General features: G+C 57.6%; 5 protein-coding genes and 1 long non-coding RNA gene across 29 annotated transcripts; 4 read left to right on the top strand and 2 right to left on the bottom strand.

Annotated features, from left to right (window-relative positions):
* The first annotated feature begins 24,567 nt into the window (after window positions 1-24,567).
* Window positions 24,568-30,374, top strand: SYT8 (synaptotagmin 8). Its single transcript, XM_009459679.4, has 9 exons — window positions 24,568-24,645; window positions 27,833-27,938; window positions 28,035-28,198; window positions 28,625-28,723; window positions 28,865-29,023; window positions 29,146-29,313; window positions 29,477-29,582; window positions 29,678-29,811; window positions 29,913-30,374. The coding sequence occupies exons 2-9, from the start codon at window positions 27,845-27,847 to the stop codon at window positions 30,150-30,152; spliced, it is 1,164 nt and encodes a 387-aa protein (XP_009457954.3). The 5' UTR covers window positions 24,568-24,645; window positions 27,833-27,844; the 3' UTR covers window positions 30,153-30,374.
* Window positions 30,375-30,699: 325 nt separating this feature from the next.
* On the top strand, window positions 30,700-34,854 carry TNNI2 (troponin I2, fast skeletal type). Its single transcript, XM_024346900.3, has 6 exons — window positions 30,700-31,754; window positions 32,396-33,177; window positions 33,261-33,389; window positions 33,552-33,641; window positions 33,764-33,940; window positions 34,632-34,854. The coding sequence occupies exons 3-6, from the start codon at window positions 33,267-33,269 to the stop codon at window positions 34,725-34,727; spliced, it is 486 nt and encodes a 161-aa protein (XP_024202668.2). The 5' UTR covers window positions 30,700-31,754; window positions 32,396-33,177; window positions 33,261-33,266; the 3' UTR covers window positions 34,728-34,854.
* A 9,935-nt stretch (window positions 34,855-44,789) lies between these two features.
* On the top strand, window positions 44,790-86,468 carry LSP1 (lymphocyte specific protein 1). Of its 11 annotated transcripts, none has more exons than XM_063783708.1 (11): window positions 44,790-46,664; window positions 74,338-74,475; window positions 75,684-75,848; window positions 77,627-77,768; window positions 78,127-78,219; window positions 78,475-78,518; window positions 78,697-78,778; window positions 80,936-81,070; window positions 81,441-81,518; window positions 81,678-81,780; window positions 85,988-86,468. In XM_063783708.1, the coding sequence occupies exons 1-10, from the start codon at window positions 46,612-46,614 to the stop codon at window positions 81,765-81,767; spliced, it is 1,020 nt and encodes a 339-aa protein (XP_063639778.1). In that variant the 5' UTR covers window positions 44,790-46,611; the 3' UTR covers window positions 81,768-81,780; window positions 85,988-86,468. The 11 variants fall into 11 exon arrangements, with proteins under 11 accessions (XP_063639778.1, XP_063639781.1, XP_063639779.1 ...); XM_063783714.1 differs by lacking the exon at window positions 44,790-46,664 and adding an exon at window positions 62,213-62,457; XM_054661874.2 differs by lacking the exon at window positions 44,790-46,664 and adding an exon at window positions 63,966-64,135.
* On the bottom strand, window positions 82,285-90,094 carry PRR33 (proline rich 33). The gene is made up of 2 exons (XM_054661873.2): window positions 89,972-90,094; window positions 82,285-84,797 (listed from the first exon to the last, which is right to left on the bottom strand). The coding sequence occupies exon 2, from the start codon at window positions 84,786-84,788 to the stop codon at window positions 83,349-83,351; it is 1,440 nt and encodes a 479-aa protein (XP_054517848.1). The 5' UTR covers window positions 84,789-84,797; window positions 89,972-90,094; the 3' UTR covers window positions 82,285-83,348.
* Window positions 90,095-91,997: 1,903 nt separating this feature from the next.
* TNNT3 (troponin T3, fast skeletal type) lies at window positions 91,998-111,080 on the top strand. 10 transcript variants are annotated; one of them, XM_054661879.2, is made up of 17 exons: window positions 92,000-92,140; window positions 95,219-95,253; window positions 95,410-95,423; window positions 95,917-95,934; window positions 97,468-97,485; window positions 97,642-97,662; window positions 98,858-98,869; window positions 99,083-99,097; window positions 102,180-102,198; window positions 104,841-104,886; window positions 106,097-106,213; window positions 106,307-106,384; window positions 106,708-106,821; window positions 106,922-107,031; window positions 107,205-107,295; window positions 109,339-109,379; window positions 110,812-111,080. In XM_054661879.2, the coding sequence occupies exons 2-17, from the start codon at window positions 95,237-95,239 to the stop codon at window positions 110,864-110,866; spliced, it is 786 nt and encodes a 261-aa protein (XP_054517854.1). In that variant the 5' UTR covers window positions 92,000-92,140; window positions 95,219-95,236; the 3' UTR covers window positions 110,867-111,080. The 10 variants fall into 10 exon arrangements, with proteins under 10 accessions (XP_016775644.2, XP_054517854.1, XP_016775641.1 ...); XM_016920152.4 differs by lacking the exon at window positions 99,083-99,097 and having other exon boundaries at window positions 92,001-92,140; XM_054661880.2 differs by lacking the exon at window positions 98,858-98,869 and having other exon boundaries at window positions 92,001-92,140.
* Window positions 111,081-120,149: 9,069 nt separating this feature from the next.
* On the bottom strand, window positions 120,150-133,972 carry LOC129136391 (uncharacterized). 5 transcript variants are annotated; one of them, XR_010147424.1, is made up of 6 exons: window positions 133,849-133,940; window positions 131,662-133,038; window positions 127,039-127,233; window positions 126,086-126,220; window positions 125,554-125,706; window positions 120,150-120,973 (listed from the first exon to the last, which is right to left on the bottom strand). It is a non-coding gene; the product is annotated as an uncharacterized LOC129136391 (long non-coding RNA). The 5 variants fall into 5 exon arrangements; XR_010147425.1 differs by having other exon boundaries at window positions 133,722-133,899; XR_010147426.1 differs by lacking the exons at window positions 127,039-127,233; window positions 133,849-133,940 and adding an exon at window positions 133,947-133,972.
* Window positions 133,973-138,650: the final 4,678 nt, after the last annotated feature.

Raw genomic sequence — 138,650 nt, forward strand, 5'->3', positions numbered from 1 at the left:
CTACTCAGGAGGCTGAGGCAGGGGAAGCACTTGAACCCAGGGAGTGGAGATCGTACCACTGCACTCCAGCCTGGTGACACAACGAGACTCCGACTCAAAAAAAAATAAAAAATAAAAATTAAAAATGCTGCACTGGCTGGCATATTAACTATGAGTTAAAAGTACTTGGAAAACAGCAGGTACAGAAAGATCACCCTGACCTTTGTGCCGTTTCTTAAAAGCAGGAGCTGAAATTCCCACGTGAAATCTGCAACACCCTTATCTTCAAGAATGAGAAATCTAAGAGAATTCTGTACAGCCCTTGTTAGACTAGCTCTTATCTCTTAAGCCTCCCCGACTAACTCACTTGCTTCTTCACAGTTTGTTTCTTCGTTTCCTTAGGAAGGCTCCTGAGCCACATAGAACTTCTTTTGAATAAATGTGTGCGCCTTTCTCCTGTCGATCTGTTTCATGTCAATTTAATTCTCGGGCCATGCCAGGACCCCAAGAGGATGGAGGTGGAGTTCTGCCACCTTCTACTATCTTTCCAGGGATGTTTGCAGAACCTTAGCAGAGGCAGTGTCTCCCTGCAGGGCGGAGGGCAGATTGTCCTGGATAATAAAGATGGGGTCCCCCTATGGGCCAAATAAAGATAATGTCTCCCTCCAGAGTGAGACTCAGTCTAAAAAAAAAAAAAAAAAAGATAATGTCTCCCTCTGGGCAGGTTTGATAGCAGGTCCTTATGAAATATTGGGGCTTCCTAAACTTGGGTTCCTCGTCTGGGACTCAAAACTACCACATCCAAAGCACCTGCCTGAGCTGTTCCTCATCCCCCGTGAGACTTGGGGACCAGCATGAAGCTCCTGCTGCCTGACGAGCTTGAGGAATCGAGTGCTTGCTCTCCGGGAGTCTCTGCCTGCACCTGGGCAACTGAGCGAGATATATGTTAGCTGGGTGGGAGGGCACATGGAGGGAGGAAATAGAAAACCTGCACAAATGGAGAGACAGACCATCACGTCCAGTAATCGGAAGACTCGAGGGTGTTAAGGTGGCAGCTATCTTCAGATTTCTCTACAGATTTTACACAATCCAAATCAAATACCATCAGGATTCCAAAACTATGTGGAAAGGCAAAGGAACTAGAAGAGCCAAATTAATGTTTACAAAGTTGGGAGAGTCATACTACTCCATTTCCAGATAAAATTTATTGGCCGGGTGCGGTGGCTCACGCCTGTAATCCAAGCAATTTGGGAGGCCGAGGTGGGTGGATGACGAGGTGAGGAGATCGAGACCATCCTGGCTAACACGGTGAAACCCCATCTCTACTAAAAATACAAAAAATTAGCCAGGCGTGGTGGCGGGCGCCTGTAGTCCCAGCTATTCGGGAGGCTGAAGCAGGAGAATGGCGTGAAACCGGGAGGCGGAGCTTGCAGTGAGCTGAGATTGCGCCACTGCACTCCAGCCTGGACGACAGAGCGAGACTCTGTCTCAAGAAAAAAAAAAAAAAAAAAAAAATTATTTACCATAAAGCTCTGGTAACCAAGAACATGTACAGTCGGTGGAAGGATAGACTCAGAGGTAAATGGGACAGAATAGAAAGTCCAGAGAGACACCCACACAGACATGGTAGCTTAATTTTTGACAAAGATACAAAGTAAATCAATTGAGAGACGATTGTCTTTCACTAAATGATGCTGGAAAAATTAGACATTAACTGCAAACGAAGCAAATGAAAAACCTTGAGCTATGCCTCATACTCACACAAAAATGAATTCAAAGTAGATCACGGACCTAACTGTAAAACGTAGCACCAAAAAACTTAAAAAGAAGCAGCATAGGAGAAAAATCTGCATGAGCCTGAGTGAGGCAGAGTTCTCAGACAGGATTTGCCAGTGAAAGGATTGATGAGTTGGACTTCATCAAAACAAAACTTTCAGTCTTCAAATGGCACTGTTAAGAAAAGGAAAAGATAAGCTATGAGCTTGGAGAAAATATGTGCAAATCTGATGTCCAGCAATGGATTTGTATCAAAAATACATAAAGAGGCCGGGCGCAGTTCCTCACGCCTGTAATCCCAGCACTTTGGAAGGCTGGGGTGGGCAGATCATCTGAGGCCAGGAGTTTGAGACCAGCCTGGCCAACATGGTGAGACCCTGTCTCTACTAAAAATGCAAAAATTAGCCGGGCATGGTGGCGGGTGCCTGTAATACCAGCTACTCGGGAGGCTGAGGGAGGAGAATCACTTGAACCCCAGATGCGGAGGTTGCAGTGAGCTGAGATTGTGCCACTGCAGCCTGGGTGACAGAGTGAGACTCCATCTCAAAAAAAAAAAAAAAAAAAACAAACATAAAGAATTCTCAAAACATAACAATAAAAAAACCCCAAAACACAATAAAGCAAAGGGTAAAAGATTTAAGCTTTACTAGAGACACAGGGCTGTCAACGGAGCACACAAAAAGATGCTCAGCATCGTGAGTATGTTACTGAAAATCCAGGGGTTCAGTCCAGGTCCTGCCATGCATTGCACAGAAAGCCAATCGCTGAGACAAGTACTGCCAGGGAAGAAGGCTTTAATTGGGTGCTGCAGCTGAGGTGATGGGAAATCAGTGTCAAATCCATCTCCCCAACCAGCTAAAATCAGGGGTTTATATGGCAGAGGAGAAATGTAACCACTTGTGGGGAAACAGGAAATAGAGAGGCCTAAGAAAGAGTTGGTCAGCAGTAAGCAGGTGGTGGGTTAGGCAGTCATAACGGGTGAAGGGTCCAGCATCTCATTTTCCAAATGCAGAGATCTGGTGAGTTTCAGCTCCTTGACACTATCTGGGAGACATGATGGCTGGTTTCCGGAGAAGGGAACTCAGAGATAAGACAAATGTAACTCTCTCAAGTTTTAAGACTGGGAGGATCAATTTCTATGTTTATTCAAAAGAAACCATCGACATCAGCTCTATGGGACAATTGGGTTGGTTTCGGTATTAAGAAAATTCAAAATAAATCCACAACGAGTTACCACTACATATTTATTAGAATATAAGTTAAAAGAAAATAACAGGCCAGGCGCGATGGCTCATGCTTGTAATCCCAGCACTTTGGGAGGCTGAGGCAGGAGGATCACTTGAGGCCAGGAGTTTGAGGCCAGCCTGGCCAACATGGTAAACCCCATTTCTGTCAAAAATACAGAAATCAGCTGGGTGTGGTGGCACACGCCTGTAGTCCCAGCTACTCGGGAGGCTGAGGTGGGAAGACAGTTTGAACCAGGGAGGTGGAGGCTGCAGTGAGTGAGATCGTGCCACTGCACACCAGCCTGGGTGACAGAGCCAGACCCTGTCTCAAAATAAATAAATAAATAAATAAAAATTTAAAAACGAGCAGCACTGCATGCCAGGAGGATGTGGAGTGGCCAGAACCTTGCCCGTCGCTGCTGGAAAGGTGAGACGGGGCAGCCATGCTGGAAAGCGGTCAGGCAGCTTCTTGTAGAGTCTAAGGTGTGCTCAGATGTGATCTGCCATCACACTCCAAGGTATCTGGAGTGAAACGAAAGCTCATGTTCACACAAGCACCTGTACACACATGTTTAAAACAGCATTATTCATTAGCATGAGATGTTGCAAACAACCCCAAAGCCCTTCAATGTACGAACAGATAAACGTAGTGAGATAGACCCGTGCACGGAATATTCCTAAGCAAAAAAAGGGACCAATTGCCTGTCCGGGTGGCAATGCGGATGGCTCTCAAATGCATCATGCTGAGTGAGAAAGGCCAGACCTACAGGCTGCACGATTCCAATTGTGTGACATTCTGGAAATGACAGAAACTATAGGGACCAAAAATGGGTCAGTGACTGCCAGGGGTGAAGGGTGGGAGGGTTGACCACAAAAAGGAAGCTTCAGGGACAATTTTGTGGTGACAGGATTGCTCTAGATCCTGGTTTTAGTGGAAGTTATGTAACTGTATGTATTCGTCAAAACTCACAGACCTGTACACGCACAAACAAGTGAAGTTCACTGTCCGTAAAATAAAAACTGCATTTAAAGACACAATATTCATTCTTTCAAAAGTTTACTGTCAATCAGTCAATCTCCTCCTCCTCCTCCTCTCTGGGAATGTGAGGTCCTTATAACCTCAAACTCTAATCTCTCTCTCCTATTCTTAGGTATTATAGGTGAGTATTTTATTTCTACTTTTTTTAAACCCCTATGGCTTGTTTTATTATTTCTAAGTTAATTTTTTTTAGTTGTACATAAATGTTAACCAGTTAATTAACTCATCATTTCTTCTTGTGCCTTTTTTTTTTGAGATGGGGTCTCATTCTGTCACCCACTGGTGCAATCTTGGCTCACTGCAGCCTTGAACTCCAGGGCTCAAGCGATCCTCCCACCTCAGCCCCCCAAGTAGCTGGGACTACAAATGCGTGCCACCATGCCCCAGCTAATTTTTTTTTTTTTTGGTAGAGACACGGTTTTGGTATGTTGCCCAGGCTGGTCTCAACCTCCTGGGCTCAAGTGATCCTTTAGCCTCAGCCTCCCAAAGTGCTGGGATTAGAGGCGCGAGCTATGGTGCCTGGCCTTCTTCTTGTGCTTGATGAGTCTTCCTGGCTAGAATTTCTTCCTGAAATCGACTCATTAATAGTTTCTTTAGTTTGACTCAATTCAATTTAGTTAATTGAATTTGGTGTGCAAATAAAACACCTTCATTTCCTCCCAGGTCTTGAATAATCATTAGACGGGTAAATGTTTCTATGCTGGCAGGGGTCTCTTACAAGCAATTTGGGTTTTTTTTTTTTGTTTTCTTGTGTTTTTTTATTTTTTATTTTTTTTGCGACAGAGTTTTACTCTGTCATCCAGGCTGGAGTGCAGTGGCTCAATCTCGGCTCACTGCAACCTCCGCCTCCTGGGCTCAAGCCATTCTCCTGTCTCAGCCTCCTGAGTAGCTGGGACTACAGGCAGGCATCACCACACCCGGCTACTTTTTATATTTTTAGTAGAGACAGGTTTCATTCTGTTGGCCAGGCTGGTCTCGAACTCCTGACCTCAAGTAATCCACCCGCCTCGGCCTCTCAAAGTGCTGGGATGACAGGCATGAGCCACTGCACCTGGCCTCCCACAAGCAATTGGAAATGTACGTCCACATTCTTCATACTCCTCTTTTTGCCAAGAGACCTGCTTTCAGCATATTAGCCATCTTTTGTTGGGTGATCTGGCACGATCCTAAATTGTGTGAACATCATTCTCTTGCCTTTTCTTCTGGCTACTGTTTATGAACACCTCCCCAACTCATCTCCATCAGTTTCTCCGGCTTTTCCAGTTTGTATACAGGACATCCTGTCAGGTGAAGTGCCTGTTCAGGTCATTTGCCCATTTTTGATCAAATGATCCCCATATCCTCATTGATTTCCAGGAGCCCTTTTTATTCTGGACACCTGTCCTTTTCAGTGATAAGTGTGGCAAATATCTTCTCCAGCTCCATAGATTATCTTCCTACTGCTTATGGAGATTTGTTTTATCAACTTTATTAAGATATGATTAAATACAATAAAATGCACAGATTTTTTTTTTTGAGATGGAGTCTTGCTCTGTCACCCAGGCTGGAGTGCAGTGGCGTGATCTTGGCTCACTGTAAGCTCTGCCTCCCAGGTTCACACCATTATGACAGGCGCCCGCCACCACGCCAGCTGATTTTTTGTATGTTCAGTAGAGATGGGGTTTGGAGTTTCTCATGCTTCTTTAGACAGTGGCTGGGGCTCCTTTCGGCAGTGATCACGTCCACGGCTCATCTCCGTTCCATTCTCTCTCTAAGGCTCCACCACCTGCTAGACGCTCTCCTGCATCCCACCTCACCCATCGCGTCTGCCGGTTCTGCCTCCCGCATGCTTTTGTCTTCCTTCCAGTTCACGAATTCTCTTTCAAGGGGCACCCACTTGCTAGCAGGTCCGTTTCAGCCACCACCGAGGTTTTTCTATTTTTTAATTCTAGAATTTCCATTGGATTCTTTTTCATAATTTCAAGTTTTATGCCAGATTTGGTTTATCTAATTTCTTGAAGATAAGACTCAGAGTTACATTAAAGAGATACATGACAATATTCCCGGTGCAATGGCTCATGTGAGGCAGCCCCCCAGCCATAACAAAGCAAGGGGTCCGTTTCCCCGGGGGACACGTTCCAGGACCCCCCCAGTGGATGCTGGACACTGGGGACCGCAGACAGCCCTGAACCCTCTATATACACACCTGTGTTAAAGTTTAATTTATAAATTAGGCACAGTAAGAGATTCACAATAACCGACAGTAAAAGAGAACAATTGTAACAGTATACTGCAACAAAGTTACGAGATGTGGCCTATGTTGCGCTCACCCTTCTTCCTGTGAGGCAAAAGGGATGGAGCCCCCAGGGCACGAGAGCTCCTCGTGCTACTCAGAACACTGCACAATTTGGAACTTACAAGGCGGGGCCTGGTGGCTCATGCCTGTAACCCCAGCACTTTGGGAGGCCAAGGCAGGTGGATCACCTGAGGTCAGGAGTTCGAGACCAGCCTGGGCAATATGATGAAACCCTATCTCTACTAAAAATACAAAAATCAGCCAGGCGTGGTGGTGGGTGCCTGTAATCCTAGCTACTCAGGAGGCTGAGACAGGAGAATTGCTTGAACCCAGGAGGCAGAGGTTGCAGTGAGCCAAGACCGCACCACTGCACTCCAGCCCAGGCCACAGAGAAAGACATTGTCAAAAACAAAAAACAAAAAACAAACAAACAAACAAAAACTTATGAATTGCATCTTTCTGGAATTTTCCATTTAATGTTTTCAGACCATACTTGGTCATCGGTAACTGAACCCACAATGAGGGGTGACTACTGCATCACAAGTGGCACAGCTCGAACAGCAGGAATCTGTTGTCTCTCAGTCCCGGAGGCTGGAGTCTGAGATCAACCTGTGGCAGGGCTGTTTCTTCCCAGGCCGCTCTCCATGGCTTGCAGACGCTGCCTTCTCCCCATGTGCCCTCAGAGCCGTCCCTCGGTGTGTGTTTGTCCTTACCTCTCCTTCTTGTAGGGACACAGCCACACTGAATTAGGGCTTTCCCTGGAGACCTCATTTTAACATAATTGCCACTTTAAAGATTCCATCTCAAACAGCCTGACTAACATGGTGAAACCCCATCTCTATTAAAAATATAAAAAATTTAGCCAGGCGTGGTGGCACACACCTGTAATCTCAGCTACTTTGGGAGGCTGAGGCAGGATAATCACTTGAACCCACCCGGGAGGCAGAGGTTGCAGTGAGCCGAGATTGTGCCACTGCACTTCAGCCTGGGTGACAGAGTGAGACTCTATCTCAAAAAAAACAAAAAGAAGATCCCATCTCGAGCTACAATCACATCGTTAGGCACCGAGAACTAGGATTGCAACATGTGAATTTTGAGAGAACACAATTTAGCCCATAACACAACTGCTCAAAGCGTATTTGGGAGGTTGCAGAAGTGAAAGGATTTCTGTGTCCCCAAACCGGGGGCCCACAGGGGCCGCCTTCTCTATGACCAGACCTCATGCAGAAAGACTTTGATTTGAAAGGGAGATCAGACCCGTCTCCTGGAGGCTGCAAGCTCCAGGGGAGTCAGGAATGGAATAGGAACTCAGGCCCTTGGGCAGCACCTGACCCTCGACGGCAGCGCCAGTGTGTCCCAAAGAGGAGCCTGCAGGGAAGAGATGCTGATGTTGAACGGGGCCAGGCCATGGTGCATGGCGAGCCTGAGTGGCACTGTGTTAGAACAAACAACAAATCCTCCCCTTGCAGAAGGCTCTGGGCCTGGGCCTGGCCTGTGTCCCCTCCCCTGCAAGGAACCACCCTTCCTCCATGGAGGGGCAGCTTGGTGGGCCTCTCCATCAACTGGTGGCTGTGGCCATGCTCCCCGAGAAGGAAGACCGTGTCATTCCAGGGACTGCTCATGGGCTCCCGGACCAGGAAGCCTGAATGGGCTCTTTGGTTCTTTCTTCTGTTCTGACGGCCGCCCCTCCTTCCAATAAATGCCCTCTTTTCTTCCTGGCTTAAGTTCGCCAGCTTCAGTTTGTGTTATTGCAACCAGAGAGCCTTAACCATCCCCAGGGCTCTGTGATGATTCCACTGGAATTTCCCGGTGGTGGTGGGGCACTGAGGCCCTGGGGAGGCTACGGCCCTAGGAGGCTGGGCCTGGGGCATGGGCGGCCAGGAGCCTGCTGGGTGGCTGGGCGATCTGGGCATCACATCCAGGGCCTTCCCGGGAGAAAGGCCAGATACAGGCCCAAACACCAAACTCTTTCCCTCCCTTCCCCAGGAGAAGGGCCCCATGGGAGCAGGGGTGTCTCCTTCCATAAAGGGACAGGGGCTGGGCTCACGTGTGAGTCCCCTAGAAGGGGTGACAACTTCTGGCCTTTCTGAGAATACTCCAGGAAGACAAGGTGGGGAGATGTGGAGCTGCAAGAAGTGCTAGCATGTTCCTCGGGAATGAGGAGATCTCAGAGTCATGAGGGCTTAACCCCCATTGTAGTGGGCCCAGGAAAAGGACTAAGTTCTGGATAAACTCAGGGAGAATGCACCAGAAGACAGCAGCCCACAGAGCTGCCTTGCCACGCATTCCCGGGATGAAGGCAGCTGAGGCAGGAGCTCCAGGCTGGCTAAGGACACAGGTGTCATCCAGGACCACTTGACGGCAGCTGGGGCCACCCAAACTGCCTCAAAACCTACAAACAGTGGCTGTGTTGGCTGTGTTGGCCCACACCTGTTGGAGTGGTCTGGTTTGACAAACCAAGGGGTGTCCACGCTGGGGAGCCTCTGTGGCTGACAGTGGGTGAGAGGCTCTGGGCAAAGCTGTGGCTGGTCTTCCAGACCCGTGTCTGGGGCACTCAACATGGGGCAGACCAGATGGGGATTAACACACTGTCGTTTACTAAGAAAGGTTTTGGGGTGTGAATAAATATCTTTTAAAAGATGGAACTTTCAATCAAAGCTTGCAAAAAGAGACCGGGCGCCATGGCTCATGCCTGTAATCCCAGCACTTCGGGAGGATGAGGCGGGCAGATCACATGAGGCTAGGAGTTTGAGACCAGCCTGGGCAACATGGCGAAACCCCGTCTCTACTAAAAATACAAAAATTAGCCAGGTGAGGTGGTGGGCGCCTGCAGCTCCACCTACTCAGGAGGCTGAGGCAGGAGAACGACCTGAACCCAGGAGGCGGAGTTTGCAGTGAGCCGAGATCGCGCCACTGCACTCCAGCCTGGGCAATACAGCGAGACTCTGTCTCAAAAAAATAAAAATAAAGCTTGCAAAAAGGGGCAAGGGGCACCTGAAAGAGACAGCAACCAGGATGCTGAGCAACCTGCCTGTGCCCTGTAGTTTTTTCAGTCATAAAACAGTTCACATAAAATAGTTCACAGTCATAAAATGGTTCAGATAAACGTATGCACTCCAAGAAGTCAAGAAAGAAACTTAAAATCCTGTAGATAAATTAGAAATATCAGTATGATTCCATGATATATTTACCTTTAAAAATATATATTTCCAGCTGGGCCACAGTGGCTCACTCCTATAATCCCAGCACTTTGAGACGCCTAGGCAGGTGGATCACTTGAGGTCAGGGCTTCAAGACTAGCCTGGCCAACATGGTGAAACTCTGTCTCTACTAAAAATACAAACATTAGTTGGGCATGGTGGTGCATGCCTGTAATCCCAGCTACTCAGGAGGCTGAGGCAGGAGAATTGCTTGAACCCAGGAGGTGGAGGTTGTAGTGAGCTGGGATCATGCCACTGCACTTCAGCCTGGGCGACACAACAAGACTTTATCTTAAAAAAAAAAAGTTATTTCCTAAGCCAGTCAAAAAAAGAAAAAAGAAAAGACAAATATTGTATGATTCTATTTGTATGAGGTCCCTAGAGTAGTCAAATTTATAGTGACAGAAAGTAGGATGGCGAGTGCCAGGGGCTGGGGGAGGTGGAGGGGGAGTTGGATTTAATGGGAGCAGAGCTGCTGCTTTTCGAGACAAAAGGCATTCTGGAGCTGGATGGTGGGATGACAGCAGCGCGAATGTACTGAATGCCACGGAACTGTGCACTTAGAAGATGGTAAATTTTGTTACACATATTTTACCACCATACAAAAACTGGAAAAATAGGTTTTGCCTAATTCTGTCCACAGTAAAAGCTTAGAAACAATGAAAATAGACTAGTAGCAATGAGCACCCTGGCACCCAAAGTGGGACCTCTAAATACCCACCAAACTCCCTTCAAAAAGAACCGTGAACCCTTGGAGAAATGACTGGTTCTGGGCTGAGCCATGACATAGCCATGGCATAAGATAAACCTGGAACTTCTCGTTGCATCAGAAAGCTAAGAAATGATCAAAGACTACTGCGGTCATTTCAAAATGACATACCAGTCAACTTAAATGTATCCCCATTGACCAAATGTGGGACCACACGGTCACCAGTAAAGACAATAAGTTCAATGAATGGAAGGGCATTGTGTCAGGCACACCCTAATGTGGCCTCCAGTGAGTAATGGCCTTATTTAATCCCCTGCCCTGAGGCAGGGCAGAATCTGTGATTTTTCTTTGACCGAGAGATTAAAGCAAAAGTGAAGAGACTTTGCAGATATAATTAAGTTCCTAACCAGTTGACTCTGAGTTAATCAAAAGGAGATTTTTCTCAGTGGTCCTGACTTAACAGGCAAGCCCTTTGTAAGAGAGTCTAGGGCTTCTCTGAAGTTAGAGACTCGAAGGGGCAGAGACCCTCTCTCTCTGTTGCTGGCTTTGAAGGAGGAAGCTGCCATGAATTCTGCAACTTCATGGAAATAAGTTCTGCCAAAACCCCAATGAGCTTGGAAGCTGCTCCCTCCCTAGTTGGGTCTCCAGATGAGAACACAGCCTGGCTGACAGCTTGATCTCAAGCTAGTGAGACCCTGAGTGAGGAATCTAGCTAAGCTATACCAGGACATCTGGCATACAGAAGTGCATATACTAAATGGGAGCTTTATGTTTGTGGCAATTTGTTCCACAGCCATTGAGAATTACTGCACACATTCAATACAGTACATTTAAGTAATATACTTCAATTTATGATTTCACAATAATATATATTTAAAATAATCAATATTTTTCTCTGCCTTCCCTGTACCAAATATTTGATGTGGGAAAGTGTATCTTTAGAAGAACTCTTGCAAATAAATGCTGAAGAAATACCAAGTTTAGAAAATTGCAATTTTGCAACCCCTAATGAAATGATGGATCTAGGGCAGTGGTCCTCAACTGGGGGCAATTTTGCCCCTCTGGCAATATCTACAGGTATTTTTGATTGTTGTAACTGAGAGTTGCTGTAGGGATCAGGGATGCTGACAAATATCCTAAAGTGCGCAGGACAGCCCCACAGCAAACATTATCTGGCTGGGTTAGAAAGACCCTAAGGTGAACCACAGTGATTTCTGCTTCCTGTTGGCTGTGCTTCTGTGTTGTCCCCTCTCCTTGAAAGTGTTAACCAACAGAATATGGCAAAGGTGGTAGACGTCACACCTGGGATTACATTATAGTATATAATATTCTGGAGTCACTCTCTCTGTCTCCTGCTGGCCTTGAAGAAGCAAGAGCCATGTGTGAACTGCCTTTGAGCGGCCCACAAGACTGGGAACTATGGGTGGCCTGCAGGAAGTGAGGACCTCAGTGCTACAACCACAAGGAACTGAATTCTACCAACAAGCTAAGTGAATGCAAAGCAGGCCCTGTCCCAGTTGGACCTTCAGATGAGAATGCAGCCCCAGCTGACACCATGGGATCCTGAGGTAGAGAACCCAGCTAAGTTGTGCCCCAGGCTTCTACCCACAAAAACTGTGAGATAAGAAACATGTGTTGTTCTAAGCCACTAAGTTTGTGGCAATTTGTTCCACACCATAGAAAACTAACAGCCTGGCCCCAAATGCCCACAATGCCCAGACTGAGAAACCTAACTTAGGGCTTTTTGTTGTGGTTGTTTTCTGCAAGGGCTGAGTTGCAAACACGTCTGTCTTTGCAGGCCATTTGCTCTCTGTCATTGTATCTGTTTTTTTATCACTGTGTAATAAATCACCACAAACCCAGCTGTGAAACAAATCCTGTGCATCCTGTGGAACAGAGCTCTGGGCATTCCTGCAGGGCTGTTTCCTTAGGTCCTCAATGGCTGAGAGCAGATGCCAGCCAGGCTGGGCTCCTCTTTGGAGGTGCTGGGGAAGACTCCACTCTCGGGGCATTCACGGTATGGACATAATTCGGTTCTTGTGTTTGTAAGTCCCCATCTTCCTGCTGGCTGTAGGCAGGGTGACTCTCTGCAGGAGGTTGTGCTCAGTCCTTTCCCCTGGTTCATGGAGAGCCTTCCTCGAGGAGAATCACTGTGAATCCCTCTCAATTTCTCTCCTACCACCAGCTGGGGGGTAAAAAAAACAACCCAAACTCTGCTTTTACAGGGCTCATGGGATTCAACCAGGCCCACCCTGATCCTCTCTCTATTTTAAAGTCAACCCATTAGCAGCCTAAACTTTATCCACAAAATACCTTTTGCCAGACAACATAACACACTCACAAGGGTGAGAATTACTCACAATTCTGGGAATCACGTCACAAAGTCTGGGGGGACCTTCTTGGAATCACCACAGTCATGGTACCATGAAAGCAGTCACAGATGGTACATAAGTGAATGAGTGGGGGCCATGTTCCAATAAAACTTTATTTACAAAAACAGATGGGGAATAAGATTTGGCCGGGGCGACTGTAGTTTGCTGACCCCTGTTCTAGGAAATGTCACCAGCAGCTGCTAAAACCATGAAAAGAAAAGCCACTTGGCACTTGGTGGCTTATGGCTGTAGCTGGCTACACCCAAACCTACTCACTGATCAGCCCCATATCCCAGGAGGAAGTTCCAGGACATCCAGTGCCTCCCGCCATGCACAAAGGAAGTGCCAACTCCCTCCATGAAGTGGCCTCGCCAAAAGGCTTGACCTCACACTGATCAGGCCTCAGCACTATAGAGTAAGGAAAGACACCTGAAACGCTGTGTTGCGACTTGTGAAACCCAGAATGTTGGGAACTCCTTAGGATGAACGCCCTTGCTTCTTCAACAAATAAGTGGCAAGAATGAAAAGACAGAGGCACCAATTGATCAAAGGGGGCTCCAGAGGCGCAGGAGCAAGATGGCACATGAGTTCCATGTGGGGTGACTTGAAGACACCATCCGTAAGATCCATTGATGAAACAATGGGGGAAATTTGAGCCCTGTCCAGGTTTGATCATGTTTAAGAATTACCGGTATTTGTTTAGCTGTGAAAATGGATTTTTGAAAAAGTGTTCTTATCTTTTGGGAACATGAGAAGAGAGACAGAGGCCCACTGGGGCTTGCTATAATAAAAGGAATCTAGAGAGGGTGTTGCAGGGTGGGAGGCACTGGCTGGCTGTTTGGCGGTACTCATGGAATCTAAGGAAGCCTTGGAATGTTTCTGTGTGTGTGTAAAATTCTCCCAATAGAGGGTTTGGGAATAATCTGCCTTCAGACTACAAGGCAAGCTTCAAACGGAAAGGCCCAGGGGCCAGGGGAGCCCCTCAGAGCTGTGGGTACCTGGCTTTCTCTCCACCAAGCACTCCAGGTAAACATGGGTTGTGACTCGTTACGGAGAAATTGCCCCTGGGCATTTGTGAGTCAGGGATGCTGTGTGCCAGAGTGTGGCCAGCAGCAGCTTTTAGGACTCCTTCCCTCCATGTGGCCCTGGGGGCCACTGTTCAAGTTCCCAAGAGACAACCCAGCTTCCCTCCACCTTGGCCTTGGCAGCTGAACGCCTAATTCCTGAGAAGCCTAAAATCACCCAGGGACCGCCCAGTGGGTCTTAAAAGTTTGCTCCTGCACCATCCGACTCACTCAGCACAGCTACAAGCTGCAACAGATATTCAGTACATAGGAGCTTGAGAACAACGGGGCCACACCTACAATGGGGCAGCTTACGAACAGCGCCAGACCCAGCAAGCCAGGATGACAGCCACTGACTATTACCATGAGAATCTTGGGGTCTGCGTGTCCAGCACCACCTCCATGACTGCATAAAGTCATACATGGGAGGGAGGGAGGAGAAGAAGGAGAGAGAGAAGGCAAAATGGAGTAGGTGGATGGATGGATGGATGGATGGATGGATGCCTGGATGGATGGATGGATGGATGCTTGGGTTGATGAATGGTTGGGTGGATGGATTGGTGAATGGATGAGTGGGTGAGTGAGTGGGTAGATGAATGAGTAGATGAATGTGTGGATGGATGGATGGATGGATGGATGGATGCATGGGTGGATGAATGGATAAATGGATGTTTGGGTGGATAAATGGGTGGGTGGATGAGTGGACAGATGAGTAGGTGGATGGATGGATGGATGGATGGATGGGTGGATGGATGGATGGATGGATGGATGGATGGATGGATGGATAGATGGTTGGATAGATAGGTAGATGGAAGGATGGTTGAGTGGATAAATGGATGGGGGAATGAGTGGGTAGATGAATGGATGGGTGGATGGATGAATGAGTGGGTAGATGAGTGGATGGATAAATGGTTGGATGGATGGATGGATGGATGGACTGATGATTGGATGGATGGATGGATGGACTGATGATTGGATGGATGGATGGATGGATGAATGCATGGATGGATGGATGGATGGATGGATGGAAGGATGCATAGATGGATGGATGGATGGTTGGGTGGATAGATGTGGATGGATGAGTGGGTGGATGAGTGGATAGATGAATGGATGGATGGTTGAGTGGATAGATGGATGAATGGATGGATGGATGAATGGTTGAGTGAATGGATGGATGGATGAATGGTTGAGTGAATGGATGGATGGACGAATGGTTGTGTGAATGGATAGATGGTTGTGTAGATAGGTGGGTGGATTAGCAGGTAAATGAGTGAGTGGCTAGCTAGCTAGCTACCAATCTATCTACCTATCCACCTGGCTATCCATGTAGCTAGATCGATAGATGCAGAGAGAGGATGGGGCACACAGAGGATGAAGGAAATGACAGATATGAGCATACCTGCAAACACAGAGCCCCATGGACAGGCAGATGAACACACACTAGCAGGAATAGCCTCTGACATCCCAGCCACCTTACAGCTCTCCGCGCTTCCTACGTGGTAACTTATGGCAGCCCTTGGATGTGTGTACTGCAGAGGGGGCATGTGAGGTTCAGGAGGGCCCTCCTTCTTGCTCAGCATCCTGCAGCTAGTAGGCAGAGGGACCCACACCAAGCGTCTCTGGGTGCCATGCTAGGACCCACAGAAATGCAGGCTTACCCAGGCCCCTGGAGATCAGATGGGCCCACAGAGAGGACAGAAGCTGGGGCCCGTGGATGACCCAGAAGTTCAGACACACCCACAAGTACCAGAAGTACACCAGGGGCCCACAGAAACTCAAGAGCCAAGGAGGATTCTTGGAACCACAGAGGGGAACACACACAGGCAGACACACAAACCCAGACAGCTCTTTTACCAGGATGCCTGCCTGGGCAGTGACTGGATGGGTTAAAGGAACTTTCCTCAGCCCCACACCCCACACCCCACACCTCATGCCAGCCAGATATGCCCACAGTTAGGTCAGGGAGGGGTGGCCGAGAGTAACCAGGGGAGGGTTGGCTTTGGGCCACCAACAATCAGCCAAGCCAGCCAGAAGCAGCTGTCACCATGAGGTGACTCTAGGGCCTGAAGAAGCCATTGAGGCCAGCAGTAGAGAGGTTCCACTGCCACCACCCCCAGGCCAACCCTCCTCTCTACCCTAGGGCCTGCCCTGAGCCCTCCAGAGTTCTCTATATTTGGAGATGCTGCCTTTCCGGCCGGCAGCCTTAGCAAGAACCAGCCCTTTGCTGGCCTACTTTGAGCTAATCCCCCAACCCTGCCCTGTGGGCACTGGGCAAACAAGCAGCCAAGTGGGCTGGAAGTGCAGCTGGGAGCCAGTCAGGGTCTCCAGGCAAGGAGAGAGAGGAGCTTGGGAAGTTCCAGGTCCCCAGGTCACCGCAGGGCAGCTTCTAGGTCAACATAGCCTGGCTGGATTCTGGCGAGCTGGTCCTGCGCCCCTGCTGTGTGCCTGCATTGCTTCTGCCTAGAACACTGGCCCTCTGATCTCCAGTCCTAGGACAACTCCCAGGTCACTGAAGGCCCACTGCGCTCTTTCCCCCTGGTAAACACTGTGGGCCTAGGCTCTTGCCTAGTGCTGGGCAGGCCTCTCCGGACCCCCACATGGGCAGTCTGTGCACCCCTATTCCCCGAAGCATGGGCCTAGGCCTGGTGTTCCCGTGCCACCCCTGGGAAGACGAGCCACCCTGTGGGTGGGTCTGCTCTGACCCGGGAAGGACCTTTCCCGAAGGTCAGAGTCCCTTACCTACCAGCCCCTGACCATGTCCAGTTCTGGAGAGGGTGAGCGTGGACAGGGAGGCCCAAGGGGCTGCTGGTGGCCAGGCCTGGGAGGGCAGGCTGGAGTGAGGGGCAGCATACCCAGGGGGCAGGTGGGCTACAGGCCTCTGGAGGCCTCCACATTCCCCCGCCCAGCACCAGGCTCTTGCATGTCTTCACCTCTGTTCAGAATCTGGCCCTAAAAAGGTGGCAGAGGCTGGAGGCTGAGAGCCACCCCAGACTTAATGGAGGTGAACAGGAAGCCCCCGCGATCCAGCGTGGCTGGAACATGCTGTGGCTGTCAGAGGCGGGAAAGGCAGGACAGCCGTACCCGCTGGCTGGGGCTGGGTGGAGGGTGCCCAGAGGAGGGTGGGCCCAGCCTCCTCTCCATCCTGCTGGATGAGGCCAGATTTGGTTGGCTGGCCACTGTGCTGGCCACTGGGCTGGCCACTGGTGGACCCCATGTGCCCCACTGGGAGCCAAAGGAAGTGGCCAGTGGTGAGGAGCAGAGGTAGAGGCGGTGAGACCTGCAGGCGCTGGGCAGCCCTGGCACCCACCCATGCCCTCACCTGCCAGCGTGTGCTCACAGAGCTGGGTGGCACCTGACATCTCTGTGTGTGCGCCTTGGCCAGGAGGGCAGTGCAGGGTGCAGGGAGCCAGTGGCCTCCAGGGAACTAAGACCTGGCCCTTCCAAAGCAGGTTTGTGCAGAGTCTAGACAAGCTGCAGAATGTTTCCACCAAGAAGGCAGCTGCAAGAATCGGGGCGACAGTGGAGATCCCAGAGTCACCTGGGGGACTGACGTGGAGAGAGCGAGTACGTGTGTGCGTGGGTGAGTGTGCACATGCATTGTGTGCACAGGTGCATAGCAGTGTGCCTGTGCCTGGCGTGTGCGTGTGTGTGAGGCTGTGTGGGTCAAGCGCCCACACTCACAGGTGAGGGCTGGGGCTGACACTGCCAGAAAGTGTCTCCTGTCCTCTTCTGCCTGCAAGCTGATGCCTAGTGTTAGGCAGGCCCCTCTGGACCCCAACATGGGCAGTCTGTGCACCCCTGTTCCGCGAAGTGTGGGCCTAGGCCTGGTGTTCCCATGTCACCCCAGGGAAGATGAGTCCTGCTGGGTTGCCAACTTCCACAGACCCCGACATGCTGGGTGGCCTTCGGGCTTCGCTGGGTCTTTTTCTCCTTCTCTCCCAGCCACTCAGATGACTTCAGTGGTGGCTTCTGATGCCTCAATGTCAAGGACTTAAGGTGACCCTCTGGGTTGGGGGCGAGGGGAACATCTGAGATCAGGAAGCTAAAGCCCCTTCCAGGATGATCTGGATCTCCTGGGGTCACGAACTGCCCTGCTCTGAGCTCTTTTGGGGACGGAGGGTCCCAGGGCAGAGAGCTGTTCCGAAGAAACCCCAGTTCAGAGGCTTCTGTGCAGACCAGGCTCCCAGGACAGAGACTTTTATCTAGAAAAAGGACCCCTGTGGAGAGGGACCCCAGGAGGAAGGCTCTGAACAGTCAGGGGTCCCAGGACGGCGCCCCTGAGAGGAGGAGGGTCCAGGCCTGCACTGGAGAGGCCTGCGAGAGGCCTGTGTACGGAAGGGGGCGCCCGAACGCCTGCCAGGCCGGCAGGCTGGGCTGGGAGGCAGCAGGCGGAGTCTGTCCCGTAGGGCAGGGAGGGAGCAGGGGTCGGGCGGGAGGCGGAGGTCAGGCCACCTCCAGGAGCGGCCAGCAGACAGCAGGGGGAGCTTGGAGCCCAAATGATCCGGCTCTGCCAGCAACCTCTGCCCCGTGCAGCCCAGGCTTTCCTGCTGGGACCCCCATGGCAGAGGTGCCCTGTTTGGGGCCAGTCAGTCATCCCTGGCCAGCAGCCACCCTTGGGGATGCCCATGGGGGAGGCTGAGAAAGGCCCTGAGGGCACCTTGGGTTGGATCCTGAGCCACCCTGGACCCAACTCAGGGGAGCTGGGACTCAACCCCTAGCCCACCGGCCAGGCAGTTGGGGGGCCCCAGTCAGGGCTTGGGCAATGAGGAGCCCCGACCCGCATCACAGATGCACCAAGCCTGCTCGAGGGCAGTGGGAGAAGTGCGGCCCTCAGGATGCCAGGTGCTCCAGGCCCGAAACCCTCTGGCTGGAGGGGCCCTCTGGAACTGCAGGGAGGACTCTGTAGCCAGGGTGGGGCTGGGGGCCGTGGGTGACCCTGGCTCCTTCCTTATTCTCTGAGCCCAGCAGCCACTTACTTGGACTGCTGTGTCACACAACCCTTGCCCCAGGTCTGCACGCAGTGACGCTCGCACACAATGGGGCCTGCAAGCAGTGGGGCCTGCACACAGTGACACTTGCACACAGTGGGGCCTGCACACAGTGACGCTTGCACGCAGTGACGTCTGCACGCAGTGGGGCCTGCACACAGTGGGGCCTGCACACAGTGGGGCCTGCACGCAGTGGGGCCTGCACACGGTGACGTCTGCACGCAGTGACACCTACACGCAGTGAGGCCTGCACACAGTGGGGCCTGCACGCAGTGGGCCTGCCCGCAGTGACGTCTGCACGCAGTGACATCTGCCCGCAGTGGGGCCTGCACGCAGGGCGTTTGCTCACGGCAGGTGCGTGCATGGCGGAGGCGGTGCTGCGGGGCTTTGGTCCAGCCTGGTCAAGGTGTGGAAAAGCCCCCGTTGCACCTGCAAGTCCCCCACCTGCTTGAAGGGAGCTCCTGGCTCATCCTACCAGGAACCCTGGGGGGCTCCGAAAGCCAAACCTCTGGTCTGCCCCTGAGCTGGGGGTGCCTGGAGAGTGTGGGGCCAGCAGCCGTGGGAACGAGGCTGGAATCCCGAGCAAGTGGAAGGGGGCGGGGCAGGGGGGATGCAGCACCAGGACAGGTGGGGGCCCCGGGGCTCCCCAGCCTGGGGGTCAACTGCGACTTCCGGGTCCTAAGTGTGGGGACCCCACAGGGTGGGACCCAGTGCCCTCCTATCCAGGGATACAAACCACCCTGCCCGCCACAGAGCCTGAATCGGGCCTCCTCTTCTTCCCCAGAAAACCTGAACAGCCCCCCATCCACCTCCCAGAGAGCCCGGACGGCCCCTGCATATCCCATAGCCTGCCCGCTCATCTCTCCCACGGGGGCCCTGGTGGGTAGGACCCAGCTTGCACTCACACAGGGCTTGGAAAGCTGGGGCAGCTCCAGGGTGACCCCAGGAATCCCCAGGACAGGAGACATTGCATGCACACCGCGTCATTTTCTGACCTCCAGGGAGCGCACGGCCAGGAAACTTGGGAGGCTGAGCGAAGGGCCTTCCCGCAAGAGAGCCAGAGTGGGTGGGGGCGCAGGCTTCAATGGGCTCCCTCCCTGGGCCACAGCCTCACAGCACCCAGCGTCCCAGCCAGGTTTGGAGCAGGGGCAGGGGTCTGCAGCCCCCAGAGGTGTCACACCCCTACCGCCTGCCTCTGTCCCCCACTCCTCTGGCCTGGGACCCTGTCCCAAGGCGATGCTGACACATCTGACAGCCAGGCCGCCATGTGTCCCAGCCCGGGCAGCCAGTGGGTGGGTGGCCAAGGCAGCCTGGGCAGGAAATGGCAATGCGGTGGAGGGCCCTGGAACATTCCTCCAGCCTGTGCACTCGCTGGTCCCTCTGGCAGCTGGTCCAGGACATGCCTCCGTCGGGGACTGGGCTCCCACACCCCGACACCCCCTGCTCTCCAGGCCCCTGTGTGTACAGGAAAGGCTTTGAGCACACGGCTCCAAACTGTGGGTCCCCATTCTCCCCTCGTGCCCCACCTCGGTCAGTCCCTGCGTCTGCCCCCACTCGGTCCTGCTAGTGCCAGCAGTATGAGGGTTTGCGTTGGCTTTTGGCCAAACCCTGGAATGTGCCTGCTGGCTGCACGGCAGCTGTTCTTGGAACAGGGCAACAATGCACAGACTGTCTCTGAGACGTGGGCGGATGGGGTGCAGACTGCCCGGAGCTGCGCGTGAACCCAGGCCCCGAGACAAGGGTGAATGGGCTCACACAGGCCGAGACACCGGTGAATGGTGTCCAAAGATGCAGCAGGACATGGAACTGGCACTGGGGGCCCTCAACCTGGGACTCGGCCTGTGTGAGGTGCGGGGCACAGGTGGCTGACGGCACACACTGCTAAGAACCCCTGATGAATGGGGAGCAGAGCACCCCAATACTCAGACTCATGGGGACACGTGGTCCAGGTGCTCAGGAGGGGTGTATGAGCGATGGCACTCTGATTCCAGATGGGCATCTACAGTCACAGGCAAAGGGCATGTCGCCGGCTGTGCAGGGTTGTGGAGGGACAAGGCACCCAATTTTAGGGTCAGTGGGGTTCATGTCTCTCAGATGCTTCTGGGATCGTGAGGGCTTCAGGCCTCTGAGGAAGGAGCACAAACCCCTGGAGGCTTAGGTGATAAAGCTGAGAATTCGTGAATAGGGCACAGGGGTGTCTGGACAGGGATGAATGTAGCTCCCACGGCCGAGACAGCCGCTGATGAAAGGGCAGCAGGCGTCCAAAGACACAGGGGAACTTGGAACTGGCACCGGGGCCCTCGACCTGGGATATGCATCTGCGTTCGAGGCAGGCAGCGGGGGCTAGGCTGCCGAAGACCCTGACGGACAGGGTACAAGGCATCAAAGCCCTCAAGCAGCTAGAGAAGAGGGGGGCTCGAGGGCTCGGAATGTGGGTGCACAGCTCCCGACGCTGCAGGGGGCGAGGTAAGCCGTCGCACAGAGGGTTGGGGTGGAGCGTCCCGAGACCCAAAAACCCAGGGCAGAGTGCCCGTCAGGGTGATGGTTGAAGTCCTCACTACTCAGATGGTCGGAGGAGGGGGTAGGACACCCAGTCAGCTGCCGGACACTCAGGTAAGGAGGTACTGGAGCCAAACTGTCTGAGCGACTGGGTCTGCAGGACCTGAACCTTCACAATAAGAGGGCCCCCTGCAGTGGGACCAGGAGGGAGGGTGTGTGTCCAGACACGTGGGTGAATAAGGGCTATGCTTTCTGTCCTCAGGGGACTGGGGGCACCTTTGCAGATGTGTGCAATATCACCCACACTCTCAGAGGATTCCAGACACACACCACTCAGAAATGTGGGCGAGGAGCACCCACTGCACCTGCGCTGAGAGAGCTGCAGAATGGGTTACCAGCCCCTCGGGTGGAAGGAGACAGCTGGAGCTCGCAGGGTAAGATAACCTCAGTTCTGACATATAGGGCACCACGACATTCAGAGTCCTGGGGTCCACGCTGCCCAGATACTCAGACAAGTGGAGTATCAGGGCCCGTTTCTCTGTCATCCAGGTATTCGAGTGATTAGCGCTCCGGCTCCAGAACTGTCAAGAGGGCGGATGGACAGAAACTTGCCCAAGCCTCCAAGCAATGGGGTCCAGAGACCCAGATGCTCAGGCTGATGGGGACAGGAACCCACACACTGACACCAATGGAGTACAGGGCTCTAGGTCTTTAGAATAATGGGGTACACGTGTCTAGATGTCAGTGAATTGAGGTGGAGGCTCAGCTCCTCAGAGGCACATTACAGAGCCATGGGAATGAGCAGCTCTCAGACAGGGCAGACACGAGGGCAGAGGAGGTGCACCCAGCAGTGAGATGCCTGGAGTACAGGACGTCCAAAACCACAGGAATGAGGCACCAGGCTCCTGGCCCTGGGCTGACACCCAGGCTTAAGTACCATGTGTCATGGGGGATTCGGAGGGTTCAACAGGTGGGGGGCACGCTGTCCTGGCACCCTGGTGACAACAGGAGACCAAGGAGGGGCAGGTCACCTGGCCCTGGGCATGAGGGAGGGGGCTGCACAGGCACTCAGGCCCCCAAGTTGTGTCCCCCAGGCACTCTCAGGCGTGGGGTGTAAAGATGCTGACGCCAGGGTTCCCCATGAACACAGACCCCCCTAAACAAGGTAAATGGGGTCCACACAAAAGTTGTGGGGGATCAGGCCCCTGCCATGAGGTCCCCAAGGCCCTTGGGAGATGAGGTCAATGCGGGGAGGACAGGGAGAACCCCCGTCCTCTGACATGGTGGCCGCAGTACCAGCCATTTGAGGAGTGGGTTACATGCCCCCAGACTTCCAGGTGACTGGGGTGGCCACCCAGACACTTCAAGACATGGGGTTTTCATCACCAAAATCCAGATGCAGATTCTCAGAGGATAGGAACTGAGCCCATGGAATCAGCACCAGCCATGTTCAGAGGGTGCAGACCCCCACGCCCAAGACGGAGCAGAGCCTCCCAGAGGCTTGGTGATGGGGTGCAGCCTCCCTGGAGGCTCGATGATGGGGTGCAGCCTCTCTGGAGGCTCAGGTCATGGGGTACAGCCTCCCCGGAGGCTCAGGTCATGGGGTGCAGCCTCCCCAGAGGCTCAGGTCATGGGGTGCAGCCTCCTCCCAGAGGCTCGGTGATGGGGTGCAGCCTCCCCAGAGGCTCAGGTCATGGGGTGCAGCCTCCCCAGATGCCTGGTTGATGGGGTACAGCCTCCCGGGATGAAGAGGCACAGACAGTATGCATGAAAGGTGAGTGTGGCACACACAAGCTAAGACACAGAGAATGGGCATAGGGCATCCCAAACCACAGAGAACTGCGGCAAGCTGAGCTCCCCCATCCCCGGCCATCCCGGGCCCCAGCTGATGAGGGTGCCCCAGCCCTGCAGGGCTCAGCAGCTGGGGTCAGAGTGGGTGGGGCAAACGCGCTCACCCAGCACACTTCTCTTTGTGTGCCAGTGACTCCTGGCTCCCCAGAGCCAGCGCTTGCCTTGCAGTCCAACCTCAAGCATTCCCCAGGCGACCTCAGAGGAAGCGTCCCCATCCAGGAGCCCCACCAGGGTCTCCAGGAGGCTGCTGGCTGCCAAGCCACCGTCTCGGGGCCTCGGGGCTGGCCTTGGGCTCCAGCTCTGTTTGGTTTTCTCCTTCCTGCCCTGGAACCTCAGACGCCCGTCTGGCTGTGAAGGCGCCCATATACTGGGGAAGGTACAAAGCCCCTACACAGCTGGCTGCAGAGAACCGCGCGCGGGGCACGTAGCTCAGCTGTACCCTGGGGCCAGCGTCGAGCCACCCCCTGCATGTCTCCCCTTGCTTGCCTAAAAGCCCCACTAGGGCAGCCTCTGGCCCTTCTCATCCCAGACTGAGTCAGACTAGGAGACAGACCCATGCCCTGTGCAAACACCAGAAGGACGTACACGTCCCCACACGCCCAGGGCCGCGTGTGACCGGACGGGCCCAGACGTGCACATGCATGCCCACACGTCCTCCTGCTGTGGCCCGAAAGCATCCTCGGAGCCTGGGCTATGTCCTCCACACTTGCTGCCTGACCAGCCCCACGGGGCCGGCCCCGCTGGGACAGGTTTTCCCGTTAAGCATTAACCACCAGCAGATAAGGGCTCTGAGGGAACGCCCTGACCTGGGATGGCTGCTCCACGGTAGGCCCAAGTCACGGATTTGACTAGAGTGACCAGACTAACTGGCAGAGCAGAGGGAGGGGAGCTTAGGCTATAGGCTCTGCTCGGGGGTCCAACTAAAGCAAGAGGCACTGAGGTTAGACCAGAGTAAGGACTTCCAGCCACTCGCCCAGGGGCCAGCTGATAAGAGGATCACTCATTAGGAAACCAAGAACTCAAGGGATTGGGTCAGCCCAGCAGGAGACAAAGGCACAGAGGGGAATGGCCCGAAGGTGCCTGGGGCTGGAAGCAGAGGCAGCGGCAGAGCCAAGCCGGCCCACCTGGCTCTCTGAGTCCCCTGCCCCACACTGCCCAGGGCAGCCCCCGCCCGGCCCCTACCCTCCTCACACTTGCTTCCCCGCAGCCCACAGCACCTGAGGATGCCCTCTTCCGAGCCAGGCGGCCCTGCACCTCAGGACCCCTCCCCGTCGCGCAGAACCTGCTCAAACCAGGTTCAGCCAGGCCACCTCCTGCTGCCTCTCACCAAGGCCAGCCTGACGGGCCCATCGCCCCCTCCTGCAAAGCTAGGTAGGGCTCAGGGTGCCCCCAGCCCCAAGGGACCCTTGGAAATAGGCTGGAGCCCAGATGCTCAGCCTCTGCGACTCGGGGAGACCTTCCTCCCGAAGGGAGTTGCCCAGCTCTCACGGGCCAGCAGTTCCGGCCACAAGGTGGGGCTCCTGCAGCCCTGCCCCCCGCACCCCCTCCTACCCCAGGAGAGAGTTCCCCGTCACCAGAGGCAGTGCTGTCCGAGAGCTGGACCCGCCTTTGGGTGTCTGAGAGGAAGGCCTGGTGGCTGGCCGGCCACAGGAAGTGGTGGGCGTCAGGTGAGAGCATTTACACCTGGGGGGCTGCCAGCCCCAGCACTCGGGGAAACGTTGCTTTTCCAGAGGAAGGGCTCACGGAAAGGTGTTCCCACGGAAGCAGAAACCATTCCGTGTAGACTCACCATGGAGGGAAGCATTAGCAAGCCTGAAATGGTGCCCGCCTTGGGCTAACATGAAGTCTAAAGGAGGGGGCTCACCCCCGTTCTGCCTGGTGGGGGCTGGGGGCCCTAACGTGGTGGAATTCAGCACAAAACGTCATGGCAGGTCTGGGGGTCCTGGGGTGACCAGGGAGGGTTCCCTGGAAGAGGTGGGCTCACACTGGCCTTGGAGGGTGAGTCGGATGGGGATGCGGAGGGGCCTTCTAAGCAGCTTGGCAGCTGCAGGAGCAGAGCAGCCGCCTTCGTGGGGAGAGAGGAGCCGGTTTCCAGAGCCTTAAGGAGCCTCCTGGAGCGGTGGCCAGGGGGGAGCCAGGGAGGAAGGACCGTCTCCCTTTCCTGGGAAAACATGGCGTGAACTCCCAGAGAAGGTTTTCCCAGCAGGGCTACAGGAGACAGACAGCCAAAGCTAGACAACGGGGAGAGCAGCCCCGGGAGGCTCAGGCAGGGAGGGCGGGGGATTCCCAGATCTGGGAGGGGAGACCCGAGAGCCCCCAGCGCCCAAGGGTCTCCAGGGCACTGTCCCCGGGAGCCATGAGGGAGGCCGGGTCCCGAGGGGCGGACGGCGCCACCTGGTGGCCATGCGCCCGCTGCACCTGCACCTCCCTGGGGTCCCGGCGGTCCGGAGGGACCCCGCACCTCCCCAGGCTTTGGGACCCCCAGCATCGGCAGTCAGCGCCCCCAGGGTCCTGGGGTTCTCCGGAGCAGCTTCTGGGTGGCCCCTGTGCTCCTCTGGGGACAAGGTCACCAGGCTGGCCCAGGAGTGCTGCTGGCCGGCCGCGGCAAATCACTGCAGGGGAGCTCTCTCCGCCCGGCCCTGACTGTTCTTAGAGTAAAGGAGGGGGGACGCCAGCAAAGCGGGGGCACAGGGGAGGGGCGCACGCACACGCACACGCACACGCACACATGCCCGCACTCACAGATGGAGATTCTGTATTGGCAACTTATCCAGAATCTCAACCATAAAAATCTGGAGTGAAGCTACTTTAATCTCAGCATGTATACAGGCTCTGACATTTCAAAAAGAGAAGTTGCCTTGAAACTCCACGTAGGGAGGAGGCAGTGGCCTGTTTGAATCTGGCCGGCACAGTCCCGCTCCAGGGACCCTGTGGACCCAGCCCATTCCATCAGCCACCAGTAGGGGCGCTCCGCCAGCCACGTGTGGGACGCCCGACCCACCTGGGAGTGTCCCCCAGGAGCTGAGGGGCTGCCGAGGCCCGTGAGCTTCGCTGCACACCCACACTGCATCTGCAGGGGACTCACCCAAGGGGTCCCCCGAACACGACAAGCTCCGTCATTTGTGAGGCCCAGTGCAGAATGAAAATGTGCAGCGTCTTGTTCCAAAATTAAGAATTTCAAGATGGCCCCAGCACGCATTAAACCAAGCAGGGACCCCTCTGAGCATGGGGCCCTGCGCACAGGGTGCAGCCTGGAAAGCTGGCCCTGACCTCCGCATCTCCTTTTTGTACCTATAATCCCTCCATTGTGCTGGCCCCTGTGTTCTGGGGACAGGCTGGGCTTCCCAGGCCATGCCGGCCTCCAGAGCCACAAAACTAGAGCTCCCAGCCTCGGTCCACTCGTCTGTAAAACACCTGGCCTGCTGACCTCACAGGGACAACATGCGTGTGGGGCTGGAACCTGGACCCTCCCTCCCCTCCTTGAGCTGCAGCCCCCTCCTCTGAACACCGGGGGTTTGGGTCCGTTCTGGGAGTGCAGCTGCCTCTCCCAGCCTGCCAGGGAGTGGGGCAGTGATGCTGTGTGCGCGTGCGTGTGTGTGTGTGTGTGTGTGTGTGTGTGTGTGTCTGGAGTCATGGCAGGGTCCCTTTCTGTCTGTCTCCTTGCTCTGCCCCAGACCGGGGGGCTGCAGAGGTGAGGGTATCTGGCCTCAACAGCTGCTTATTCCCGAAGGGATGGCCTGGGCTGGGCCCCTGAGGCCAGGCTGACTTGGACATGGCAAGAGGGGTCCCAGGCTCTTGTGGGCAAAGCAGAGGAGGCGCCGATGTGGAGGAACAGAGTCTCCTGGCTGGCTGCTGCTCTCTGGAGTGGGTGGAGTCAGGGAAGAGCTGAGCTGGGGAGTCACCCTGGGCCTGGGGTCACCGTAGGCCCCATGTAGCACCCTGGTTCCCCTGCCTGTAGGTGACAGGAGCCAGCCCAGCCAGGTGTGCTCCCTCCCCAGGCCCTAGGCAGGCGGGTACAGGGGCCAGCAGCTGCGCCCGCCCCACCCTCCTTCCCACCCACATGCCGAAGGGTGGCCAGGCAGGCAGGTGGACGAGTCCAGGCAGCGGCTGAGTCAGTGTGTGTGGAATGTTCTGGCCGCTCCCAGCTGCACCCTGCCCCTACCTGCCACCACCTCACCTTCATCCTCAGGCGCTGCGGCCCTGAGCCCCTGCCAGGAATGCACCTTTAGCCCAGGCCTGCTCAGTGAGCTCCGCCGACAGCCAGCCCTGCTCCTCCCGCCATGACCCTGCAGACCCCTCTGGGCTTCCAAGTTCCTGGGGGCTGCAGTGAACATGCTCCACCTGTATGGCTGGCAAACCACGGTGGGCCCCAGCTGTGGTGCGTCCTGGGGTAGAGGCAAGGAAGTGATGGGACCGCAGAGATGAGACCCCCAGGGATGAGATGGGACCCCCAGGCAGGGCCCAGGGTCCAGGGCCCAGGAGAGAGAAGCAGGGAGGGACAGGGCTCCCTGGTGGAGGAGGCATGCTACAGTGGGGGCAAGGGTGCTCTGAGGTCCGGTGAAGGCAGGGACTAGGCTGCCCAGGCCCTGCCTGCTTGGCTGGGGCTGGGGGCTGCTGGGAGGTGGCTGGGAGGCTGGGCCTGGGCAGCTAAGCTGGAGCTTTGGCCAGGGTCCAGAGCCTCCCTCCCTTCAGCTTCCTGCTGCACAGAACCCTCGCCCCTGGCCACCCCGTGCTGCCTCCTTGCCCAGGCAGACCCAGCGCTGGCTGCTGCCAGGCAGATGGAGTAGCGGGCAGGGGCCGGAGGGGCCACCCTCCCAGCTGACCCAGCCTCCTGGGCCGCTTCTTCCAAACCAGCAGCGTAGAAAGATGGGGCACCCACCAGACTCTCCCAGTGCCCCGGCCCCAGCTGGCACCACAGCTATACCTGGGCTTATTCCAGACCTTGTCGCCGGGACCCCCTGTGAGTTGTGGGATTCCCAAGAGGGGTGTGGGGATAACCCAGCCAAGTGGGGGCTGCAGCTGTCCACAGATGCGCTCAGCCTGGCCTCTACCCCAGGGCCCCGCTGGGCTCTCATTGCCGGCGCCCTTGCCGCGGGCATCCTCCTCGTCTCCTGCCTCCTCTGTGCTGCCTGCTGCTGCTGCCGCCACCACAGGAAGAAGCCCAGGGACAAGGAGGCCGTGGGTCTGGGCAGTGCCCGTGGCACCACCACCACCCACCTGGTGAGGAGCGGCTCCTTGCTCACTCAGTCCAGAGAGGGCTCGAAATCCAGTCTCCAGAGCCCAGGACAGCGAGGCGAGTTCAGCCCCAGGGATGGTTTAACCCCCACAGAGGCGGGTCAGTGAGGACCTTCCTGGCAGGGAAAGTGGGTGAACAGAGGTGAGAAGGAGGCCATGCAACAGGGGCTGCCCCATGGGCCCGAGGGAGCCACAGCGGGTTCTTGAGGAAGGCAGGGGGTACCCCAGATGCCACGTTTGGGGTGGGTTTGGCCGGTCTCACAGAGCGAAGCCGACGATTTGTGCCTGTCGGGTGGCCTGGCCTGGAGGCGCGGGGTCTTGACCCGTGTCATGCAAGTGCTGCCCGGGAGCCCAGGGCTCTGATGGGGCATGATGTCAGCACCACCTGCCCCTTGTCCCAACTCACTCCAGGTGCAACCTGATGTGGATGGCCTGGAGTCCAGCCCGGGGGGTGCTCAGCAATGGGGGCGCCTGCAGCTCTCCCTGGAGTACGACTTTGGAAGCCAGGAGGTGAAGAGCCCTGCTGTGCAGGACCAGCGGTTCTGCGAGTTTCCGGAAAGGGTGACGGGGGAAGGGCAGACCCCGTGCCCTGGGTGGTGGGGAGCTGACAGGGCAGGGGCCCTTGGCTGAGCCCACCCCCCTGGCTCCCAGATCAGGGTGGGCCTGAGGCAGGCAGCCGACCTGAGGCCTGGGGGCACCGTGGACCCCTATGCCCGGGTCAGCGTCTCCACCCGGGCCGGACACAGACATGAGACAAAAGTGCACCGAGGCACGCTCTGCCCCGTGTTTGACGAGACCTGCTGCTTCCACGTGAGTCAGGGATGGTCGGCTGGGTGGGCCTGGACGGCTGGATGGGCCTGGGCTGGGTGGGCCTGGGCAGCTGGGTGGGCCTGAGCTAGGGCAGCAGGGCCTGGCTCACGCCGCTGCCTCAGATCCCGCAGGCGGAACTGCCAGGGGCCACCCTGCAGGTGCAGCTTTTCAACTTCAAGCGCTTCTCGGGGCATGAGCCCCTGGGTGAGCTCCGCCTGCCACTGGGCACCGTGGATCTGCAGCATGTTCTGGAGCACTGGTACCCGCTGGGCCCGCCGGCTGCCACTGAGGTGAGGTGCTGGTCACCAGGCCACAGCCCAAGGCAGAGCTGGCAGGGGCCCTGCCCTATGGGCCATTGGAAAGACAGGCCTGATGGGCAGCAGCTGCGGGGGCCTGAACCCCAACTCGGCCAGAATCGCCCTCCCGGGCTGAAGCCCCTCTTGCTGCCCACAGCCCGAGCAGGTCGGGGAGCTGTGCTTCTCTCTCCGGTACGTGCCCAGCTCAGGCCGGCTGACCGTGGTGGTGCTGGAGGCTCGAGGCCTGCGTCCAGGACTGGCAGGTGAGGGTCACACCTGCCCATGCTGTTGTGCAGAGGGGGGGCCCGTGCTCAGCCCCGAGCCCTGGGATGCCCCTTCGGCAACCTTGCCCTCCCAGAGCCCTACGTGAAGGTCCAGCTCATGCTGAACCAGAGGAAGTGGAAGAAGAGAAAGACAGCCACCAAAAAGGGCACGGCGGCCCCCTACTTCAATGAGGCCTTCACCTTCCTGGTGCCCTTCAGCCAGGTCCAGGTGGGCCACCGGGAGGCAGGGGCAGAGCGAGACCCAGTGCCGGACCACGACGACTGTGGTCTTTCTCCCCCAACCCCAACCTCTGGCCTGTCTCTGCACAGAATGTGGACCTGGTGCTGGCCGTCTGGGACCGCAGCCTGCCGCTCCAAACTGAGCCCGTAGGCAAGGTGCACCTGGGTGCCCGGGCCTCGGGGCAGCCCCTGCAGCACTGGGCAGACATGCTGGCCCACGCCCGGCGGCCCGTCGCCCAGTGGCACCCCCTGCGGCCAGCCAGGGAGGTGGACCGCATGCTGGCCCTGCAGCCCCGCCTTCGCCTGCGCCTGCCCTTGCCCCACTCCTGAATGCACCACGTGCCTCTCTTTCCCCGCTGAGCCCAGGCACTTGCCCAGGCCGCCCTGCAGGACCACTGCAATAAACGCCTTCTCCTGCCACTGTGTGTCCGGCTGGAGCCTGGAGGGGATGCAGAAATAGGGCCCGGGCCCACTCACCAGGGTCCCCTGACAAGGACGGGGGAGGGGCTCCTCTCCAGACTCAGCCAGGCCCTGAGGCCTCTGACCGGTCCCTGCTTGACCCTCGGGTAGGGGTGGGGAACCTCCCCGGGAGCAGAGATCTCCCCTCTCCGGGCCGCCTGGGAAGACCGGGGAGGTGGGGGCCAGAGAGTCGGGACCACATGGGATGGGGCGGGCTAGAGCCAGCCCTGTAGGGACAGAGTGGGCAATGGTGTTTGGGGGCTGGTGAGCGTGGAGGGAGGACCCCCCAACACCTCAGAGACCTGTGCTGCAGGGCCTTCCCTGCATGAGCAGCAGGGGGCAGCAGATGCCTTCGGAAGCCGCTGGGGCCTTTAGGGGCTCAGTCCTGGCCGGATGCCCCTCCCAGTCCCCACACATCTGGGCTGCCTTAGCGGCTGGGGCCTCCACGCTGCTGTCTCCTCTGATCCTCCCCACGGGGCTGCGAAGCCGGCAGGGCTGGGGCCAAGAGCCCCCACTCCGAGAGGGTGCCAAGTCACGGTCCAGGGGGCCTCTGCAGGGTGGGGACCTGGGGGCTGGGGGGGCGATGGCCTCGGGCCTGGGTGAAAAGGGCAATGCCAGGCCTGCCTGGGCAGCCAGGAGGGCCCCAAGCCCCCACGGGTCTGAGAGGCTCCCAATGCAGGTGGTGCCATTCTCCTTAGGTTGAAGGATGTGTTCCAAGTCGCCCGGCGAGGGGACTGCAGCAGGGCGTTCTGGGCAGGCGGGAGGGGCCCAGAGGCACGTGCGGCATGCCCCTCACTCCCGGTCCTGCTCCCCAGGCAGGAAGATAGCATCACGCAGGGAGGGGGCAGCCCCCAGCCCTCGGCCGCTGTGGCAGGGCCCAGAAGGCCACATCTGGAGGTCCAGGCCTCACCCCAGAAGCCAGGCTTGCAGAAGGGGGTCAGGCCTGGGCTGAAGTGGGAAACCCATTGCAGGGGCTGAGCCGGGGAGCTGGCCCCGCAGGGAGAGGCTGTGGCTGTCGCCAGCAAGCAGCCATGTTGGTGGACTGGACGCTGACCTCGGGTGAGATGGGCTGAGGCGAGGTGTGGATACTGGCAGCGACCCCTCAGCTGACCCGAGCTGTGTGCCCCGCTGAGGCCACAGGCAAAGCCAGACACACTGTCCTCAGGCTCCTTACGAGAACGACAGAGGCATCTCCAGCACGTCACCGAGCCCTAAATAGAGTAGCCCAGCCACGGCACCCCCCACCAAGACTTCTTGGACTGGGCGGCAGCACGCGGCCAGGCCAGGCGGCCGGACAGGTGGGGAGGTCTCTGTGGCTCTCCGCGCCCCCATTGGTCTGAGGAGGACTCTATGCCCTTTCTGAGCAGGGGCCCAGCCTGGGGGAGGCCATTTATACCCCTCCCCCTGGGCCCACCAGCCCAACTCACCACTGCCGGCCTGACCTCGCTCCCAGCCCTGCTGCCCAGATTCTAGGTGAGGCCCAGCCCGGCCCGCCGAGGCCGGGGGACAGGGCGTGGCTCGAGCTAGTTTGAGGGAGGACTTCCTGGGGCGGGGGTCTGGGGGCCTGGGGGATGCCGCCAGCAGCCCCCTTTGGGGCCTGCACGGATCCGGCAGTGAGAAGGAGAGGCTTTGGGGAGGCAGCTGTAGCGAGAGGCAGGTATTAGGCAGTCCCTGACCACCAGGCTTCACCTCTGGGGACCCTGGAAGGAGAGTTTAGGGGTCAAGAAACCCCAGAACCTGAGCCCCCAGGCCAAACTGAGGAGGGATTTCTTCCATGCACTTAGGCCCAAAGCCAAAGAGAGAGGGTTAAAAATAACAGCGTCACTCAGGCGGCCATCTGCGCTGGCCCATCCCACCCTCCCTCGGGGACAGCTGCAGCTCCTCAGGCTATGCCTGGGACATTTTGGGAACACTTTCTCCTCTTACTTCTCACCCTGGGGAATTCCAAGACATTGTCCTTGAAGGAGGTGAGAGTAGGGGGAGGAGGTGAGAGTAGGGGGTGGGCGGGAGGGGGCTGTCATCAGGAGCCCTGAACCCCTCACCACCTACCTGATGGGCACAGGCATCACGGTGGCAAGGGCCTGGCCAACACCTCTGTCTTCCTCTCCCCACAGGCTCCAAGCTCAGGACCTCAGGATGGGAGAGTAAGTGGTACCCCTGTACCCCCATACAGTGACCCTGCCCACCTCCTGCCCTGTCCACCCCATCACACACTCCGACCCCGCCAGCCATGGCCCTAACCTCTGTCTTCTCTCCCCGTCCTGCCTGCGTGCTCCCTCCCTGGACAGTGAGGAGGTAAGTAGTTGCTGGGGGCTCAAAACATGACGAGGAGGGGGCCCCCCCAACTCAGCATAGGTCATAGGTCACAGCCTCAAGGCCCTAAGGCCCAGGGAAGATGGCCCAGCCCTCCCCGCTGGCAAAAGTGCCCCACCCACCCACCAAGACGCTGCTGAAAGAGAGGAAGTGGCTGCCCCGAGCCTTCTGGGGCAGGGGAAGTGTGGCTGTGGCCTGGTCACAGGAGAATCACTTCTTCTTTCTGATTCCTGCACTTCCCGCCCCCACCTCACCGGCCAACCTGCCCCCAACTGGCCCTGTGGCCCGGACTCCTCTCCCCCAGCCTCTGGCCTCCCAGCATCCTGTGCCACCTGGCAAAGTGTCACACACCACACAGCACCATGTCCCAGTGCAAGGTCTGGGGCCAGGGAGGCCCAGCCTGCCCATCATGGCCTCAGGAGCCCCCAGGCTCTGCTGGTCCCGGAGCCAGAGCCCCTGACCTGGCCAGGGACCGTGGAAAGGGGTGGGGGTGCTCCAGGCCTGGAGGCCCTGACTCAACCCCCTGTCCCTCGCCCTGCAGAAGCGGAACAGGGCCATCACGGCCCGCAGGCAGCACCTGAAGGTAGGTGTGGTCTTCCGGGGGGGTGGCCCAGGTGGGTCTGCAGGGGAGCTGGCTGCAGCCCCTCACCGTCTGCCCCACCGCAGAGCGTGATGCTGCAGATAGCGGCCACAGAGCAGGAGAAGGAGAAGAGCCGACGTGAGGCGGAGAAGCAGAACTACCTGTCGGAGCACTGCCCGCCGCTGCATATCCCGGGCTCCATGTCTGAAGTGCAGGTACCAGCCCCTCCCCGGCCACCTCGCCTCCCCAGCAGCAGGCCTGCCTGCTAACTCAGTTTCCCCACTTGTCAAGAGGGCCAGTGGGGTGGTCAGGGCAGGGGCAGGTGACCGTGGCTGCCAAGTGTCAGGACGGCCGCCCGCCCCCACACCCACCCCTAGGAGCTCTGCAAACAGCTGCACGCCAAGATCGACGCGGCTGAAGAGGAGAAGTACGACATGGAGGTGAGGGTGCAGAAGACCAGCAAGGAGGTGAGTGGTGGCGGCGGGCCGGCGGCAGGCGGGTAGGCGGTGGCCCAGCGGGCAGGCGGGGCGGGCCGGGGAGGCCGAGACCACCGGGACCTCGGGCTCCCACCCGGCTCCCCTGCCCACAGCTGGAGGACATGAACCAGAAGCTATTTGATCTGCGGGGCAAGTTCAAGCGGCCCCCACTGCGGAGGGTGCGCATGTCGGCCGACGCCATGCTCAAGGCCCTGCTGGGCTCAAAGCACAAGGTGTGCATGGACCTGAGGGCCAACCTGAAGCAGGTCAAGAAGGAGGACACAGAGAAGGTGCGTGCCACGGGGGGAGCACCACCACACCTGCCCTGCCGGGGTCCCCAACACCCACACCTGCCCTGTCCCTGGGGAGCACCACCACACCTACCCTGCCGGGGGAGCACCTCCCACACCTGCCCTGTCCCTGGGGAGCACCACCACACCTACCCTGCCGGGGGAGCACCTCCCACACCTGCTCTGCCTGGGGAGCACCACCACACCTGCCCTGCCGGGGTCCCCAACACCCACACCTGCCCTGTCCCTGGGGAGCACCACCACACCTACCCTGCCGGGGGAGCACCTCCCACACCTGCCCTGTCCCTGGGGAGCACCACCACACCTGCCCTGCCGGGGTCCCCAACACCCACACCTGCCCTGTCCCTGGGGAGCACCACCACACCTACCCTGCCGGGGGAGCACCTCCCACACCTGCCCTGTCCCTGGGGAGCACCACCACACCTACCCTGCCGGGGGAGCACCTCCCACACCTGCTCTGCCCGGGGAGCACCTCCCACACCTGCTCTGCCTGGGGAGCACCTCCCACACCTGCCCTGCTGGGGGCCCTGTACCACTGCCCCTCCAGGGTGCTATGCAGGGGACACTCCACTGCCCAATGCAGAGGGTAAACTGAGGCTGGAGGTGGTGTGGACCAGGGTGCGTGCATAAGTGGGTGAGCCTGAGCTCTCCCCTGCCCTCTCCTCCACAGGAGCGGGACCTGCGAGGCGTGGGTGACTGGAGGAAGAACATCGAGGAGAAGTCTGGCATGGAGGGCCGGAAGAAGATGTTTGAGTCCGAGTCCTAGGCCACTCGCTGCCCCTATGCCTGCCCCGGTGCCCGGCTCCCAGCAGAACATACTAGGGAGATGCACCCAGAGCCTGCCAGGGAGGGCTGGCCTCACCACCACCGTCAATAAAGGATTTGAATCCCCATGGCTGGTCTGGTCTGGCTCTCCCCAGCCTCTTGGGCCATGCTCTGGGCCCCCGCATCGGTGGCCTGCAGTGTGGTCAGTGGCCAGCGGGGAAAGCCCTGGGAGGAGGCCACACGGGGCCTGGGATTTCAGGTTGGGAGGGAAGCTGCTTCCAGCAAGGAGGTGAGCCTGGGAAGGCCCCTACAGGGGAATCCACCCCAGGCTGCACGGGGCTGTTTGGTGAGGGCCCTGATAGTGCCCCAGGCGTTCCTGGGGCTTGGCCTGGGCACATCCAACATGCAGGGCTGGGGATGGAGGCTGCAGGGCCGAGCCAGGTCTGGGTGGGAGTTCCTGAGATAAGTGGGTCTCGCATTTGCACAGCCATCCAAAGGCCCTCCCGGGGCTCCAGAGAGACCCACACATGTGACACACGTGTGGCCCCCGCAGTGCTGGGGGCAGCCCCCTATGCCTCCCAAGCTGCCCCTCCTCAGGGAGCTCATCTGAGGCAGGAAGCCAAGGGCCACATTAGACCCCAGGCTGCTGTCCACGCGTGCCCACCCCCAGATCCTCCTGCTCATCCCCCTCCCACATCACTTTGGGGCAGACCCCCAGCCCCGGGGCCTCCCTGCTTTTCCTATCTGCCCCCTGCCCTGAGCACTGAGGCTGGGCATGGGGAGCGTGGAGGGGCGAGCCTGCACGGTGGGCCATGACCAGGCCAAATTGGCAGTCTCCGGGCTGGGGACCAGCATGGTGCTGGGGGCTGGCCAGCCTGGTCTCTGGTCCTTACTGCCACCCTGAAAGGCAGGCTGTGTCACTCCTCACCATGCCAGGAGACCAAGAGACCTGTGCCCATCAGGCAGGGGCTGGGCCTGGCCCTGACCTGGCCCCAGTGTGGCTCCCAAGTCTCGTTTCCACTCAGCCCCAAGACCCAGCCCCATCTGGCCACCAAGGACAAGGCAGCTGACAGGTTCTGACAAGGCCGGTGACAGCAAGGCCGCGTTATCAGCCCTGCTCTTTGAAGGCTGACAGCAGGCACGCCAAGGTCCCTGTGCTCAGATCCGCGCTGGGGAGGCTGCCAGCCCGCGCTGTGCCCTTGCCCCCGGGAGGTCCCATCGATTGATCTGCCGGAGGTGGACGTGCAGCAGCAGTTCCGCCTCGGGCTGCCTTGAGGGACTGACGTCAGTGGGCTCCCGGGACGGCCTTGGCTGTGTGCAGTCCCCTGCTTCCCGGGCACCCTACAGCCCTGGCATTCAGCTCTGACCTTTTCTGTAGCTGGAGCCCCACGCCAGTCCGAACCCCCCACCCGGGCCTTCTCCTTTAGCCTTCTGTAGGGGAAGGCACGGAGCAGGGCAGCTTGGGGCCAAGGGGGGCACTGCCTGGTGGGTGCAGCTGTGGCAGAGGTGCATGGCACCCCATGCCAGAATGATGGGACCAGGCACGGCCCAGGGTGTAGGAGGCCGTGAGGCACAGAAGTGAGGCCCGAGACCTGGCCTGTGAGGGGGACGCTGCACAAGCCCAAGCCTCAGCTGAGACCTGAGGGAGGACAAGTGTGGAGGCAGAGGGTGCTGCAGGCTGGAGCACATCCCATGCAGAGCCAGGCAGGCAACAGGCAGAGCGAGGGACAGGCGGCGGTGGGGCCTGGCCATGGACCCCTTGCAGGGGACACGGCAGCTTTCCGGAGCCTGTGCCCTCTGGGAAAGGGGGCCGGACCCAATCCCACAGGGCGTCAGAGGGGTGTGGCAGAGGAGTTGGGGCAGGAGCATCACACCTGGCTCCCAACCACAAGATTCAACTCGGCCGGGGCAGACACACTGTGTGGGAAAATTATCTTTTTTATTTCAAAGCAGGGAAATGTTGAACACAAACACGAAATTCCAAAGAGTGACCCTCTGGGGTGGGTGGGGTGGGGGCAGAGCAGGGGCAGAATGGAGACAGGACCCCTACGCTGATGCAGGTTTGGGGGATGTTTTAATTCTTGGGCTGGATAGCAGATGCACGGGTGTTTGTTAAATTTCCAATAGATGAGTGAATGAGTAAATGAAGGAGTAAGTGAGAGGCCTGCGGAAAGCAAACCAGCAAATATCAAACCGGCGCCCCTCTGAGCCCGGCTCCGTCCCTCTCGGGTGATTCTGGTGTCCCTGCTGGAAGTGAGGCCTGCAGCCAGTGCCCCATGGGGCTGTCCCCCAGCTCTGCATTCTAGAAAGACCTCAGCAGGGTGGAGCACAGCGGAAGTCACCGCCGGGTCGGGGGGTGAGGAATGGAGACGTGGAAGGGGCCGGGTCCCCAGGACTTGTTGGCTGAGGGACATGAGGAAGGCAGGCACCTGCTGGGGGCACGGGTGGGCAGAGACTGTTCTCCAGGGCAGGAGCCGTGAGAAAGTGGCTTTGGGAGGAGGTGAGGCACTCACTTTGGGGCTGCTGGGTTTGGGGGCCCTGTGGAAATTCCGAGGGGAGAGCTGGCCCAGGCAGCTGGAGCAGGGGCTGGGCTGGAGATGTGGATGTGGGTGTCCTGGGTGGTGAGCCGATGGGCAGAGGTGCCTAAGGCCAGGGCGAGAGGAGACGAGGGGGAGGGTAGGGACAGCCAGGGCAGCCGGGGCAGGCACCGTGAGCCCCAGGGGAGTCCCGGAAGAGGAGGGGGACAGGCCCAGGGCAGGGGTTGTGGGCAGCCCTGTGCGTGGCTCTGGAGGTCGGGGAGGACATGGCCTCTGAAGTCCCAGGTAACCCGTGCTGGGCTGTGGCCAGGAAGGGGTTGGGGAAGACTGGGCACAGCGGGCCAAGGAGGGAGGGGTGGGAGGAAGTGCACGGGGCACCCCTGGAAGTTGCGGCTGCTGGAGACAGAAGGCAGGGGTTCCTCGGGGGAGGCAGACGTGGGTGCTTCTGCACACGCGGGTGTTTCCTGCTCTGCCGCTGAGCCACTGACACGCAGACACCCCAGTGTCCAGGAGCAAACCGGGCCCCAGGCTCTGCTCCCTAAAACCGTCCTCCCCTGAAGGACCCAGGGCTCCTCAGAAGAGAGGTTGACTGCAGGGTGGGGCAGGAAACGTGCAGGAAGAGCCTGACATGTCCTTTCTGCTAGGAGGCCGTGGTGACGCAGAGGGCTTGCCCTGTGCCCCCGCTGATGGGAGCGGCCATCAGGACACAGACCGGCAGACAAGATAACAAGCAGTGTCCGCGGTAAACGTGCTCAAGTTCATAGTTACACAAAACAACATCTGCATTCCAAGGAAACAGAACTTAAAATCTTTAGGAGGAAAGGAGGGAGACAGAGAGACAGAGAGACAGAGGCAGAGAGACAGAGACAGAGACAAACAGAGACAGAGAGACACACAGAGACAGAGAGACAGAGACAGAGAGACACAGAGACAGAGACACAGAGAGCCATGGAGACAGAGACAGACAGAGGGACACAGAGACAGAGACAGAGAGACACACAGAGACAGAAAGACAGAGAGATGGAGAGACACAGAAACACATAGACAGAGAGAAACACAAAGACAGAGAGACAAAGAGGCAGAGAGAGGGCAAGAGACAGAGGGACACAGAGACACAGAGGCAGAGAGGCAGAGAGACAGAGACAGAGGCAGAGAGAGAGACAGAGACAGAGAGACAAGAGACATAAAGACAGACACAGAGGCACAGAGGCAGAGAGGCAGAGGCAGAGACAGAGAAGCAGAGAGACAAAGACACAGAGGCAGAGAGACACAGACAGAGGCAGAGACAGAGAAGCAGAGAGACAAAGACACAGAGGCAGAGAGACACGGACAGAGGCAGAGAGAGACAGAGGCTCAGAGAAACAGAGAGGCTGAGAGGCGGAGAGGCAGGGGTCGAATGGCAAAGTGGACATGTGCCCTGGGTGAGGGGGGTACAGAGGCACCTTGTCAAATTCTTATTCTTGAAACTTCTCTGTGGGTTTGAAATGACTTCCCCCAAAGCTAAACTTTTCTTTAAACGTTAAAGCAATACAATTCGTAAGTGACAACAAAAACAGATGACATGAAAAATACCACAAGTTAACAGAGAGGACCTCACAGGGCTCAGGTGTGGGCAGAAAGGTGCCCCAGAGGGTGTGGGGGACTTCGGGGTGGTGGAGGAGGCTGAGGACTGCGTGTGTGCCCCTGGCTGAGGGCCGAGGGCGGGGCTGGGTGCCAGGCCCCCGGGGACACCTTGGTTAGGGTTAGGGCCAGGGATCCAAGGCTGGAAAGTTGCCCTTCAGGGACTGCAGGAGGGAGGCCCGGTGCCCTGGCCATGCTGGGCACTGGGTGGAGCTAGGATGAGGCAGGTCACGGGGCTTCATTCTCTCCGCAGGGCTGGACTCAGAGGGGGCTTCCCCCTGACCTTCACCCCCTCACACACTCGATCAAGGGGAAGCCAGGAGTGGGGTCCCAGAGGGGGACACAGAGTTCCCCCCTGAATGTCCACCTGCTAGACCCCCTGTGTGGTCCTCAGGGGTTCCCTGGGCCTCCACCGAGGGGCCCCCGGATCAGGGCTGGGCTTCACCCTCTCTCTCCAGCTGCACCTCACCCCTGACCTGTGCAGCCCTGTGTCCTTTTTGTTCCCCTGGCACCGGCTGTGCCTGGGCCCAGACCCACCTTTGCAGGCCGGTGCCTGGCTCCAGCCATCCTTGGAAAGCTGAGTCCGGCGCTTGCCAGGGCCTCACCACCCCCACTCCTCCGGCTCCGGCTCTCCCCAGACAGCCCTGGAGCCCAGGGTTAGAGCTGCCTCTGTGGCTCAGCCCCCACTCCACCCCAGTGGGCTTCCCAGCCTTGGTTTACCCAGATGTACAATGAACATGGAGATGAGAGTGCCTGCCTCACTGGACCACCAGGTAGGCAGGGACCCAGCTGGCACCTCCTGCCTCCCTAAACTCCTCTCCTATGTGCCCCCCAGAGTCAGCCCGACTCTCCCCCAGCCCCAGCAAGGCCTGGCTCGGCGCCCTGGACCACCCAGCTGCTGAATATCACACCAGGACCACCAAGCCTGCCTCTGCCCCAGGCCTGGAAGCTTCTCCCCACTCTCCCTGTGGCCATCTCCTTCACACCCTTCAGTTCCAGCATGGTCACCTCCTCCGTGAAGCCCTCCGTGAGTCCCCCAGCCATCTCTGTGACTTCTCCTGGTTATTTTCCAGAATGACCACGGACTTGTTTTTTCATTTGTTCACTGTCCGTCTCTTCCTCTGGGAGGGAAAATCCACGAAGTCAGGGACCTGGAGTTATTTGCAGCTGTGTCAGTGCTGCTGGGGCGAGGCATACACCTGTGACGGGACCTCAGGACGGGGACAGGGGTCTGCATGAGGATTGTCTAACAGTCCCTACAAGACGCTGGGGCCACCATGTACACTGGAGTCCTCTGGCAGCCAGTGTTCCCCGTTGTGCGGGGCTGGCCGTGACCACGCTGGAAACCCCCCGATCCCCTTGTTGCTTCTGCCCTCCTGCAAGCACCTCCGCCCCCTCGACAAGCACAGCCTGGCCCCAGGGTCTCTCCCTCCCCTGGCCCCAGTCACCCCTACCTCCTCACCACCCCCTGTCATCTCCCATTGCTCCCCCTCCTTGCCAAGCTGCTCCTGACTCCCTGTCCCCTCCTCGAGCCATCAGGAAGGCCTGGGTCCCGGCAGGCTCCAGTCTCCGCGGCTGCCCCTCCAGCAGGCCGCCAAGAATCAGCGCGGCATTGGGCCAGGCACGGTTTCCACGAGCTTCCTCCTTCTGATCCTCCCCTCCGCCCCCTCCACCAAGCTCCCAAAATCTTTCACTCACACCCCAAATCACCTGGGCGCCCCCACCTCAAACCAGAGGCCATCGGGGCAGAACCCAGCAATCGTCACCGCCCTCTCACGAAGCGTCCCGTGCCCCCCGGAGCACATGTCCACAGCGAGGCCCTTCACGGCTCTCAGATCAGCTCCCTGCCTGCAGGTCCCAGCCGGCCCTGCTGTCGCTGCAGGTTGAGCTTCTCATGAGTGAAGGCCCCGGTCACTCTGACGCCACCAAATAGTGGAGACAACACCAAGCTCTAAAGATTTTCAAAGGGAGAGAGACAAAAAAAATGAAGGCCAGGTGTGGTGGCTCTTTAATCCCAGCACTTTGGGAGGCTGAGTGGGGAGCCTCGAGCTCAGGAGTTCGGGACCAGCCTGGGCAACAAAGTGTCTCTACAAAACAATATGAAAATTAACCGGGTGTGGTGGTGTATGTCTGTGGTCCCAGCTAGGGAGGCAGAGCTAGGCTGAGGCAAGAGGACTGCTTGAGCCCGGGAGGCAGAGGTTGCAGTTAGCCCAGATCACGCCTCTGCACTCCATCCTGGGCAGCAGAGCAAGACTCCATCTCAAAAAATAAAAGCTTTGAGAATTTAAAGAAAGAAAAAAAGAAGAAGAAGGCCAGGCTGATGACTCACGCCTGTAATCTCAGGATTTGGGAAGACCAAGGTGGGCGGATCGCTTGAGGTCGGGAGTTCGAGACCAGCCTGGCCAACATGGTGAAACTCCATCTCTACTAAAAATACCAAAATTAGCCGGGCGTGGTGGTGGGCTTCTGTTGTCCCAGCTACTCAGGAGGCTGAGGCAGGAGAATTGCTTGAGCCCAGGAGGCGCAGGTTGCAGTGAGCCGAGATCACGCCAATGCACTCCAGCCTGGGTGACAGAGTGACGACCATCACTTGAGGCCAGGAGTTTGAGACCAGCCTGGGCAACATAGCAAAACCCTATCTCTACAAATTCTTTAAAAAAAAATAAAAAATAAAGTAAAAACTAAAAGCAAACAAAATAAATAGCCAAGCTCTCCGACCCAAGGCCTTTTGTGCCTACCGACGCCCATCTTCTCTGACCTGGCCCGTGTCTCTTTGCGCCTGCTGGAGAGCTGCTTCCACTCTCAGCTGGCCCTGAACCCTGGGCTCCCCTAGTACTGCCTCCCCACCGCCTGGCCTGTCCGCTCTGCTAGGGGCAGCTGTCTGGTCACTGCCCTCTCCTGGCATCCCTCCGATCCACCCGGCACCCTCGAAGGCTTCCCCGCCCCTTTCCTGTCTGTCTCTGTCCCTGTTGAGAGCTTCTCTTCCTCACTCTCTTCACTCCTGGGCCAGATTCCCAAGCTCACCAGTGGCCACGGCCAGTGGAAGGAAAGGGGCCGAGTGACCCCAGCTCGCGTGCAGGGAGAGGGCACAGCCCCCAGCTTTGCTCCCCACAGCAAACCCCTCCAGCACCTGCGTGTGCCCACAGAGTGATTTGCCAGGGAGGGGCGCTGCGGGATGATGTCCTTTCCAGCCCATGGTGCCAGCACACAGCATCTCCTGCCCAGGCCTCTCCCTGCTCGGCTGGGACTTCTACACGCACCTCCAGCCTGCTACACAGGTCCCAACCCCCGGCTTCTCCCCTCAAATCCAGGTCTGCACCTCCCAGACATCTGCCTTGTGGCCTCTGCACCTGGAGTGTCCCTGTGTCCTGCCCGCCTGGCACAGAGCTCCCCCTGGCTGACCCCTCAGGGCTTCCCTGCTTGGCTCCATCCCCCGGAATCTGATGCCCTCAGCTCGCTCCATCCCAGAATCCAAACTAACTCATCACCTGACGCAGCCGCTTGCTGGTCCCCGTGCTGCTCGCTGGACCCTGCACCAGATTTGGAGACAGGACAACGGAGGGACCGGGGTCTGCCCTCCACACACCTCCCTTAGAGTTTCAGGCACTGAGGGAAGAAATGATTCTGCATCTGATTCTTGGGTAGACTCAGCTCTTCAGAGGAAGGCTCTGTTCCTGTTTAACCTCCCACCCAGCAGGGCCCACACCATTCTCAAACACGCATGCACTGCCCGGGTGCAGTGGTTCATGCTTGTACTCCCAGCACTGTGGGAGGCTGAGACAGGAGCATGGTTTGAGCCCAGGAGCTCAAGACCAGCCTGGGAAACATGGCGAGACCCCATCTGTTCACACAAAAAAATTTTTAATTAGCTGGGCGTGGTGGTATGTACCTGTGATCCCAGTTACTTGGGAGGCTGAGGCAGGAGGATCACTTGAGCCGAGGAGGTGGAGGCTGCAGTAAGCCCTGGTTGCACCGCTGCACTCCAGCCTGGGTGACAGAGCAAGACCCTGTCACACACACACACACACACACACACACACACACACACACACACACACACAGAAATCCCCGGACGGCCTGAGGGGTGGCTGGGCCCCCGCTGGGGACACCTCCTCCCTTGCCCACACCTGCCAGTCCAGGCTGAGTGGAGAGAAGGGCTGGAGGCAGGGGCTTGGCCAGGGAGGGAAGGAGTGAGAAGCAGGCGGCCACATGGGCTGGGCAGCCTCCGGGATGCTCTTTGCTTTTGTTTTTTTGTGAAAAGGTTGAGTGATTTGCACATCAACGTGGAGGGTGTAGGGAGGAGAGGCTGGGGGACCGGGAGGAAGGTGGATGGGCTGCAAGATGGCCCTGGCGTCTGCGGAGGAGGAGCTGAGTGAGAGAGCAAGAGTCTGCCTTCTCCACGATGGTGATGTGGGCAGGAGAGAGGGCTGGACGGCCGCAGGAGGACACCCCGCACCCTGGCTTCCCTTTCCTCTGCGATTCGGGAGGTGAGGGCGCACATCTGCTGAAAGGCCTCCCAGAGTCCCGTGAGCATCTTGGAGTGTGCCTATTCCTCGGCCTGGGTTCCTCGAGAACAGGCAGGGCTCCCCCACGCCGTGGCCTGCTTGTGAGACGTGTCGCTAGAGGGGTTGTCCTGCTGCCCTGTGGCTGCCGTGACGTTGAGCTCCCACATTCTGGAAGTCCGAGATCCTGGGGTGGGCAGGACTGGTTCTCCTGAGGCCTCTCCCACTGCTGGGGGTCCCGGTGCCCCTTGGTGCAACTGTCTTGTGGATGCCTCACCCTCATCTCCACTGTCTTCTCATGGGGACTCCCCACCGTGGGTGTCTGTGTCCCGTGTCCACATTTCCCTTGGTGCAACTGTCTTGTGGATGCCTCACCCTCATCTCCACTGTCTTCTCATGGGGAGCTCCCCACCATGGGTGTCTGTGTCCCGTGTCCACATTTCCTCTTTTTTTTTTTTTTTTTTTTTTGAGACAGAGTCTCGCTCTGTTACCCAGGCTGGAGTGCAGTGGCACAATCTCAGCTCACTGCAACCTCCGCCTCCCGGGTTCACGCCATTCTCCTTTCTCAGCCTCCCAAGTAGCTGAGACTATAGGCACATGCCACCATGCCCGGCTAATTTTTTTTTTTTTTTTGTATTTTTAGTAGAGATGGGGTTTCACCGTGTTAGCCAGGATGGTCTTGATCTCCTGAGCTCGTGATCTGCCCGCCTCGGCCTCCCAAAATGCTGGGATTGCAGGCGTGAGCCACCGTGCCTGGCCCACATTTCCTCTTTTTGTGAGGAAACCAGTCACACTGGCTGAGCGGTCACCCTCCTCCGCCATGACCTCATCCAGCTAGTGACACCTGCAGCAACTCCGCTTCCAAACACGGTCACGCTCTGAGGGGTTGGGCTAGGGGTAGGGTTAGAACTTCACCATATGAATGTGGGTGAGGGGCATGATTCAGCTTCAACAGGGTTGGGTAGGCAGAGGGGAGGAGGGCACACTCTCCAAGCCCTTGGGGCAGGCCAATCGTCACCCCAGCCTTCAGCTCCAGGGCCTGTGGGCCTCCCCCTCCGCCCGAGCGGCTTTGTAGACCTGGGGCTGAGTGTGGTTTTGTGCTCTGTGTCTCCCTCTTGAAATTCTTAGGGTTTTTTTGTTTTTGTTTTGTTTTGTTTGAGATGGAGTCTAGCTCTGTCGCCCAGGCTGAAGTGCAATGGCATGATCTTGGCTCACCGCAAACTCCGCCTCCCAAGTTCAAGCGATTCTCCTACCTCAGCTTCCCGAGTAGCTGGGCTTACAGCCGCCCGCCACCACGCCTGGCTAATTTTAATATTTTTAGTAGAGTTGGGGTTTCACCATGTTGGCCAGGCTGGTGTCAAACTCCTGACCTCAAGTGATCCACCTGCCTCGGGCTCCCAAAGTGCTGGGATTACAGGTGTGAGCCACCGCGCCCGGCCAAAATTCTCAGTTTTTGAACCACAGGGTTCTGCACTCTCATTTTGCTCTAGCTCCAAAAGTGAGGCAGCCGGTCCAGCCTTCGGGCAGTAGAGGGCAGGAGGGGGTGGACCCCAGCCTCCACCTGCCTGTCCTCTTCCTGGCAAGGTTCCTGAAGCTCCCAGCGACGACGCTGGGGCTGCCCTTCTGCAGGCCAAGGGAAGGACCTCAAGGGCAGGAGGACACAGGCATTGCACCTGCCGATGCAGTGCCTGGACGGGTGGGTGAGCGGAATGGCCGCAACCTGGAGGCGAGACCCTACCACCATGAGGGGAGCCGTTTCAGGGTGGCCTCAGGATGGAGGCCGCATGGTGAGAACCGCAGGGCTCTGCCATGTGCCACTCTGCAAGGGGGACTTGGGGGCCCTTAGGGACCCCCAGGGAGGAGGCGTGGGGAAGACACAGGCATGGCCTGTTCATCTCCATGGCGCTGGGCCTGATCTGGTTTTAGCCCTGCCCATCATCTGGGCCACGGATCCCTCTGGTGCCTCCACTCATGGGGCTCTGAAAGCCTCTGCTGGTCTTTGTGGTGTGTTTGGTGGGTGGGGGGCTCGCTGCGTCCCAAGGAGGCGGCCTCCGGTTCGGCCCCACCCTGATGGGTCAACACTCTGGGCCCAGGGCCCTCCCAACCCCTGGCCTCTCTCCAGCCCCTCTTTGCCTTGGGACCCCCTGTAAGTCCTTGCTGGTTGGATTTCTCAGGCCCAGCCGCTGGCCAGGGCTCCCTTCTCCCCTTCTCCTGTGCTGAGGTTTCCAGCAGGGAAGCCTTCGCCACCTCTGTGGCTGCCCTACTCCGGCCCAGCTTAAGCCCTCCCCTGCCTCAGCTTTTGGGGTCTGGCTCCTGCAGTCATGCATCCCTCCTCCTGACCCTGGAGCCACTGCGTGGTCACTCCCAGAAGCTGGGGACAGTGAGGGCTGGAAACAGCCTCCATCCCTCCCCTCGGGCTGGCCTATGCCTCTTGGGAGGGTCCCTGAGGCACTGCCTTTAGAGCCTGGGGACACGAACCACTCGGTGGTCAACTCCAGCGACCAGAGCACGGAGAGCAAGGGGCAGCGGGGGGACGAGGCGGATGCCCGACAGCTCGGCATCAGCAAGGGAGCCCAAGACAGAACAAGGCACCCAACGGGTAGAACGCAGGGGCATCCCGGGCACAGGCCCCAAAGCCACCTGGGACCCACAGCTGTTTGATGTGCTCAAGGCTATGACCCCAGGCTTCGAGAAAAGACTCCACCAAGTTCCATGAGCACCTGTAGGAGAGCCGGCCTCTGGGTAGATTTCACCCAAAGAAGCTAAAACGCTCACGTGGTGCTTATGGGATCACAGACATGTTTGTCCCTGATGCTGCAGGAGAACCGGCCACTCACAGGTGGACCTGATGGCCAGAGCTACTAGCGGGGACCAGGGGCAACATGGGGCCCCCTCCCCGAGCCATGAAGAGCTGCCTGAGGCCATCTTGGCCCTCGCACCCCATCTCTGTCACCCCAGGCCCCTGTAACTTGCTTAACGCTTCCTGAGGGGTGGTTTGGGTTTTTTTTTTTTTTTTCTTCCTCTCCTCTTGTAGCAACAGATTAAAAAACAACACCCTGACCCAAGCCGAGATAGGTTCCAAACCTCAACCTGCAGCCGGAAGGGGGAAGTGAAACTCGGCTGGGGGTGGGGGCTCAGAAGCCGCCCCAGAAAGCACTGAAAGCCACAGCACGTACACCCACTCCAGGGATCTGCCAGCACCCTGTGGGGCCCAGACTACAGGCTGATGGCGGAGGCTTCGAGTGACCTGGGCGCCGAGGAGCGGGAAGAGTTGCTGGGGTAAGGGTCTGCGGCGACGCCCGGCGCCCCGTGCCATGTCCCCGGGTTCATAGTCCTTGAGCTGCATGCAGGGTGGAGAACTGAGGTGCCTGATGGGGAATCTGGGGCCCCCAATGGGAGAACTTGGATGTCCGATGGGGAAACTGGGGACCCACAGACAGGTGGCAGGAAGTCTTGCTGGGACCCCCCTCTCACAACAAGGGTGGAGGTCTCTTCCGCCTGCCTCTGTGCCCTGGACTCACTGGGGGAGGCGCGTGGGATCCTAAGCCCATGGTGGATGCCTGAAGGGAGGAGACCCCAAGACGTGTCCTGGACTGCCAGGGAGGAGCTGGGGACTGTGGGCCCTGTTAGCTTGGGAAGAGGCAAGGTGGGGGCTGGGGAGCAGCTGTTCTGGGATGGGTGGAGCTGGCCCGGGCCCGGCCACCTGCCCACAGGACTATCTGAGAGGGGCTATCCTGCCTTGAGGGTCTGGAGGCCGCCAGGCTTGCGGCCCAGCAGGCCTCAGGGCAGGGCACCCAAAGCTGCCCTTGACCTGCGGTAAAGGACAAGGCCAAGGATTGTGGCAGGTGCCTATGCTGGGTGCCGGGCACCGTGTGTTGGTTGGAGTGGGGACATGAGGGGGCATGGCAGAGGTTGTGTGTGGGACTGCCAGAGCTGGGCAGAAAAACCCCGCTGCCAAAGGCCTCCTAGCGGGCAGCTGTACTCTGTGGTACAAATGGGCATCCAGCCCTGTGCTGGGGTGGGTGGAGAGGGCTAGGGGCCTAGTAACTGGGCTCCCTGGCAGAGGGGAGCTGCCGGCCAGCAGGCATCCAGGCATCACAGCTGAGCCTCGCCAGGGGAACCCGAGTTGCCCCCGGTGCAGGTCCCAGAAGAGATGGGAGGGCTCAGGGCGTGCGGTGCAGGGACAGGTAGGGCTTTGAGGGGCAGAGGGGCGATGTGCTAATGGTCAGGGGATGGGGATCCGGTGCTGGGGATAGAGGCCGGCCTAGGAGCAGGCCAGCGGGGGCTGTGGCCTGGTGTGCGGAAGGGAAGGCGCTGGGGCCCAGGTTGCAGAAAGGGTGTGATGCCCGCAGCCACACAGGATGGACCTGAGAGGAGGCCCAGGGTGACGCTCACATACCCCAAAACTGCAGCCAGGGCTGCTACCAGTCTCTGCCTTGGTGCTGACAGCAGAGGGTCCCTGTCTACCCGACCCGGGGCGGTGCAGGGACCACCTCCCGGCCTTCACGCAAAGCTCCTGTGCTATGTTGGTGGCTGCAGTCACTGTCCTGTGTCTGTGTCCTTGGTGGCCGTCACATTGCCGTGGGTCTGGTATGTGTGAGGGGTCTGCATCTCTGACTTCTTGCTGCCAAATCCCACTTGGGTACAGGTGCGGGGGGCCACTGAAGGGACCCCGAGTACCATGAGTGGAGTGGAGGCTAAGCAGAGGCCGGGGCTGGCTGAGGGCTGGGTCGGGACGTCCGTGCCTGTCCCCAGGGAGAGGTGGGAGGATGCCCTGCCCAGGCCGTGTGCAGGGAGACAGGCTTCTGGGTGCACAACAGCTGTGTCCCGGCTGCAAAACGGGCCCTCCTGTCAGCACCACCCCCAGCCCTGGACTAGGTGCTGCTCCTGGTCACCTCATGCCCATAGAAGGGCAGGACATGAGCCTCTGGGCTGGGGCACCCCCGCCTTCCTCCTTGGCCTCATCCTTGGACACCCCCTCCCAGCTGTCTCAAATGCCTTGGATCCCTCGGGCCAGGAGCGGGGAGGGGGGGGTTGGAGCAGGCATGGCCAAGGCACAGATGATCCTGGGGCATCTTGGTGCAGATCCTGGGAGGCCAGGGCTGCACCTGTGCCAGGGCTGTCAGGCGCTCCAGCTGGAGAGCGGCGGTTCTCCTGGGCTCTGCAAAGCCTGGACCCCCTCCTTGGACATCCCCTGCCCCCCCGAATTGCATGGGGTGCACAGCCAAGCCTGACCTTTCAGAATGAAACTGAGAGCCCCAGTGGGGTAGGCTTCTCATTTCACAAGGTGACTAAGGGAACCGGGGAGTTTCCTGTCTAGGATGGGACAGAAGTCCCCTGCACCCAGGCAGGGATGTATGGCCTGGGAAGCCCCCACACGGGAGTCCCCAGGAAGGCCCAGGCTGGGCGGGCTCAGCTGGGGCTGGAGCAGAGTGGACAAGACAGCCCCCCATGCATCTCACAGAGTGCCAGGGACGCCAGCCTGTGACGGTCTCAGGACATGCCCCCAACACTAGGTCCAGGGCAGGCCAAGCCCCTCCAGCTGGACAAGTGGGTCCAGCCCCTCAGACTGTCCCATGATGTGGCCCCTCCCCTCAGACTGCCCGGGACGGGGCCAGATTCCTCAGAACCACCCCTCCATGATGTGGTCTCTCAGACGCCCCCAGGACAGGACTGTCCTCTCCCACGAGGCCTCAGGCCAAAGAAGGTCCCCTGACCCTGGGCGGGGTCCAGGCTCCGCTTCGGCTACCAGCCAGGCTGGACTGCGATTCCTCCACTCGGGGGCACTCCTGTCTCACCCCGCTGTCCAGCCGACAGTCACTAGCTTGTCCTTGTCCCTTGGGGGCAGGGACGAGGATTTCACAGAGCTGCCTTGTGGCTCTGGGGGGACTCTCTGGTGACGCTGGGGGATGCCTGCCCTCTATAGCCCCCAAGAGCAAGGCTCTCCCCACACTGAGGAACTATCTGGCCTTGGAGGCCTTGAGGCGATGAGGACGGGGCGTCCCGGTCCACAGCTGGGGAGGGTCAGGATGCCCTCTCGGACCTTGGGTTCGACATATCCAGATGTTGGATCCCAGCTCTGCAGGGGTGTACCCTCCCTGGGGTCACACTGCGTTTTTGGCTGCAGTGCCTGTCCTTGGCCCAGCTGCCCTGGGGTGCCCACCCGCCCAGGGGTGCCCACACCATGTCCACACCTAGAAGGCAAGTTTGCCTGCCCCCACCCTGTCCCACAGACACCCTGGCTGCCCTCTCAGTCTGCCCCTGTGTAGCCCAGGCCCCCATCAGGATGACCCTGCCCCTAGTCTGTTCCCCATGAGCGACCAGGCCGTGTCTCCCATGGAAAGAACCATTCACCAGCTACAGGCAAAGTCCATGCCCCTGGGTGGCCATGCCAGGCCCTCCTGGCCTGGTTGAACTCACTTCCCATCCCACCAGCTTTCCCAGCTCTTCTCAGTTTTGGAAGGTGTCAGAGCCCTGGCACATGCCCCTCCTAGCATCACCCAACCGCCCTGCTCCTCTGCAGACCTTCAAAGGCCTGCCCAGCCCGCGGTGGGAGGCCGCTGCCCAGGGCTCTGGCAGCACCTGCCATGGACAGAGCCAGTCCTGGAGCCCCGCCTGGCCCATCGGAGCCTCCCTTGCTTCTCCATGTGCTGAGCTGAGTTGGGAAGGGCAGGGATGACCTGAGGGGCTGCTCTGGCAGGGTCCCTTCTGGCCATCTGTCCCTGGAGACCCTCAGAGCTCCAGATTCTGAAGGAGGAAGGGGCTGGAGGCCCCCGGCAGCCCCCTGGAAGTCTTCATCTGAGCAGCAGGAGCCCATGGGATGGAACCCCCCAGGCAGCCAGGCCCTTGGGCAGCCCTCCCGCCCACCTGCCCTCCGAGCCAAGGCCAGGCACCACTTGGAGGATGTGCAATGCTCCACGCTGGGGCAGGTGGCCCTGAGAGCCCCCAGCGGTGCCCACGACTGCTCAGGAAAGAGGGCAGAGCTGGGGACAGTTGGGGAAGCCACCTCAGCCCCAGCCCTAGCCCCACAGGGGCTGCTGAGGGAGGTTAGGATTGAGGGCTAAGCCCTGGGGCTCCCTCCCTACACCTTCCTGTGGTCAAGACCTGATGTCTGGACCCGGGATCCCTGGGGAGGTCCCCTTCCTCTTGCCCTGGGTAAGGGGTCTGAGGCATCTGGAAGTTTCCCAGGGAAGCAGAAGGATGCCTTCTTCCTCGTGGGCTGGCAGGCGCTGCTGTCCACCGACACCCAGCTGGGCTGGTCACACAAATGGGAGCATCACAGGCCCCACCCCCGCTGATTCTGGAAGCCAGAATCCTTCCTTCCTGCGCCCCCTTCCTGGTTCCCTCGTGTCTCCTAAAACAATCCTGGAGCCACACAAGGGCAGTGCCAGGAGGGTCTGGGGTCCAGCTGGGACAGGCCCTGGCCGGTGGCACCCTGGGGTGGCAGGATGGTGGGCCTCTGCTCCACTACCCTACAGGCCAGCCTGCCTCCGCCTCAGTTCCCTGAGAACATACCAGAGGGATGGGTGAGCCCTAGAGAAGAGGAGGGTGTTGGCAGCGGAAAGGGCCCCGTGGTCTCCCGCTCTGAGTCCTCAGCCTGGTGAGGGGTGGGGGCGTGAGCTCTGCCTTGCAGTCCCAGCCCCTGAGATCCCACTGCTGGGGCGGCGGGAGGGGGACGGGCTGCAAGGCCCCAGGACTGGCCTTGCTTCGGCTGCTATAGGCCCTCGGAGTGCTTTCTGGATGAGTAAGCCGCACCCCTCTGAAGCCTCAGTTTCCCCGTCTGCACACTCAGAATGTAGCCACTCAGACCAAGCGTTCACTCCATGCCAGTCTTTGCCAAGCTATTTATTTATTTATTTGAGACAGAGTCTCGCTCTGTTGCCCAGATTGGAGTGCAGTGACACAATCTCGGCTCACTGGAACCTCCGCCTTCCAGGTTCAAGAGATTCTCCCACCTCAGCCTCCTGAGTAGCTTGGATTACAGGCACCTGCCACTGCCCCCGGCTAATTTTTGTATTTTTAGTAGAGAAGAGGGTTTCACCATGTTGGCCAGGCTGGTCTTGAACTCCTGACCTCAGGTGATCCACCCACCCCAGCCTCCCAAAGTCCTGGGATTACAAGCATGAACCACCGCGCCCTGCCTTTGCCAGGAGCTGTGAGGCAGGTCCCTGGAGCCTCCCATTTCACAGACGGAAACCGAGGCTCACAGGGGCCAAGTGCATTGTCCAAGGGCTGCTCCCTGCCTGGGGAGGGGCCTGAGTCCTTGCCCCTGTGGGGTTCGGGTGCTGAGGGCCCACAAGACCTGCGGGCACCAGCAGGGAGCTGGGCTGGGCTGCCCTTCCCGGGGGCTCTCTGACCCCACACCACACACCAGCCACTCTGGACTCAAAGGTTCCCAAGAGCACCAGAGCACTGCTCATGGCCCAAGCTCAGCAAGCACTTAAAGGGACCGTCCCGAAAAGCAGAACTGGGACCGGGCGCTGCAGGACCAGCAAGGTCCTCCACTTCCCTCCAGCCCAGCCCCGCCCAAATCCCAGCCCTCAGCATCTTTTTGGGGGCCACTAAAGACCTTCTGGGAGATGGCAGCCCAGGACCATAAGGCAATCGAAGAGGGCTTTCCACGTGCGCTGAGGCAGACAGAACCAGGCCCTGGCTGTGGACGAGCCTGTATTGATACTTAGAAGAGAGGGAAGCGAGCGGGCTGGAGAGGCTCGGCCAGGGGCAGCCCAGCAGGGCCCCTTCCCCAGGGTTAGACTCTCTACAGCCGGCCCAGCCCCCATCCCCTCCCCAACATCTAGGGACCTGGAAAGAGGTTGGAGGGGCTGCATGGGGGTGGGGTTGATAGGAGATTAGGGGATTGAGAAAGCCAGGCCTCCTAGCCGTGTCCCACCCAGCACGGCCCCGTCAGTGCCAGACAAGGGAGGAGGGAGATGCTGAGCAGGGGTGGCAGGAGGAAAGCCCCTGGCCCTTTCTTGGGGCCAGGCAAGTCCTATCCTAACTCCATCTGCTAACTGCCTCCAAGCTGCTTGTGGGTTGTCGGGGAAGGGAGTTTGTGGCAGGGAGGGCCTCTGAGTCCCCTGTATCCCCCGGCAGGAGGAGGCAGGCACATGGGCCCCTGACCTCAGAGCTTGGAGCAGGGCCGCTCTGGTGGGGCATTTGTAGGTCACAGCATGAAGGGTTCCAGCATACCTCCTGGGTTCCCAGTTTCCCTGGGAGCAGGGGTGAAGACACAGGGGCCTCTACACACACCACACGCTCAGGGAGAGTGGCTGAGGTGTCCAGGATACCCTGTCCACTGGCGCAGGGGGTGGCTTCTAAGCCCAGTACCCTTCTTCCCAGAGTCCCCAGTCTCCAGCTGCTCATGGGCTGCAGATGAGGATTCAAGGTTATGCAGGGGTCACTCTCCTGCTCCATCCCTGGCAGGTGGGACCTCACCTACTGCTTCTTTCTGCTCCAGAGAAGAGCATGTCCCCCTCATCTCAAAAGTGCCTGTGCTCCTCCTTCCTGAGTGGAACCTACACTTTTGACAGTTTGGTTTCTGAGGCAAGGCTGCCTCCTCCTCCTGTCCCAGGTAACTCCCCTCAGAAAAGCAATGGGACTTGGGATAGAAGGATCTAGCCAATTCATTCCAGATGAATCTAGAAATAATCCTTTAGCCTTTCTCTTAGACCCAGTCCCAACCAAAATCTGAGCTTCATCACCACCACCCAGCACCCACCATTCACCACCCAGCCTCCAGCCCCCAGCCCCCAGCCCCCAGCATCCATGACCCACCACCCTGGCCCCTACCCATGGCTCTGGCCCATTCTCCTGCTGTCAGCAGTGCCTGCTTGAACAGAGGGCCACACTGAACAGATGCATGCTCCAAGCATTTGGAGGCTGCCTCCTCTTTAAATCACAGACATTTATCCACCAGGGATCACTCGGGAGCCAATGAGGCCACCACCCTGACCTCCCCTGTCCCCATGGGCTCTCTCAGTGCTCAAAGCACCTTTCACTGGGATGCTGCTCTGTGAACATACATTCGCAGGTATGTGTCGGGGATGATGAGAATGTGTCAATACGAAGACAGATCCCTGCCCCTGTAGCCCCTGCTTAGGCTCTATTGAGGTGCTCAGCCTCCTGGGCCATGGTGGTCTGCTTTATTCTTGGGCCATGAGCTTATGAACCATGTCTTAGTTGCATAAGAAAGGAAAAATAAAGATTAGAAAAGAATCAATTATGGAGAACAGTATGAATGAATGGAAAGATGAATGAAGAATGATAGGAAGTAGGAACAAATGGATGGATGGATAGATAATTGAATGATGGATGGATGGATAATTGAATGATGGATGGATGGATGGATGGATGGATGGATGGGTGGATGGATGGAGGGATGAGTGGATGGATAGGTGCATGGATAGATGGACAGGTGGGTGAATGGATGGGCAGATGGATGGGGTGGATGGATGAATGGGTTGGATGGACTCATGTATAAATAGAGTATAACTCATGCATAAATAGAAAGAATTATTTAGTAATTGATGAATGGATGAACAAATGAGCAGATGAACAAAAAATAGATGGATGGACAGAAGAACATCTGTATGTATATATGGATGTTTGGATGAAAGAACGAATGGATGGGTGGATAGATAAATGCAGATGTGATATTTAGAATATTTAACAAAGCATGTGGTACAAATATGAATCTACTGGAATGGGTGCTGATTATATATATTCCTATATTGAACTGTGTTGTACCTGTGCATATTGGCTGATCATCAGCCCAACAGCTAAATGAGCAAATGTACCAAAACAAAAGATGAGTGGATTTATGGATGAATGGATGATGGATGAATGGGTGTATACATGGGTAAATGAATGTATTGATGGGAGGACACATGAGATGGAATTATGTATGGGTGGATGAGTGGATGGCTGGAATATGGACATATAAATGATTGGAAAGATTAATAGAAGGATGTCAGGAGAGGTAGACATATGGATGGATATGGATAATAGATGAATAGATGGATATGTGGGTGGATATAACAAGAGATGACTAGAAAGATAAATAGATAGATAATGAATCAATAGACAATTGAATCCGTGCTGAGTAAACTATTAGAAAGATGGATGTGCGAGTAGATGCTACTAAATCAGGAATTTTGCACTCTCTTCCTGGAACACTTCCTCCCATTTCTCTCATCTCTTTTCAAATAAGAAAAGAATTACTTCTTTCCATGAGGCTCTCATATATAAAGACCCAAGGAAAGAATTACTTATTTCCATGAGGCTATCATATGTAAAATATCAATCCCCTCCAGAACTCCATATGCCTTTACCCTGATTTATATTTTCTGTCATATTTTCCATCATCTGACCTTTATTTATTTATGTGTTTGTTCCCACACTTGAAACATGATCATCATAAGAGCAGGGACTTTGTTAATGCTGAATCCCCAGCACCTTCAAAGTGTCTGAATTCAGTACAGATTTATTGAATAAATATATGGAAGGATGGAGAGACAGATGGATAGATAGATGGATGAATGGATGGATGGATGGATGGATGGGTGGATGGATGGATGGGTGGATGGATAGATGCATGGATGAATGGATGGATAGATGGATAATGGATAGATAAATAGATGAATGGTTGGATGGATGGATGAATGGATGGGTAAATGGATGGATGGATAGGTGAATAGATGGATAAGTGAATGGATGGATGGATGGATAGATGGGTGGATGGGTGGATGGGTGGGTGGATGGATGGATGGATGGATTGGTGGATGAGTGTATGAGTGGATGGATGGATGGATGGATGGATGGATTGGTGGATGAGTGGATGAGTGGATGGATGGATGGGTGGACGGATAGATGGATGGATGAATAGATGGATGGGTGAATGGATGGATGGATGGATGGATGGATTGATGAGTGGATGGATGGATGGGTGGATGGATAGATGGATGGATGAATAGATGGATGGGTGAATGGATGGATGGATGGATGGATGGATGGATTGATGAGTGGATGGATGGATGGGTGGATGGATAGATGGATGGATGAATAGATGGATGGGTGGATGGATGGATGAGTGGATGGATGGATGGATGAATGGATGGATGAGTGGATGGATGGATGGATGGACGGATGCATGGATGAGTGGATAAATGGATGGATGAATAGATGGGTGGGTGGATGGGTAAAATGGATGGATGAACTAATGGATGAATGGAGAGATGGACAGAGAGATGGATGGATGAGTAGATGGATGGATGAGTGGGTGAATGGATGAGCGCACACATAACAGTGGAGTTGACATCAAATACTCTCCCATATTGTCCCTCACAGGACATGCTCTAGTTGTAAAACCATGAATCTTGGCTGCTACATGTAAATATCTGTTCTTGTCACTTCCCATCCATCAGCATTTCTGACAGATGATCATTCTCTAGTGACAGGGAAGTCCTGCCATTCCAAGGTAGCTCTTTTCCCTGTGGGAATATTCTTCCTTCTTTTGAACTAAAATATGCCTTGGCCACATTTCATTCCTGGCTGTCTGTGGCTGGGACTCCTCCAGAAGTCAAAACAGGAGGCAAGGAGGAAATAGGCAGGTTGAGGTGCAAATGAAGCACAAGCTCACTGCCCCCCACCCCAGGTAATCTCACCTCACCTGGGTGATCTGTCCTCCCTGAGTGATCTCAGTTTCTCTGTGTGATCTCACCTACCCCTGGTAATCTCACCTCCCCTGAGTGATTTAGCTTTCCCTAGGTGACCTCACCTCCCCTGGGTGACCTTACCTCCCCTAGGTAATCTCGCCTCCCCTGGGTGATCTCACCTCCCCTGGGTGATCTCACCTCCCCCAGGTAATCTTGCCTCCTCTGGGTGACCTCCCCTCCCCTGGGTGATCTCACTAAACATTTGTCCAACCTGAGGTCCAGCCCTGGCTACCATCCCTCCTGCTTACTCCAGAACCCTGTGGTCTCTGCAGCTTTGTGGATGCTGGGGATGTGGGGCCAGCACCGTGGTCTCTAGTGGACATTCCCTGCTTCCTCCTGGGTTGTGCCGGGGGAGGGGAGATGCTGTGGGCTCCTCTCTCCAGGACTGGCCCCGGGACCCAGTCTGGTGTGTACGTAGGGAGTGGGGACGGACTTCCTGACTCCCGCAGTCTCCATGGGGTAGCCCACCACCTGAGTCACCACAGCCCGGGCTATGGTCCCATGTGGAATTTTCCGACTGTCGCCGCCACCCCCGGCGTGCTGCCCTCCGCGGTGATTCACCCGCTCACCCGTCTGCTCACAGCCTCACCCTTGCTTCCCTCAGTGTTACCAAGGTGCTGCGCAACCCCAACTCCCTGGCCTGGCCAGGGTCATGATAGCTGGGGAGGCAAGAGGTGGCTGTTCTCCGTGAATGTAGGGACAGAGGGTGGCACGAGCAGATGAGTGCCCGTGCACAGATGGTGGCCCAGGACTAATTGGGTGGCCGGCGGCCAGCAGATCTGGCTCTGGTTCTGGCTGTGCCAGGCCCTCACTCTGTGACCTTGGATGCCAGTGCTGCTGGCTGGACCTTGGTTTCTCCATCCTGGACATGGGTACAGTGGTGGTTCTGAGTGCCAGCGAGCTGGGCAAACCGCCGGATGTGAGACTGCCGTCGCGGAGCTGACCCTCGGTGAGCCCTGAACATGCGTCCCATCCCACCCCTCGTCCGTCCGGCCACTAGCCCCGAGTGTTCTCCAGTGAGTCACAGCAGCCAAGCCCAACCAGAGGAACAGAGGGCTGGGCTGCTCCTCCCTGGGCCAGGGCCAGAGGACGCGGGCAAGGGGGGCCTGGCTGGCGAGGGCACCAGGCCGACTTTGTGCCCACTGGCCACCTCTTGGGACCATGCTGTGCCAATACCAAACCGAAGATGCTGCGTTGGTGGCGTCTCTGCCTCTTGGGTCATCTCTGCAGTCTGGCTGGGGGGTTGGGGCCACCAGGAAAGGCAGCAGCCTCCCCATTTGGGGAACAGAGAGGGTTCTTGGGGTGCCAAGCCTTCTCTGGAGGTGACAACAAGAGCAGAGGCCGGGAATGAACAAAGGGAAAGTGGAGAACCAGGAGCGGGGGAGAGGGGAGGAGGGGAGAGGAAGGGAGGGGAGGGGAAGGGAGGGAGGAGGGAAGGAGGGAGGGAGACAGAGATAGGGACAGAGACACCAGAGGGAAAGGAGAGAGGAGAGAGGGGCTGAGTGCGAGACGGGGAAGGAGGGGCGGGACAAAGAGGAACCAGCGAAGGGTCCAGGCCTGCGGTGATGGTGAGGGAGGTGGCAGGTTGACGAGGGGCTGGACAAGAACGGCCGACGAAGGAGAAGAACAGAGGAGGGCCCGGGCAGGGCCTGGCAGAGGGCATGAGGCACTCCGAGGTGGGAGGCGGCGATGGGCAGAATAGGCCCCTGTGCCTGGGGCAGGGGCACCACAGAGAGCTAGGGGAGACCGAGAGGCGGGCAGCGGCTACCAAGGTGGCCTGAGGGCAGAGGCGGAGGGAGGAAGGGAAAGAGGAAGGGAGGGAGGGAGGGAAGGAGGCAGCCACGCTGCCCATCAGCGCGCCACAGAGGTCTGGCTGAGCCCCACGCTGCTGGGCTGGGGAGAGTTTTCGCTCGGACATTTTTACTCTTCTCGGAAGGCGGAGGAGGTGGAGGTGGAAGAGATGGAGGCGGGAGGAGAAGGGGGCTGGGGGAAACAAAAGAGAAGCAGCTGCTGAGAGTCCTGAAGTAGGAGAGGGGAAAGGGAGACCCACAGTCAGGGAGACCCGCAGGGATGGGGACACAGGGACCAGGCTGCCTGCAGGGAGCCGGCCTGCAGACCCTCGTGCCAGGAGCCGAAGGGAGGGACCAGGCTGCCCACAGACCCCTGTGCCAGGTGCCAGAGGGAGGGACCAGGCTGCCCAAGGGAGCCGCCCACAGACTCCTGTGCCAGGGGCCAGAGGGGCCAAGACAGAGAGGCAGAGGGTCACAAGGACAAGGAGAACACCAGACAGAGAGAAGAGACAGGGGAGGGGTGACAGCCAGTGAGAGACCGAGGGCCAGGGCAGAGCACCAAGGAAGTGCAGGAGTGAGAGGGGCCAGGAGAGGCAGGAAAGCCAAGGAGAGCTGGGCATAGGGGGGCAGGGGTGCGGGAGGAGGGCAGCAGAGAGGAGGGCCAGCAGGACAGGAGCCTTTGAGATGCTGCTCTATCCCCAGGGCTGGGGTCAGGCCAGGTCGCCGCCTGAGCAGAGGCTGCAGCCTGGGCAGTCCCGGGCTTCTGAGGAGGAACTCTAGCAGACAGGGCCTGGATACCTCTTGAGGTAGGTCCCTCCTGCCCTGGCTGGGCATGGAGGGCAGGGCAGGGTGCCCATGATGGGCTGCCACATGCACTGGGCCACTGGGCCTCCCCCCAGCTTCGGTAGGCTCTGCTGCCCCAAGCGTGGGCAGGGAGAGGGTGCCAGGCTGGTTGCGTGTACATGTGTGAGTGCGGAGGCTGCTTGAGGCCTCTCTTCCTCCTGGCTCCTGGCAGCTGCCCATGCATTCTCCTCCCCCATCCCACCTGCACGGCCGGCTGCACTGTCACCTGCTCACACCGTCCCACCTTCTCCGCCGGCTGCACTGTCGCCCGCTCACACCGTCCCACCTGCACCGCCGGCTGCACTGTCGCCTGTTCACACTGTCCCACCTGCACTGCCGGCTGCACTGTCACCTGCTCACACCGTCCCACCTGCACCACCGACTGCACTGTCGCCCGCTCACGCCGTCCCACCTGCACCGCCGGCTGCACTGTCACCTGCTCACACCTCTCCCCAAGCCCCAGGGATTCTGCTTGACTCTGAGCCCCCAAGATGAAGGGCCCATCCTCTGGGTGGCTTCTGGGGCCTCCCGTGGGGTCCTTCGGATCCTGGGCACCCTTCCGTCACCCTCACTTCACAGATCATGAAACTGAACTTTGGGCTGAGCTTACCGGCCCTGGCTGCAGCCACCAACCCTGAGTGGTAGGCTCCTCAGGGCCAGGGAGGGTGCCCGGGCCTTTTCCACCTGCAGGTGTTGGGCCAGTGTGGTGCCCTCTCCCAGCCTGTTTCCTCCTCTGTAAAGTAGTGGTGTGGCCCTTCGTGGGGTCAGCTGGGAGAGCAGAGTTTGGAGGGCCCAAGGCTCCTCAAGACCCAGCCTGGGCAGTCTCAGAGATATCCCTCTGCACCGTCAGCCACTCTGAGCCGCCTGTAGTGCCCTTTCTCCTCCTCAACCCTTCCAGGCTTTTAAGCCAAACTGAAACACCACCTCCTGCTTGAAGGCTGCCTTGCTTCTTCCTAACCTGGAGGGCTGTCCTGCTCTGACTTCCTTTGATGGCATGGAGCATGCTGGCCGGACCTCGAGCTACTGGAAGGCAGGGCTGGCATCGGTCGGCTTGCCACTGCCCACCCAGGCCAGGCACTCAGTGCTGAGACTCTGAGAGGCCAGAGAGCCAGGGATGCCCATGGGGGTGAGCTAAGCGGGGTCTGAGGAGTTGAGGGCAGCCCGGCTCACCCCTCCTCCCCAGCTCCCACTTGTTGGGTCCGTGCAGATGCAGAGAGATGGCTCCGATCTGGTCCCCACCTGGCAGGGTCTCCGGCTGTCACCTGAGTTCAGGACCAGCACCAGGATCTGCAGTGGGCCCCTGGCTGGGCACACCTCATCCCAGCCTCCCCCTACCCCTGGCCCCCATGAGTCTCCTCCTCCTGGGCTTCCAGGCTCTGCTGGTCAGACCTCCCTCCCTGCCCAACGGGAATGTGTTTTCCCAGGGGACGCTGCTGTCCACCAGGAGCTCTGTGGCCTGGGATTTGAGGAGTGCCTGGGGTCAATCCCCCAGGCTCACCAGTGCTACTTAACAAATGGGCCCAAGAGAAGGAAGTGCAGCCCCCAGAGGAGGGGCAGAGCCCCTGCCTGGCTGTGCGGTGGCTCACCCCCTTGTCACCAGGGGCTCGGCCATGAGCATCCGTCCAGCGGGCCCAACACCAACTGCAGCCCCAGGTGAGCAAGCCGCACTCAGGAGGCACTGAAGCCGTGTGGGCCCAGGCTCGGGGCCAGTCCCTGTGGACCTGGGGAGGAGACACTGAAGCCGCGTGGGCCCAGGCTCAGGGGCAGTCCCTGTGGACCTGGGGAGGAGGCACTGAAGCCGCGTGGGCCCAGGCTCAGGGGCAGTCCTTGTGGACCTGGGGAGGAGACAGTGGGGAGGGGACCTCACTTGCGGTGGTCAGCCAGTGGGTTGGTGGCATAAGGACCCGTCCCTTTGAACTCCCTTGGAACTTGCCCTGATGGGGGCTGGGCAGAGGGCAGCAAGAGTCCTTGTCCAGCTAACGGGAGCCACCAAGGTGAGCTACATGAAGCAAGGCTGACGCGTGTGCACTAATACACACCCCCTCCAGGACACAGACCCAGAGGCCGCTGCACCCCACCCACCCACCACACCCACACACACACATGCACACACACACGACCACCCGGGACAGTACTGCGCTCACCACCACTGCCATGATCTCTTCTCTGCAGCCTCCAACAGCTTGGACTTCCCCAGTCCCAGCCCTCCAGGCCAGGCAGACTGCCCCCTACCCACTCCCTGTTGGATAAAGGAGTGAGCCAGGCTCAGAGAAGCTGTGGGTGAAGAGACTTCAAGGCCACTCAGCAGGGCATGATGAGCCCGGGTCCCCGGGTCCCTCCTCCACCCGCATCACCCCACCCCTTTCCCAGGGACCCCTTGGGTGTCCTGCCATGTCAGGTGCAGGGCTGGGAGAGGCATTGCAGGCAAAGTGCTGTGTCCTCAGTGATGAACCCTGAAGGGCCATGCTAGGTGCCCGCAGCTGCCAGGGAATAAATTCAGTGCAGTTTACATCCATTAAAATGGTGCTCTGGGCCAGTGGGAAAACGTGTCCCCCCTGCCCCGTTGTCCCCCACCCCTGCCCCAGCGATTCTCCTTGTCTACACCCAGTGCGAGCCCAGGGGCTCTGCATGTAGTCCCATAACACCATTTTCTCCAGGTCTGGCTGTACGCAGCCCCTGCCAGAATGCGGCTTCTGGCTGGCAGGGTCAGGCCCTGGGCTGACCTACCCCCAATGCCTCCCTGCCAAGTCTGCCCTTCCAGGCACCTGGGAGTCTGCCCTGTGCCTCCTGCCTGCCCCTGGGCAACTCGGGGCTCTCCCAGGGCCAGCTCGGGCAAGGCAAGTGTTAGGGATGGTCAGGGGACCTCAAGAGGACTTCAGCCCACTCAACTCCAGACGTCACCCGGACTCAGCCACCAGCCTGGCCCTGCTACCTGTGGGGTCCTGGCTTTGGGAGAGGGCACCAGGCCGGCTGAGAGTGCCTTGTAGCCTGGCCCGGAGTGAAGAGGGGGGCTGGGGATTAGCCTGGCAGACGTCCTTATCAAGCATTGAGGTCCCCGGAGCCCCGTGCCCACCCTTAGCCACAGCTCTTTGGGCGGTGTGAGCCCCTCCATTCCCTCCATCTCGGGCACACATCTGCCCACACATATACAGATGTGGCGGCCACACCGTGCTTGGCTCTCCGCAGGGCTCTAAGGCCCCTCAGGCAGGGACCCACCCTGAGCAGCCTGGTCCAGGGACCTCTGGGGCTCCTGATGTGGCCAGTGGGGCAGGAATGGGCTGGCAGCCTGCTGGGCTGGCCCTGAGGGGGCTGGGGGAAGCCAGGCCTCCAACCACAGTGTCCAAAAGGGTGTGGCTGCCTTGGGCCCATCCAGGCCCGAGATCCTGAGGGTGGGGTAGCCCCCGCCCTGGCAGGGCTGGAAGTCGGTCTTCGGACAGAGCCCGTCCTGCCCAGAAGCCCAGGCGAGCCAGCAGCAGGGGTGCAGGGACCGAGTGGCCCAGCCCCCTGGGCAGGGTGTCAGGGCCAGAGCCCAGAGGACGGCGGTTCAGGCTTCAGTCCCAGCCGGCGAACCAGAGCTGGGCAGAGCGGCCAGCAAGCGGCAGCCAGGGTGCCCTGGGCACTCGACCCCCAGATGCCCCTGCTGGAACCGTAAAGGGGAGGCACCCTGAGGCCAGAGGGAGCATGGCCCCGGGGACTGAGCATCCGGCTCAGAGCGGCTCGGCAGAGGTTGGTGGACTGGGGTTAACCACAGAGGTCTCTGGAGGGCAGACAGGAGCCACTGCAAGTGGGAGCTTGTGGGAGAGAAGCCCTTGGGTGACCCCTGGATGGGGCGGGGACCATTAGGGAGAAGGGTGAGGGGCTCTGGCCCCTGCCCCAGGCTCCAAGTGGGCTGAGACCCGGGAGGCATGAGGGTCGGCTGCTACCCATGACGGGTTGGGGAGGTATTGGTGCGAGCTGAGGTGGTGCTTGCGGAGGTGAGATTGAGGGCCGGGCCTGGCCAGGGATGCTGGGAGGGGGGCAACCCTGTGCCTGGGGCTGTGAGGGTCTCTTGACGAGAACAAACCCTACCTGGGGAGAAGTGACAGAGAAAAGAAAGAAAGAAAGCGAAGGCACGAGAAAGAAATGAGAGAAAGGGAGGGAAAAATGCTGAGAGGGAGGGAGAGCAGGGGCTGCCTTGAAGGAGGAGGGAGGGGGAGCAGAAGCGGGTGCAGGGTGGTGGCAGGATGGGAAGGGCAGAGGGAGGGGCTGAGGCGCGAATGGAAGCTGTATGAGGGTCCCGGGCACTGCCCCTTGCCGCCGACCCCAGGTGTGGGAGGAGGGGTCTCTCCCACATGGGCCACACCTAGCAGGTGCCCGGGGCAGAAGGCTCAGAGCCGCTGTCTCACACAGCTTCTTGGTGCTCCAAAGACAGGCGGTAGGAGGAAGATCAAAGAAGCGAGAAATGGATGCTGGAGGAACACAGTGAGGCCAGGCGAGGGCTGGCGAGCTTGCCAAGGAGAGGACGGGCGAGGAAAATGGGGCGCCCCACAGAGGAGGGGGCGTGGGGGAGGGCTGGTTTTCCCCAAGACTGAGAAATGAATTTCTGCACCCGGACTGGGACCCCCTGGGTCAGGACCCTCCACTCACATTCAGGAGCAGCACCTCTTCTGGCCTCTGTCCCTGCCTGGTCTTCCCCACACCCGGTTCTTGGGGGTTGAGGGGTTGGAGCCCCAGCCACGTCATCAGCTCCCTGGGACCCCTGTGTGAGACGTGAGAGGTGCACCTCCGAGCCTCCGTTTGTGCATCTGTAACGGGGATGATAGGACTGCGCCCCTGGCAACCATCGTGAGGACGGAGGTGCTGGCTGCACTGGTGCTCACTGTGCCTCTTTAAACGGGGATGTCTGGACCTCCGGTGCAGAGGGCCAAGGCCGGTCCACTTGACCTCAGCCACGAGGACGTCCCAAGGCCGTGTGAGTCTCCCACGGCCCACTGAAGCTGGTCCTTCGTACCCCATTTTGCAAACAGGAAAGCTGAGGCTCAGGGAGGCACCAAAGCTTACTCCCATTCTGGGGCTTGGCAGGGGGTGCCCGCAGCAGCTGGGGACATACACCGGGGAGTCTCCTGGGAAAGTAGGGCTGGCCCGGGGCAGGCTCTTTTCTGCTCTGCCATGTCTTCCCTGCACCCCCAGGGATGATGAGTCTGGGAGGGGCTAGTCAGCCATGAAAGCTTCGGGGAGGGGCCGGTGGCCAGGCCGGGCACCCCAGAGCTCCACAGGCAGACATGGTGTGGGGGTTGTCAGGAAGAGGGCCTGGCGGCTGGGTGCTACGGTAGGAAGATCCCGGTGCTGTGGGAGTGGAACAGATGGTTGAATGCCAGGCTGGCTTGGTCCTTCTCTCTGGGTGCCGGCTGTGGCTCCCGCCCAGGTGGGCACCACGTCTGAATAATGTATGAAGCCTCTGGTTGCGTGGAGGATGGGAGCGCTTCGGGCAGCATCTGTGGGCAGAGCCTTCAGGGATGTGAGGTACATCTGGGCATGGCTAGCTGGGAAGGAAAGAGGATGGCAGAGCCTCGAGCCGTTGCCAGGGACTGGTCGCGTGTCCCAGAACGTGCCAAAAGCCTGCCTCGTGAGCGTGGCAAGAGCTCTGCCAGGGCAGTCCCAGCTGGCCCAGGAGCCGCAGCGCTCCCGAGGGCCGTCGAGCAAAGGCGGGAGGCGCAGCCGGGCTGTCGGTGGACCTGTAGGTATCAGGGCTCCTTGGTCCCCTCCTGCGGGAAGCAGGCACCGAGTGGGGCTGCATGTAGACGCATGCGAGGGTGAGAGCTGCGGCGGAGGACGCTGATGCATGCGAGGGTGAGAGCTGCGGCGGAGGACGCTGATCGCGGAGTGCAGGCGAGGGCCCCAGAAAGGTCCCGCAGGTCGCCTCGCTCGTGGCACGGGCTCGGCAGCGTTGTGGTTAGTGACACGGAGGAAGACAGAAAGCCATATGCACAGCACACAGCACGCAGAACAGGAGGAGGGGGGAAGAAAGAGCAGGCACGGGGCAGGCAGAGCCGCAGCCACGCCGCCGGGATGCAGCAGGCAGGGCCACCCACGAGCAGGGCGGGGCCCTAACCTCCGACCCAGGCTGGTCACCGCAGATGGGGGCAGAGATGTGAAACAGCTGCAGAGCGGGACAAGGGTGCTGCCGGCACAGGGCTGACCACGGAGCACATCAAAAGAGGTAGGGCACCCAGCGCAAGGGAGGTGATGGGCTGGTCAGCAGGACATCAAGCCGGTTCTGGACCCTGCTCTGAGGACGGTCCCTGACCCAGCCTCTGAGGATCAATGGGAAGCCAGGGGTAGAGGGGTTGGGGGAAACCAGGCTCCATTTTCCAGTCTCAGCAGGGGGCCAAGGCTTGCGGCTCTGCGGAGGCCACACCATGAGGTTTCCAGGGTCATAGATGCCCTTTGGTAAGCGCTGTCTGCCGCTGCACGGGCACCCCTCCTGTTGGGTGTCTGGGTAGACTTTGGGGTCTGTACGGCTGGCGTGGGCACCTTTGGGAGGGGGGTGTGTGTGGCGGGCAGGCCTGGGCTGTAGTCACCCCAGCCCGTGCTGGTAGAGTTGGGGTCTGTCTGGCTGGTGTTGGCACCTTTGGGACGGGGTGTGTGTGGCGGGCAGGACTGGGCTGTAGTCACCCCGGTGCACGCTGGTAGAGTTGGGGTCTGTCCGGCTGGCGTGGGCACCGTTGGGACGGGGTGTGTGTGGCGGGCAGGCCTGGGCTGTAGTCACCTCGGCCCGTGCTGGTAGAGTTAAGGCCTGTCCGGCTGGCGTGGGCACCTTTGGGACGGGGTGTGTGTGGCGGGCAGGCCTGGGCTATAGTCACCCCGGCCCGCGCTGGTAGAGTTGGGGTCTGTCCGGCTGGCGTGGGCACCTTTGGGACGGGGTGTGTGTGGCGGGCAGTCCTGGGCTGTAGTCACCCCGGCCCGTGCTGGTAGAGTTGAGGCCTGTCCGGCTGGCGTGGGCACCTTTGGGACGGGGTCTGTGTGGCGGGCAGGCCTGAGCTGTAGTCACCCCAGCCCGTGCTGGTAGAGTTGGGGTCTGTCCGGCTGGCGTGGGCACCTTTGGGACGGGGTGTGTGTGGCAGGCAGGCCTGGGCTGTAGTCACCCTGGTGCACGCTGGTAGAGTTGGGGTCTGTCTGGCTGGCGTGGGCACTTTTGGGAGGGGGTGTGTGTGGCGGGCAGGCCTGGGCTGTAATCACCCTGGTGCATGCTGGTAGAATTGGGGTCTGTCTGGCTGGCGTGGGCACCATTGGGACGGGGTGTGTGTGGCGGGCAGGCCTGGGCTGCAGTCACCCCAGCCTGTGCTGGTAGAGTTGGGGTCTGTCCGGCTGGTGTGGGCACCTTTGGGACGGGGTGTGTGTGGCGGGCAGGCCTGGGCTGTAGTCACCCCGGTGCACGCTGGTAGAGTTGGGGTCTGTCCGGCTGGCATGGGCACCTTTGGGACAGGGTGTGTGTGGCGGGCAGGCCTGGGCTGCAGTCACCCCAGCCTGTGCTGGTAGAGTTGAGGCCTGTCCGGCTGGCGTGGGCACCTTTGGGACGGGGTGTGTGTGGCGGGCAGGCCTGGGCTGCAGTCACCCCAGCCTGTGCTGGTAGAGTTGGGGTCTGTCCGGCTGGTGTGGGCACCTTTGGGACGGGGTGTGTGTGGCGGGCAGGCCTGGGCTGTAATCACCCTGGTGCACGCTGGTAGACTTGGGGTCTGTCCGGCTGGCGTGGGCACCGTTGGGACGGGGTGTGTGTGGCGGGCAGGCCTGGGCTGTAGTCACCCTGGTGCACGCTGGTAGACTTGGGGTCTGTCCGGCTGGCGTGGGCACCGTTGGGACGGGGTGTGTGTGGTGGGCAGGCCTGGGCTGCAGTCACCCTGGTGCACGCTGGTAGAGTTGGGGTCTGTCTGGCTGGCCTGGGCACTTTTGGGAGGGGGTGTGCGTGGCGGGCAGGCCTGGGCTGTAATCACCCTGGTGCATGCTGGTAGAGTTGGGGTCTGTCCGGCTGGCGTGGGCACCTTTGGGACGGGGTCTGTGTGGCGGGCAGGCCTGGGCTGTAGTCACCCCGGCCCGTGCTGGTAGAGTTGAGGTCTGTCCGCTGGCGTGGGCACCTTTGGGATGGGGTGTGTGTGGTGGGCAGGCCTGGGCTGTAGTCACCCTGGTGCACGCTGGTAGAGTTGGGGTCTGTCTGGCTGGCGTGGGCACTTTTGAGAGGGGGTGTGTGTGGCGGGCAGGCCTGGGCTGCAGTCACCCTGGTGCACGCTGGTAGAGTTGGGGTCTGTCCGGCTGGCGTGGGCACCTTTGGGACAGGGTGTGCGTGGTGGGCATGACTGGGCTGCAGTCACCCTGGCCCGCACTCAGACTAGTCCTGGCATCACCACTCTGGGGCGAAGTTGATGCAGGAGCTCAGGGCCCTCATGCAGCACTGGGTGGGTCATGAAGCTCAGGGGGCTTCAGCAATGGAGGAGGCGACCCTATCCCATCCCAAGTTGGACAGCAGTCCCAGCGGTGGGGGGTGGGGGTATAGGGGGAAGCAGGTTTGGATTGGGTGGGTAAGGAACCCAGAGGAACAGACCCCTCCCTGTGCACCTCTCCCCAGAGGTGGAGGCAGGGAGAGATGGAGGCAGGGAGAGGTGGAGGCAGGGAGAGATGGAGGCAGGGAGAGATGGAGGCAGGGAGAGGTGGAGGCAGGGGGCAGAGACAAGCCTCAGGTCATCAAGAGTTGAGGGCTGGCATCTGGGATACAGGGAGGATGGGGAGAGGGGAGGGCTGTGCGGGTGGGGGGCGGCTCTGTCTCCCCTTGGCTGTGCCTCCCTGGGGACCACTAGGCATACGCACGGCCACTGCACCCCTTCCTCCCTGCCAGGACCCTGCCCACTGCGGCGACCCCGAGGCTCAGAGCAAGCACAGGAGCCCCTCCTTTGAGAGACTTCCTGCCAGCTCCCCTCTGTGCTTCTTGATCCACATCATGGGTCAGCGCTGGTTTCTTGGCAACTGCTAAGATTTGTAAGGGCAGGGAGGAGATCTCACTCCTCCGTCTTTGGGTCCCTAGCACCTGACAAAATAAACTGCTGGCTAAGGAAAGATGGAGGGAGGGAGGGAAGGAGGGAGGGAGGGAGGAAGGAAGGGAGGAAAGGAGGGAAAGATAGAGGGAGCAGGGAAGAAGGAGCAGGGAGGAAGAAGGGAGGATGGAGAAGGGAGGAAGGGAAGGAGGGAAGGAGAAGGAGAAGAATGGAGGGAGGAGGGAGGAACTGGACCGAGGCTATGGCTATGGAAGAATCATGCCCTGGGCCATCCCAGGCAGGCTGAGAAGAAAAAGCCGGAACCAAGTCTGGGCTAGTCTGGTGGTTGTGGGGCAGGAAGTAGCCATCAGGGTGGCAACCAGAAGAGCAGGGAGCCCAGCAGAGGAGGGAGGCCGGCAGAGGAGGGAGGCCGGCAGAGCAGGGAGGCCGGCAGAGGAGGGAGGCTGGCAGAGCAGAGAGGCCGGCAGAGCAGGGAGGCCGGCAGAGGAGGGAGGCCGGCAGAGGAGGGAGGCCGGCAGAGCAGAGAGGCCGGCAGAGGAGGGAGGCCGGCAGAGCAGGGAGGCCGGCAGAGGAGGGAGGCCGGCAGAGCAGGGAGGCCGGCAGAGGAGGGAGGCCGGCAGAGCAGAGAGGCCGGCAGAGGAGGGAGGCCGGCATAGGAGGGAGGCTGGCAGAGCAGGGAGCCCGGCAGAGGAGGGAGGCTGGGGACAGTGGGGGCAGGCCGGAGACAGTGGGGGCAGGCCGGGGACAGTGGGGGCAGGCCGGGGACAGTGGGGGCAGTGTCGGGGACAGTGGGGGCAGGCCGGGGACAGTGGGGGCAGGCCGGGGACAGTGGGGGCAGGCTGGGGACAGTGGGTGCAGTGTCGGGGTGAGGATCTGGTCTCCCGACACCCCTTCCCGGGGGCGAGACCTCAGGCCCAGTCTTCACTCCCCAGCTGTGAAATGGGTGAGAACGGAGGGTGGCTGAGGCTCAGGGCTGTTCAGGGCGGGGTGGGCTCTGGACCCAGCAGGCCCGGCACCCAGGCCAGGGCTCCAGGGGAGGCCAGGTGGGGCGAAGGCCAAGAAGGGGCCGGGGCTGGTCAGAAAGGGCTCCTGGTGACCAGAGCACTTTGCCTGAGCCAGCGTGGGAGGGAGGTGGGCTGGATGAGCCAGGGAGGCGCCGGGAGAGGCCTTGGCAGAGGCGACCCCCTCCGGCAGCCCCCAGGCCACTGAACCCTGGGTAGTGAGAACCGGCAGGGGAGGCTGCAGACGGAGGAGTGGAGGCTCCTTGGCTTTGGGGGCTCTGAGTAGAAGCACCTAGGGGATCCCTCAAGAGGTCCCCAAATGCTGCCCCATGGTGAGGAAACAAGGAGAGGCCCGGCACGGCCCCCCCTGGTTACAAAGGGCTGCCACTGTGAGAAGGCAACGCTGCCGGCTGGGGCTGGGCTTTCTACCTCACCAAGCCTCTTCCCACCCAAAGGGCCCAGAGAGGGGCAGCTGCCCCCCACAGCGGGCACAGCACCTCCTCCCTGTGTGATGCGGTGGGGCCCACAGTCTCCTTTCTCGAGGCCTCCCTGGGCTGACCCTGGGTCCCAGCTCGGCCATGGGGGCTTCGGCATGTAAAGCCCATGGGGGGCAGAGCCTCCGGCCCCTGCCAGCTTCTGGCTGTCTGTGTCGCCCCCAGCACTGGGCTGGTGCCGTGGAGGGAGGCTCCGCCCTCCCCCCCATCAACCCGCTGAGGAGTTCTGTCTTCCCAGGGTTGTGAGGGAAGCCAGCTCTGCAGGCCGATGTCCAAGTCCAGGCGCCGCCTCCTCCAGGGAGCCTTCCAGACCTGATCTGTGCGGCAGAGGCCCAGAAGGACCTGGGTGTGGGGATCCTAACAGGAGGCGGGGGACCCAGCGCGTGCAGAGAGGGTCCCAGTGCTTCCTCCTGAGTGAGGGTCACCCATCCGGCTCCAGCTGCATAGAGCCACTCCCTCTGAGCAATCCTGCCCTCTGCCTTCCTGCGTTAGCTCTTGCCTGCACCCGGTCCAGCAAATCCCTGCTCATCTTTCAGACCCAAGTTCAAGGCCTCCTCCTGCTCCGGGCGGCTCATCACTCGGCCTCCCCAGGCAGAGAGGCTAGGGTCCTGCTCACTGCGGCGTCTCCCTTGCCCACTGGCGTGGGACTACAAGGAAAGGGGTTGACCCCCACCCTCCCCCGCCATGCCCAGCAGGGTGCAGCCACAACTGGGAAGGTGCTAGAGGCCCCGGGGGGAGGCTGGGCCAGCACCAGGCGTTGGGGGGCAGGTTCCCGTCTCTACGCCCGAGCCCCAGGCGGACGGCGCATGCCCCTCCCGCTGCCCCACCTGTCACCCACCTGCTGGCCCCGGGCTGTCTCTGCTCCTGGCTCCCCTCCCAGCTGCGTCCCCAGCTGCCTCTCCAGGGAGGAGTGACAGCTGGCCTGTGCCACACCCTCGAGCCCCTCCCTGGACTGCCCCCTCCCTGGGGCAGGACCCCTGCGTGTGGCACAACCAAGGGGCCTGCTGATGGGGGCTCATGTGAGCAGTGCCCCAGCTGTGGGTGTGGGTGCTGCCAGCTGCCACCAACTTTGCCCTGGCTTCCCAGATAGGCCCCGACACACACTCCGAAGCTGTATCATGAACGCTGTGGTGGGCGGCTGGCGGGGAGCGGGGTTGCTGTCCCACTGCCCTCTAGAAGCCTCAGCCACGGAGGGCTCCTGTGGGCACCTTTTCCCAGCACACGGTGCTGTGTCTCTCCACTCTCGGGCTCTGCAGTGACTTGAGGGGTCAAGTCTAGGACCCCAGGGGAGGCTGGGCTCATGAGGGGACCAGAGACCTCAGTGCTGTGCAGGGAGCCCCGAACCACCCTGGTGGAAGGCCCAGCCCAGCTCCCCAGGCCTCCTGCCAGCTCCCTGTGGTGTCCAAGGGACCTGTGGTCAGGCCTGGAGGAGAAGCTCCCCTCCCCTTGACATCCTCCCTGCAGCCCTTGCTCTTCACCAGAGCCTCCTCACTCCCCAGGACCCCAGAGAGGACCGACCCTCTCCAGCCGACCTCTGAGCTCAGGACAGCCGGGTGGGGCAGCCACAGGAGCTGCCTGCAGGGGGCAGAGTCGGGACGGGGACCGAGCCGGACACCCATTCTGGAAGTGTCTGCAGGGGGAGGACGGAGGTGGGTAGCTGGGAGTGCTGGGCCGAGGATGGGCATTGTCAGGCCCTCAGCGGGGACTGGGAGGTAGAAGTGGGGGTGGGGGTTTGTGGAGGAAGGAGAAGAAGGGCCAGCGTCCCGAGTCCGGGGGTGCTTGGCAGTGGATGAGGCTGGCAGGAACAGACCTGAGCTTGGGGAGCTCCACTCCGAACGAGGCATCCGTCAGAGTTCTGTGCATACTGGTGTCCCTGGCTGGGGGCCAGGCCCCGAAGTGGAGCCTGGGACTGTGAGGGTGCGGGGGTGTGCTGGGGTGGGAGGTGGATGGAGCCCCCCCACCGCCTGGCCCCTTGGGCTGAACCTTGGGCTTCGGAGCCAGAACAGACACAGGAAATCGCCTAATTGCATTTGTGCAGGAACACCAAATCCCTCGCAGCTGCACGGGGCTGAGCCAGGGCCACGGGCGGGGTCGGCCATCCCAGAGTCCTGACAGCTCCGTGGTGCATGCCAAGGGGCCTGGGCCGCTGGCCGGGGGGCGCCTTTCCCAGGCCAGAGGCCCCCACCCCACCCCAGGAGAGCTGCCCCCCTTTCAGTTCCCAGAACGGAGCCCAGCTGTGGAATAGTGAGGGGGTGAGGTCATGGGGAGGGGGCCCGCATGACTCATATCCTGGGGTAGGGGAAAGGGAGGAGACGGAGAAGGGGCCCAGAGGCCTCCACGTCCTCAGGCTGCTGGGTCAGAGGCCAGGGGCTGGCCGGGCTTCTCCCCAGCACTGGGTTTTAGGGGAGACACCAGGAGATGCTTACTCTGCACCCCCACTCTGTCCCCCAGGCCCCTAGCCAGGGAGAGCTCAGTCGGAGTGATCCTCCAGGGGCCCAGCTCTGCAGGGACGATGTTCCCAGAGTACACCCCTGGGCCTCGTGCCAGGGCCGGCACCGCCGTTGTCGGGGCAATGGCAAGGCAAACAGTCAATGTTTGCCTCACTAAAGTGAGGCTGCGGCACCCTGAAGGGATCCCTGGAGGGGGACGTGGTCCCCTTGTTCCCAAGCCTGTCTGCACACGCACGTGGATGTCAAAGGTTCCCGTGTGTGAGCACGTGCATACTTGTATGTGCATGGGGTGCGGGCACGTGTGCCTGTGTGGCTGGAGCGTGGGCTCGTGGAGAACGTGTGTGAGTTGGGTGTGCACCTGCGTGTGCCCCAGGCCTAGGGAGTCCTGCGCCCGGCCGCACTCCATGTGTTGGGCATGAGCTGTGAGCAGAGTGAGGGCCTTTGTGGGGCTGTTGGGGCCCGGACTGCTTGCCCATAGGGGTGGACCTGAGGAAACGTGTGCACACGAGCTTCTGGGGTCTCTGCGCCAATGTGTACTTCCAAGCCCCGCCTCCCCTATGGCTTGGTGGAGGGGGTCTGTGGAGCTGGAGTGAGGGCCCTGGACCCATCGGAAGCCCAGGTCCAAGGAGGAGCATGGGCTCCCTCTCATGCCCCAGGCCCAGGGACACACACCCCAGCTAAGCCCTTGCTCACATGGAGGGGCTGGGACATGGGAACACGGGGAGCAATATGGCCAGGCTTCCCCTCCATGGAACCCCTCCACCTCCTCAACACTCTGCCCCAGCCTGCGCCGCCCTCTGTGTGGAGGGGCTGGGGCGTGAGTGAGCACGAGGGCCCCTGCGCCCCAGGCTCTGCCTCCCCAGGTGGAACGAGGCCCAGCAGCCCCCAGCCATGCGGAGGCCGGCAGAAGCGGGAAGCTGGGCCTCATCTGCCCGGATGATGGGAGCCAGGTGTGGGGAATTAAGTGGCTTCCTCGGGGGCCGGGAGTTGAAGGCACTTCTGAGGAGCAGGACAGGCAGGCGGATTCGGGGGCGCGGGGGGCGGGGTGCACAGGCGGCGGGGTTTGCGTGGCTGGAGTCCCCTGTGGCTTCGGTGGGGGGAGTGGGCCTTGAACTCGGGCCTGTGGAAGGGCCTGGCTTTTGTCTGAGAGGCTTAGGGGAGACCTAGGAGAGATTAGATCACGCGCTGGCAGGGCTGTCTGGCCAGGGGACTGGGGCCCAGTGGGGATCAGGCTGCAGGGTCAGGCAGCGGCCACTGGCCGGGAAGAACTGAGACCCCAGCGGGGAGACCCCAGCCCTGCTCCCTGTTCTGGCCTGGGCTCCCTCCCTGGGTCTGGGATAATAAGCCCTGTAGGAGTGTAGAGACCCTGGACCCCCTCTCAGGCTCTAGGAGGGCGATGGGAGGCAGGGCCATGACAGCTGAGGCTGCGGTGTCTGCAGGACCTGGACCATCTGAGAGCTGCTGGGCCGGGGCTCTGATGCCCAGGTCCAGGCCAGCCTGTGTCTACCTCTGTCCCTGAGGGGGGCGCGTGGGACCCCGAGAAGCCATGGTTTCAGGCTCTGAGGGCAGAAGCACTCCCTTACCTCAGTTTCCCCATTTTTGAAATGGCTCAATCGGCTGGGTGCGGTGGCTCATCCCTATAATCCCACCACTTTGGGAGGCTGAGGCGGGCGGATCACCTGAGGTCGGGAGTTCAGGACCAGCCTGACCAACATGGAGAAACCCTGTCTCTACTAAAAAATACAAAATTAGCCGGGTATGGTGGTGCATGCCTGTAATCCCAGCTACTCAGGAGGCTGAGGCAGGAGAATCGCTTGAACCCAGGAGGCGGAGGTTGCGGTGAGCCGAGATCACACCATTGCACTCCAGCCTGGGCAACAAGAGTGAAACTCCGTCTCAAACAAACAAACAAAAGAAACAGCTCAGAGAGACTCCACAGAGGGCTCTGAAATAAGGATGGGGTGGGGTTGGGTGAGCCGACCTTGTAAGGTGCCCCCAGCTATGGGGTTAGGCCCAGGCAGGACCCATGGGTCTGCAGAGCTTCTGTGAGCGGGGCTGGTGGTGGGACAGGAGGTGTCCTGCCTGGACGTGCTCAGGCCCTCCTTTCCTCAGCCTTCGACCTCCCCTTTCTCCAACACGCCCTGCCTTTGGGGTGCAGGAGGGAGCACCCGCAGGTGGGGTGGAGGTGCCGCCTGGCGGTGCGCTGCCGCCAGTCTCCCTGGACTCCAGTATCTTCTTCCTGGGCCCTCCAGGGTCACCTGGTCTAGGTCCTGGTTCTACTTAGGGAGGGAGGCAGGCTGGGAGAGGGGGACAGAGGGCCTTTTGTCATGTCCTTGAGTTTCTTCAGGCTTGAATGGGCCTTGGAGTCCCACCTTCATCCCCACAGGGCACAGGGGTGCCCAGATCCTCACAGGGCCCCAGGACCCTCGCCTGGGCCAGAGGGCACCTCATGACGACGTGGGCAGCCTCTATTTAAAGATGGACAAGGTGAGGCCTGAGGGCCGGCCTGGGACTGACCTCGTGGACAGGGCTGCCTGCACTGTGTGGCCCCAGCAAGGCCTGTGTAGATGGGAGGAATGGGTGCAAAACAGCCCCTGTGTCGGCTGTGGTGTGACTGTCCCTCTGTGTCCCCCACTAGGCCCACTGCTCAGTGGAGCGTGGAGGACGAGGAGGAGGCTGTCCACGAGCAATGCCAGCATGAGAGAGACAGGCAGCTTCAGGCGCAGGACGAGGAGGGAGGCGGCCATGTCCCCGAGCGGCCGAAGCAGGAGATGCTGTGAGCAGCCCCCTAACGCGTGCCTGGGCTCTAGCCCCTATCCGTGTACCCTGGGGCCTGGGCAGAGGCGGAGGTCAAGGGCCTGGGCTCGGGGGTTCCAGTGCAGGATGAGAGTGAGGAAGGGCTCCCAGGAGCAGGCGTGGGAGTGGGTGAGTGCTCCTGGGGCGAGGGTGGCCACAGCCCTGGAGGAGGGTCTGCCAATACCTGGCTGCCTCCTGGGCGCTGACCCAGGCTCTGTGTCCGTGCCCTGGCCCTTGCTCGGACCGCCTCTGACCCCAGCCACGCAGCCTGGCCCGAGCCCCCCACCAGACTCCCCCGCCAGTGACTCACAGAGCCACGTCCAACTTGGCGGCCAGGCTGGCTTGCTTCCTCCTTGGGCCCAGGAGGCCTCCGCGGCTGGGCTGGGCTGTTTTTCCAATAATGCTTCCCTTCCTTCTGGCCTCTTTTGTTCCATTTTCTCCAAGTCAGCAGCCTTGGGCAGAGTGGGGTTCAGCGGTCACCATAGTCAGGCCCTTGGCCACCCCCACCAAGGGCCCCAGCTATCCAGGGGCTCCCCCTGCCACATGGGAGGCCTGAGAAGTCGGGGCTTAGGAGGACCTCATGTAGGGTCCTCATGTGGGGACCAGGGCAGCCCTTGGGGAGCCCCAGGATGATGGGGGAGGCACAGCCCTGCCCTAGGGAGCCCCAGACTGATGGGGGAAGCACAGCCCTCCTGTTAGGGAGCCACAGGCTGACGGGGGAGGCCCAGCCCTGCCCTAGCAAGTCCCAGAGTGATGGGGGAGGCACAGCCCTGCTCTTAGGGAGCCACAGGCTGACAGCGGAGGCACAGCCCTGCCCTCAGGGAGCCCTACACTGATGGAAGAGGCACAGCCTTACCCTCAGGGAGCCCCAAACTGATGAGGGAGGCATAGCCCTGTCCTCAGGTAGCCCCAGACTGATGGAGGAGGCATAGCCCTGCTGAGCCTCAAGGAGTCCTGGACTGATGGAGGAAGCACAGTTCTCAGGCTGCCCCAGAACTGACGGGGGAGGCATAGCCCTGCCCTCAGGTATTCTGACCACAGGAGACACAGCCCAGAGCCAGCTCTGTGGCAGACAGGGTCTCCCACACTTGGAGTCCAGGGCCTGAGCGGGCGCCGTGAGGTTAGTGTGGGCCCTGGGCAGAGGAGGCAGCAGCCGCCCAGTCCTAAGCTCCCCCCTGCTACCCTCAGCCTCAGCCTGAAGCCCTCGGAGGCCCCTGAACTGGATGAGGACGAGGGCTTTGGCGACTGGTCCCAGAGGCCAGAGCAGCGGCAGCAGCACGAGGGGGCGCAGGGCGCCTTGGACAGCGGAGAGCCCCCCCAGTGCAGGAGTCCTGAGGGGGAGCAAGAGGACAGGTGAGTGAGGGCCTCAAGGGTGGGCGCTGGGCAGAGCGGGGCTCCCTCTGGACCTCGAGGGCGGGCGCTGGGCAGAGCGGGGCACAGCGGAGCTCCCTTCAGGCCCTCAACCTGCGCCTGAGCAGCCACCCCATCCTCCCCTTTCCAAGCAGACCCTGAAATGCCCCCATGGCCAGGAAAGGGGGAGAAAGGAGGGAAGGGAGGAAGAGGGCGAGACAGCATGGTGGCCGGCGAGGGGCCGCGAGGAAACCTCATTCTGGGGCTCCCCAGGGCCCCTGGGCCCCATCCAGGCAGCTGCGAGGCCAGGCCGGGTGCTGCCACATCAGCACACAGCTGCGGCCGCTTCCGTAATGGAGGCTGAGAGCCTGCCGCCGCCCCTTCCTCCCTCGGGGCTGGCTGATCTCCATTCCCACGGAGGGGAGCAGGTATTTCCAGATGTGCATGCCGGAGAGTCGGCCGGGAGGACGCACTTTCCAGATGTGGGAATGTGTGTGCCTGTCTCAACCCCAACAGGCCCAACAGGGGCTGCTCCCGAGCCCCACTTCACTACCCCTGCTCAGGGTCCTTGCCGCTCTCAGTCATCTGTGGCCATGATGGGGCTGACCCCACCCACCCTGCAGGGCCCGGGCCATCTGGGACCCCAGCCCTGCTCAGGACCCCCTTGCCTTGAGTGGGACCAGAGCCCATGGCTGGGCTGACAGTTCTCCCTGGTCAGGGTCCTTCCTGGCCCCTCTGAGGCCCTAAACCAGCCTGGAGCTTAGGGACCAGTGTTGCTGAGCGACGCTCCCTTGTCCTCCTACAACCAGGCTCCCACTCCCCAAGAGCCACTGGTCCTGGCCTGGCGCAGTGCCCACCGCCCCCCTCCCTGGGCCTCAGTCTCCCCCTACGTGCTTGGGAGTCAGCGGCTCTGCTTTTCTGAGATGGGGCAGCTCCCTTCTCCCTGGCCTCAGGCCTAGGCGGGCGAGGCTGCTCCCACCAGCAGGGGGCGCTTTGACTCTTCCGTGGAGCCCAGCTCTGCGGCTGCCACCCCACCCCCTGCACCTGCCTGGCTGCACAGACCTGCTCCTGAATGGCCCCTCTGTGTGGCTGCTGCTGGCTCAGACCCCTGCCCACCTTGGGCGGGTGGGTCTGGGTCTTGGCTGGCACGCACACCCGGGGGCCTGAAATCATGGAAAATTCAAGAATTTCCCATCTTCTCCTCCAGGTTCAGTCCTGCTCAAATGCAGAGCCGCTCAAAGCTGCCAGCTGGCTGGCCTCCCCTCCCCCGCAGCCGGCAGCCCCTTGGCCCTGCTCCTCAGTGACCTGGCCCCTACCCCTGCCTAGCCCTCCAAATGACCCAGCCTTCAGTCCCCCAAACACCCAAGGGCCCCCACAGGGAGCAGAGCAGGAGTGGTGGCCCCAGCAGCCCGGCCTCGCGGGGACCCCGTCAGACCAACCGGGTGGGCAAGCAGCTGCCAAGCTGAGGCCCAGCCAGAAAGCTGGGGATTGAACCCAGCCTCAGTGCCTGGGGGACCCTCAGTCTGTAGAGCCCTGTCTGGCAGGGACTGGGCAGTTCCCCAGGGGCCTCAGGCCCTGACACAGGGGCCCAAGCAGACTGCGCTGGCTCTGAGGCCACTGGACCTTCTTTCCCAATGGGCTTGGGTCTCAGATCCCTTGGCACTCAAGTAGCCTGACTACCTTCATTTTACAGATGGGGAAACTGACGCTTGGAAAAAGGAAGGAGTCAACCAAGCAATCCAATGGCCCTAGAACGGCTTTGCCTCCCTTTCCACCCACAGGCCCGGCCTGCATGCCTACGAAAAGGAGGACAGTGACGAAGTCCACCTGGAGGAGTTGAGTCTGAGCAAGGAGGGGCCAGGCCCAGAGGACACTGTCCAGGACAACCTGGGGGCCGCAGGGGCTGAGGAGGAACAGGAGGAGGTGATGGCTCCACCTCAGAGGGTCTGGGTGTACCCCCACCCCAGGGATGAGTCTGCCTTGGCTGTCTGCCCCACTCTGTGGGCCCTGTGGGTCAACACCCCACACCCCTAGACCTTGCAGCCCCTTCTGGGCCCACATTCTCAGAGAGGGCGAGGCTCAGTGATCCTCTTGCAAGATCCGGAGACATTTCTGCAGACTCCTCAGTCCCTCCCCACCAGCTCCAGAACTGGAGCACATCAGGGCCACAGAGAACCTGGGGCTCAGGAAGGAACAGCATTTGTTCCCACAGGTGCTGGGCAGGGCAGGAGGGGCACAAGCAGGGGGTCACTTGGGATGTCCGTTTTTTTTTTTTTTCTAGCACCAGAAATGTCAGCAGCCCAGAACACCCAGCCCCTTGGTCTTGGAGGGGACCATCGAACAGAGCTCGCCTCCCCTGAGCCCTACCACCAAAGTAAGTTAAGCTGCAAAGCCTGCCATCTTCTCCCCTCTCCCGCACTCATACCCAAAAGGCCAATCCCACATGCCAGCCACAGGAAGACCAGGCCCAGGCCTGGCTTTTGTCTGCTATCCCCCCATTGCCCGGTGCTGAGAGAACCCCCGTGATATAAGGGTTGGGGGTTGGATTAGTGGTTGGAGTAGCTGGGGAGATGGAGGGTGGGCTTTACCTCGGCTGCTGCAGGCCTGTGTCTCTCTCCATCCTCTGCAGCTCATCGACAGGACCGAGTCCCTAAACCGCTCCATAGAGAAGAGGTCTGTCTGTCTGTCTGTCTGCTTTCTGGGCTCAGATCTTAGGTTTCACCAAGGGGGGGGGTTGAAGGGAGTCACAAGGTAGAGATCTGGAGACCGAGGGGGGCTCTGGGAGAGGCTTGGGCAGGTTGGGAGAAGCCTTGTGGGAGACATGGGGCCTGACACATCTTCTACCCTCCAGTAACAGTGTGAAGAAATCCCAGCCAGACTTGCCCATCTCCAAGATTGATCAGTGGCTGGAACAATACACCCAGGCCATCGAGGTATGACCTGGCTCCCCTCTGCTGTCAGGTCCCCCCTGCATCCTGGCACCATTCCTTCATCCAACCAACGCCCTTCCATCCAATCAGTGCCGCCTTATTCAACCAACACCCTATCCAACCAATGCTTCTCCATCCAGTCAATGCCCCTCTACCCAATCAATGCCCCTCCATCTAATCAATGTCACTCCATGTAATCAATGCCCCTCCTTTCAATCAATGCTACTCCATCCAACCAATAATCTCCCATCCTATCAATGCTTCTGCATCCAATTAATGTTCCTTTATACAACCAATACTCCTGCAACCAATACTCCTCCAATTATTCAGTGTTCCTCCATTCAATCAATGCCCCCCTCGGAACAATACTCCACCATCCAATCAATGCTCTTTCATCCTGTCAATGCTCCTCTATCCAGCCAATATTCCTCCAGTCAATCAATCCCCCTTTATCCAACCAGTACTCCTTAATCCAATCAATGCCCCTCCATCCAATCAAGATTCATCCCTCCATCCAATACTACTCCATCCAATCAGTGCCTCTGCATCCAATGTCCCTCCATCCAATCAATGTCCCTCCCATCCAATCAATTCTTCTCCATCCATCAATGCTTCTCCATCTGACCAATACCCTCCATCCAACCAATACTCGTCTATCCAATGAATGGCTCACCATGTAACCAATGCCAGTCCCACATGCCAGCCCCTCCATTCAGTCGGTACCTCTCCATCCAGTCATCCAATACTCTTCCAACCAGTCAATGTCCCTGCATCCAACCAATATTCCTTCATCCACCAACTCCCTTCAATCCAACCAATACACCTTCATCCAATCAATACCCTTATTCATTCAGTGCTCCTCCATTCAATCAATTCCCCTCCAGCCAACCAAAACAACTTCATCCAGTCAATGCCCCTCCATCCAATAATGCCTTGCACCCAATCAATGGCCTTCTATCCCATCAATTTCCCTCCATCCAACCAAAATAGTTTCACCCAATCAATGCCTCTGCTTCCAATCAATGCCCTTCTATTCAACCAATACTTCTTTATCTAATCAGGACATCTCCATCTAACCAGTATCCTTCCATCCAACCAACACTCTACTAAATCAGTGCCCCTCCATCCACCCAGTGCCCCTCCATCCACCCAGTGCCCCTCCATCCACCCAGTACTCACTTATCCAACAAGCACTCCTCTATCTTACCAGTATTCCTCCATCCAATCAGTGCTCTTCTATGCAATTAATGCCCCTCCATCCATACTTTACTCCTTCACCCAATCAACGCCCTTCTAGTCAACCAATACTTCTGATTTCAATTAATCCCCCTTCAACCAACCAATACTCCTCCATCCAACCAGTACTCCTCCATGCAATCAATGTTCCTCTATCCAGCCAACATCCTTCTATCCAACCAATATTCCTCCATCCAATTAATGCCTCTCCATCCAACCAGTACTCCTCCGTCCTATCAGTGTTCCTGTATCCTATCAATATTCCTCCATCCAACCAATACTTCCCCATCCAATCGATACTCCTTCATTCATTCACTGCTCCTCCATCCAGTCAATGCCTTTCCATCCTACCAGTGCCCCTCCATCCAACCAATACTCCTTTATCCAGTCAACGTCGTTGCATGCAATCAATGCCCCTTCATTGAACCAATATGGCTCTATCCAACCAATACTACTCCATTCAATCAATGCCCCTCCATCTAACAAATACTCCCTCATATAATCAGTACTCCTCCATCCAATCAATATTCCTTCATCTATCAACACCTTTCTATACAACCAATACTCCTCCATCTAATCAATGCTCCTCCATCCAACCAATACTCTGAAATTTAACCATTGTCCCTCCATCCATTCAATGTCCCTCCATCCATCCCATGGTCCCCCAGCCCTACCCCATGAGGAGCATGGAGGCAGACCCACATCTGTCCTGTGCGCCATCATCTCCCTGATGCTCTTCAGGACAGGGAGGTGTCTCACAACTGCATCGAATGGAGGAAGGCTCATCTTTCCAGTGATCCCCACTCTGGGGCTGCATTGGGAAAGCGCTCCCAGGGAAAACACAAACACAAAGCAGACGGTTGCTTTGATGTGACCACGGTGGCTGTCCACTAAGGTAATCCTGATGCTTTTCCTCCTCTGCAGACCGCTGGCCGGACCCCCAAGCTAGCCCGCCAGGCCTCCATAGAGCTGCCCAGCATGGCTGTGGCCAGTACCAAGAGTCGGTGGGAGACGGGTGAGGTACAGGCTCAGTCTGCGGCCAAGACTCCGTCCTGCAAGGTAAGGTCCCCTCCAGGGGCAAGGCTGGGCTGCAGAGCCAGCGCCGGGGAGTTTAGTAGCAGGCCGGGTTTCCTTGTTAAGACAAGCGTGGGACTGTCCAGGATGAATGTGGGTAGACAGAACCCTGAGGTATTGCAGTAGGGTTGGGTTCACCCTTGCTGGTGTAGAAGGCTGTGTTGTCCGAGTGGAGGTGGATGGCACCTTTATTCCTTTCCCTGCTTCTTCCACTGGGATCACACAGAAAAAGTTTAGGTAGGCAGATCCCAGGCCCCCTGGCCAGGTAAGGCAAGGCAGGAGAGAAGGGCCCAGGGCTTCTACTCCCCAAGATCCAGGGGTCTGCCCTTGTGACATACCCTTCTGCTGCCCCCAGGATATTGTGGCTGGAGACATGAGCAAGAAAAGCCTCTGGGAGCAGAAGGGAGGCTCCAAGACCTCATCAACAATTAAGGTAGAGCCTAAATGTGGTTGGTGCAGGCAGGGTGGGTGCAGCAGGGGAGGGCAAAGAGGGACTGTCCTCTGTGCATCTGGGAGGGCTTCCCAGAGGCGGAGGCAGCATCATCTCCTTTCTGCTGCTCTCACCTTCACTCTTGGTCTCCTTTCCCAACAGAGCACCCCATCTGGGAAGAGGTATAAGTTTGTGGCCACCGGGCATGGGAAGTATGAGAAGGTGCTTGTGGAAGGGGGCCCGGCTCCCTAGGCGTCCCATCTCGGTGAGTCCCTGGCAACTCACAGAAGGGGATGAGGTGCACACACGTGCACTGTGCTGGGAACTTGGCAGCCTGGAGGGTGCCTGGATCCCTGTTGCAGGCTACAAGGATGGACTCCGAGTTGGCCAGAACCCAGACCAGCTCAGTCTCCCAGTCCTGTGCAGATGCTGCCTCTCTCATCTGATACCAGATTCAAACTCTCTGCTCATTTCACTACAGTCAGCCCGGCTCAGCCACTGCTCCACTAGGGAAGCTCAAGGCTCCCATCTGGGACTCCCCAAAAGCCACAGCAGGGCTCGTGAGGGAAGTGAGGGGCAGCCTGGCCACCACAGGGCTAGCATTGAAGGAAGCAGGTGGCATGGAGCCCAGGTTCCCTGACCATCTGTATGCTAGGGGTCCATAGAGGGGCAGGAACTTAGGTCCTACTCCCTGTCCCAGCCGAGAGCGATTCAGAGGTCCTGATGCCCTCCCCATCCCATGCTGCAGACAGAGCAGTGCCACTCCTGCCATGGTGAGCCACACATTTATTAGTGACCTGGGCCCCAGGCTCCATTTCCAGCACCCATCACACCACAGGGTGGGGCAGCTGTCCTCCTACCATCTTCCCCTGCCAAACCCTGACTCTCAAGCAGCTGTGGCAGAGGCTTTTTCTGGTACCTCTGTGCCCCTCTCCTGTGGTTGGCCACCCCCACCAGAGCCTGGCTGACTGCTGAGTGGGCCCCTCCACTCTCCCCACCAGGGCCACAGCCCCTTCTCTGTCCCGCTTGGCCAAGCTGTTCCCATAGGGTTGGGACTGAGGGCTCCCTCCTCATCCAGCTGTCAAAGCCTGGGCATGGCCAGTGCTGAGACCCTCGCTGTCCCACCAGCGAATCCCTCGAGTTCTGCCCCCTCAGGCTGTCAGCCCAGGTAGGGGAAGCAGAGGTGGGCCGAGAGAGAGGTCACGCTGGGCCCTCCTCCACCCCTGATGAGCCCCTCCCTGCCTGCCCCTGAGCACTTGTATTGGTGCCAAGTCCCATGCTGGCTGAAGGCTCCCCCCTGCACCCTAGTCCCAGGATCTGGCTCTGCCATCAGGAAGCACAGGCAGCAAAACTGCTGACTGCTCCTGACGCCGATGGCCAAGCCAGCCTGACCGCACCCATGCCTCAGCAAGCAGAGATCTGGCCCCAAACCTTTGACAGCAAAAGGTGACAGCAAAAGGGAGGATCAGTGAGAGGCCCAGGCCCCTGAGGAGCCTGGGCTAGGTCAGTAGGTGCAGTCCTCTGCCATCTTACCTAAAGTTTTCATCCCAAGGCCCCCATCCTACATCCCGACGCAGACCCCTTCTCTGTTCCCCTCACACCACTGCAGCCCAGGGGCTCCAGCTCGTCCTCTCTGCCCCGTCCACCTGACCACCCTCCTAACCACGCAGACTTCCCTCAGCACCCCATGTGCCCTTCCCAGGCTGCCCTGCACCCCATGCCCCTTGGGCCCTGGTGCATCTTCATGCAGCAACTATGGGCCCCCAGCTAGAGCCTCAGCCCCTTCTTCTGTCCATCCCATGGTCCTGAGCTCTGGGGGCCATTCTGGCCACTTCACTGGAGCCTCCAGCCAGTCGCTGTGCGGTTGAAGTTCTTGGGCTGGGGGCTCAGCTCCAGGATGGAGCGGACTGTGGGAGGGGGCCGGGTGGCCTCCTGCAGCTTCCGGGCGTTGAAGCGAGGCCGGTACAGGAAGGGCAGGCGGGTGAGGCTGGCTGGGGTGTGCTCCCCACCGCTGGGCCCTGCCAGGCGCCCTTGGGCCTCCGCCACTGACATGCGGTACAGCACGGCATCCCACATCCTGGAGGTCCGGGAGGCGGGGGCCCGGGGTGCGGTGAGGGCGGGCACCTCCTGCTCTGTGGGGGCAGGCACCTCCTGCTCTGTGGGGGCGGGCACCTCTGGCTCCAGGCTCTGCCGCGGCTCTGGGCACGGAGGCTCTGGGGCCTCCTCCAGCAGCTGCTTCTTGAGCCACGTCCAGCCACTGAGCCGGGGCTTGGGTGTAACTTTGGGGACAGGGCATGGGTGAGGGCCTGATGGTGGGGTAGGGGATGAGGCCCAGGCAGGGCTGGACACTCGCTCGGCCTCAGAGGCGGGGCCAGCCATCGGGGGCTCCTCCAGGTGCTCTCTGCCAGGGCCCACGGGGGCCAGGCTGTGCGGTGAAGACTCCAGCGAGTGGCAGGTCGGGGCTATGGGCACCACAACCCTGGCACTAGCCTCTCTGGGCACCGAGGCCTGGAAGCCGGGTGGCAGCCGTGGTACAGGGGGCTCCTCAGGCAAGGGACTGGCAGCCTGGACTGCGGTGGGCAGCGGGCGGATGTGAGCCACTGGGACCAGGGGCTGGGCCCTGGGGGGACTTGGGGTGGCATCTCCATCCTGGCTGTTGGATCCCCCTTCTGGGGCTGTCCTGGGAGGCTCAGGGGTCCCATTGTGTGGGGATGGTGCCAGCTGGATGTGCACCTGGGTGACGTGGGTGCCCCCACCCCCAGAGACAGGGACGAAGCCACTGGGGGGCCGGGTAGGTTCTGGGGCCGAGGCTACAACCTGGGGCCCCGTGGCCCTGAATTGAGCGGCTAGAATCCTGCGCTGGGTGAGGCCAATGGAGAACGTGGACTTCTGCAGGGGTGATGCCACGTGGTGGATGATGGGGGTGTGCGGGGAGCGGGGTAGGGCAGCCACCATGCGGGGAGCCTCGGCGGGGCGCGGGGCTTCAGGAAGGCGTGGGGCTTCGGCGGGGTGCGGGCCCTCAGCAGCGTGCGGGGCTGTGACCTCCTGGTCATGGCTGGCCTCACTCACGGGGGACAGGGAGGTGCGGAAGGCCCTGGGTGGAGCGAGGTGCGTACCTCCCATCATCTTCTTCCGGGCTGCCTTCCTCAGGAGCTTCTGCAAACGCAGGTTGTCCTTCCCTGGCTTGGGCAGCAGGGGCGGTGGGGGTCCAGGGGTTCCCTGGAGGCTTGGGCCGCACACCTCGGGTGCCATCGACGCAGCCGATATGAGCATGACTGTGTCCTAGGGTGGGAGGGACAGTGGTCAGGCCAGCCCTCCTCCCTCCTGAGGTGGGAGGCCTGTGTCTCCCGTGGTCCAAGGAGGACCTGGGGCCAGGGGTGTGGAGGCCTGAGTATTCTGCTTCCTGAGCACCCAGAACCTGCCAGGGACATGCTGAGCTCGACTGTGCCTTGGGGACTTTGGGGTGGCCCCACCATCACCCTAGTGTAAAAATGAGGCCACAGAGGCCGAGTCCCTCCAGGGACGGGGCTAGAACCTGCCTCCAGGGCTCTGTCCTCCATGCCACCCCAGCACAAAGCAGGCCCCAAGTACACAGCCTGGGTCAGGCCGCAACACCGTGTGGGCTGGGGTGGGAGACGCGGGTGAGCCCCAAGTGACAGGCATGCCCCTGGCCAGCTGCTGGCCAGGCCCAGGGCTGGAAGAGCGGCTGCCCACAGACACGCGAGGGGCGCCCTGTTGTCGCCGGCCCGACCACAGGCGCGTCTGCTGCGAGCCAGCGGTGAGGGGTGGCGGCCAAGAGGCTTGGGAAAGCCGAGGCTGCATCATCAGAGGTAGATCGGCCGGAAGGTGGGAGCAGTTTTCGCTGAGCTATGCTAAATGGGATATTCCCGCAGACCTCCTGTCTGGGGTGGCCCGGCCAAGCCGCCCACCCTGGTTTTTGGGCACCACGTGTTTGCAAGGACATTGACAAATGGCATCTGTCCGAGCCAGAGGCTGTCTGGTTTGGGGAAGGAGGGAGTCCTGGGGGCTGCCGCTGGTGGGGGCTGGCTCTGCCAAGGCAAGAACAGAGCTGCTGGAGGGGTGGGGGTGGAAGGAGCCCGCTTAGGACTTGCTCTCAGCTACCGGCCTCCTCTGGATGACGGGACTGCAGGAACCACGAGAACCCCAGTTCTAGCTCCCAGGGTGGGCAGGCTGCTTGGCAGGCAGGCCGCCTTCCCTCCACCTGGAGTCAGGTCTCCAGCCAGAGGTCCTGACCCAGGGCACAAGTGCTCACACTGGGAAGCAGGCCTCTGGGGCAGGACGTCTTCTCCTGTGGTGGAGTGGGGGTGTGGGCAGGGCAGGGAGGCCAGCAGAGAGAGGCTCGGGGAGCAGGCTCTGTGGGCTTGCAGGAGGCAGGTCTGTGGCCCCTCCCTGGACCCTAGCCTAATGCCCCCTGCACCCCATGCCTATGTTCCATCTTCCTGGGTCTGCAGGTCCAGCCGGGTGGCACCCTCCATGTACCCAGGGGAGATTCCAGCCAGACACCCGCCCCCCGGCCCTGGCTAAGAAGTTGCTTCCCGTTGCCAGCATGACCTACCCTCGCCTCTTTGATGCCACCTGCTGCCACCTCCTTTTGCTCCTGGACCCTTTAGCCTCTCTGCCCTTCCACTCTCTGACCACCGCCCCCGCCCTCCCCACCCAGCTCTGCTTCTTGTTACTTGGGGGAGGAAAGAAACTCCTGATCATTGGCTAAAGGGACTTACCCCTGGAGAGGCCAAGTGCCTTCTAGGAAGTTAGGAGGTTGAGGCATAGCCTGTGCAGAGAGGGTGGGTCACCCCCCCAGATCCAAGGGGAAACTGCAGGTCAAGGGCTGATAACGGCCATGCAGGATGCTTGATGCTGCGTCCCCCCCGCACTCTGCTTGCCGCCCCCCACCCCGCCATTTTGTATAATAAAGCTCCCTGTGTATTCTCATGTGCTGGCTGTCTTGTACTCACTAAGGGGGCAGGGCTGGCCAGGATGGAAATGTTGGGCCAGTGGCCAGCCCATTCCCACACTGCACAGCATACTGTGGCCTCTGGGTTCAGGCAGTCTGACCTGTCTCATGGCCTTTGCAGTATAAGACGCCAGGACATAAGCTCTCTGGTGGCCTAAGTCAGAGCACACACAATGGGTGGGGTCCGGGCTTCCTTTTCCAGAATGTCTGTGATATCCCTACCCCAACCAGGACTAGCCCAATATAAACTTCTGTGCCCTGACTGTGCACCCACTGAGGGCAAGATCCACCTCGGGGCCTCCCCCAACACCACCCAGGAGGTGCTCAGTGAAGGTTTGGAAAACAGACAAATGGGTGGATGGGTGGGTGGATGGATGGATGGGTAGGTGGGTGGACGAATGGATAGATGAATAGATTAATGGATGGATGAGTGGACAGATAGGTGGGTGAATGGATGGGTAGGTGGGCGAGTGGATGAATGGCTGGGTGGGCAAGTGGGTGGATGGATGGATGGGTAGGTGGGTGGACGAATGGATAGATGAACAGATGAATGATGGATGAGTGGACAGATAGGTGGGTGAATGGATGGGTAGGTGGGTGAGTGGATGAATGGCTGGGTGAACAAGTGGAGGGATGGGTGAGTGGATGAATAGGGGATGGATGAATGGATAGAGGGATGTATGGATGAGTGAATGAGTAAGTGGGTGGGTGGGTGGATGGATGGATTGATGGATGGATGAGTGGACGGATAAGCAGGTGAATGGATGGGTAGGTGGGTGAGTGGATGAATGGTTGGGTGGGTGAGTGGAGGGATGGGTGAGTAGATGAATAGGGGATGGATGAATGGATAGAGGGATGTATGGATGAGTGAATGGGTAAGCAGGTGGGTGGATGGATGGACTAATGGATGGATGAGTGGGTGAATAGGTGGGTGAATGGATGGGTGGGTGGGAGGATGGCTGGCTGGCTGGCTGGATGGATGGATGGGTGGATGGGTTAGTGAATGGATAGGTGGATGGATGAAAGGAGGGATGCATGAGTGGATAGGTAGATGAGTGGATGGATGAATGAAGGGATGGCTGGATGAATGGACAGAGGGAGAGAGGGAGGGATGGAGGGAGCGATGAGTGAGTGAATGGGTAGGTGGGTGGGTGGATGGATGGATGGAAGGAAGGAGTGATAAATGAAGGGATGGGTAGGTGGTTGGATGGATGGATAGGTAGATAATGGAGGGACTGATGAATGAAGGGATGGATGCATGGATGGGTAGATGGATGGATGGATGAAGGGATGGATGAGAGTGGATGGACAGGTGGATGGATGGATAGGTGGTTGGATGAATGGAGGGATGGATGTGTGGATGGGTAGATGAAAGGATGGATGAAAGGACGGATAGATAGGTGAGTGAGTGAATGGATAGGTGGATGGATGAATGGAGAGATGGATGAGTGGATGGGTAGATGGGTGGGTGGATGGATGGGTGAAGGGATAGATGAATGGATGGACAGAGAGAGGGAAGGATGGATGGAGGAAGGGATGAATGAGTGGATGGGTAGGTGGGTGGGTGGATGGATGGATGAGTGGATGTGTGGATGGATGGATGGAGGGAGGGATGGATGGATGAAGGGAGGGTGGATGAAGGGAGGGAGGGATGGATGGATGCATGAATGGGTAGATGGATAGATGAAGAGATGGAGGGATGGATGAATAGACAGGTAGATGGATGGGTAGATAGATGGATAGGTGGGTGGATGAATGGATGGATAGACTAATGATGGATGGATGGATGGATGGCGGGAGGGATGGATGAAATGGAGGGATGAGTGGATGGGTAGGTGATTGTATGGGTGGTTGAAGGGATGGACAGACAGAGGGATGGATGGTGGAAGAGAAGGAGGGAGGAAGGAAGGAAAGGAAGTGGTGAAGGTGAGAGTGAATGCATGGGAATGAATAGATGGGTGGATGAATGGACAACTGTGTGAAATAGCAGACAGCCTGGGGACAGCCTCCCTCCTGTCCCTCCTCTCCCAGGTCCTGCACTGGGCCCTGACACAGCCCTGCAGCCTGCAGCGTCTGGGAAGCCCCTTCGAGGAGCAGCACCCCAGACTCTGATGTTCTGGACTTCACTTTGCCATTCCCTTGGGTCCTCACAGCCACTATTTTCTGAAGGCTTCATGTCAAGCCCTGCTTGCCTCATGAATACACACAGTTCAGAAAAGCAAAACCTCGACAGAGCCACCACCCACACAAGGGAGGTGACGTGCCCCCATCCTTTCTCAGACGCCCCAGCCACTGAGAGAGGATCCAGGCCACCCTGCCCAGCTGGGGAACCACCCAGTGACAGCACTCCCTTGTTTCCCACCTGATCCGCTTGGGACGGTGACCAAGGGCAGCCGAGAGGCAGGCCCAAAGGCCACAGCTGGGCACTCAGCACTGGGGTGCAGAGTGGACAGCACCAGGGGCAGGGGGTAGTTGGGGTCAGCAGTGCTGAGGAGGCAGCCACTGCCCACCCCGCCCCCGACCAGCCCTGGCCCCTTGTCAGATCATCCGCACCCCTCGGCTCAGCCTTGAGAACAAGGACCCAGGGCCTGTCCCTCTGAGCTCTACCCAGCCACAGCCCTGCTGTGTTTCTGATGCAGCCTCCCGTCCATGGCCACAGCAACCCTATGCCCCTGCTCCTGGAAACCTGGAGGTCAGGCCATGCCCAATGCGGAGTTCAGGAGGCTCAAAAGTCCTGTAGCCTAAGAGGCCCCTGGCCAGGGATGGCAGATGAAGCCCCTAGCCTCTGTCCTGCCTGCCAGAGCAGCCACCTGACACCCTGTGACCCTTGCTACAAGCCCCTAGGCCAGCCACACAGAAGACACCCATCATATCTGCAGAACGAGTCAATGAAACTGCAAAATCAGAAGCACTAGGCATGTGGGGAGGCAGCTACCTAGGGCTGGAGCAGCTCAGTTCCCAAGTGCTGTGTCAGCTGCTCCTGTCCTGGGCCTGGCAGTGACTGAGCCCACAGCTGGGCCGAGCGGCCTCAGGCTGGATCCAGCCTGGGGGCTCAGGTCAGCTCAGGGCATGAGGAGAGGCTCAGGACCCTCTCGGTCTCCACCACCCCCAACCATGCGCACTGGGTGCTGGGACCTAGATTGAGGGGCCCCGGCCACCATCTGGGGGCCACCCAGGCAGGGAGCTGGAGCCAAGACACTCAGGAGGCCATCCTCCCTCCCACAGCCTGCTCCCCACTCCCTGGGCTTGGCTCAGCATTTGCCAATTTCAGAACCCCTCCATCCCCCAACAACTGCCCTAGAGCCAAGGCCCCGTGGTCCGTCCTCAGACTCCTCCTGGGTGGAAATGCGTCCCCAACCCAGGCTGGGCCTCCCTTGTGCCCTGCCCCCACCCAGGTCTACAGTCCCCCAGGAGGCCCCTGCCCTGCCTCCTCTCCTTGGACCATCCCGGTCCGGCCAGATGGCAGCATGGCATGGGTTACCTGGTGCAGGCCCTCGAGGCCGCTGGTGCCTGCTCTGTGCAGTCCCTGCTACGCCTCAGGCCCAGCGCCCGAGGGGGAGGTCGCCGATACCCAAAATAAAACCTGCCCTATCCCTCTGACCTCAGCTGGCTGGGTGGAGAGCGCCTGCCAAAGCTCCAGGAGCTGGGCGGGCAGCACCCTCCCCTGCTGGCCACACCGGGCCAGTGCAGGGTCATGGCACACCCACCTTCAGGTGCGCCCCTCAGGACCCCTGGCCTGGGTGAGGGCTTGGGTGGGCACAGGCTTCCTAGGCCTGCAGACTGAACCACGTGTAACCAAATGGTGGGCTCAGGGCTCCATTAGAGAAGCCGGCAGAGCGAGCCTGGAAAAGGAGGTTGGCCCCACCATGGGAGAGGATGGGGTGGGCCCGCTGACCCCCAGGGACCCGCTCACGTGCCTCTGAGGGAGCAGTTCTGCAGATGTCCCCAGTGGGCAGGAAGCTGGTCACAGATGTCCAGGGGCCAGGGCTGTATGTGGCCCCCAAAGCCTTGCCCATCGAGGACATGGACGGGGAGGGGAAGGCGTGGAATGCAGACGAAGCCACAGACCCAGAGCAGGAGGACGGGGACGTTCCCAGCAACCCCAGCTCCAAGAGCCTTCCCAGTGCCGGGCACTCAGCGGGAGGCAGGCAGGGGACAGGCCCTGTCCTTTGAAATGGCAGCCTGGGGCCAGCCTGCCTTGTCGTGTGACCCCAGGCACACCTTGCCTGTCCCTGGGCTCTGCGGCCTCGCTCTTCCATGGAGGGGTGGAATGAGGTGCCAACCACAGCCTTGCGGAAGGCCCCCGACCCAGCCCCAGGGCACTGTGAGCCCCTGCCGGGTTATCCTGTTGTCCCTGACTCTAAGCCTGGGGAGGACAGGGACCTCATCTGTGCCTCTCGGGACTCACCCCTGTCCTGGGCGCTGGCCAAGAAGGAACCAATCTGTGCCTCTCGGGACTCACCCCTGTCCTGGGCGCTGGCCAAGAAGGAACCAATCTGTGCCTGAACCAAAGAGTTCCGCAGACACCACCGCCCACGCTCAGCCTGTGGGGTCTGAGGGGAGTGAGGGGGTGGGTCAGGGTGCCAGACTGCTCTCCCCCACCTGGTGCCTCAGTTTCCCTGATCCAAGAGGCGGGGTTATCCAATCTGGTGGCTTCACTGGCCAGCATACGGGCCATCAGAGGCCAGGAAGGGTGTCTGCTAGTTGGACGGTGCCACCTGGAGTCCTGAGGAAAGAAAACCAGTCTCCACACGCCACAGTGAGCCTGTGGGAGATGCTGGCACAGATGGTAACGGCCACTGTGAGTGCCCAGGGCGGGGCCCCAGGGTTAGAAAGGGCCTAGAGGGAGGACCCAGACCCTTACCCAGCGAACTCCATGTGTAGCCCCCTGCAATGGCAGCAGCCCCAGGGGAGGTATGGCAGACTCCGACTGCAGCCAGCCTGGCCATGTCCCTCGCCCGCTTATTGTGTAGGCCCCAACGGTGTCTAGCCAGGAAAGCAGAGCTGGCCTCTAAGAGGGTCTCAGATAGGGTGGGGGCCTGGCCTCAGTTCCATGGGGGGTCTCCGAGGCCTCAGGCTGCTTCCTCCCCGGTGGAGACAGCGAAGGGCCTGGGGCATTGGGCCGGGCGGCGGGAGGGGACCCCGGCTGTGCAGACCCTTTTCCTGGACAAATGTTTACTCCCACAGAACATCTCAGAGAGAAGGGGCGGGGGGGGGGTGGGAAGCCCGGCTCCGGGGACCCCCACACTAGTTTGGCCCAAAGAGAGCCTCGGCTTGGTGCCCCGGGGCCACCCAACACCTTCCTCCTCCCTCCTCAGCCCATCCAGAATGTACCCGCTGCTGGGAGTAAAAATAGCAGCTGACACCTCCTGGAGGCGGAGGGAGGACCTTGCCTCCTCCAAGCACGCCGTCTGCATCCTGGCCTCCTTCAGCCTCCTCCTCTGGCCATTCCTATACTTGGTAAGGGGCCTGCACGGGCATAGTCCCCCCCCAGCAAGACTCCGCACACACCCCGGCCACCCAGTCACTGGCCAATGGGCTCCTGGGAAGATCAAATGTCACTATAACACGAGGGTGTGAGCCGGGCGCCAGTGCCTGCAGCCGGTGCTGTCCACAGGGAGCTCCAGCCCTTCTCACACTCAACCCGCAGGTGGGTATAGGCAGGAGCGGCCACCCAGGACTGGGGCCGACGGGGCCTCCTGCGTGCGGGTGGACAGCCCCTCGTTCCAGGGACACTCTGGGGTCCTGGGGCGCTGAGGTCTCAGGTCCGTGTGGTGCCGAGCATCTTGAAGCATCATGGCTCGGAGCCCCCAGGTGGCTGCTCCAGTGTCCGGAGAGTCTGGGATGCGGACACGGTGGTGTGATGGTCTCAGCACCGGGAGGATGCAGAAGAAGGCAGAGTGTGGGAGGCCAGGAGGGGGCAAGTTGGGGCTCAGGGAAGCCCAGTGCTAGGGAGTGGCCTGAGGGTAGGAGGCAGAGAGGTGCGGGGTGTGAGCGGCAGGGAAGAGGCCGTGCAGGGGTGCTGCCAGGGCTTAGGTTGCCAGCTTGTGGTCGCCATGCAGACATTTGCCCGGGCCCGTCCTGGCCTTGCCATGCAGCTCTCGCACCTGGGCCTCCAACACCGCCATTTTGTAGAGACGAAAATGAGGACAGGAGGGCAGGGGCTCCTGTATGGCCAGCCCGAGTGCGTTGGGGTGGGGGCGTCTAAAGCCCACGCAGCCTTGGGGGCCAGCGTCTGGAGGTGCAGGACAGAAGTGGACAGGGGCTGGACTGGGGCAGGACGGGGCAGGAGTGAGGGGCTGGGCTTCATCGCTTCCCCTGGCTGGAGGCTGGAGAAGCTGGCGCTCGTAAGAGCCCCCACCCCCCCTCCCTGCCCTGGACACGGTCCCCCTGACTTGTGCCGTCTGATCAGGCCTTGGCTGCCCCTCCTGAAGTCCACAGAGGGACATGGGGCAAAGCAAAGGTTGGCTGGGTGGAGAACAGGTCTGGGGGCATGGTCAGGGCCACAGCAAGCGAGGGGCAGCGGCTTTTGCCTCCCCACCCTGCCCTGGCCCCGTCACCTCCCAAGGAGGGAAAGGTGGTGCATACGTGCCCGAAGAAACTGACCGCATAGGTTATTTTCATGCAGCCCCTCTGAGGCGGGCACTGACTGGACACCTGCTTTGCTTCTCAGCTGTTGAAATGCCATCCCCTGCCCCCAGCACACCCCTGCCACCAGCCCCTCCCCGCAACAGAGGCAATGACACAGGCCATACTGGGGGGAACAGAACAGCCTTGTGTTGCTTCCAGGCGCTCAGCAGAAAACCAGGTGCCTCAGTTTCCCCACTTGGAGAGTGGGCCTTTCCTGCCTCACGTTGGGAGGCCTTGAGGTCACCCTGCCTGGGGGTGTCGGGGCACCCATGTGACTCTGGCCTGGGGGGACAGGAGGGAAATATGAGGAGCTGGGGAGGGCCTGGGTGCCCGAGGGTGAGGGGGCAGCTGTGGGCCAAGGAGGGCTGAGCTGTCACACCCGCCTCACCCACGTCTTGGGTTTCTGGGCAGAAATGTCTTGCCTATTTCTGGACTCCTCAGCTGCCACTGGCTCCTTATAAATAACCCACCCCAGGCGAGGGCCACGCGGCCCCCATCTTGTGGCAGCCGACAGGTGTCAGCCCCGCCAGCGTCGGGGTGGGCACAGCAGGGCGGGGCCAGGCTCCGCTCCCTCCCTTCACTGACCCTCCTCCTCCTTACAGAGGATGGCCCTAGAGGAGTCTGTGGGGTTTGGGGCCTGAACCAGCTGGGAGGACAGCACGAGGGGCTGGTGGGCAGCCTGGGACTGGGTCACACCGGGGGCCTGGACAACACTGGCTGGTGGGGCTGAGGACTGAGGAGAGCCTGGCCCAGCCATGGCAGTTACAAGAGGCTTAACCTGAGGGGCAGCAGAGTCTCAGGAAGAGATTCTGGGATAGGAAAAAGCTACCCCCGTTGCCTGGAAGACAGCTATCTGCTGGGTAATTCTGCATGGAGCTTAAGTTGCTCTGGGAAAATTAACATTCTTGACAGAGGGTTTGGAAAACAGTTCCCACCTCAGCAGTGCAACGTAGATGCATTTTTAGCTGATGAACGTGTGTTTTTCTTATACAACACTCCCGGGGGGGCCGTAGCTATTGTCTTCGAGTAATCTGTACTGTGTTGTAATGAACTTTGTTTTCTAAAACCCTGGCCAACATGCCGGTGCAGCTGCTCAGAGCCTCCCCAGGCCTGGCCGCCCAGTGTGCACGGTGGCCAGCTCACAGAGAGACAGTCCCCAGCATGCTGGCCTGGCGCCACCACCGCACATGGACAGGGCGGCCAGTCCTGGGCACGGAGCTTCCCCTAGACAGGGACAGATCCAGAGCATCCCCGGGACCAGGGAAAGCGGCCACAGGGAGGGAAATGGGGGGGCTGTTCTGTGGGCTCCTGCAGTCCAAGTATGCCTTGTACAGAGCCCGGCCCGGGGGGGTGCACGGGAAGCAGCCCAGACCCAACCCAACGTGCTCTGGGGCTCAGCCTCAATGTTTTCAGGGGACAGGGGTAACAAGAAGGAACAGCTTCCCTGCTCTGTGATCTTGGAGGAGGGGTCCTCAGAGGGGTGTGGTGGGACACACTCTGGGCACCCCATAGGAAAACAGGCACAGAAGGGAGCTTTGGGCTCAAATAGGGAAGAGGGGTTCTCATGGGGAATGGTAGGGTGAGCAGAGTACTCATCTTGGGGAGCCAGTCTCGGTCATCCAGGGGCTCCCAGGGAGACCCCACCTACACCCACTGGGCAGAGAACACCCAGAGACAGGTTTCAGCTCCATCAGCGGGACCTTTCCAGTGTCTAGAGCGGGCTGGACGGTACACGGCCTGCATTCTGGATGACCCTCTTCAGGGGACGCCACGGAGAGGATGTCTGCCCTGGGTGGGGGTGGACGCCACGACCTTCCAACATCCCGTCCAGCTCCAAGATTCCAAGCTCCAGGCTGGAGCCAGGGCAGGAAGAGGGGACAGAGTCTGGGGCGCCAAGAGCTGGGAGAGGCCAGGAGCCCTGCAGAAAGCGGGGGCCCAAGGAGGTGGACTCACCCAAGGCCAGAGCTGGCCCCCAAACCCTGCCCACGGTCCCCCACAGCACTGCTCCAAGACCCCATCCCCCATCCTACACCCAGGCAGCTCGTAACTCTCTTTCCATCCTCTCTCTCTCTCTCTCTCTCTGAATCTCTCTCTGCAGAAACCACCCACCTTCACCATGTCTGACGAGGAAGTGTGAGTACCCAGCTGGTGGCTGCCCCCTGCCTGGCCCGGGACCCTGGCCCCTTGGCTTCTGTGGGGCTGGAGCATGCGCTATCTTGCACAAGTCCAAGCAAAGCCCAGCCTCACTACCTCTCTCTCTTTCTTTCTCTCTCTCTCCCTGCCCCACAGTGAACAGGTGGAGGGTAAGTGTAACAGCCGTTTTCTTTCTACTTCCTGCTCTAGAAGGAAGGGTCACACGTGGGCAGGGGGCTGGACTGTGCATACCCTGTGTCCCCTTGGCAGCCCTACATCAGCTGCATCCCATGGGTGGCTTCTGAGTGACCCCCGGAAAACAGCTGTCCGGCTGGGGGGCCTCGTCTTTTCCCCGACGTGTGGCCACATGGTCCTGAGGGGCCTGCAGGTCAGGCTCTGGGTCCTGTCTCTCCGCTTCTCTCATGCCCACTGTGGGTCGTGGGCATCCAGGACCCCTGAGCCCCCCAAAAGCCACCATCATCACCAGAGCCTCTGCCTTCCCCAGCACCTCCTCTGGGCCCGAGGACCCTTGATTCCACGCTGTTGGGCAGGGGCGGTCGCTGGCCTGTCCAGGGCCGGGACACACTGGCATGTCATCCTCCTCCTCCCTTCACGGGCTGCCCCTTCTAACGTGGTTCCCCTCTTTGTTCTGTCCCAATGCAGAGCAGTACGAAGAAGAAGGTAATGCTGGCAACCACCGGAAGCCCCCCCAGCCCCTCCTTGGAACTTAACCCCCCTCTCCTGTGTGGCGCTCACAGAACCCCCTCCCCAGGCTGCTCCAGGCCGCCTTGAGCTTGTCAATCAACCTTCCATCTTCCTCATCATTAGTCACTAACAATCACCATTCATCATTAATTAATGATAAATGAGGCCATCACTTAATTAACGATGAATGAGTCGTTAAATCATCACTAACCCCTGTCTCTTTAATCGATTAATATGCATTCACGATCCTTCATTAATCCTTCATCCTCTGTGTGCCATGGTGTGTGGAGTTTGCTGGGGCTGGTCATGAAGGCCTCATTCTCATTAACACCGGGTGACCCGCGTGCCCAGCGCTGCTGTCTCTCTGCCTCTCTCTCTATCTCTGCCCTCCCGGCATCTCAGAGTCTCTCCATCTCTCTCCAGTTCCTTTCCGTGTCTCTCTTGGCAACTTTGTCTCTCTGTGTGCCTGTGTATCTCTCAGCTTCTCTCTGTCTCTGTACCTTTCAGCCTCTTGGTCTCTGTCTCTCCCTGCCTCTCTCTCTCAGTCTCTGTCTTTCTTGGCCTCTCTGTCCCCATTTCTCCACCTCCACCTCCATCTCTGTCTCTCTGTGTCTCCATCCCTCCATGCCACCCCCCCACCCTGTGCTGTAACCCTGGGTGGAGCCTGGAGCCCCCTCCCTGTGCTGGCCAGGTGTGGTCTGTGGGCGTCTCCATCGTGCCCGGGCAGGCGTGGGCGGGTGTGGGCGCACCTGGGAACCGTGTGGGGTGGCGGTTCTCAGGCCGACGGCGCTGCCCTGGAATCCCTGGCACCCGCTCAACTGGGGAGCGCGTTCACGCAACCTTAGCAGGCAGGGCTGTCCTGTGAGGAGTCCTGAGTGCTATGTTTTGAAAATATTTTGAAAACACTTGGCTACCCTAACAACGTGAGCAAAACATTTATTTTTCTGCCGAAAAGGTGGAAAGACTCATTTCTGCGAGGGAAATATGGCACTGGGGAGCCATCTTTTCTCTTGGGGCAGCCACGTGGCAGGCCGGGAGGCCACGGAAGGGTCTTCATGCGACATGTCTCTGAAGACCCCTCAGTGCCAGCCTTGTTTCCGGGTGCACTCAGAGCCGGGGCTTCCCGCAGGCCCTGTGGGTTCTGTCCCCGTTCTCACTTGTGTCACCTGCAGAGCAGGACTTAACAAGGGCCCCTGTGCACAGGCGCCTCCAGGCATGGGAATACTAGGCCCCCAGGAGGGTGGGAGGGGCCTCAGAACCCCTCTCAGGGGCTGGGCCCAGCCCAGCTGACAGTGACCAGCTCTGCTGGTGGGAGTCTGTGCTCCCCGGGGCTGGCCAGAGATGCAGGACTGAGCCCCATCTTTCACCCCTGCCAAGCGAGCCCCAGGCCCTCTTCTCCCCGCCAGCCGGCCTCCTGTCCTTGCGGCCTGAGTACACTCTGATTACTGTCTCTGTTCCCTCTCTCCCCCAACCCCGCCTTCTCCTGCTCCTGGCTTCTCCGGCTCTCAGAGGAAGCCCAGGAGGAAGGTAAGTGGGGTCCAAGGCCCCGGCCCCCATGCCCACTCCCCAGCCTTCCCGCCCCACCCAACGTTGACCTCCACCCCGCCTCTAAGGATTGCTGTGTGCCCCTGTCTAACCCTCTCCTCTCTCCCCCTGCCACCTGCAACCCCCGGCTCTCCTCAGCTGCAGAAGTCCATGAGGAAGGTATGAGGACACAGGACTTCTTGTCCCCATGTGGGGCCCGGGGCCTGGCTGGAGCCCATGTGGGGGTGGGGGAGAGGGGGAGAGGGTGGGGAAGCCACGAGGTACCAGCCAGCCAAGGGGCCCCCACATGTGGCCCTAATGTAACCCACTAACCGCGGCCAATGCTTGACCAAAGAGAGAATGGGGTCTCGAGGGTGGGCCCCCTTCCCCACAGCCCCCCAGGCAGTAGGGCCAGGGACTCCCCAGGCAGGTGCAGGCTGGGCTGCTGTTCAGCAGGGTGTCCCCAAGCATGGGGCAGAGGGGACACGTAGGCCCACCCTAGTCCTCCACCCCAGGGTAGGCAGTCCAGAGCCCGTGGTGGCGTCAACCCCTGGGCCTGGCCAGGATGCCTGCCGCATCTTGGGACAGCACAGAGTGAGGGGAGAGAAGGCGGCTGGGGGCAGAACCCTGCAGCCTGGCACAGTGAGCTCCCTCGTGAGCATGCCCTCGTCAGCCCCCCAGGCCCCCTCACAGCCTTCTGCTATGAGACCCTTGAGGTGCACACAGGCTGGGAGCAGATGGGAGGGCTGGGGTCCCATGCCCAGATCAGCAGGCAGAGCCATCACTGGTGCCCAGGGCTGCCAGCACCCTTGGAGGGTGGAAAGAATTCCATCAGGGAAAGAACGAGTGGGCCCCCAGCGTTGGGATGGCAGGAAGTGGGGGTCCTGGGGATGCCTTCCATGGCCCATCCGTGGCTCTGCCTCCCAGGGCTACCAGCACTGCCTTTGTGGGCCCCTGGTGCCACCCGGCCAGGCTACAACCTCGCACATGGGCCTTGGTGCCCCGGCCAGAGGCACGGACACCCTTCTGGGGGCGCCCCAGGACAGACAGGGGATGGGGGCGAGCAAAGGAAGGCCCAGCCCCAGTACTGAGCCTGCTCCACCAAGGACAAGAGCCACAGCTCCCGGCCATCCTCTGAGCCTCAGTTTCCCCACCTGGGGTGCTCCCAGATGCTGAGAGCAGGGTTTGGGGACATGGGAGTGGGGCAGTGGCCGTGCCTGGGCTAACTCTGACCGTGTCTTGCTCGCTCCCCGCATGCACCCCACCCTCGGCCTCGAGTGGCGACGGCCGCTTTTCCATTAACCTCGGACCCTTCTCCATTGACCTCTGACCCGCGGTTTTGCCTCTTGTTCCGTGGCCTCCTTGGCCCATGAAGTTCATGAACCAGGTACGTGCATGACTTCAATGCCACATGGGCATGTGTGGCCATGTGGGGGGTGCAGGACCCAAGAAGGAACAAGAGGGGCCGCGTAACCCTGCACAGCCTGGCCTGCTCGCTCCGCCGCCTCGGCCCTGCCCACCCTCCTCTCTGCGCTGCCACCGCTCACACTGGTTCTCTCTCCCTCCCGCCCTTTCTGCCACCATGACGCTGCTTCTGCAGAGGAAGTTCAAGAAGGTACGCCAGTGCTCCCCAGCCTCCAGGCCAGAGTCTCCGTCCTCCCTTCTGTCCTCTCTTGCTTCCTCCCTCTTGCCCACCCCTTGTGACATTTGCCACCAACAACTGAACCCGTTCTGGCCTCTGGGCTGGGGACAGAGTGAGGACCCTGGCTTGGGAAGGGCTGGCCCGTGCAGTGCAGGCTTCCTCTGTGTCTCCCAGGCAGAGAGGATCAATTCCATAGCCTGGGGACAATGAGGCTCTTCCTGGGCTGCTAACAGGAAGGTGGGAGGTGGCGGTGGCCAGCCTTGAGGCCGAGGCAGAGCAGGCCTTGGGAGGACGGTGCTGGGGTCCACTGGGACCCTCTGGATCCACCAGGGTGGGGTGGGAAGAGCGCAGGAGAGGCCTCCACCCTGCCCCAGTTAGCAAGCCAGAAGCGGGAAGGTAGGGAGGGGTGAGGTGGAAGGGAGGGTGGAGGGGCAAGTGGAGTGAAGCAGAAAGGCAGGCTGAGGCCCAAGGTGGGGACGCTGGGGACCCGGAACAGCCAGGGGCCATGCGTGCAAAGGCCCAGTCAGGTCCCAGCATCCCACCCATTGCCTGGGCCCGAGCCAGACACACCCGGAGTGAGGAGGCCCCCTGGGTGGGCCTGCCCTCCCTGGTAGTGGGGCCGGCTGTACTGGGTGGAGGTCAGAGAGCTGCACATTCAAGTCAGGGGCCCCAGCTGGGGAGCGCTTCTCAGCTCCCCCCGTTCACGGGCCGTGGGGCTGAGGGGCTCCTCCCTGCTGGGCCTGAGCTCTTGCGTGACTCGAGCCTCGGAGAGGCCCCTGGACAAGAAGGGACATGCTGGGAGGGGGATGGGACTCCAGCCATGCAGGGAGGTGTCCAGGAGATAGCCTGTGGGGATGACAGGGTTGCTGGGCCGCTCTGGAACCAGCACTGAGGCCAGCGGACAGACAGACAGCAGGGCAGGGTGGGGCAGGAGCAGAGGAGGCAGGGCCGCAGGACAGCTTTTGCCGCTTGGCTGTGTGCTCAGCCTCCCACCCGACCTCGCCCTCCTCCCTGGCCGGCCTTCCCACCCGGAGGGGCTCCTCAGCCACGCACTGCGTCCAGCAAAACCACTAAGTCAGGGAGGCCAGGGCGGGCAGCCCATTCATCGTCCTCACCACGCTGTTCCTTCCGGGCCCTTGGTTGGAACGCTCAGGATGCCCCACCGCTCACTCCCGGTGCACATGCGCCCCAAGGCATCCGGAACGGGTGACCTCAGGCCCACCTGCAAAACCAAGAGCGCTGGCGGGCTCTCTGTGGTGTGCAGGGGGCTCCCAGGCAACCGAGGTATCTGCCAGCGAGGAGGACTCAAGGACCAGTGCACCCCAGGCCAGGCACTGGCAAGGCAGGACCCCCACCTCCGGGCCCAGGCCTGCTGGCCTTAGCCAAGTGCAGGGGACAGCGCTGGGTCAGACTCGGAGGGCCGAGGGCATCGTGTGTCAACGGCCTTGCTGCCACCTAAGGCCCAGAGCAGGGACTGAAGGGACAGGATGGGCGGGTGCCACTAGGCCAGCGGCAGACCCCCCTCCTGGGCCCCAGCTGGGCCAGGCCAGCCAGGTCCACCCCAGGGTCTAGGAGCAGAGTGTATCCTAAAGGAAGCCACCCCTTATTAGAGTGACCAGGGCAGGCCAGGCAGACCCCAGAGGTGGCCAGGGAGAGGTAGCAGGGGGTCCCAGAGGGGCCCAGTCTCAGGACAGCAGCCATGTGGCAGTCAGAGGGCAAGCCCCAGGGAGGTCAGGGATGAGCGTGCCTGGGCTCCTGGCCTGTGGATGGGGGCTGTGGTGGACATTCCGGACTCAGGCGGGGGCTCCTGGGGCTGAGACCAGCAAGGAGTTAGACATCACGTTGCCGGCAGAGGCTCCTGAGGCCTGAGGGCTGTAGTCATTCCATGAACTGCTGGGTTCCACCCAGTAACACAGCCTTTACAGGCAGGGGTCAGGCTCCGGGAAGCACAAAGCAAAGGGGCTGCACCCACCCCAGCTGCAACGCCCTCTTGGTGGAGAGGGTCTCAGATTCCAAGGTTGGCCCTGCCAGACCCAAGAGGACAGACCGGGGGGACAGATGAGACCCAGTGCCCTTAGCCCCCCACCTTGCCCCGCAAGGTCCCCGTGTCCCTCCTATTCTCCACTAGGTCTTCCAGGCAGGAGCTCCACTGGGCACCCAGCCCCTTCCACCCCCTCCCCAGGCATTGATTCACCGGCCCCAGCTTGGGGCACTTGTAGGGCCCCGCAGGCACACCCTGGAGAAGAGAGTGTCCGAGTGAGAGGGGTGGGCCCCTTGCCCGCCACAGGCCCCTTGCCCACTGCTCCCCCGCAGCCGCGCTGGCTTTTCTCTTGCATGTGTGCTTGTGCCTTTTGCCACCTGGAAGACACCGCAGAGGAGGACGCGGAAGGTAAGGGCCCGTCCCCGCCGCCGGAGGTGCAGGACCCTGGCTCTAGCCGACGCGAGGGAAAGAGGACAGGCTGGGGTCTCTCGCTGCCCTGCCTCCTCCTCCCTCTGTCCTCTTTCTCTTCCCCTGGCACGGGGGCCTCGGAGGGCCAGGCCTTGCTGCTCCGCACGGTGCCGCTGGGGTCGAGCTGCCAGGGCCTCGCGGGTGCCACCGCTCCGAGCTTCTGCCACACAGCAGAGGGGGAGTAAGCGGGACCAGCCAGCAGTGCCAGAGCCCGGGCCGGGCACGCCCCCCTCCCCTTTCTCCCAAGCCCCTTTCCTCCCAATCTTCTTCCCGAGCTCCTGTCCTCTTTCCTCCGTCTCCTCCCTTCCCAGCCTTCAAGGACGCGGCCTGTCTCGCTCCTATTTCTTCCCTACCTCTTCCTCACCCTTCCTCCTGGCCCCAGGCCCTGAGCTCTTCCCCTCCGACCCTGCCAGGGGCTTTTGCAGGCCTAGAGCAGAAACAGGACCCTCTTGTTTCTGGGGGTTGGGGGTACGCCCAGCTGAAAAGGACGGCGGCCTTCAGTGAAGGGGAACCCAGGGCTGCAGGCCGCCCAGTCTCACCCAGGCTGTCTCTCTCCCTCTCCCCACGCTGGTGTCCCTCTCCCCACGCTGGTGCTGTGTGGACCAGAGGAGAAACCGAGACCCAAGTGAGTGTGGGGTCCTGGCAGGCCCAGTGCCGAGTGTGTTCTGGGGTGGGGGTGGTCAAGTGAGTGTGGGGTCCTGGCAGGCCCAGTGCCGAGTGTGTTCTGGGGTGGGGGTGGCCAAGTGAGTGTGGGGTCCTGGCAGGCCCAGCGCCTCGTGTGTTCCGTGGTGGAGCTGGAGGAGAGGGCCAGGGCCAGATGCCTGGAGCCTGCATTCGGAGGGATGCTCAGAGCGCAGGGTGGGAGGGATGAGGGTCACCTGGGAGATGGGCTTGGGAGGCCCAGCAGGGTGTGATTTTGCCCAGGGTCATCCAGTGCAGACAAGGAGGGCTTCCTGTAGGAGGAGGCTACAGACGAGTAAGGAGGGAGGAGAGGTGGGTGGGAGAGAGTCGAGGAAGGAAGGCGGGGCAGCTGGTGCAGGGAGTCTGGCCACCGCAACACCCCATGGCCTTCGGGGGACCACACCAAGCCCCGCCATACTTCTAGGACTCCCAGAGTCCTAGATTGAAAAGCGACAGGAAAGTGAGTCCGGAAGTGGAGAAAGGTGGGGGACTCAGCCCAGAAACCCACTTCAGAATGACACCTTGACGGTGTCCAGAAGAGCTCACTGTGCAGGGGCCCCTGCTCCCCTTTGGGGCAGAATTCAGAGGAGCTTGTCCTCATCGCACCTGCTTGTGAGCACTTTGTGGGTTGGTTTTTTTAATGCAGCTCTTCAGACTTTTCTGCTTTTGATCAGTATTCACCAGCCACAGCACTCGCTACGTGATTCACCCTTTTATCTCTCGAGTGCTCTTGCCTGCGTGTTGCTCTGTGCGAAGTGGAATCTTAGAGCATCTTGACACACACTCACTGTTGGCTCCCACTTGGGGAGCATTACAGATTCTCAGAAGAGTGAGAACATCTGAAGGGTACAGCCAGCATATTCCCACCCTTTGCACTGTATTTTTCAGTGATTTTAAGTACAGTAATGCCGGATCATGAGATATTTTCTCATTTTAGAAAAATTGTTTGTGTTTTCATTATGAAAATAAGACACCTCATGAAAGAAAATTTGGAAAATATATAAAAGTCAAATGAAGAAAAAACGTCATCTATAATTCTCCCACCCAGCCAGCCAGACTGTGGAAAAGAGCAGAAAGAAATAAAAAGCCTTATTTCTTCCTTTTTTCCATGCATAGCGCTTGGAAAAAAAAGATTTAAAGTCGGCCCTGTTTTTCAAACATCATACCGTCTCTACGGCCTTGAATTCTGCTTTTTTTAAAATTTAGCACTATTCATAAGTATTTTTCCATGTTTTTACACAGTCTTCTTAAATATTTTGAATGGCCACATAATATTCCATCAATTGGACAAACCATAATTTTCCTAACCATTCCCCTATTGCAGGCTTTCCCCAATATTTTACTATCATAAATAACGCTGGTTGGAAAGCGTTTTCCGTCTTTAGGGTTATTTCCGTAGGCCACATTCCCAGAACTGGAATTACTGGGTCAAAGAGTATGAATGTTCTTAAGGCTTTGACATCCACTGCCAAATTGCTTTCCACAAGGGCCTGGCCAACGCCGTCTCCTACGTGGGATGTGAGCGGGTCTGTGTCCCACACCCTCCTCACCCAGGGACAGGAACGTGCTTTTACATTACAGCCTCTGATGGATGAGAAACGGTACCTCATGATTCTTTGGCTTTGCGCCCTAACAGTCACTCGGGGCCAGCGTTTCCCTGAGTTTGGGATGGGTCGTCTCTTCTCTGAGAACTCGTAGCTACGGCCATTGCTCATTTGTCTCCTGGTGGAGGAATCTCTGTGTTTTCTTAGTCATCAGTTTGCATAAGGATATAAGTCTTCTCTGTATTTGCTGAAAATTTTTTTTAGTCTTTTTTTTTTTTTGCCTTTCCATTTTCCGTTTTTTTTTTTTTTTCACATACATACGTTTTTCATTTGCGTGGTGTCATCTGGCCTTCTTTCCCTTAGAGGCACCTTCTGGTGCTCCTGAGCTTAGGAAACCCTTTCCTGCTCCAGTTTCTGATTGATACTTAGTTCCACTTTCTTCTATGGTTTGTTGGAAAAAATTGTTGTTGTTTTAACTCTTTGCTGCATCTGGAATGTATTGGTGAGAGGAGGGGACTGCACACCCAGCCGGAGAGGGGGCCTCATTTCCCCTTCAGATTGCTTTCTTCCCAGCCCCCTCTCCTCCTTCCTTTGGGCCCCCAGAGAGAAAGATGAAAGAGGGGCTGGGGAAAGGCACAGGCTCGCAGCAGCCATTCCTGCCCAGGGAGGCCACTGCCACCCACAGTGGCCATAGCTTCTCACCCGACATGGCTGCATTTGTTTATCTGTTTGAGGAGGAAACAGAGGTGCCCTCCCTGGTAGCTGGGGTGCAGTGACATTGCAATGGCCGGAAGCCAAAAGGCAGACGGTGGCGCTGGAAGCGGAAGCCTTCTTGAGGGGCACAAGCCACTCTCAGGATGGTGGTCTACAAACCTCATAAGAATAAAGCTGGGGCAAACGTGCCACTAGGCGGGCATCCTTGGCTGGGGGCCAGAGCAGGAGGGCACCAGGGTCAGCAGGGGCCAGCGGGGAAAGCGCCAGGCTGACCCTCTGGGGTGGGTCTCCGGGTCTCTGCTCACGGGCCTCTCTGTCTCCTCTCCAGACTCACTGCTCCTAAGATCCCAGAAGGGGAGAAAGTGGACTTTGATGTAAGTTTACAGGACTCTGGTTAACATGGCCACAGTTTCCCCACACCCCAGCTTTTGGGCTCTAGGCCTCAGAAGGTCACTTCCTCCCAAGTAGCCAGAGCCGGGGCCTCCTGGGTCCGGGCAATTCTACCATAACTTATTCCTGGGCCAGAGGAAACCCCTCTAAGAATAAGCATCTCTCTTCCCTTCTCCTCCATCTATCCTTCTATCAATCCATCCACCCACCCACGTAAGCTCCTACCCATTCACCTATCCATTCATACACCCACCCACCCACCCATCCACTCAACCATCTATCCATCCATTCATCCACCCAACCACCCACCTACCCATCCATCTCTCCATCCATCCATCCATCCATCCATCCTGCCTTACTTCCATCCATCCAACCAGCCACGTATCCACTCACCCATTCATCCATCCATCCACCCACCCAACCACCCATCCATACCCTCACCCACCTATCCACTCACTCATCTCTCCACTCACCTACTTGCTCACCCACCCATCCACCCATCCATCCATCCATTCATACCACTCATTCATCTACTCATCCATCCATCGATCCATCTATCATCCACTCACATAACCATCCACTCATCCACCCTCCCACCCACCCACCCATTCACCCATTCATCCTCCCATCCACCCACCCACCCACTCACCCACCATCCACTCATCCTCTACCATTAATCCACATAATCATTCCTCCACCCATCTACCTATCCATCCATTCATCCATCCATCCATTTCTCCAATCATCCATCTATCCACCCAGTCATCTGTCTCCATCCTCTCTCACTCATCCACCCATCCATCAGTTCATCTGTTCACATGCCTATCTATTTATCCAACAATTTCTCTCACTCTGCAGTCTTCTCTCTGCCAGGCCCATGCAGGGCATCTCTGAGGATGATGACAGAGCCAAGTCAGGGCCAGTCCATCCTAAGGATGCTGAGGACCTTATGGCTGGGCACCATCCTTGCTGTGTGGCTCAGGAATCAGGCCACCCTCGGCCCCTATGAGGATAGCAGCCATGGCAATGTGGAGAAGGCAAAACATTCCTTGCCACTTGCCATTTTCATGGTGGCCAAGGGAGTCAGGGCTTCTCTGCTGGGGCCAGGGAAGGGACCTCTTGCTGCAAGGCAGGCCAGGCAGGGCAGAGGTTGGAGAGAGGGGTGGGGCTCACGCCCACTGCCCCTGCCCACAGGACATCCAGAAGAAGCGTCAGAACAAAGACCTAATGGAGCTCCAGGCCCTCATCGACAGCCACTTTGAAGCCCGGAAGAAGGAGGAGGAGGAGCTGGTCGCTCTCAAAGACAGAATCGTGAGTGGGGCAGTTCAGGTTGCAGCAGGGGCTGGTGGACTCCCTTGGAGGAGCCGGGGACAGGGCTGAGCAGACCCCCTTCTCTGGCTGCAGGAGAAGCGCCGTGCGGAGAGAGCGGAGCAGCAGAGGATTCGTGCAGAGAAGGAGAGGGAGCGCCAGAACAGACTGGCGGTGAGGGCACCATCCGCACTGCTGCCTCATGAGCGAATGAGCCCCAGGCCCAGAGAAATGCAGGGGGCTGAGGCCTTCCTCCTCCCGGGGTTCCCATTGTCATTGGCCAATGATCAGAGCCACTGGCTAAGGCCCCGGTGCCCTGCAGAACCCCTCGCCAGAAAACAAATCCTGGCCAAGACCTGGAGCTTCCTTCCAGATAGTTCTAAGCCCAGGGTGGGCCCTTCCAGACAGCTCTAAGCCCAGGGTGGGTCCCTAAAGCCTGCCCAGAAAGCATAGCCCTCTCTCCATCCCCGAGCATCTTGGGGATGGGGTCTCCACAGGAGGAAAAGGCCAGAAGGGAGGAGGAGGATGCCAAGAGGAGGGCAGAGGACGACCTGAAGAAGAAGAAAGCTCTGTCTTCCATGGGAGCCAACTACAGCAGCTACCTGGCCAAGGTGTGTGCCGCTGCTGGGAGCACGGTGGCAGCCTTCAGTGTGGGCTACGCCCTGTGCCCTCCTGAGACCAGGCCCCTCTCTTTGGGCCTGTCCCCTACAGGCTGACCAGAAGAGAGGCAAGAAGCAGACGGCCCGGGAAATGAAGAAGAAGATTCTGGCTGAGAGACGCAAGCCGCTCAACATCGACCACCTCGGTGAAGACAAACTGAGGTGAGGGGTGGGTGTTGTGGGGCTCAGCCCCACGGGGTGGCCCCTGCAGGAGCTGCCGACTGCTCCTCAGGCTGCCAAGGACCGTGCTCCCCAGTGGCTGCAGGAGGACTCCAGGGGCCTGGCCCTGCCTTTGGGGCTTATTCAACGAAGCCTCACCACTTCCTCTGCCCCAGGGACAAGGCCAAGGAGCTCTGGGAGACCCTGCACCAGCTGGAGATCGACAAGTTCGAGTTTGGGGAGAAGCTGAAACGCCAGAAATATGATGTGAGTCCCGGCACCTCCGGCCCTGGGGCCCTAGCGGCTTTCACTCACCAGCAGAGCAGCCACCTCCCTGCGTCCCTGCCAAACTCTGGACCTGCCCACCCCAGGGACCTGGACCCTGAGAGGCCCAAACAGGCTGTTGCCACGGACCCCTGGCTGAGGCTGCTTTCCTGCTGGGGACTGTGGCCAGAGCCCGTCCTCCTGGCTGGCCATGCAGCACCCTGAGCGATGAACCTGGCCCCTTTGGGCGGCCTTGGTTACCCCTGCCAAAAGGACTGTCGTGGCAGAGCAGCCATGGCCAAGTGGACTCAGGGTTCATTTTCGGAGCCCCTTTAAACTTATAGAAAGTCCCCATCATCACCCAGCTCGGCCCTGGGGCACCGAGTCCGTCTGGTGTGGGGTGTCCTTTCCACAGAGACTCCTCCACAAACCCAGACTCTGGCTTCCACCAGGGCCCTGGACACCTGCTTCCTCAGGGCAGACAGAGAGGGGTGACACACTGCACCCTGTGGCTGGGAAAAGGGGCCTGGGACTGTGCCCGTCTGGGACGGAGCAGAGCCACCATCCCATGCAGGCACTATCGCCGCAGGCAAAGCTGGGACTGGGGAAGGCAGCCTGCCCGGGCGGCCTCAGGGACTGGGGTACAATGTGGGACCTAGGGTGGAAGCCAAGCTGCTTCCCACCCTCCCAAACACCCGTTTGGGCTCCAGGGGCGAGGGGTGAGGGGCGCAGCCATGGGTGATCCGCGTGCTCGGGGCAAATGCAGACACTCCAGCATCACCATCAGGGCCACGATGTCCACCCTCCAGCTCCGCCAGAGGCCCCAGGGGAGGGCGGCTGTGCCCACGGGGCTTGTGCTCTACCCAGGTGCGGCGGGTGTGGGGCGACCAGTCCAAGCCAGCCGGGCAAATCCGAGCTCCTTCTCGGGGGTTCTGGGCAGGCCACCTGTTCCACCTGAGCTACCACGAGCTCCCCTCCGACAGAGGCAGGGCGATTACACTCCCTCCCAGAGCTGTCCCCAGGGGGTCCAGGCATGAGGGACAGCCCTGACCTCACCCTTGGGGCTCTCCCAGAGGGGCTGGCCCTGAGATGGGCATCACGGCACAGGACCCAGGCCCTTCCCATGCTGTGTTCCCAGAGCGGAGTCAGGGACCCACTGGCTTTGGATAGATGCAGCCATAGCGGGCCCCCAGGGGCTCCAGAGCCTGGAGGGCCATCACCAGGCCAAGCTAGCCCACAGCGGGGCCTCGATGCCCCAGCCGCCCATCCAGCCTTGTAACCATCTTGGTCTTTCTAGATCATGAATGTCCGGGCCAGAGTGCAGATGCTGGCCAAGTTGTAAGTAGCCGGGTCCGCCCTGGGCCAGGCCCGTGGGTGTGCGCTGCACGGTGAGGTGAACCTCTCGCATGGCAAAAACCTGGATCGCTCAGGATGCTGGCGGCAGGGGGCCTGGAGCCTTCCTCCCGCCCCCGCCCTCCCCTCGTGCCTGCAGCCGGGGGCTTCCCAGTGGCCGCTGCCCTGTTGGCAAGCGAGGAAGGGCCCCCACCTTCCCAGGAGCTCCGCCTCAAGCCAGCAGCGGCCACAGAGTGCCCCTGGGCACAGGCACGAGGGCGGGAGCGGCTGGCCCAGGAGCAGCAGGGCCGCTCGGAGCTCTGAGCTCAGCGGCTGAGGGGAGCTGGAGCTGAGAAGGAGGGGTCCGCAGGCCTCACCTGCAACCCCTCCCCGGCCCCATCCGTGCTCCGTACCCCCTGCCCCACATCCTGCCGCAGGCTGAAGGTAAGTGGCCAGCTACGGGCTGCTGTGTGTGGCAGTCCAGGCCAGTACAGGCTGGCGAGAGTAAGTCCAGGCACGAGCCCAGGGGCAACGGGACGGTGTCCCCCTGCACAAGGAGCCAGGAGACAGTAAGGGAGCCGAGGAGCCCTCATGGGGGCCCAGCAGCCCTGGGTCGCGCAGCCCAGCCCACCCTGCGGTGGAGACAGGCCTTCACCCAGTACACGCAGGCCTGGCCCTCGGGTCGTCGCAGTGAGTCACTCATGTTGTTCACAGATCACCACGCTCAGGAGCCGCATTGACCAGGCCCAGAAGCAGTGAGTAGCCCTGCCGTCCTCGCTCCGCACTGGGCACAGGGGCCCTTGGGGCCAGCCGCTGTAGCCAGTCCCTAACAAGGGCCGGTGGTGGCTGGCCTCGGCAGGGCAGTAACGAGACTAACCCGGCCAGGCCGCCCGGGCCAGCATGCACAGGCCTGTGGCCAGGGACCCGGAGCCTCCTCCCTCTCCTGCACGCAGGGGAGCCCTGGGGGATGGCAGAGTCAGGAGGAGGGATCCCAGTGGGGCTTGCCTGTCACGCCCTCGCCCCGAGTCTGGCACTGGCTGCAGGGAGAGGGCAGCCAGGGGACCCCTAGAAGGGGCTACTCGGGAGGCCTTTGGTGTGGCCAACCTGGGCCCCAGGGTATCCCGCCAGTGTCCCACCCTCCAAGGGGACCTAGGACAGGGAAGTAAGCAGTCAGGGCTTCATCACCAGCCCCTCTGTGACGCTGGGCAAAATCATGGACTCCTCAGGATGGTGAAACCTCGTCCATAAAATCATGTCCCTGGGGGCTGTGGGATCCCTTGACACAGCTACTCGACCACCTGCATGGGGCTGCACCCAGCGTGCCCCCGGCGATGCCACGCTGGGGATCCTGTCATGGAGCCCAGCTGCACAGCCAGTGCCATTTCCCCAAGGATCGCAGTGTTCGGGGGCTACTTGGAGTTTCGATGTTTTCTGGGATTCTTCCCCCTCCTCCTGTAGCCCTGGCTTCCCTGCGGCGCCCAGGGCAGGCTCCTCCGTGGTGCACGTGACCTCACGGCCTCCCTGTTGTGCCGTCAGGGGTCATTGCAGGCCCCTCTGAGGGTGGGCAGTCGGTGTGGTGTGCATGTGCCTGCGTGTATGCATGTGTGCATGTGCTGAGGGTGCCCAGGAATGTGTGTGAGGGCACGGCCTTTGCCAGCCAGGTGTCCTGCTGAGCAGCCGCGTCTGAATGGGGCCGGCCTCGCAGGCCGAAGCACTCCTGTCCTCCACCCGCCTTCGTCCCTCACCCGCACCCAGCTCCTCCTGGCTCGTGGCCACATGAAGACCTCAGACAAATGGGGCAGGCTCCTGGGCCCCTCAGAGGCCACCGTCTGGAGGGGCATGAGCTCTTTCAAGGCCAAGCGTCTAGGATTATCATTATCTGCTAAGACAGTCTTCCCCAGCTCGGGGGTCTGTCTGCAGTGGTACCTCAGGCAAAGAAAGGAGGACAGAGGGAGGGTGCCCCGGGCTCACGTGCCAGCCCCCTAACCACACTAACGACCTAGGCCCGCCAGGCACAGGTGAGTGGGCACTGCCTGGACTGAAGCTGGGTGTGCACCGCAAGCTTGGGCCGGGCCTGTGCCCTGAGAGCAGCCTGGGGTCGGGCTGAGAGTCTGCCCAGGGTGGGGGACCAGGAGGGGCATGGCCAGAGGCCCTGACCCTGAAGGATCACTTGCTTCCCATTTGCAGCAGCAAGAAGGCTGGGACCCCAGCCAAGGGCAAAGTCGGCGGGCGCTGGAAGTAGAGAGGCCAGAAAGGCCCCTCGAGGCAGAGACCCTCCGCCCTCTTGCACACCAGGGCCGCTCGTGGGACTCCACACCCTCCAGCCCCCACAATCCTGTCAGGGGCTCCCTGACAATCCTGGGGGTGGAGAGGCCATCCCGGGGCGTCCCCCGCGTCTGTGTCCTTGCTGCCTTCATCCCCTGGGGCCTGTGAATAAAGCTGCAGAACCCCCTTCACAGTCTGTACTTGCTTTTGCATGGGGGCCCCGGGGGACACGAGAGGAGGCAGGTAGGGGCTAGCCAATGGCACAGCGTCCTGGTCATCCGTGGGGCCAGCTCAGGAGGGCACTGGCCAGTACGCGCAGGGCCAGCTCAGGAGGGCACTGGCCAGCACGTGCCACCTGCTGCTACGGCCAGGGCGGTGCCTGGATGCCCATCAGACGCTGCCCACAGCTTTTCCCTCTAAAATGTGGGCTCCATCCCCGCGCAAGCCTATAGGACCCCTCCACTCTCCATTCCCACAGGGTCTTTGTGCAGAAGGGGATGATCTGCAGGCCTCACCCCCAGCCCCAGACCCTGGCCATCTGCGCCAGCTGTCAATCCACTGGGGGCAGAGAAACTTTGCCTCGGGAGGGGGTGAGGGAGGAGGGCAGGGCTGTGAAAGAGACTTTGCCACCCCCCAGAAAGGCAGAGGCAGGCGGGAGCGGCTCCTGTGTGAGGGGCGCACCCCAGGCCCTGGTCGGGGAAAAACAGTGCAGGAGAGTGCACTCCCAGCAGACAGCAGGCAGGGAAGACACAGACAGCCTTCTCCGGAACGCAGGACAGCAGAGCGCACGCGGGTCGTAAATCTGAAAATCCTGACCAGAGAAAATTATGGAAAATATAAATCATAGAAATTGGATCAAGACGCAGAGACTTGAACAGCAAAATATTCACAGAGGAAGGTTTGGAGTCCAGAACGGCCCCCAGAAAGACTCAGGGGCGGGCGGCCACATCTGGGAGTTCTGCTGCCGGGGATGGGGGCCAAGGAGCGGGGGATGGGGGGGGAGCAGCACGGCCCCCTCAGTCTGCGATGGGGATGGGGACAAGGCCAGGACCCAGAGGACAAAACAGAACCTCCAGATAGCATCACACACATGTGCAGGCCCCGCAACACACACACACACAACATCACCCCCCACAACACACACACACACACAAACGTCACCGCCCACAACACACACACACACACAAAATCACCCCCCCACAACACACACACACACATCACCCCCCACGACGCACACACACACACACAAAAACATCACCCCCCACAACACACACAATCCCCCCCACAACACACACACACAATCACCCCCACAACACACACAATCACCTCCACAATACACACACAATCACAACACACACAATCACCCCAACACACACACACATCACCCCCCACAACACACACACACATCACCCCCCACAACACACACACACATAACATCACCCTCCACAACACACACACAATCACCCCCACAACACACAATCACCCCCACAACACACACACAATCACCCCTACAATACACATACACACACACACAAACATCACCCCCCACAACACACACACACACATAACATCACCCTCCACAACAAACACACAATCACCCCAACACACAATCACCCCAACACACACACAATCACCCCTACAATACACATACACACACACACATCACCCCCCACAACACACACACACATCACCCCCCCAACACACACACACACATCACCCCCAACACACACACACACATCACCCCCAACACACACATCACCCCCAACACACACACACACAAACATCACCCCCCACAACACACACACATCACCCCCACAACACACACACATAACACCCCCACCACACACACAATCACCCCACAACACACACACAAACACACAAACATCACCCCCCACAACACACACACACATCACCCCCCCCACACACACACACACACCACGCCCAACACACACACACATAATCACCCACAACACACACACATCACCTCCCCAACACACACACACACATCACCCCCAACACAGACACATAACATCACCCCCCAACACACACACACATCACCCCCAACACACACACATAATATCACCCACAACACACACACACAAAAACATCACCCCCCAACACACACACACCACTCCCAACACACATACACACATCACCCCCCACAACACACACACATCACCCCAACACACACACCTCCCCACAACACACACACACACACAGAAACATCACCACACACACACATACACATAACATCACCAACACACACACACAGAAACATCACCCCCCCAAAACACACACACATAACATCACCCCCAACACACAGACACAGAAACATCACCCCCCACACACACACATACAAATAATATCCCCCCCAACACATGCACACACAGAAACATCACCCCCAACACACACACACACAGAAACATCCCAGGTGTGTGACCCCACAACACACACAAAGAAACATCATCCCAGGTGTGTGACCCCACAACACATACACACACACGCAGAAACATCATCCCAGGTGCGTGACCGCACAACATAGACACACAGACACACACACACAGAAACATCCTACGTGTGTGACCCCACAACACACAGACACACACATACAGAAACATCATCTCAGATGTCCTATCCCACAACACACACACAGAGAACATCATCATCCCCAGGGGTGTGATCCCAGAACACACACACATAGCAATATCATCCCTAAGTGTGTACACCCCACAAGACACACACAGAGAGAAACATCCCAGTTGTGTGGCCCCAGAACACACACACACACACAAACATCATCCCAGGTGTGTGACCCCACAACAACACAGACACAGAGAAACATCCCAGGTGTGTGACCCCATAACACACACACACACTCACAAACATCATCCGTGTGTCCCCACAACACACACACACAGAAATATCATCCCCAGGTTTGTATACCCAACACAAACACATACACAAACATCATCCCCAGGTGTGTGACCTCACAACACACACACACACAGAGCAACATCATCCCAGGTGTGTGACCTCACAACACACACACACACAGAAACATCTCCAGGTTTGTACACCCACAACACACACACAGCAACATCTTCCCAGGTGTGTACACCCCACAACTCACACACACAAACACACAGAAACATCCCAGGTGTGTGACCCCACAACACACAGAGCAACATCATCCCCAGGTGTGTGACCCCAGAACACACACAGAGCAACATCCTCCCCAGGTTTGTACACCCCACAACACAGAGCATCATCCCCAGGTGTGTGACCCCAGAACACATACACACACACACACACACAGAGCAACATCCCCAGGTGTATATACCCTATAACACACACAGGCACATACACAGAGCAACATCATCCCTGGTGTGTGACTGCACAACACACACAGACACACACATACACAGAGGAAAACATCTTAGGTGTGTGACCCAACAACACACACACAGACACACACACAGAGAAACATCATCCCAGGTGTGTGACCCCACACACAACACACACACACATAAGGAGCAACATCATCCCAGATGCGTGACCCTACAACACATACAGACACACAGAGAAACATCCCAGGTGCATGACCCCACACACAACACACACACACATACAGAACATCATCCCTACCACACACACACACACAGAAACATCATCCCAGGTGTGTGACCCCACAGCACACACCAATGTGCACCGTGGGCCTGCACCCCCACAGCAGGCCTGCACATGGGAGTCTCAGCTACGCTGCGCCCAACCAGGCGTGTTCATTGGGTAATGCACAGGTGGGAACTGGGGTACACCCGGGTGAAATCTGTTGGTTGGATGTCACCAATCTTGCTGTGCTGCCTGCCTGGTTCTGAAAGGCCCCCCAGGAGCACCAAATGGACAGGAGGCAAGCAGCTATGCTGGGCACAGAGGTGGTCACCACCCATGGACAGGGGCTCCGTCCCCCACGCATCCTGCGATTGGGACTGGGAGTGCAGTGGGAGCCCGTGGCAGCATGACGAGGGAAAAGGAGTCCGCGATCCCAGTGCACAGCTCGTGCTCACCGCAGAGTGCGGGGTGAGGCGTCTAGGACTGGAACGAAACGACTTGGCTTAGTGGAACAGACAGGGACTGAAGCAGAGCCTCCAAACCAGAGGACGCGTGGGAGACAGTGACCAAAGCTGGCCATGGACACGAGAATGCCCCAGCCAACTGTCTGCCCTCTGCAGCCAAGTCAGAACCCAACTAACTAGAAGGCGGCCCTTTCAGCAAGGGTTAGAAAGTAAAAACACACCTGAATAGCTCAGGGATCAGAGGGGACGTGGTCAGGGAGAGTGGGTGAGGCTGGAACTGAAGGAGAATGGGAGACCCCAGAGCAAAGACCTGGGTGCAGTTAAAACAAGACAGAGGGAAATGGGACGCCTGGATGCTTATATCAGAAAGCTGGGGCCGGGCGCGGTGGCTCACGCCTATAATCCCAGCACTTTGGGAGGCTGAGGCGGGCGGATCACAAGGTCAGGAGATCGAGACCAGCCTGGCTAACACACGGTGAAACCCCGTCTCTACTAAAACAAAAAAACAAAAAAACAAAAAGTTAGCTGGGCGTGGTGGTGGGTGCCTGTAGTCCCAGCTACTCGGGAAGCTGAGGCAGGAGAATGGCGCGAAGCTGGGAGGCAGGTTTGTGAGCCGAGATTGTGCCACTGCACTCCAGCCTGGGCGACAGAGCGAGAGTCCGTCTCAAAAAAAAGAAAGGAGGAAAACCAAAAAACAAAGAAAACAAAGTATGGATTACCCCAGAACAAAAAAATAGAGAGGGGAAAGTATTAATAAGTATGTATCTAGTTTATGAAATTAGGAAATGAACAAAACACTAAAACCAAGGGAAAGAAAACAATGGAAATAATAAGAAACATAAGAGGTTAATAGAATGAAAAATAAAAATTAATGAAGATCAACAAAATTAAACATTGCTGCTGTGTTGGCCGGGCGCAGTGGCTCACACCTGTAATGCCAGCACTTTGGGAAGGCCGAGGAGGGCAGATCACTTGAGCCTAGGAGTTCCAGATCAGTCTGGGCAACATGGCAAAAACCTATCTTTACAAAAAATGAAAATAAATTAGCCAGGCGTGGTGGCAGATGCCTGTAATCCCAGCTCCTTGGGAAGCTGAGGTGACAGCATCACTTGAGCCCAGGAAGCGGAGGTTGCGGTGAGCCGTGATCTCGCCACTGCGCTCCAGCCTGGGCGACAGAGTGAGACTCTGGCTTAAAAATAAATAAATAATTTAGAAATGGTTTATGTGAAAAAACTAATAAATAGTCTAACATCTGGCAAAAAAATTAGTAGAGGAAGAGACACAAATAAGCAATGTCGACGAAAAGAGGAACGTAATGACGAAGGCTGCAGAGATGACATTGTGGTGAAAGAATCCCATAAACAACTTTATGACAATTTAAAAACTGAGCAAAACAGCCCATTCCCAGGAGAAATAGAACATGGAATTGACTCAAAGTGAAGTTCAAACCTGGCATAGACTAATTCATTTTAAAGACATTGAACCTTGCATTCCGAATCAGGGGTGCAAAGACAAAAAAAAAGACAAGGAACCAGTAGTTAAACCTCCTACCAAGCAAAAAACAGCATGAATTTTTTTCAATTACATTATGACCAAGGGGGTCCTTTATTATTTTTTTTTAATTTTACCTTTTTAAAGAGATGAGGTCTTGCTCTGTCACCCAGGCCAGAGTGCAAAGGTGAGATCCTGGCTCACTGCAGCCTCAGACTCCTGGGCTCAAGCCATCTCCCCCACCTCACCCTCTCACATAGCTGGGACCACAGCTCCCACCTCACCCTCTCACATAGCTGGGACCACAGCTATGTACCACCACACTTGGCTTTTTTTTTTTTTTTTGGAGATGGGGTCTCACTCACTATCTTGCTCAGGCTGGTCTCAAACTCCAGGCCTCAAGTGATCCTCCCAGCTCGGCCTCCCAAAGTGCTGGGATTACAGATGAGACCCACCATTCCCGGCCTCGGGGGTTCTTTTTAATGTGATAATAGTTGTACATCAGAAAACTGAATGATGTAGTGATTCACAACACATAAAGCATGTAAAGACTACAAAAAATTTTGGATAAAATATAACACCACTCATAGACAGACATTCTGGTCAACTAAGAACAGAAGGGAGGTCCGGGCGCAGTGGCTCACGCCTGTAATCCCAGCACTTTGGGAGGCCGAGGCAGGCGAATCACTTGAGGTCAGGAGTTTGAGACCAGCCTGGCCAACAGGGTGAAACCCCATCTCTACCAAAAATACCAAAAAAATTAGCCAGGCATGGTGGCGGGTGCCTGTGATCCCAGCTACTCAGGAAGCTGAAGTAGGAGAATCGATTGAACCCGGGAGGCAGAGGCTACAGTGAGCTGAGATCGTGCCACTTATTAATTTATATTTTATTTTATTTTATTTTATTTTAATTTGATACAGAGTCTCACTCTGTCACCCAGGCTGGGGTGCAGTGGCACAATCTCGGCTCACTGCAACCTCTGTCCCCCAGGTTCAAGCAATTCTCCTGCCTTGGCCTCCCTAGTAGCTGAGATTACAGGCGCCTACCACCACACCCGGCTAATCTTTGTATTTTTGGTAGAGACAGGGTTTCACCACATTAGCCAGGTTGGTCTTGAACTCCTGACCTCAGGTGATCCACCCTCCTCAGCCCCACAAAGTGCTGGGATTACAGACGTGAGCCACTGCACCCGGCTAGTAGCAAGGAACATTTGTTCAACAAGATGTAAAAACCACAAACCAGAGAATAAAGAGATTGGTAAATTCAACAAGAAATAACTAAAGTTTTTAATAAGTGAACTTCTCTTCATCAAAAGACACCATAAACCAAGCCAAAAAAAAAACAAGCCATCTTTTGGGAGGAGATGTTTGTAACACGTATCACTGATCAAGAATTAGTTTTCACTATCTGAAAAGAAGGTAGGACACCATTAGAAAAAAGGCAAGCAGCTGAATAGAAAAATGGGCGAGGGGGGGTGACAGGCAGCTGGCGGAGAAGAGAACCTGAACGGTCAGCACACGCATGAAAGGGGAAACCAAATTAAAATGGTAAAGTAGATGAACAAAATATAAACATCAGTCTGGAGAAGGAAAAGTTCATTTCTGCAGAACACCAGCTAAGCGGAGGCGAAATGATAGCGTTAAGAATGCACCATTTTGCAACCATTGATGGGATCGTTGATTGAGACGAGGATTATCACCGGACGCCCAAGTCGCAGGTGAAAGTTAACGGGGGTCAGAATGTTCAGTTTCGAAGAACCACCTGATTGATTACTTATAAAGTTAAAAGGGTGTCTTGAAAATAGAGAACCCCAGCCAGGCGCGGTGGCTCACGCCTGTAATCCCAACACTTTGGAAGGCCGAGGTGGCTGGATTACTTGGTCAGGAGCTCGAGACCAGCCTGGCCAACATGGTGAAACCCTGTCTCTACTAAAAATACAAAACTTAGCTGGACGTGATGGCGGGTGCCTGTAATCCCAGCTACTCGGGAGGCTGAGGCAGGAGAATCCCTTGAACCTGGGAGGCAGAGGTTGCAGTGAGCCAAAATCGCACCACTGCACTCCAGTCTGGGCAACAGAGCGAGACTCCGTCTCAAAAAAAACCACCACAATGGCGCCCAGTGACATCTTGGCCAGCGTGCAGGGTGCATCCCTCAGTCCGGCATTTGCATTGCTGGGCACAGATTGCTGTTGGTCACTGCAAAGAATCAGAAAACCTCCACACATTCACCAAGAGGAGAATGGACAGGTACACCGTGGCGTATTCATAGATGGGTTCTGCATGATTACAGCTGACCTGTGGCTGTGAGCCACCAATGGCGAAGTCCCGGACACAGCAACCACATTGGGGTGGGGGTGAAAGAGTTGCAAAAGGAAAAATCATGCTACTTACATGAAATTTAAACAATAGTTTTATATTTTAAAATATCACCTGCACCTGGATATACAGAACACACACTTATGATGAAACGTCCCTGCCAGCAGAGCAGAGGATTCCACCACAAAGGAGCTGCACAGAGCCCTCAACTCAGATGAAGCCATCATGTTGTATTTCTTCTTCTTCTTTTTTTTTTTTTTTAGATAGGGTCTCACTGTGTTGCCCAGGCTGGAGTGCAGTGACACCATCACGGCTGACTGCAGCCTCAACCTCCCAGGCTCAGGTGATCCTCCCATCTCAGCCTCCTGAGTAGCTGGAACTAGAGGTGCCCACTGCCATGCCTGGCTAACTTTTGTTTTTGTTTTTGTTTTTGAGACGGAGTCTTGTTCTGTCGCCAAGCTGGAGCGCAGTGATGATCTTGGCTGACTGCAACCTCCGACTCCCGGGTTCAAGCAATTCTCCTGCCTCAGTCTCCCGAGTAGCTGGGATTACAGGCGCGTGCCACCACGCCCGGCTAATTTTTGTATTTAGTAGAGATGGGGTTTCACTGTGTTGGCTAGGATGGTCTCGATCTCCTGACCTCGTGATCCGCCCACCTCAGCCTCCCAAAGTGCTGGGATTACAGGCATGAGCCACCGCGCCCGGCCCCAACTTCTGTATTTTTTGTAGAGACTCACTGTGTTGCCCAGGCTAGTCTCAAACTCCTGGACTCAAGCCTCCCAAAGTGCTGGGATTACAGGTGTGAGCTGCCGTACCCAGGCCCAACTTTTGTATTTTTTGTAGAGACTCACTGTGTTGCCCAGGCTAGTCTCAAACTCCTGGACTCGAGCCTCCCAAAGTGCTGGGATTACAGGCGTGAGCTACCATGCCCAGCCATGTTGTTTTTCTTAAGCTAAGCGGGGGCTGGGTAGATGGGGGCTCTTCCTAACTTTATTTATGCCTACTGGCATAGTTTAAATAGTTCCTAATTGTTAACTATAGGGGGAAGGGCATTTGCTAAAAGTCAATTCTTGTTTCTGAAAGCAAAACAACACGAAAGCTTAAGAAACTATAGAAAACTATAAATAAGCACTTCCTTTATCTCCCCTTGCTGGGGGAACACTAAGGCGTTCCAGCCCAAGACAGGAACCAAAGAAGGATGCCTGCTTTTACCATTACTGTTCGACCCTGGTCTGGAAATGAAGGACAATGCCAATGATGTGAGGCGGAAATGAGACGTATAAGTTCTGGAAAGGAGGAGCCAAAACAACACATTCCTAGGAGCCCCCAGAGAGTCGGCGGAAGAGTTTTCAGAAAGAATGAGAGAATTCAGGAACGCGGCCAGATGCAAAATACATATTTTAAATCAGTTTTTAAAATTATCTTCCAACAACCACCAGCTAGAAGATAAAGTAGAATTTGAACATTTTTTACTCTAAAAAAACCCAAACAAGAGTATAAAGTACTTAGTGACGGTCCTCTTGAAAAGTGTTTGGAGTCTGTAGCAAGAAAATGACAAACTTGAATGACAAATGTAAGAAACAAACTTTTGAAAAAACAAAAGAAAAAAAGTGGGTAGGGAGTTTGACTCTCACAAAAAATCATTTCTTTCCAAATCAATGTGTAGCCTTATCAGATTTTCAACCAACATTCTAGTGAGTTTATTTGGGGGTGGGGGTGGGCGGGGGTGGGGAGATACTTGGCAAAAAGAAGCTGAAATTCGTACAGGAGAAACACGAAGGAACGGCCAAGAACATTTGGAACATCAGAGCCGAATTCAAAAGTGAAGGTGATGTAGCAGATTCATATTTAGAGCTCCCCGCAGACCAGCAGTCGGACAAAGCGTCTTTGGCCCTGGCCCCGTAACTCTCACAGCAGGCTGAGGAGGTAGATGCTCTTATCCTTGGAGTCTTCCCAGAGAGCAAACTGAAGCTCAGAGGGGGTTGAAAAAAATCCTGAAGGTCACACAGCTACGAGGCAGCGCAGTCAACTCTGAGACTGTGACTCCTGACTTCACAGCCACATCTTCTGTAGGTCGTAACACGGACCCTCATTCCACGATACCTATCCCGCAATGTTGTGTATGCACGGGAACCTGGGGGTGGCTCGGTCGAGGAAGTCTGGCGGGGATATTTCATAAAAGAGGTCGAGAAAATCAGGTATGCACTGGGGAGGAAAAAAGGCAGTGAGATTTGCTCTCCACATCAAATGCCAAAATACATTCCAGGTGAATTACAGAGGCCACGACATGTGAAAAAAAAATGGTTAAAAATAAAGCTAGAGGCCGGGCGCGGTGGCTCACGCTTGTTATCCCAGCACTTTGAGAGGCCGGGGCGGTTGGATCACCTGAGGTTAGGAGTTCGAGACGTGCCTGGCCAACATGGCAAAACCCTGTCTCTACTAAAAATATAAAAAAATAAGCCAGGCATGGTGGCGGGAGTCTGTAATCCCAACTACTGGGGAGGCTGAGGCAGGAGAATCGCTTGAACCCTGGAGGCCGAGGTTGCAGTGAGCCAAGATTGCGCCACTGCACTCCAGCCTGGACAACAGAGCGAGACTCCATCTCGAATAGATAAATAAGCTAGAGAGATGTGTGCTGCACACTCATCTGCTTTCATGCTGGGGAACAATGTTTCCAGCTTTAGAACAGTGGAAACATGATGGAAGAAAAGGGCAGCTCAGCCCATTTCACCACTTCACCATTTCAAGTTTCTGTCTATCCAAACATGTCCACCAAAATTAAAAGGCAGATTTCCACTCCTGGCTGAGATGGGGTAGCAGGGACTGGATTTATCTTCCTGCCTGAAACAACCAAACAGCAACACAGAACAGATAAAATACACAAGACAATGAAACAACCAAACAGCAACACAGAACAGACAAAATACACAACACAATGGCTCTCAAGACCCCACACGTGGGCTGTGCACAACAGTGCTTCCCGGGCTGGGAATTGGCCTCAGGGGCCTCTCGCTGCCCATGCACTTTCTAGTGGGTTTCCAGGCCTCAGTGTGGGAAGCGGGAGTTGAGGTGGAGCCCACAGAGTCCCTGAGCTGATGAGACAGAGCTGGGGGTCTCCAGGCAGCTGAAGTTCGTGAAGCTCAGAGAGCTTCCCAGAGAGAGAAGCTGAGACCCGAGAGTACCCCTGGAGTATTAGGGACTGAGCCATCAGCACATCCCAGGGGAAACGTCCCAAGGCGGGAAAGCACAATCCGAAAGGACTAGAGAGACCAGTGCCGGGCGCTCGCATGGACCTAGGAATTGTGTCTGCTCCCACCAGCCACAGCAGAAAACCCTATCACGCACAGCGGTGGGGGGCTCAGAAACAGCTTGCCTCCATAGTGGGGAATAGTTAGCCCACACTATTCCAGACCTCCCTTACAAACGGTAAAACTAATACTTGAAAGGATCAAACTGCTTGCAGATAAACAGCTACATTCCAGAACAAAGCTCAGGAATATTTGTGGAAATATAAAAGTATCTAGCTCCCACCCGAGTTAAAGTTTACAATGTCTGCATTCCAATAAAAAATTATCAAAAAGACAAAGAAGCAGGAAAGGGTGACCCATAAAAAAGAGGAAATATCAGTCACTCAGAGCCAACTGTGGGACGTTAAAGCTAACAACTAAAAACCCTAAGTCAACCCCTAAAATAACAAAACAAAGAGTTACAGCGAAAAAGCCAGCAAACAAGATGATGTAACGAATAAAACTTCTCATGAACGCAAAAGGAGGCAGAAAAAGAGTAAAGGGGAGAAAAGAACAGATGTGACAAATAGAAAGCAAATAACAAGGTGACAGACTCTAACCTAATCATACCAGTAAGCACATTAAATATCAGTGGGCTAAACTCCCCAATTAAGAAGCAGAGGGGCCATGCACAGTGGCTCACTCCTGTAATCCCAGCACTTTTAGAGGCTGGTAGAGGAGGATCCCTTGAGTCCAGGAGTTCAAGACCAGCCTGGGCAACAGAGGGAGAACTCATCTCTCAAAAAAAAAAAAAAAAAACTTTAGCTGGGCGTGGTGGCATGTGCCAGTAGTCACAGCTGCTCGGGAGGCTGAGGCAGGAGGATCCCTTGAGCCCTGGAGGTCGAGGCTGCCATGAGCTGTGATCGCACCAACACACTCGAGCCTGGACGCCAGTGAGACCCTGTCCCCCCCACAAAAAGAAAGCAGAGGTTGTCTGATTGATAAAAAAGCAAAGCCCAACTATGTGCTGCCTGTAAGAAATCTGGTTTAACTGGCCAGGTGTGGTGGCTCACACCTGTAATCCCAGCACCTTGGGAGCCCAAGGTGGTAGGATTGCTTGAGCCCACGAGGTCAAGAACACCCTGGGCAACATTTCTACCAGGGTTTGGTAGAAACCCCGTCTCTACCAAAAATACAAAAATTAGCCAGGCGTGGTGGCGCACGCCTATAATCCCAGCTACTAGAGAGGCTGAGGCACGAGAATCGTTTGAACCCAGAAGGCAGAGGTTGCAGTGGGCTGAGATCACGCCACTGCACTCCAGCCTGGGCGACAGAGCGACACTCTGTCTCAGAAAAAAAAAAAAAAAAGAAGAAGGCCGGGCGCGGTGGCTCACGCCTGTAATCCCAGCACTTTGAGGGCCTGAGGCAGACGGATCACCTGAGGTCAGGAGTTCGAGAGTAGCCTGGCCACCATGGCGAAAACCTGTTTCTATTAAAAATTCAAAAATTAGCTAGGTGTGGTGGCGTGTGCCTGTAATCCCAGCTACTCGGGAGGCTGAGTCAGGGAGAATTACTTGAACCTGGGAGACAGACGTTGCAGTGAGCTGAGATGGTGCCACTGCACTCCAGCCTGGGTGACAGAGCAAGACTCGGTCTCAAAAAAAAAAAAAAAAAAAAAAGAAGTCTCAAGCAATGACCTTGCTCTCAGTTTAAGGAAAATAGAAAAAGAAAAGCAAATTAAACCCAAAGTGGGCAGAAGAAAGGAAATAGTAAACATCAAGTGGAAGCTGATAAAACAGAAAACAATAAATAATAGAACAAAATTGAGAAAACCAAAACTTGGTTCTTTAAGAATATCAGTAATCCTGATAAACCTTTAGCCAACTTGATGGGGAAGGGCCCAGGGAAAGGAGGAGAAGGATAGAAATTACCAATATCAGGAACAAGAGAGGCAGCGTGAGTACAGATTCTGCAGAGATTAAAAGAATAAAGAGCCTGGGCGCGGTGGCTCAAGCCTGTAATCCCAGCACTTTGGGAGGCCAAGGTGGGTGGATCACCTGAGGTCAGGAGTTCGAGACTAGCCTGCCCAACATAGTGAGACCCCCATCTGTACTAAAAATACAAAAATTAGCTGGGCGTGGTGGCACGCTGGTCTCGAATTCCTGGCCTCAAGTGATCCACCCGCCTCAGCCTCCCAAAGTGCTGAAATTACAGATGTACAGATGTAAGCCATTGCACCTGGCCTTAAATTTCTTCTTTTTTTTTTCTTTTTTGAGATAGAGTCTTGCTCTGTTGCCCAGGCTGGAGTGCAGTGGTGCCACTTCTGCTCACTGCAACCTCCGCCTACCAGGTTCAAGCAATTCTCCTGCTTCAGTCTCTGGAGTAGCTGGGATTACAGGCATGCACCACCATGCCTGGCTAATTTTTTGTATTTTAGTAGAGACGGGGTTTCACCGTGTTGCCCAGGCTGGTTTTGAACTCCTGAGCTCAGGCAATCCACCCGCCTCGGCCTCCCAAAGTGCTGGGATTACAGGCGTGAGCCACTGCGCCCGGCCAAGTTTTCTCTTTAAACGGATGGCATCAGAAGTGGATCTGGCGTAGAGCTTCCAGCGGCCCCCAGGAGCTCTGACTGACCAATGGAGGACCCACAGGGCCCACTGTGCCCTCTGCTCTCTCAGAGCAGCTGGGGATCGTGGGAAGTTCTCTCTTGGATTCCAAAGCTCCATGGATGTGTGTTTTGAGCCATCTGAGTTTGCTTGAGCAAATTTTTTATCTAAACTGGGTTCAGAAGTCGTGACAGAAACTGGACTGGGTCCAGGATGGAATCTGATTTGATCATTCACTGGCTTGGATCCAGTTAGAGGCCTTGTGTGTCTTGACTGGGTCAGGCGGAAACTGGCTGTAAATGGCAGGACTGCAGGAGGTGCACACTCCAGCTTTTGGACATTCACAAGGATGTTCGTGTTCTACTCTCTTGGTTTCTTTTTCTTGCACACTAAGGCAGGGAAAAATCATTGCTCAGTTGATCATGAGGATCTAACAGCCAAAGCCAAGATTTAATGTAAAATGGGATCCTTCATCTCTGAAAAACCGAGCACCTTCTGGCTTGTATGTCCGTACGTGTTAGGTCCCGGACGCGGCAAATGTTTACAGAAATGGTGGCATCTTACTAAAGGTGAATGAAAATCACGGTGGGATGTTCCAGGTGAACACCACTGCACTTTAAGAAGTGCACCTAAAAACAAGGGCTCCTAATTAGCCTCATCAGGGATGCCAATTGATGTGAAGAAGCTTCTAAAATGATTTCAGTATTTTTACTCCCTCTTTTAAAAGTGTCTGCATAAAAGGCAAATGAGGCCTGGCAAGGTGGCCCATGCCTGTAATTCCAGCACTTTGAGAGGCCAAGGTGGGAAGATGGCTTAAGCCCTGGAGTTTGAGACCAGCCTGGGCAATACAGTGAGACACCCGCCCCCCGCCCCCCGCCCCCCGCCCCCCGCTCCACAGCTCCCCACTATCTCTACAGAAAAAAAAAAATTAGCCAGGCACGGTAGCACTCACCTGTAGTCCCAGCTGCTTAGGAGGCTGAGGCGGGAGGCAGAGGCTGTGTCTGAGGCGTGTGAACCAGAGCGACTCCATCTTGAACAGGGGCTGGGTAAAATGAGACTGAGTCCTACTCGGCTGCATTCCCACATGGTCAGGCATTCTAAGTCACTGGATGAGACAGGAGGTCGGCACAAGATACAGGTCATAAAAACCTTGCTGATAAAACAGGTTGCAGTAAAGAAGCCGGCTAAAATCCACCAAAATCAAGATGGTGACGAGAGTGATCTCTGGTCGTCCTCACTGCCACACTCCCACCAGCACCATGACAGTTTACAGATGTCATGGCAACGTCAGGAAGTTACCCTGTATGGCCTAAAAAGCGGGGGTGGGGGGCATGAATAATCCACCCCTGGTTTAGCATCTCATCAAGAAATAACCAAAAAATGGGCAACCAGCAGCTCTCGGGGCTGCTCGGTCTATGGAGTAGCCATTCTTTCTTCCTTTACTTTCTTAATAAACCTGTTTTCGCTTTGCGCCGTGGACTCACCCTGAATTCTTTCTTGCACAGGATCCAAATCCAAGAACTCTCTCTTGGGGTCTGGATCAGGACCCCTCTCCTGTAACAATTGCAGTGAGCTATGATGGCACCACTGCACTCCAGCCTGGGTGACAGAGCAACACCCTGTCAAATAAGATAAAGACAAAATAAGATCATAAATATAAATTAATTAAGACAAATAAAAAGCTTAAGTGACCAATTGATAAGAAAAAATGAATCTGCTGAGCTTTTGGCCTGGTTACGATCCCACACAGAAAGCTGTCCTAGATGAAGTGTGGCTAAAAGGTCTCTCAGATCCAGCAGGCTTTACTTCAGATCCACCCACGCTGAGCCCAGGCCGAGGGAAGGCTTTCTTTGCCTTATTCCTTGATGGGCCCCACCCTGTACTCAGTAATTTCAGCTAAGAGGCAGTAGCCACATTAGAAGGACCACCTATCCATAGGTTGGTGTGAAAGTAATTGTGTGTGTTTTCTTTTTTTTGAGACAGAGTCTTGCTCTGTCACCCAGGCTGGAGTGCAGTGGCGCGATCCCGGCTCACTGCAAGCTCCGCCTCCCGGGTTCAGACCATTCTCCTGCCTCAGCCTCCCGAGTAGCTGGGACTACAGGTGCCCGCCACCACGCCTGGCTAATTTTTTGTATTTTTAGTAGAGACGGGATCTCACCGTGTTAGCCAGGATGGTCTCGATTTCCTGACCTCATGATCCACCCGCCTCGGCCTCCCAAAGTGCTGGGATTACAGGCGTGAGCCACCGCGCCTGGCCAAAATTGTGGTTTTTGCAATTACTTTTCAACCAGCCTAATAACTAAAATGCACCTTTCTGACATTCAATGGCTACCTTGAAACCATTTTGTGAAAGAAATTTACATCTCCACAAGACATTTCCATTTGCAACGTCTGGGAGGGACATCCCTTTGTTTTAAATTTACGTCACAAGTCTTACCTTTGTTTAACGTGTTTTTCCTGGCCACGTTGTCTTCACTGGGCCTTGCTTTTTTCTTGGTTGAGCAAATGATGATGGTACAGTATTTAAGCTGAAAGTCTCAGCTTAAATAGCTTTTCATATATACATTTTCTGCCTTGTTTCACCTAAGAGTTATCTTTTTTGAAGGCAAATTGTTCCCTAGCTAACGATTGCCTAGGATGATGAAACAAGTAATTAGAAGATTGATAGTCTAAAGGGGGAAAAGAAAACTATTTGAAAGCTGGCAAATGAAAATTCTTTCTGAAATCTGTAAGATCTGTTTCTATCTGTGTCTGTTATGACTATATGTCTCTCTGTATGACATGTATCTGATAATATTTAGGAAAAAGCTGAAACCACCTTTGCATTGTCTCTTTGACTGAGACGGTGAGAGACATCTAACTTAATTGACTCCATCTTGCCTTTTTTTTTTTTTTAGAGATGGTGTTTTGCTCTTGTCGCCCAGGCTGGAGTGCAATGGCGTAAACTTGGCTCACCACAACCTCTGCCTCCTGGGTTCAAGCGATTCTCCTGCCTCAGCCTCCCAAGTAACTGGGATTACAGGCATCTGCCACCACACCCGACTAATTTTGTATTTTTTTTAGTACAGATGAGGTTTCACCATATTGGCCAGGCTGGTCTGGAACTCCTGACCTTGTGATCCGCTCACCTCGGCCTCCCAAAGTGCTGGGGTTACAGGCGTAAGCCACCGTGCCTGGCCCCTCCATCTTGCTTCTAACCTCCAAGCTGTCCTTGCTTATTCCTGGGAGTAGGCTGAACTAACTTTGGGAGAAACTTAGTTTATAGTTTAAAACAAAGACGATAACAGCCTTTCCCAGTGGAGAGAGCTACTAAGGGCCCCTATAGTATCCAGAAAAGAGAGAGACAGAAGTATTTGATAAATTAAATTACATGGGAAGCACTGCCAAATAAGAAATGATGTTTAACCTTATTTGAGACATTGTTTGTGAATACGTCATTAATATATGCTCCAAAATTGTATGGGGTTCCTAAAATTCTGATACATCTGGGTATATGCTGTCACTCTTAATTACAGTTAAGTTATTGTAGGCCACAGAAATAATCAAAATTCCTTGTGAGTTCTTCTTTAACCATGACCATTTGACGTCATTTCCAGAGTTAATTGCTTTTTTCTGACGTTTCTGAAAACTCCTCACAAACACACACAATCCTACAATATTGAGTCCTCCAGGAGGTTCGTGAAAGGAGAGAAAGGACCCTGATAAGCCCTCTTGAATAGGCTTCTGATAACTTTAGTGTAATGTCATTTGGACTGGGTAAAAATTCCCGGAACTCTAATGGAAAGATTGACTGGTTTATAAAATTGCTAACCTGGGCAGGACAAAAATTAATTGAATACCGAGAAAACACTTTGCCAGCTTTTCATGCTAAATCAGCCAGTACTGATATTGTTTAGATACTCAATTTGAATTAAATCCATCGTCCAAGTCAAATTACCTATGATAACCCTTCTAATAAACAGTGCTATGCACCTGAACTGGAGAAACAAAATTGGTATTTAAGAAGATATAAGTCCAGCATCAAGCATGGACACATGGACAGCCAAGATGGCCACCTGGTCCTTCCTGTGTCCTTGAAGCTTCCACTATTAAATGCTCTGCACTCCATGATTCATCATGGAAAAGACAAATTAATACAAATTTTATATATATATGTATATATAATATACATATATATATTTGACATGGTGACCGTTGTAAGTTGTTAAAATGGTTTACGACCGATGTTTGGTCTGCCAAACCCATAATCCTGGGAGGACAATCGAAACTTCCATTACACTTCTGCTACTTGATGGGCCATTGAAACATTGCTGGAGGGATTTCCTTCAATTGTCATTTTCAATGCGTGTTTTCTGGTTATATAGAAGCTTTCCCAGGCAAGAGCACTGATGTTATAGCAGTAGCTAAAAGATTATTAGAAAATTGTTTTTCTCATGGGATGTCCCTTGAGAAATCTCCCATGATAGACGTACTTGTTTCACTGCTGAAGTGGTAAAACTGTTAATAACTTGTTACAGATACAATAATATTAAGCAAGGGAACTGAATGAACTGGGCTGCCTTGGTCAAGGGTGTTGCAGGTGGATGGCCGTCGGGTCCATTTCCAGTGGAAAACATAAGTTGGTGCCTTATGAAATAGTCCCTGGAAGTCCTATATAGAACCTCATGTATCTTCCGCTCCTCAACTCCGATATGGCTAAAGGCTCCTAGGCCTTAATGCATTATGCCTAAGTACATTTTCACCAGGTACAGAAAGCTTTTCATGGTCCACTGAGGACCCTATCAAACGCTTCACAATCTAGAACCCAGACATTTGGTTTTCTGAGAGTATCACAGAAAGACTGCCCTTGCCACCCACACTGCAGTGAAATTTTAGGACTTTGAACCCTGGGTTCGTTACCTCACCGCTCAAGAGGGCATCGCCAGACTCTAGCAACTGCAGCCCCATTGGAGATTTTAAGGTAAAGCTAATCAGGGAAGTTTCTCCCCAGAAGCAGCTGGCATCCCAGATATGGACAGCTTTTTCCCAACAACTTAAGACTGTCATGCCTCTGAATAATAGAACTAAAAAGGGATCTCTTATGTGCACTCATGGGGTATACTTTTATTTGTGGAGGATTTTGCAGCCAATCCTATATGTGGACAACCTTTTGCCTTGACAAGTTGGAAGACGAAAGGCCAATGTAGGTGAAAAAAAAAATTAGCTCACTCCAAGTCTCACTCTGTTGTCCAAGCTGGAATGCAGTGGTGTGATCTCAGCTCACAGCAACCTTTGCTTCCCAGGTTCAAGCGATTCTCCTGCCTCAGCCTCCCAAGTAGCTGGGATTACAGGCACCTACCACCAAGCCCAGCTAATTTTTCTGTTTTTAGTAGAGACAGGGTTTCACCATGTTGACCAGGCTGGTCTCGAACTCCTGACCTCAAGTGCCCACCTCGGCTTCCCAAAGTGTTGGCATTACAGGCGTGAGCCCCTGTGCCCGGTCTGGGTGAAAAATGTTGAGGGTGCCTTTGTTGCTTCCCAATCAATCACAAACAACATCGCTCCACTCCTCTACATCACAGCTTAAAGAGAACTCTGGCAGGAGCTTCACCCTTCTAGATGGGCATTGCTTGTGAGGCCTCTTTTTCCATGGTTTGGAGTAAATGAGGCAAAGATTTAAAATGTATCCCTCTGCTGGGCGTGGTGGCTCACGCCTGTAATCCCAGCACTTTGGGAGGCCGAGGCGGGTGGATCACAACGTCAAGAGATCAAGACCATCCTGGCTAACACGGCAAAACCCTATCTCTACTAAAAATATTAAAAATAAGCTGGGTATGATGGCGGGCGCCTGTAATCTCAACTAATCGTGAGGCTGAGGCAGGAGAATCGCTTGAACCCAGGAGGTGGAGGTTGCAGTGAGCCGAGACATGGCTGGCGCCGCTGCACTCCAGCCGACGGAGCGAGACTCCGTCTCAAAAAAAAAAAAAAAGTATCCCTCGTAATTGGCTCTGGAACAGATTCTACTCCAAAGGCTATGGTTACACAACAGTCTTTAAATTCTCTTGCTAAAGGAGTGTGGGATGATAGACTTGCTCTGGATTCCTTACTAGCTAAACAGAGGAGCGTCTGTGCCGTTGCCGATGCTTCTTGTGGCACATGGAGGAATGTATCAGGTATTAGAAAGGTTCGGTTGTAGGGGATTAACAAACAGGCTGCTTGTTTGAAATGAGTAGACTCTTTATCTAGCTCACTCTCTGATCTATTTGATTTTCGTTGGTTTGCTTCATGGGACCCCACCTAAGGAGCATGCTTCACATTCTTGGTATTAAATATGATCTTCCTGATGGTCATAATACTCGTCTCCCTGGTGCTCTGCATTCTCTCCGGAGTTTTAAATGTTTGCATGCAGCCATCTGTAGGATGCTAAATGGTGTCTCTTTGACTGGAGCAACAAGAACTCAAAGAAACACAAGGCCATGAGGACGTCGTAACCTAGGTACGAATGACATTCTGTGACCGGAAGCTGGAAGTGGCGGTGACTGAGGGTAGTGCCAAGGCCCTAAGGCTTGGCTACACTTTCCACTAAATGAGAACCTGACCAAAGGCAGGGAATTTTTAAACAAAATTATAAGAGGCCATTGTTTTGGACTGAGCTCCTGCAAGAGGCCCTAACGGACCAGACCAAACCCAGATGGAGTCACGCAAGCTAAACGCAACACCATCAAACCGAAGCTTTACGGAAGCAGATAGGTCCTAAGGCAGACCAGGGTTTGTTTTTCTGAGCACATGAAATTCCAGCACAAGGAGGTTCCTCTCTATCCCTTACAAAAATATATAACCCGAGGTCCTCGTTCCCACTTACGAAACCCATTGTTCTGCTATTTCCCAGTGGGGCTTGGGACCAAACAAGTACATTTACAATGGCGACAGGGACATCAATGTCTAAAGGGGGAAATCGTTAAATTAAGCTTGGCGTAAGGCTGCCTCCTGACATATTTTATGTTCCACCTTCTCCATCCACCGTGAACTGAAACCTCACTGGAGACGTAAACAGACTGAAGCCTTCCCTTGTGCCACTCACCAGGTTTCCGCTCATCAAGGGTGCCGGCCATTCCAACCGTGTTCAGATAAGGCAAGCATGGAGCTGCAGCCCCTCTGGCAGTTTCTGTGCTTTGCTTCCGTTTTCTGTGCCTCCTTTCCTTTTTCTGTCCACCAATCTTCAGCCACACAGCAGCACCAGAGCCTCTCTGAACCTATTTTGGTTTGGGGGCTGCCCCATTAGCGAGTGGTTCTTTGCTTAATTAAACTCTGTTAAATTTAATTTGTCTACGGTTTTTCTTTTAACAGTGCAGAAAAAGCATTTGAAAAATCCAACGTCGGTTCCTGACTTGTTTAAAAAACATCACTCAGTAAATTAGGAATAGAGGGAACTTCCCTAACCTAATACAGGATATCTATGAAAACCCCACAACCGATGGCGGAAGACTGAGCAGTTTCTCACTAAGAACAGAAAGGAGGCTGGGATGTCTGCCCTCATCACCTCCGTCCAACATTAACCTGGAGGTTCCTGCTCGTGCAATTAGGCCCCCAAAAGAAATAAAAGCCATACAGGCGAGAAAGGAAAAAGAAAACAATCTTATCTACAGATAACGTGACCATCTAACCCGATGGAATCAACAACAAAAGAAAAACCTGCAAGAACTACTCAGTGAGATTAACAAGGTTGTGGAATAACAAGACTGATATACAAAGTCCATTGTGTTTCTATAAAATGGTAATCAACTATCAGATATTGACATTAAAAATACCACTTCCTAACTGTATAAAAATAGGCAATACTTAGAGGTCAATCTGACAAAAGATGTGAAAGACCTCCAAATTGAAAGAGTGAAAAATCCTTGGAAGAAGTGGAAGAAAACCTGAATAAACAGGGACATCCAAGGTTCGTGGATTAGTAAGTTCAATACTGTTAAGATGTCAACTCTCCCTGCATTTATAGAAATTCACAGGTCCATTCTAAAACACATATGGAAAAGCAGAGGAGGAGAAGAGCTAAAACAATCCTGAAAAAGAACACAATTGAAGAGCTAACATTCTAAGAATTCATATGAGACCAGCGTAAGCAAAACTTGAGTGATACTGGTGTAAAAATATTCAAGTAGATCCAAAAGAAAACGGTCCAGAAATCAGCTTACACACACAGACTGATGACTTTTTTTCAGGCAGGGTCTCACTTTGTTGCCCAGGCTGGAGTGCAGTGGTGCCATCTCTGCTCGCTGCAGCCTCAAAATTCCCAGGCTCTAGGGATCCTCCCACCTCAGCCTCCCAAGTAGCTGGGACCGCAGGCACCCACCACCATGCAGGGTTCAGACTTTTGACAAAGGTGCAAAGGCGACTCGGTGCACAATTGTAGCTTCTTCAAGAAACCATGCTGCAGCAATTTCATATTCTGGAACGACTGGATCCCCATATGCAAAAAGAAAAAGAAGAATAATTTGCATTCATACCTCACACTATACACAAACATTAACTCAAAAAGGATCGTGGGCCTAAATGTAAAGCTGGAGCCATAAAAACACAGGAGAAAATCTTTACGACTCTGGATAAGGCAAAGATTTCTCAGACATGATACCAAAAGCACAATTCCTAAAAGAACAAATTGACAAACTGAAATTCATCAAAAATGTTTAAAATTTGCTCTTCAGATGGTTAACGGTGAGAGGACAAGGCCACCAACCAGGAGAAAAATCTTTGCAAATCTATTTCATCAAGGATTGATTCAGAATATATACAAAGAACTCTCATGGTGGCTCACGCCTGTAATCCCAGCACTTTGGGAGGCTAAGGCAGGCGGATCACTTGAGGTCAGGAATTCGAGACCAGCCTGAACAACATGGTGAAACCCCACCTCTACTAAAAATACAAAAATTAGCCTGGCATGGTGGCAAATGCCTGTAGTTCCAGCTACCTGGGAGGCTGAGGCAGGAGAATCGCTTGAACCCAGGAGACGGAGGTTGCAGTGGGCCAAGATGGCGCCACTGCACTCCAGCCTGGGCAACAAGAGCAAAACTCCATCTCAAAAAAAAAAGAAAGAAAGAACTCTCAAACTCAACAATAGGAAAACAAATAACCCAATTTTACAGCAACGGGCAAAAGATCTCAACAGATGCTTCCCCCAACAAGATGCATCAGTGGTGAAGTAGCACGTGCAAAGCTGCACGGCACCCCTGGTCCCGGGAGACACGCAAGCCAAAATCACAGACCGCACCCTCCACGTCTAGGAAGGGCCAAAGTCAGCGAGATGAACCATTCCAACTGCAACAAGAAATGAGAGCTAGGCCGTTTCTGAACAAGTTTCACACACACCTCCCACAGCATCTAGTTTTATTTCTAGGTCTCTCCCCAAGAGTAAGGGAAATGTATGTCCTTCTGAAAACCTGTGTGTGAATGTAAATGGCCACATTACTTTCCATGATTCAAAACTGGAAACCACCCTGATGTCCACCAAGAGACGAACAGATGAGCGGGTTGGGGTGTACCCATGCTGTGGCAATAAAAATGAGTGTTTACAACAGACACAGCAGCAAGCATGGATCTCAGAATAGTTACGCTACGTGACAGAAGTCAGACAAGGAGTGTGTGCGTGCTGCAGGATGTCATTTATGTAACACTGTAAAAAAGCACAAACCCTTGGGTGCAGGGCTCATGCCTGTAATCCCAGCACTCTGGGAGGTGGAGGCAGGGGGTGTCGCTTGAGCCCAAGAGTTTGAAGCCAGCCTGGGCAACATAGCAACACCTCGTCTCTACAAAAAAAATAAAAAACTTAGCCAGGTGTGGTGGTGGGCACCTGCGGTCCCAGCTACTTAGGAGGCTGAAGCAGGAGGATCCGTTGAGCCCAGGAGGTTGAGGCTGCAAGGAGCTCTCATTGTGCCACTGCAATCCCAGCCTGGGAAACAGAGTGAGGCTCTGACACACACACACACACACACACACACACACACTCCCACACTCCCAGCCTGGGAAACAGAGTGAGACCCTGTCACACACACACACACACATTCCAGCCTGGGAAACAGAGACCTTGTCTCACACACACACACACACACAAACACACACACACTCCCAGCCTGGGAAACAGAGTGAGGCCCTGTCTCTCTCACACACACACACACACTCCCACACTCCCAGCCTGGGAAACAGAGTGAGACCCTGTCACACACACACACACATTCCAGCCTGGGAAACAGAGACCTTGTCACACACACACATACACACAAACACACACACACTCCCAGCCTGGGAAACAGAGTGAGGCCCTGTCTCACACACACACACATTCCAGCCTGGGAAACAGAGACCTTGTCACACACACACATACACACAAACACACACACACTCCCAGCCTGGGAAACAGAGTGAGGCCCTGTCTCTCTCTCACACACACACACACACACACACTCCCACACTCCCAGCCTGGGAAACAGAGTGAGACCCTGTCACACACACACACACACATTCCAGCCTGGGAAACAGAGACCTTGTCACACACACACATACACACAAACACACACACACTCCCAGCCTGGGAAACAGAGTGAGGCCCTGTCTCACACACACACACACACTCCCACACTCCAGCCTGGGAAACAGAGTGAGACCCTGTCACACACACACACACATTCCAGCCTGGGAAACAGAGACCTTGTCACACACATACACACAAACACACACACACTCCCAGCCTGGGAAACAGAGTGAGGCCCTGTCTCACACACACACACACACACACACACTCCCACACTCCAGCCTGGGAAACAGAGTGAGGGCCTGTTACACATACACACACACACACACACACTCCAGCCTGGGAAACAGAGTGAGGCCCTGTCTCTCACACACACACACACTCCCACACTCCAGCCTGGGAAACAGAGTGAGGCCCTGTCTCACACACACACACTCCCACACTCCAGCCTGGGAAACAGAGGCCCTGTCTCAAACACACACACACACGCCCACACTCCAGCCTGGGAAACAGTGAGGCCCTGTCTCAAATGCACACACACACTCCCACACTCCAGCCTGGGAAACAGAGTGAGGCCCTGTCTCACACACACACACACACACACACACACACTCCCACACTCCAGCCTGGGAAACAGAGTGAGGCCCTGTCTCAAACACACACACACACTCCCACACTCCAGCCTGGGAAACAGAGTGAGGCCCTGTCTCACACACACACACACACACTCCTACACTCCAGCCTGGGAAACAGAGTGACGCCCTGTCTCATACACACACACACACTCCCACACTCCAGCCTGGGAAACAGAGTGAGGCCCTGTCTCACACACACACACACACACACACTCCTACACTCCAGCCTGGGAAACAGAGTGACGCCCTGTCTCAAACACACACACACACTCCCACACTCCAGCCTGGGAAACAGAGTGAGGCCCTGTCTCTCACACACACACACACACACTCCCACACTCCAGCCTGGGAAACAGAGTGAGGCCCTGTCTCACACACACACACACACACACACACTCCCACACTCCAGCCTGGGAAACAGAGTGAGGCCCGGTCACACACACAGACACACACACACACTCACACACTCCAGCCTGGGAAACAGAGTGAGGGCCTGTTACACACACACACACACACACACACACTCCAGCCTGGGAAACAGAGTGAGGCCCTGTCTCACACACACACACACACACACAGACTCCCACACTCCAGCCTGGGAAACTGAGGCCCTGTCTCAAACACACACACACATACACTCCAGCCTGGGAAACAGAGTGAGGCCCTGTCACACACACACACACACACAGACTCCCACACTCCAGCCTGGGAAACAGAGTGAGGCCCTGTCTCAAACACACACACACACACACACACACACACACACTCCAGCCTGGGAAACAGAGTGAGGCCCTGTCTCAAACACACACACACACACTCCCACACTCCAGCCTGGAAAACAGAGTGAGGTCCTGTCACACACACACACACACACACAGAGACTCCCACACTCCAGCCTGGGAAACAGAGTGAGGCCCTGTCACACACACACACACACACACCCACACTCCAGCCTGGGAAACAGAGTGAGGCCCTGTCTCAAACACACACACACACACAGACTCCCACACTCCAGCCTGGGAAACTGAGGCCCTGTCTCAAACACACACACACATACACTCCAGCCTGGGAAACAGAGTGAGGCCCTGTCACACACACACACACAGACTCCCACACTCCAGCCTGGGAAACAGAGTGAGGCCCTGTCTCAAACACACACACACACACACACACACTCCAGCCTGGGAAACAGAGTGAGGCCCTGTCTCAAACACACACACACACTCCCACACTCCAGCCTGGAAAACAGAGTGAGGTCCTGTCACACACACACACACACACACACACAGAGACTCCCACACTCCAGCCTGGGAAACAGAGTGAGGCCCTGTCACACACACACACACACACACCCACACTCCAGCCTGGGAAACAGAGTGAGGCCCTGTCTCAAACACACACACATGCAGAAACTAACCAGAGTGAGACACTGTCTCAAACACACACACACAAAAGCAGAAACCAGAGACCCTGTCTCAAACACACACACACACACACACACACACACACACTCCCACACTCCAGCCTGGGAAACAGAGTGAGACCCTGTCTCAAACACACACGCACAAGCAGAAACTAACCAGAGTGAGACACTGTCTCAAACACACACACACACACACACACACACACAAAAGCAGAAACCAGAGACCATGTCTCAAACACACACACACACACATGCCGGCGTGCCCACATTCCAGCCTGGGAAAGAATGACACCCTGTCTCAAACACACACACACACACACACACATGCAGAAACTAACCAGAGTGAGACCCTGTCTCAAACACACACACACACACACACGCAGAAACCAGAGAGAGATCCTGTCTCAAACACACAGACACACACACACGTAGAAACCAGAGTGAGACCCTGTCTCTCTCTCTCTCTCTCACACACACACACACACACACACACACACACAAGCAGAAACCAACCAGGGCATTGGTTGCTTGGGACTGGGAGGTCCAGGGTGGGATGGGGAGCCACACAGGGCACAAGGACAATTTTGGGGCAATGAGGGTGTTTGTCTCCTGATGGGGCTGGCTTCATGGCTGTCTATGTAGATTAAGATGGATGGAATCGTGCAGTTTAAACATGGCAATGGCTGCGTGTCAATGACACCCTCAACGAAGGTGGTTTTAAAAAGTATAAGGCAAATGACAAAACTGGGAAAATATTTTGAATCAAGTATGACAGAGAAGGAGTCATGTCATTCATACATTAAAGACACTTGGAAAAACACGTAAGGAAAACATTCCCACCCTAAGTAATTTGTTCAGGCTGCCATAACAAAGCACCAAGTCTGGGCGGCTTAAATGACAGACATTTATTCTCTCACAGTCCTGGAGGCTGGAGTCCGAGATCAAGGTGCTGCGGAGCTGGTTCCTCCTGAGGCCTCTCTCCGGGGCTTGCAGATGCCACCATCTCCCTGTGTCCCCAACGGGGCTATCCCTCTGTGCGTGTCTGTGTCCTCATCTCCTCTTCTTATAAGGACACCAGTCCTATTGGATTAAGACCCACCCATATGACTCCATTTTAATTTAATTATGTCTTTAAAGACTCCATCTGCAAAAACAGTCACATTCTGAAGTATTAGCGACTAAGGCTTCAACATATGATTTTTTTTTTTTGAGACAGATTTCACTCTGTCGCTCAGGCTGGAGTGCAGTGGCACGATCTCGGCTCACTACAACCTCCACCTCCCAGGTTCGAGCGATTCTCCTGCCTTGGCCTCCCTCGTAGCTGGGACTACAGGTACGCACCACCACACTCAGCTAATTTTTGTATTTTCAGTAGAGACAGGGTTTCACCCTGTTGGCCAGGCTGATCAACTCCTGACCTCAGGTGATCCACCTGCCTCGGCCTCTCAAAGTGCTGGGATTACAGGCGTGAGCCACTGTGCCCGGCC

This window comes from Pan troglodytes, chromosome 9 (genome assembly GCF_028858775.2).
Source record: "Pan troglodytes isolate AG18354 chromosome 9, NHGRI_mPanTro3-v2.0_pri, whole genome shotgun sequence".
Classification (NCBI taxonomy): domain Eukaryota; kingdom Metazoa; phylum Chordata; class Mammalia; order Primates; family Hominidae; genus Pan; species Pan troglodytes.

Coding starts and splice junctions, on each gene's coding strand:
- SYT8 (XM_009459679.4), top strand. CDS start 27,845: ATGGGGCACCCACCAGACTCTCCCAGTGCCCCGGCCCCAGCTGGCACC. Junction 29,024..29,145: donor ACGAGACCTGCTGCTTCCAC/GTGAGTCAGGGA, acceptor CCGCTGCCTCAG/ATCCCGCAGGCGGAACTGCC. Junction 29,812..29,912: donor TGCCCTTCAGCCAGGTCCAG/GTGGGCCACCGG, acceptor GTCTCTGCACAG/AATGTGGACCTGGTGCTGGC.
- TNNI2 (XM_024346900.3), top strand. CDS start 33,267: ATGCTGCAGATAGCGGCCACAGAGCAGGAGAAGGAGAAGAGCCGACGT. Junction 33,642..33,763: donor TGCAGAAGACCAGCAAGGAG/GTGAGTGGTGGC, acceptor CCCTGCCCACAG/CTGGAGGACATGAACCAGAA. Junction 33,941..34,631: donor AGAAGGAGGACACAGAGAAG/GTGCGTGCCACG, acceptor TCTCCTCCACAG/GAGCGGGACCTGCGAGGCGT.
- LSP1 (XM_054661874.2), top strand. CDS start 64,074: ATGGTTGAATGCCAGGCTGGCTTGGTCCTTCTCTCTGGGTGCCGGCTG. Junction 75,849..77,626: donor GAGGGGGAGCAAGAGGACAG/GTGAGTGAGGGC, acceptor TTCCACCCACAG/GCCCGGCCTGCATGCCTACG. Junction 78,779..80,935: donor AATACACCCAGGCCATCGAG/GTATGACCTGGC, acceptor CCTCCTCTGCAG/ACCGCTGGCCGGACCCCCAA.
- PRR33 (XM_054661873.2), bottom strand. CDS start 84,788: ATGCTCATATCGGCTGCGTCGATGGCACCCGAGGTGTGCGGCCCAAGC.
- TNNT3 (XM_054661879.2), top strand. Junction 106,214..106,306: donor TCGCTCTCAAAGACAGAATC/GTGAGTGGGGCA, acceptor CTCTGGCTGCAG/GAGAAGCGCCGTGCGGAGAG. Junction 109,380..110,811: donor ATTGACCAGGCCCAGAAGCA/GTGAGTAGCCCT, acceptor TCCCATTTGCAG/CAGCAAGAAGGCTGGGACCC.